At 31.6% G+C, this 115,866-nt stretch overlaps 14 protein-coding genes and 4 long non-coding RNA genes across 19 annotated transcripts; 9 read left to right on the forward strand and 9 right to left on the reverse strand.

The window, feature by feature from the left end:
* Positions 1-3,248: 3,248 nt before the first annotated feature.
* LOC103839011 (dihydropyrimidine dehydrogenase (NADP(+)), chloroplastic) lies at positions 3,249-5,331 on the reverse strand. Its single transcript, XM_009115483.3, has 7 exons — positions 4,891-5,331; positions 4,547-4,801; positions 4,293-4,463; positions 4,101-4,213; positions 3,829-4,015; positions 3,639-3,748; positions 3,249-3,570 (listed from the first exon to the last, which is right to left on the reverse strand). Exons 1-7 carry the CDS (start codon positions 5,170-5,172, stop codon positions 3,414-3,416), a joined length of 1,275 nt encoding a protein of 424 aa, XP_009113731.1. The 5' UTR covers positions 5,173-5,331; the 3' UTR covers positions 3,249-3,413.
* Positions 5,332-6,096: 765 nt separating this feature from the next.
* Positions 6,097-8,363, reverse strand: LOC103839022 (purple acid phosphatase 17). Its single transcript, XM_009115493.3, has 3 exons — positions 7,333-8,363; positions 7,020-7,176; positions 6,097-6,937 (listed from the first exon to the last, which is right to left on the reverse strand). The coding sequence occupies exons 1-3, from the start codon at positions 7,519-7,521 to the stop codon at positions 6,282-6,284; spliced, it is 1,002 nt and encodes a 333-aa protein (XP_009113741.2). The 5' UTR covers positions 7,522-8,363; the 3' UTR covers positions 6,097-6,281.
* A 234-nt stretch (positions 8,364-8,597) lies between these two features.
* Positions 8,598-10,021, reverse strand: LOC103839031. The gene is made up of 4 exons (XM_009115505.3): positions 9,736-10,021; positions 9,490-9,572; positions 8,963-9,018; positions 8,598-8,881 (listed from the first exon to the last, which is right to left on the reverse strand). The coding sequence occupies exons 1-4, from the start codon at positions 9,905-9,907 to the stop codon at positions 8,803-8,805; spliced, it is 390 nt and encodes a 129-aa protein (XP_009113753.1). The 5' UTR covers positions 9,908-10,021; the 3' UTR covers positions 8,598-8,802.
* A 3,007-nt stretch (positions 10,022-13,028) lies between these two features.
* LOC103839037 (glutamate decarboxylase 5) lies at positions 13,029-17,636 on the forward strand. The gene is made up of 7 exons (XM_009115525.3): positions 13,029-13,614; positions 13,698-13,797; positions 13,892-14,096; positions 14,193-14,393; positions 14,477-14,945; positions 15,059-15,111; positions 15,183-17,636. The coding sequence occupies exons 2-7, from the start codon at positions 13,715-13,717 to the stop codon at positions 15,642-15,644; spliced, it is 1,473 nt and encodes a 490-aa protein (XP_009113773.2). The 5' UTR covers positions 13,029-13,614; positions 13,698-13,714; the 3' UTR covers positions 15,645-17,636.
* A 3,197-nt stretch (positions 17,637-20,833) lies between these two features.
* Positions 20,834-26,520, forward strand: LOC117128400. The gene is made up of 2 exons (XR_004451696.1): positions 20,834-20,878; positions 21,000-26,520. It is a non-coding gene; the product is annotated as an uncharacterized LOC117128400 (long non-coding RNA).
* Positions 26,521-29,792: 3,272 nt separating this feature from the next.
* On the forward strand, positions 29,793-30,776 carry LOC103841158 (S-adenosylmethionine decarboxylase proenzyme 1-like). Its single transcript, XM_009117684.1, has one exon. The coding sequence runs from the start codon at positions 29,793-29,795 to the stop codon at positions 30,774-30,776; it is 984 nt and encodes a 327-aa protein (XP_009115932.1).
* A 1,055-nt stretch (positions 30,777-31,831) lies between these two features.
* Positions 31,832-32,996, reverse strand: LOC103841168 (B3 domain-containing protein REM7-like). The gene is made up of 4 exons (XM_033277263.1): positions 32,868-32,996; positions 32,472-32,781; positions 32,304-32,389; positions 31,832-32,225 (listed from the first exon to the last, which is right to left on the reverse strand). Exons 1-4 carry the CDS (start codon positions 32,994-32,996, stop codon positions 31,893-31,895), a joined length of 858 nt encoding a protein of 285 aa, XP_033133154.1. The 3' UTR covers positions 31,832-31,892.
* A 5,960-nt stretch (positions 32,997-38,956) lies between these two features.
* Positions 38,957-48,198, forward strand: LOC108871987. The gene is made up of 3 exons (XR_004450213.1): positions 38,957-39,190; positions 39,276-39,347; positions 42,256-48,198. It is a non-coding gene; the product is annotated as an uncharacterized LOC108871987 (long non-coding RNA).
* Positions 48,199-51,615: 3,417 nt separating this feature from the next.
* On the forward strand, positions 51,616-53,158 carry LOC103839058 (F-box protein At3g17710-like). The gene is made up of 2 exons (XM_033280818.1): positions 51,616-52,736; positions 53,057-53,158. The coding sequence occupies exons 1-2, from the start codon at positions 52,491-52,493 to the stop codon at positions 53,084-53,086; spliced, it is 276 nt and encodes a 91-aa protein (XP_033136709.1). The 5' UTR covers positions 51,616-52,490; the 3' UTR covers positions 53,087-53,158.
* Positions 53,159-57,564: 4,406 nt separating this feature from the next.
* On the forward strand, positions 57,565-58,452 carry LOC103841179 (glutathione S-transferase T3-like). The gene has a single exon (XM_009117702.1). The coding sequence runs from the start codon at positions 57,565-57,567 to the stop codon at positions 58,450-58,452; it is 888 nt and encodes a 295-aa protein (XP_009115950.1).
* Positions 58,453-59,471: 1,019 nt separating this feature from the next.
* Positions 59,472-61,100, forward strand: LOC103841191. Its single transcript, XM_033280681.1, has one exon. The coding sequence runs from the start codon at positions 59,535-59,537 to the stop codon at positions 60,966-60,968; it is 1,434 nt and encodes a 477-aa protein (XP_033136572.1). The 5' UTR covers positions 59,472-59,534; the 3' UTR covers positions 60,969-61,100.
* A 10,414-nt stretch (positions 61,101-71,514) lies between these two features.
* Positions 71,515-75,295, forward strand: LOC103839073 (probable cyclic nucleotide-gated ion channel 20, chloroplastic). Its single transcript, XM_009115574.3, has 12 exons — positions 71,515-71,632; positions 71,741-72,245; positions 72,343-72,534; positions 72,609-72,707; positions 72,796-72,933; positions 73,013-73,261; positions 73,424-73,663; positions 73,759-73,904; positions 74,006-74,083; positions 74,195-74,324; positions 74,410-74,656; positions 74,830-75,295. Exons 2-12 carry the CDS (start codon positions 71,760-71,762, stop codon positions 75,105-75,107), a joined length of 2,283 nt encoding a protein of 760 aa, XP_009113822.1. The 5' UTR covers positions 71,515-71,632; positions 71,741-71,759; the 3' UTR covers positions 75,108-75,295.
* A 2,102-nt stretch (positions 75,296-77,397) lies between these two features.
* On the reverse strand, positions 77,398-81,205 carry LOC103839086 (putative cyclic nucleotide-gated ion channel 19). Its single transcript, XM_009115584.3, has 11 exons — positions 80,540-81,205; positions 80,256-80,447; positions 80,081-80,179; positions 79,867-80,004; positions 79,524-79,772; positions 79,170-79,421; positions 78,929-79,074; positions 78,764-78,841; positions 78,517-78,646; positions 77,951-78,197; positions 77,398-77,817 (listed from the first exon to the last, which is right to left on the reverse strand). Exons 1-11 carry the CDS (start codon positions 80,960-80,962, stop codon positions 77,540-77,542), a joined length of 2,232 nt encoding a protein of 743 aa, XP_009113832.1. The 5' UTR covers positions 80,963-81,205; the 3' UTR covers positions 77,398-77,539.
* Positions 81,206-84,116: 2,911 nt separating this feature from the next.
* On the forward strand, positions 84,117-84,903 carry LOC103839104. The gene is made up of 2 exons (XR_004457100.1): positions 84,117-84,312; positions 84,420-84,903. It is a non-coding gene; the product is annotated as an uncharacterized LOC103839104 (long non-coding RNA).
* LOC103839096 lies at positions 84,686-85,688 on the reverse strand. Its single transcript, XM_009115591.3, has 4 exons — positions 85,454-85,688; positions 85,279-85,375; positions 85,151-85,205; positions 84,686-85,063 (listed from the first exon to the last, which is right to left on the reverse strand). The coding sequence occupies exons 1-4, from the start codon at positions 85,592-85,594 to the stop codon at positions 84,940-84,942; spliced, it is 417 nt and encodes a 138-aa protein (XP_009113839.1). The 5' UTR covers positions 85,595-85,688; the 3' UTR covers positions 84,686-84,939.
* A 190-nt stretch (positions 85,689-85,878) lies between these two features.
* Positions 85,879-87,746, reverse strand: LOC103839113 (probable ADP-ribosylation factor GTPase-activating protein AGD15). The gene is made up of 9 exons (XM_009115605.3): positions 87,535-87,746; positions 87,362-87,413; positions 87,220-87,278; positions 87,034-87,124; positions 86,892-86,946; positions 86,707-86,797; positions 86,426-86,627; positions 86,170-86,329; positions 85,879-86,096 (listed from the first exon to the last, which is right to left on the reverse strand). Coding segments are annotated over exons 2-9 (711 nt in total). The 5' UTR covers position 87,413; positions 87,535-87,746; the 3' UTR covers positions 85,879-86,094.
* A 70-nt stretch (positions 87,747-87,816) lies between these two features.
* On the reverse strand, positions 87,817-90,631 carry LOC103839121 (probable metal-nicotianamine transporter YSL5). Of its 2 annotated transcripts, XM_009115615.3 has the most exons (6): positions 90,202-90,631; positions 89,972-90,129; positions 89,797-89,894; positions 89,575-89,709; positions 89,296-89,485; positions 87,817-89,050 (listed from the first exon to the last, which is right to left on the reverse strand). In XM_009115615.3, the coding sequence occupies exons 1-6, from the start codon at positions 90,629-90,631 to the stop codon at positions 87,917-87,919; spliced, it is 2,145 nt and encodes a 714-aa protein (XP_009113863.1). In that variant the 3' UTR covers positions 87,817-87,916. The 2 variants fall into 2 exon arrangements, with proteins under 2 accessions (XP_009113863.1, XP_009113870.1); XM_009115622.3 differs by lacking the exons at positions 89,972-90,129; positions 90,202-90,631 and having other exon boundaries at positions 89,296-89,465.
* A 2,180-nt stretch (positions 90,632-92,811) lies between these two features.
* Positions 92,812-107,021, reverse strand: LOC103839149. The gene is made up of 9 exons (XR_004450151.1): positions 106,654-107,021; positions 105,934-106,103; positions 103,344-105,847; positions 103,173-103,213; positions 103,036-103,093; positions 100,807-102,508; positions 99,808-100,720; positions 93,208-99,715; positions 92,812-93,080 (listed from the first exon to the last, which is right to left on the reverse strand). It is a non-coding gene; the product is annotated as an uncharacterized LOC103839149 (long non-coding RNA).
* Positions 107,022-115,866: the final 8,845 nt, after the last annotated feature.

Here is a 115,866-nt window from a genome sequence, read left to right on the forward strand (position 1 = left end):
ATTTCTACTAGCCTAGACATTGGACCGATCTAAAAATTGGTAAAATAAAGAAATGCACATCCATGATGGAAAAGCAAAAAAAGATATCACCATGAAAGAGGCGTAAAACCTAAAACAAGAACGGGAGTGGATTATTTACATTATTCACATATAGTCATTGTTCAAAATTTTGCTACGCGCTATTCATGCAGCGATCTCAAACCTACATAATTACTTAAGAATCAAGATAAACTCAGAGAATATGCGAAGAATGGTTTTTTTAGTAAGTTGTTAGTTTTAAATATACCTTTAGTTACGAATTAGAGCATAAATCATACTTGTTTTTTTATTAACATCTAATACAAAAGACAAAAATAGTCCATTCACAAGAATCACCAAAAATATATAGTTTTGTTCATGAGAAAAAATGTAAGGATTGCATTTTTAATCATATTCTTATTCAATGATCTGAAAAATATATAATCATGATTGTGGAGTGATTTTGTAGATTTGGTAGAAGTTACATTTAATACTTATAAATCTAAAAAGAAAGAGACAAAGAAAATTAAATCAAAGAAATAACTTAGACAATGAAATATCCTAATATGAAACTTTAATCAACACTTAGACAATGAAATAAAACCTAGCATAACCCAACAGTTCGACACAATCATGTAAACTATATTCTTTTTCTATTGAATTTATCTTTAAACTTATCTAATCCAACAATAAACAATCTCAAGTTCCATTCACTTAAACCTTAAGCTTCATTTATCCAACAATCAACCATTTCAAATTTTAGTCACCTAAATTAAGTTTTACTATCCAACTACAAAAATTTAACAACACTTAGTGTAATTCTTATAAGATTTAACTTCTATATATTTATCTAATTTTCAGTGTTTCTTCATTTTATCCAATTCATATATAAAGATATTTTGACTTATTCTGCCATCAACATCATGAATATGGAGTCGTGCAAAGCAAAATTCTTAACATGTATAATGTTGAAAATTTTAGCATGCCACAGCTCCTGATCTGCTGATGAGAACCATGTTGATGGGTCGCCAACACCAGCGTACTATTCTACTAGTCATTACCAGTGATTACCGTCTTTTACCTTGCTTGGAATACCTACCGGATGTGGGTCACTACAAGGTTATTTTGGCAAAAAAATAATCTACTCACAAGAATCATCAAAATATATATAGTTTTGTCCATGAGAAAAAAAAATAGTAAAGGATTGTATCTTTTAATCCTATTTTTATTCATTGATATACAAAATCTATAATCTTGATCATAGATTGATATTGTAGATATGTTAGAAGTTAAAATTTGGTACTTATAAATCTGGAAAAAGACAAAGACAATTAAATCAAACAAACAACTTAAAGTCTAGAAAATAAACAAAGAGAATATTCATTTTATCCTAATCTGAAACATTAATCAACACTTTGACAATGATATAAACTTAGCATAACCCAATAGTTTGACACAATAATTTAGCTTCGTTCACTTTCCATTGAATTTATGTTTATGCTTCTCTAATCCAATAATCAACAATCTCAAGTTCTATTTATTTAAACTCTAAGCTTCATTTGTCGAATAATCAACAATTTCAAGTTTCATTCACCTAAATTAATTTTCACTACTCAACTACATAAGAGTTTAAATACACTTAGAATAATCCTTATAAGATTTTCTATATATATTCATATTTTTTTTTCAAAAATTTGGTCTTTATTTGACTTGAGTTGAAAATTTAAATTTGATTCATGAATCGTCCTTCAAAAAGCTTGAGCACTTAAATAATTACAAATCTCACTACCTGATGAGACATGGATTGTGAGATTATTACAAATCTCTATATGTTTGTAAGGAAAAAAAACCTTTATCAAGTTTGGAAAACGCTTATTGCTGACCAAATGTTGTACAAATCAATTTAGCATCCATTTTCTCATACCAATTTTGTTAAAAAATCTAAAATATTAGCAAATAAGAAAAAATAGACACTTGAGATTTTTTATTGTTTAGAAACTTATAAACTTTTAACATTTAAATAATAGAGTACTTTATAGAAGCTTAGACATATTCAATGGATTTGTTGTCATAGTCATCATTATACTTTATCACTATATAATCTCTTATTCATTTAGCTAACTCTTCACTGAATTTTATATGTCTCAAGATTTTATTTTATTTTATTCAATTTGTATTAACTATTTTGAGCCATTAATCTTCTCGCAAATAGATTTAAGCCAATGATATTTTATGAATCTATTATTTTTTTTCTTTTGGCGTGAAAGTGAGATAACAAAAAGCTCAAACATAAATAGAATACTATATTGAATCAATTCAAAAAAATTGGTAATAAGAATAGAAAAAAATAATATTTAGCCATATGCGAATGAAGATGTTTTCTATCAAAATTGTGGTTTACCAATTTATTAGATGGATTATGTTCTGTGTTGAACATAGCTATTTTCAGCCAATAACCCATACTAAATTTTGCAATGACTTTTCTAATATATTTGCGAGTTTAAGTATTTCCTACTTTTTTCTCTATTCTTCTACAATATTTGTGTCACAATAGACATACAACATAATATAATAATTCTTATTGTTTCTCTGACCTTGTAATAGAACTAAATTCAGTGTTCATTGACCCACAAACCAAGAGGGGACAAGCCTAAGAAGATATATGAATGTTACAACATAGAGAAACTAGAAGATCAATATTGTCTATAACAAAACACTAATCCATCTTAAATTGTGGTCCAAGTAGAAATTTCTTTTTGGGAGATTAGCATAATCCTTCAAACAATCTTAAATACACCAATATCAACAATTTGTTGATTTGAGTTGATTTGTTGATATTGGTGTATTTAAGATTGTTTAAAAGATTATGCTGCTCTTCCAAAATTAAATTTCTACTTGGACAACAATTTAAGATGGATTAGTGTTTCGTTATCAAAACAAAATTGATCTTCTAGTTTCTCTTTATTGTAATATCAACAACTAAACTCAAAACTGATTTGAGTCCAAACAAGAAGTACACGCAAATCTTGTCTCATTCATTTAACAAGGTCGAAAGCTCATGTTTAGCAGAATCTTAAAGCTTAAAACTCATCTATACCAAAAGGTTAATGTTCTTAAGTTTTATTGATGGACTAGATAATTAAAAGCTTTAAAACTTGTCCAGACATGTTACCAACCAAGTCCACTTTTTCAAACGATTCCGTTATTATTGGTTTAAATTTAAGCTCATGTAAGAACAAAGAAATGCGGCAGTGGATACATTATACAAATGATACACAATGTTGAGAAAATAAAATACAATTTTTTTTTTCTTTGCAAGTGTTTAAGAAGTTGTGAATGAAGTTGCAAACTTTTATTGAATATTTGAGTCCGATCACTTCATCAAGCTACTGAACTTAGTTAGAAACCATACTCTCAGTCTCCTTAACGAATCCATCTCCAGTCCAATCTTTATCAGATTTCAAACCTCTCCTCTCGGCTTTTCTCTGCTCAATAGCTTCTTTCTGTCTCCTTACTAAGTCTGTGTGCGTTGTAAAGTACTGAAGCGAATGCCTATACCAAGAAGAACAAACATGAGACAAGCAAGCAAGGATAAACATGACAAAAAGCATTGCTCATACCCTCTGAAGTCTTCTATCGTCGAGAAGTTGTGCTGCCTCATGAAATCTTGAAGGTCGGCGCATAGAGTTTTCACATGACCATAGCCATGCACCATCACACCTGTGCATACCTACCAACCAAAAGCAATTACTGAGTCTCTTAGGGTCTAAAAGATAAAAGCGAGGGCAGTGTTGAGTTTAGTCGACTCACCTGTACGGTATTAGATCCAAGGAGAATGAACTCAGCTGCGTCATAGCCAGTTTCAACACCTCCAATACCAGAAAGCGAACAATCTTTCTCACCGAACTCAGACTTCATCATTTGGGCAATGTTCATAACTTTCGCAAGCGCAATAGGACGAACAGCCTTATAAGAGTAGCCTCCTGGAGTTGAGTAACTGCACAACATTTAACAACATCATCAACTCTTGTCATGCCATTACAAGAGTTTCCTAAAACATTAGAAAGAATGATAGAGCTAACCCTTCAACGCAAGGCTCAGGATGCAACGTCTTCAGATCAATTCCCATCACACTCATGATAGTGTTGATGGCTGAGATCCCTTCACATCCTGATTTTAGAGATACCCTGGCCGGCTAAAAAAAAGACGGACATGGTTTAAAACACACAACTTAACAAGCGTAGTGACAGAACATAATAAGACAGAACTCAAACCTCTGTTATGTCAGTAATATTAGGAGTCATCTTAGCCCACACAGGAACTGTGGCTTTCGCATTAATCCATCCGCAAACCTCTTCAAGAAGCGCGCAGTCTTGTCCAACAGCAGCTCCCATTCTACGCTCTGGCATACCATGAGGACACGAGAAGTTGATCTCTAAAGCATCCTATACAATACAACCATTCTCACAAATAAAAAAAAAGAATCTGTTGAGTTTATAAGCATCTTTGTGTGTTGTTGGATACTTACAACACCGGTTTGCTCAACGCGGTCGATGAGCTCTTCCCAGCCGGTTTTGCTGTATTCCTCCATGATGGAAGCGATGAGGATCCGGTCAGGGTACTCTTGTTTCAGCTGCTTGAACTCTTTGAGCATGGTTTCGAGAGGTCGGTCGCTGATGAGTTCTATGTTCTGCCACCCGATTACATCTGTTTTGGCTGATCCGGTTCGTAGCCTGGCGTATCGAGGCGTCACGTTTATGACTTTGGATGCGTCTAGTGAAACCTAAACCAATCAAATCACAGATTCGAGAAAAAGTCAACTCAGAAACAGATTCGAGGAAAAAGTCAATATCAGTTTTATTGGAACTTTACGGTTTTAGCGATGACGCCACCCCAGCCTTCGTCGAAGGCTCTCTTCATGACGGTGTAGTTGGTAGCGGGTGGACCCGACCCGATCACGAAAGGATTCGGCATTTTGAGGCCATTCACGGTGACGCTGAGATCAGGCTCCGAGTCCGTGGAGGAAGAGATCTTGAGAGCAACTCTGTTCGGAGGTAGAGAAGTCCGGCGAGGGGAGTGATCGAAGTCGGGTGATAAGGTGGTTTTAGAAGAGAGTCCAGAGAAGCGAGTCACGGCGAAGCTCATGGATGCCATTGATTGATTGGTAGATTTAATCTGGATAACTACAGAGATTTAACAGAGGGACAGAGAGGTAGAAGATAACACGTTTGAGAAAGCGTAGGATTTCGAAATTGATCAAAGGTAAGAAGACAAGTTAGAGAAGAGTGTGTTGTAATAATTGGTCGGTTTCCAACTTCTCTCGTTGCCATGTGGAGAAATAATTGAATTTTACAACCAGAGAGTTCCTAGTTAAGTAATTAATTAATGACCCAAATAATAATAGAATCCCCCCCTTCTATAAGATAGGGAATCCATACTTATCTTAGTTTTAATCATTTTGTATTTGACAGTTCATTAATGAAATCTTATCTCCCCCATTTTTTCTTCTCTCACACCGATTCGTTAAGGGTCAACCGTCAGGATAAACTAAAGATTCGTGTAACACGTAACGGAATCCTGCTAAGGTTGTGTCTAGAGATATGAGTTTATGGGCCCATATTGAATATCTAATGGACTATTAGCCCCCAATAGCTCATACTTCACACAGTCTCCTGTAGCCTATTAGTTTCTCCCTCAGATTTTGGTGAGCCATCCTCTAATCTTGTCCCTGCGGCTGTTGAACAACAGCTTGACCAGCTCCAAACTATATTACTTGATCTTAACATTGCTTGGATTAGTAAAGAAGGAGTCTTGATGTGAGCATTTACTTGTGTATCATAGTAAACATTTTGATTGATCATGTTAGTGTTTGTTTCAACTAATTCAGTGACTAGCAGTTTGGTTGGTCCACCAGTTAGTGTTTCAAGCTTCCATATACACAGAAGAGTTAGTTCTGTGATACATACACATTGGAGTTTGATTATGAATGAGAATTGTTTATGTTCTTGTAGGAGAATTGCTGATGTTGAGAGCCATGTAGATGCATGGTACCACTTTGTACTAATCTGGATTCTGTAATGCAAATGACTATAACATTAAGAAGATAATCATTACATTACATTACATTTAGATAATATTTTTATTGGGATAAGCTATAGCTAAATTGATGCTAAACTAAGCAGGAAGCCTACCTAGCCTGCAATAGGACTTGAAAGATATGTTACAAAAATTACAAGGAAACAAAAATTTATTTAGAATTCTGATCAAACAGAGGAATGAAGAAGCTCCTTAGAAGTAACCCATTTGTGCAAAACCTCACCAAACACATTGTAGAAGACAATCTCTGCATCTGAGTGAGTGAATCTAGCAGACATGAACCCTTGACCATCGTAATAAAATCTCACAGACTTAGGATTGTTGGTGGTCGGGTCAACATCTCCTCTCCAAGCCTTGGAGCCAGCACCGCTCGTCAGAAACTGAATAGGACTGTCTTCATCGCTGATATGTTCAAGACAGTGGTCATGTCCATTCATGTAAAGATCAACACCGTTCTCCTTCATAATCGGCAAAAGCTCTTCAACTAGCTCTACAGTGTTTCCATGGTGACCAATGCTTCTCATCGCGTGGTGTCCAACCACAATCTTCCACGTGGCTTTAGATCTCTTCAAAGAAGCTTCGACATCACGGAGGAGATACTTAACATAAGAGTTCCGGGACGGGACCGCACGCCAGTCGTACGTGTGACCATCTTCTTCTGTGTAGTATTCTTTAACGAAAGGAGTGGTGTCAACGAAGAAGATCTCGACCAACTCTGCGTCGACGATGAAGGAACGGAGACAGGTCCAGCGGCTGTCGATTTCTCTGAGAACAGAGCTTAGCTGAGCTTCTGCGTCACCTCTATAGTCATGGTTCCCCAAGACTGCATCATTTAAATGTCAGTGAGAGAGAGTGATTACAAAACAAAACTCATCAAAAACAGAGCAGAAGTTTTGGATTATTACCACTGTACCACTGTTTCTGGAGACTTGGAGCAGTGTAGATGTTGGAGAAAGACTCTTTGAAGTTAGGATCGTGTTCACTATACAATCCATTGTCGTAGAAGTTATCTCCCGTGGACACCACGAAATCTAAACCAATCTTTTCTCCAACCCTTCCCATCTGTATTAATTAATTATTTTAAAATAAAAATTAAATATTTTATATTTAAGACAGTGTTATTAGGTACGAGGATAGAAGTAACAAAGACTAATCAACTTTTTTATGGTAATCCAAAGACTATTCAACTATGGAATATTATTTAAGAATATTCCAAACCTGGTAGGCCACAACAGACTGATTGTAGTCGCCACGGCGACCCCAATCACCGATGGTTATAAAGCTAACGGAACCGTCGCTCTTCGCCGGCTCAATGAATCTTTGAAGCTCACCGTTCGTCATGCAGATACATAATATAAAGCAAAGGCTTGCCGCCGTAGCGGATATTAACGTTGTACGAGAATCCATACGTAAGGCTCACACAAATATATATATGATAGAATATGATATTTAAGGCTTTGGGTGGTTTGGAGGAAGAGAATCTGTATATCTCTTTCTCTATGAATGTATATACTGAGAAATAGAGAGGATGAATATGTTGGATGGTTAAGGTGTGAAGGATGATGATGAGGAAGGAGGGAGAAGAAGAAGATGCTTTTTAAACAAGAAAAATTATTAAAGGTAGAGAAAAAGAAGGTGTGGTAAGAGATGCTGAAGGATATTCCAACCAGTAGCCGCATCTTTTTTATTATTCTTTTCATCCCCTGCTCTTAAATTTTTACATCCACCTCTCATTTTCTGTTCTGAATCTCAGAGATTTGGTTTTGTTTGTGGAAGTTTTCAAAATCTAAAATATTATATATACAAAACCCTATGTTTAGGTTTTGAGTTTTTAGTAAAAATGAATAATGAAGTTGTGGTTTAAAGTTTTCGGTAAATCTAATAAAAAGAATTACATGGTGATATATAGGAAAATTTTATTTTTGGCTCGGTCCAATATATCTAATTTTGATTAATCATCTATAATAAGGTAACTAGTGGAAACGTTGCGTGCGCAGTCATATGATGGGTTGGTTTTTTTTTAATGTATTGGAAAAGATTGAGTCACGAGATGGCATTGCTATTGGACCACATACTCACTTTCGGACAAGTTCTAACAGCGGACAATGCTGCTACAACCTACCATATGCCTACCCTATTGTCACTGTACACTTTCCACTTCCAGTGCTGTTCTTTAATTATTCTGTTAAAGCTAAGGTTTAAGTATATTGTTTATTCGAGATTAGAATGTGTCATAAAAATGGAAATCCCAATGATCCGTTACGGTTGTTTCGGTCTAGTCCTTGGTCCAGCTCTTTAGACCGGTCTAGATATAGTGTACCAGAACGGCTTAGTTTGATTCAAACAAAACCAGTCTGTAGGTAGGCTTCCAAATACTGTAATCAAATTGATTTAACAGTTAGATCCGGGCAAATTGGTCTATCAAACCGGACCGAACCATCAACCCCTACCCCTAAAAGTGATCTAGATTCCAAGGAGTGATCTAGATTTCTTTAAACAACTAATCTGTAAACGTCAATTTTCTGGACATGAAATAGAATAGAACATGTTGTTTCGCGAAAAGTAAATCAAAGTTGCAAGTTCAAACACAAATAAGGTCTGTGCAAAGATTTAACGAGATAAATCGTCGTCTACTAACAACAAGCCGAGGTGATATTATAACATCAGAACCAGACTCTGAGGAGACTACTACTCCGCCTTGTATCTCTTCTCTAGCTCCTCCAAATGCTCAAGGTCTTTGTTGTACTTGCAGATGCGATAAATACACCTGTCAGTGAATACGAGAGAAAATAAGTCAATTCAATTACACAAGTGTGAGGTGTGTGATAGTTGATGATGATGTGTGTACCAGTAGAGAAGGATCCCAGCCGCACACAGAACCACATTCCTCTGAGCCTTGTAGATCTGCCACACAAGTAAAACTTGTAACTTTACTGAGCTTAGACATTCTAGGGAAGGAGACAACAGAAGCCGCAAATAACAGATTGAGAATATCCCCAAGGTTCGATATATTACAACTAACAAAAGGCTCAGACCGAGATGTTTCAAGAACAGAGGCAGCTAGAGTGGTTAACTCGTATCGACAATTAACCCCAAGCATAATTCACAAGAACAAGGCGTAAAAATAATAAGTTTCATTCTTACAAAACTATCAAAGAAAGTACATCCTGATGGTTCTACTAAAATAAGATTCCTTAGCTTCGTAACCACCGCAGCTAAGTTATGCAAAAAATCGAGACGACACTGACAAAATATGCAATTGGTTGAAACTACTGCGAACTCAATTATTGATAAATTCTCAAATCATCGAATGATTTATAATCTTCAAACAATGAAAGATAGATTTAAACATAAAGTTGTAAAGATAATGCTTACGGATTTCTCATAGCGATCTCGCTCTGTAGCAGTGCAAACCTCCGATGAGCACTCTAGTCTATGCTCATTCTTCCAGTAAATATCTGAAAGAACATGAGCCAAACAATTCAAATGAGTAATTATCAAATCAAAATACCAAAATCAATTCCGGCTCGAAACCCTAACTATAAAGACCATATCAATCAGGAACAGGAAAGAGTGAGAAATTAAACGATCAACCACATATATAGAGAGAGAGGCCGTTACCGAGGAGTTGAAACCCGGCGAAGGCGACGATGGAGGCGGCAGGCTGGAGTACGAGCGAGACGAGTGACACGATGCGTTTCTTCAGAAGCATAGGGTAAGGGAGAGTCAAGATGACGGCGATCGCGACCTCCGCGGCAACCACGTACGACAGAATCAGCCATTGCAATGCCATCTTCTTCTTCTTCTTCTTCTTCTTCTAGATCTCTCTCTTTCGCTTTCTTTTTCTCGGTCCTCTTCTTTTATGATCTGGATTCGGCGTGCGACCGACACGTATCTACGCCGTAAGCGAGTGCCCGCTTGTCCTTGACTTTTCTTTCCTTGATCTTTTAATTAATGGGCCTTTTGACGGCCCGATAACCCCCACCATTTTATGGAGATTAATGCTATTAACTTCAGGTTCAGATTGGCTGTTAACAGAAAATCTAATATATTAAAATAGAAGTCACAACTTCACTTCATGTGTGATTTTTTAAAATGGACATTTCTTAGAAAATTATATTTCATTTTTATCTTAATAACATTTATCAATTATTAATGAATCAATAATATATCAGTTTTTACCTCATAACAACTCTATCCTATAAACCGGTTCGTTTTGTGTAACAGATTGACGTCAGTAACAATCTCCTAATATATACTACATACAAATTAAATGATACAAGTATCACATTAAAGAAATCAAAAATCTGTCATCATGAGTGAACTCCTAACGATACCAAGACTTTGTAACATATATGAAATTTGTAACATTGTCGAGCTCTCTAATGACCCATAGTTTATCATCTTGAAAAATTTATTATAACAGCAATATTGAATCACCTAATAAATACATTCAAAACTATTCTTAATGAATCACTTTAAAGATTTTAAAATCTGCCATTATTAAACCCATAGCTTGAGCAACATGATAAAACCGGTGCTACTGGTATATATATTGATTTCTTTTATTTAATGGATTCAAATTTCAAAATATAATATATATGAAATATAACTATTCCATCCCTACATACTTGCTATAGATTTTGTAACCGTAGTGAGTAACAAAAGATCTTTACTTTGATTTTATATTTATCATAATTTATATGAATAACAATTAGAGATCATAATAATGATCTAGCATCAAATATTTGTTATAAATATTGATAACATGTTAGATAATATAATATGTTAAAATATTTTACGAATACCAGTCCAGTTCACAAATTTTGTTATCACAAAAATATGCCACATTTATTAAAAAAAATTAATTATACATATTCCCTTTTATTTTGGAAAACTAAATCTGATTTTTCTACACCTTTTACCTATTTTTTCAGTCAAATATTTAGCATACCGGATTTATTAACAATATAAGAAAATTATATATTAAATAGAAAAAAAAATAATATCTATATTATTAAAACTGAAGTACACTTTAGTAATGTTTGGAAACATGAATAGTACTATAACTGAAAATTGTTTGGAAACGAAGATAGCAGTACTACATTAATTGTATTTCCATATTTCACTCATATTAATTATATTGTCTTAACAATATTTCACATCATTAATTATATTACCATAATAATAATAGTGTAGATTTTATTTAGTAGTTAATCAATATTAGTTTTGTGTCAATTATAAAATCAAAAAAGTAAAATAACTGAGTTTTGCATAAGGTTAAGCGTTTGTTTTAATTTGTTTTACTATAACATTTTTTTTTTCAATCAGTGGAAAATTACGTAGCCAAAAACATAATTCAAAAACATGTTTAGTGAATAAAATCATAACTTAAATCAAAATAATAAAAATGAATTACATTCATTGTCACTTAATTTTTCACTCAATATAATTGCTTACTAAATAAAAAAAACTCTTTCAGTTTCACTTAATTTAGCAAAACACATAAAAAATATCATTTATATTAGTTTATAAAATCGGTTAGGCATGAACACTAAATATCCACTTAGGTACGAGTCGTTCCTTTCGGGTATCGTTTTATTTTGTTTTAAAATTACTCACTCCTTGAATATTATAAATTTATGTGTAGGTTTTGAGTTGAATCCTTTTGAGTCTGGATGAGTTTGGTTCTGATGTATATGACCCTAAAATATCTAAATAACCAATGTATTTGAAACGGGTTTGGATATTTGTACCAAAAATAACCATATTATCTGATTCGATCCGGATCTTTTGAATACAATTAGTTATATTACGACATATATAAAATATAAAACACTAATTATGAAAAACAAATATTAATGTATAAAAATATAAGTATAGTTTTATTTTAGTAATTTCATTAATTATATTACTTTAACAATATATCACATCATTAATTATATTTACCGTAAAAGTAATAATGTAGATTTTTATTTATTAGTTAATCAATATTAACTTTGTGCAATTATAAAAAAAATAAAAATGTAAGATAACCGAGTTTTGCATATGGTTAATAGTTTGGTTTAATATGTTTTACTAAAACTTTCTTTTGTCTTAGTTCCAATTGGTGAAAAATTACATAGCAAAACACATAATTCAAAGGCATAGTTTATATGAACAAGATAATAATTTAAATCAAAATAATTAAAAAGTATTACATTTATTATCACTTAATGTTTCACTTCATATAACTATTTTATTAAATAAAAAATTCTTTCTATTTTTCTTATTTTTGCCAAATATATAGAAAGAGTTTCCTTTTTAATCTATTTGCAAAATCAGTTAAGTATGGACATTCGGATACTCATTGAGGTACAAGTTGTTTCTTTCGGGATTAATTTTTTTGGATTTTTAAATTAGGCGCCACTTGGATATTATAAATTTATGTATGATGCTTGAGTTGGATCCTCTCGGGTCTGAATGATTTTGATTTTGATGTGTAGAAATATAAAAATATTTAATTAACCAATGTATCTGAAAAGAGTGTATATTTGTACCAAAAATAATCTTATTACCCGATTCAATCCAAATATTTTGAATACAATTAGTTATACGACGACACATCTTAAATATATAACACTAATGATAAAATAACAAATAATTTATAAAACCGTAAAAATTAACACCCGCACGGGCGTGCGGGTCAATCTCTAGTTTTATATTATTACAAAATAGGTTCTATTATTATTTAAAAAAAAACATATATAATAAAAAAATATTTCAATAAAATTAACAACATTTTTCATATAAATTTAAACTTTATAATAAAACCCGCACGGTCGTGCGGGTCCGAACCTAGTTAATGTTAAAAAGGAATATTGATAGTATTCAAAAAGACACATTCGTTTAAAAGTATAGAAAACTGATTTTCATAGAATGAATCGACATGGAAAGTTAGTTTTGGATAAGCCTTGATTATCATAAAGTAAATGGAAAGAGATATTGCACAAGAAAGCAATTTATTTTGTTTCTCGGGATATATGAATTATTGAATTAGGATTCTGGTGAGAGAAGAGGTTCTTTGTAGCAAGTAGCAACTATTGGCTTCGTATATGTATGTCTAAAGATATTTTCAGACTCTGTGAGGGCTCTCCGTTTATGCAATCCTTTTTTGGTGGTGGTGCGTAATACTATGAGAGTTCATAAGCTTCCGAATAGTGGTTTTTTGTATAGCTTCTTAGACTCATCATATTTATCTCTTGCGCAACATATTTGATGTGTATACTTTGAAAGGAGGTGGCAAACTAGCAAGTCTCGCTGCTATTAATTCATAATCCGGCTTACAAGGATCTGTAAATTTTCATAAGATCAATTATAGTACACCAGTTCTTCTTTACTACTGTGATGTAGTTCTCTCTGACAATAATAGTATACAATACACAATTCAAGGGGAAGAGAGAGAGAGAGAGAAAGAGTCAAGGGGAGGCTAGTGAAAAGAGGGAGTTCGTTCCTAAATTTGTAAGGATAGTTTTGCTTTCTTTATTTATCTGTCAAATAAAAATTTCTGACATCTATTCTCCTCTTCTGTTCAAACATTTGAGAACAAGTTAAAAAAACAATGGCACTCGCCAGAAACTCTGATTCTGAGGAGCATTTGCATTCCACTTTCGCTTCCAGATATGTCCGTGCTGTTATTCCCAGGTTTCTCTCTCTATATATCTCCTTATGCTCGACTCTTTCCTCATCTCTAGTGTTTTTTATGATTGCATTATTGTGTTTGCATATCTTGAAACAGGTTCAAGATGCCTGACAATTCCATGCCCAAAGACGCTGCTTATCAAGTGATCAGTGATGAGTTGATGCTTGATGGCAACCCCAGGCTTAACCTAGCTTCCTTCGTCACCACTTGGATGGAACCTGAGTGTGACAAACTCATCATGGAATCTGTTAACAAGAATTATGTTGACATGGATGAATATCCTGTCACTACCGAGCTCCAGGTTCCCCTTTTGTCTCTCACCATCTGTGTTTTTTTATTACAAATATGTTCAAGCCTGTTTTCCATATCTCAATATATCTTGATCTATCCTCTTCAGAACCGGTGTGTAAATATGATAGCCAACTTGTTCCACGCTCCCGTTGGAGAAGACGAGGCTGCTATTGGATGTGGAACCGTTGGTTCATCTGAGGCTATAATGCTTGCCGGTTTAGCTTTCAAAAGGAAATGGCAACAAAGGAGAAGAGCTCAAGGTTTACCTACTGATAATCCTAACATTGTAACTGGTGCCAATGTTCAGGTCTATTTATAAAAATGTACTTCTTGCTCATCCTCCGACCATCACATTTAATTTTGAAACTGATTTTGGAATCATCCGGGCAGGTGTGCTGGGAGAAATTTGCAAGGTACTTTGAGGTAGAGCTCAAAGAGGTGAAGCTAAGTGAAGGATATTACGTGATGGACCCAGCTAAAGCTGTAGAGATGGTTGATGAGAATACAATCTGCGTTGCAGCTATTCTTGGATCCACACTTACCGGAGAGTTTGAGGATGTGAAGACACTAAACGATCTCTTAGCTGAGAAAAACGCAGAGACTGGTTGGGATGTTGCTATTCACGTTGATGCAGCCAGTGGAGGATTCATTGCTCCTTTCCTCTACCCTGATCTCGAATGGGACTTTAGGCTTCCATGGGTGAAGAGCATCAATGTCAGTGGTCATAAGTATGGACTTGTCTATGCAGGAGTTGGTTGGATTGTCTGGAGAACCAAAGATGATTTGCCTGAGGACCTTGTCTTTCACATTAACTACTTAGGAGCCGATCAACCCACTTTCACTCTTAATTTCTCTAAAGGTTTTGTAACCACTACTTTTTTTGCAAAGCTGGTTAATTATGTTATTACAAACTATGAGAAAGTTTAAACTCCAATCATTTTGTTATCGCATTTACCCTAATATCTTTTGTAGGGTCGAGCCAAATCATTGCTCAGTACTATCAGTTTATCCGCCTAGGCTTTGAGGTACTTGTCACTCTTATATTGTTTCTTCTATACAGTTTCATCTTATTCTAAGAACTATATAATCATAATAGGGATACAAGAACATAATGGAAAACTGCATGGACAATGCAAGGAGGCTAAGAGAAGGAATAGAGATGACAGGAAAGTTCAACATTGTGTCTAAAGATATTGGTGTGCCGCTAGTGGCATTCTCTCTCAAAGACAGTAGCAAACACACCGTGTTTGAGATAGCAGAGTCTCTGAGGAAGTTCGGATGGATAATACCGGCTTACACTATGCCTGCAGATGCACAACACATTGCTGTGCTGAGAGTTGTGATCAGGGAAGACTTTAGCCGAGGCCTTGCAGACAGACTCATCACACATATCTTACAGGTACTGAAAGAGATAGAAGGGCTTCCTAGCCGGATTGCGCATATAGCAGCTGCTGCAAAGGTTAGTGGTGGTGAAGAGAAGACTGCTAAGATGTCGTTGGAGGATATCGCTAAGTATTGGAAACGTCTTGTGGAAAACAAAAGAAATATTGTCTGTTAGGACCTAAGGGAAGATAAGTCTTCATGCTTCTTCTTTGAACCAATAACGTGTTTGGTAATAAGGTTTTCAGTTTATAACTTGAACTTCCTTTTTGTTTTTTTCCTTCCTGGCATTTTCTTTATTTGATGGTAATCTCTTATACAATAAAGCTGACTTTTTTTTTCCATAGGGGAAAAAAGACATGTGGCACTCTAACTTTGAGTTTTGTTGATTTCATTTCGGGAGTGATCTGAATGGGCTATAACAAATGTTTTATCGTTTGCTTATGTTCACGGGCCTTACTGAGTCGTATCAACTCTGTTTGGACTCAACAAAGAAACAAAAGCTTGAATTTTAGCTGCATTCACCTTCGAGTATATTGAAAGTGAAGAACGTAGAGAGCTTGACGCCATTGCAACTCTCTTTACTCTTCTTTGTGAGGGAGAGAGAGATTAATAAGAAACGGGGAAGAACAAATGCATCGTTCAATTTTTTGATGTTGTCTTCACAGGATGTTGGAAAATCTGCACTGGAGAGCTATCAAGAGTACTTTAATTTCTGGCTTTAACATATTTGCTTGGATTGATCATCTTCCCTACTTACACAAAAACATGAAAGGTAGTGAATAAGTTTTTATATGATTTCGACTTAACTTCTATGTTTCTTCTTGGCCTTAATTCTCATCACCACCTGTATTTAGATCAGTGTTAATGTTACGTTTTTGGTATGCCATGGGAGTTTCTGTGGTTGAGCCCAGCAACAGCAGATCCCAAGGGTTGAATAAGTGTGAGTGCAGTTGGCGGCAAGATGAGATGAAGAGACATGTAGGTCTAACATCATGTGAGGTAGAGAAAATTAAAACTCTGATGAAAGGCAAGAACTGAGAGTAATCTTGGGACAGCTAATTTTTTTTTAGAAGTTTCAAAATAGAGATCAAAGCGTTGAGAGAAAAAAAACTGTTAGAGACTAACATGGAAACAGAGAAAACGATGAAGGAAGATCTTCATACAAAGCTGAACATACGAAGTCGTCTTGAGAATAATAATTGAGTTAGTCATAATTGTGGTACCAATCACAGTGCCTTGATTGTATGTGAACAAGTGAAAGCGAACGCTGAGAAGATGGAGATGGTTCCAAGGAAGAAGAATTTAAGGTTCTTGAAGAAGTTTTTTATGATGACAAAAGTGAGCAGCAAGAAATGTGTAGCCTTCACTATGTAGTGAATAAAAACAAAGATATAATATATTCAGAGGGCTTACGTTTTTTTTTTTGATAACTGTAAATTTTAAGTTGGTTACATGAGCAAAAAAAAGGAGAGTAAGGTTGTACACCCCTTGTTGCAGCAAATTTTAGCTAAGGACCTATGGTCAGCTATACTTGAACCACAAGGAGAGTAAGGTTGTACACCGCTTGTTGCGCCGTCTTGCTAGGAGAATATCTTTCGTGACCCTATCAATCTTGTTGAAGATAGCTAGGGGCATTGTTAGAGATCTTTCATGTTTCCTATCAAGTCTTTTTCTCCATATGTGATAAATTGTAGCTTGACAGACAATTAAACTGAGAAGCGTTCTCCTTGGCGACCATCTCTGCTGGAGAAGCCACCCAATCATCGCTTGCCAAAAATTTATAAACGATATAACCCAACGAAACTTGCGTTTTCGAAGCGCGGATAATCTAATAGTCTCTCTGTTTCAAAATATTTGATGTTTTTGAAGATTTGTATTGTTTCAAAATAAAAAATGTTTTAACATAACTATGCAACTTTAATTTTATTAGAAAATGTTTAACCAGTTATATTTTATAGTTTTGTAATGATTGGTTGAATTGTTTTTAATTTATATTTTTAATAGTTTTTAAGTTAAAAAGGTAAATTTTCTTAATCTTTGTGTTTTCATCCATGACATCAATGTTTTTAAACCCGATCCGGACACTGAACCGGACGACTTACAGGGCCGCTAGGTCACTGGATCGACCGCGGATTAATAAATGAATTAATTTGATTATATAATAATATATTTACTATGAAAATAAATATATAAAAACTAAAGTTTCATATTTTCTAAATGTTTTTTAAAACATAAAATAACAGTTTGGATATGTATATACTTTATGTTTAAAAAGTATTTAACAAATACTTAACTTTAGTCTTAACTCTTAATTTATTACAGAAATTTTTAAATAGTCTAAACTATTTTTTTTTGATATTTTGCATGTCAAATGAAAAAAAAATATAAAAACTAAAGTTAAGTATTTGTTAAATAATTTTTAAACATAAAGTATATACATATCCAAACTATTATTTTATATTTTAAAAAACATTTAGAAAATATTAAACTTTAGTTTTTATATATTTATTTTCATAGCTAATATATTATTATATAATCAAATTAATTCATTTATTAATCCACGGTGCGGTTCATCCGCGGTCGATCCAGTGACCCAGCGACCCGGTAAGTCGTCCGGTTCAGTGTCCGGATCGGGTTTAAAAACATTGGTTTTTATATTTTTATTTTCATTTGACATGCAAAATATCAAAAAATAGTTTAGACTATTTAAAATGTTCTGTAATAAATTAAGAGTTATGACATATAAAAAAATCAAAATATAAAACTCACAACTATTTAAATATCTAATCCCTTATATATTAAAAGAGAAGCATTGTAATAAATGCATTCACATTATAATAGACACGTGGCAGCTTCACAATGATTTGATAATAAATATGCTAACGCGTTCACACTATAATCATAAATGTGTTCACACTATGTACTTTGTGATTTTTTTTAATATAAAACTCACATACATAGTTCCAATAAAACTCTAGATTTTTCGGTTCGAATAAAAATAGATAACGAATCAAAAGCTAAACTATATATATATTATTTTTATTATTTACGGATAAAATTGAGCAAAATATTCATAAATTTTGATTCGATTTGTTATCCGTTTTGATTTGAACCAAAAAATCTTGATATTTGAAACTCTACGAAACAAATCAAATACTAAAATACAATATCCAAAAAAGAAACAAATCACTAATACCAATATTTTTAGGAACATATATCTAATTTGATATGTTATATGCATATATATACATATATGAAAAGAATTATATATATATGTTATATATATTATACTTTATATCAGTTTTACAATATAAATTTATTATATTAGGTACTAGAATTAAAAGGTTATATAATGTTTTATTTTTGTAATAAAATGTTATTATTAAATTATTTTTAAAATTTTATTTTATTTACAATCAAATCGAATATTCTTTAAAATTCTAAAACATTTTGGATATCCGAGTCACCGAATATCTAGGTGGCTAAAAATCGAATCGACAAAAATGCTTCCAAATATCTAGATACTTGATATGTGTCCACCCCTATTTACGAATGTAATTTTATTTTCTTTTGATGAAAAAATGACCAATGTCAAGGTCTTTTTTATTTTAAATAAATTTTAATTTTATCTTTCATGTATTATTCTAAACAAAAATATCATTTAATATTAATTAACAATATCTTTATATATTTTCAACTATTTTTATATACTTTTTACATAAATATACATGTGCACCTTGATGTGAGCATCTTATAACTAAGTATTCACCACAGCTAAAGTATCTAATTTTTTTGAAAGTTGAAATATTTTTTCTTAATGTTTCTTTCACTATTGACCAAATTGTAGTTAAATGATTTGTCTTAATAATTTTCTTTTCTTTTTCTTAAACTATTATTTGTTTAAAAACTATAATATGAAACTATTGGTTCGACATGACGACTATCTAAACTTCATAATATGAAAATAAACATATAATATTAATTTTAGGTTTTTATCCGAAAAAACCTAAAAATCAAATGTTTTAACCGAATAAACTAAAATGAATATTAATTTAAAATAATAGTTATATTTTAGAAGATTAAAAACAAAAAAAACGTAAAACCTAACTAATATCCAGATTAAACAGATTTATTGCCTTTTTTTATTAAAAATAACGAAACTAATAATCACATCCCGCGCAAGGCGCGGGTTATTACCTAGTATGAATAATAAATTAACTTCAAATTCAAAATAAAGTAAAAGTAAAAGATCATCTATACTATATTAAAAGCTCTTATTGTAGAGCTCTAAGACTGTCCACGTAGGATGGGAAAGTCAGGCCAATCAGAACATTTTATTTTGACATGTCATCATTAATGAAACAAAGTGGACTTCTCAATGGGTTCTTTTAAAATTCATATGGACTCTTTTAAAATTATCTTTTGGCCCATCAGAACCCACGCCTTCAATCTTTGCGACTTTCCTCTTCCGCAACTCTTTTCAGACGCTTGCACTTCATCTTCTCCAAATTCTATTTTTTTCTCAATAAATAATGATGTTAAATATCTTATTCTAGAGCTCTAAGACTGTTCACGTAGGATGGGAAATTCAGGCCAATCAGAACATTTTATTTTGATATGTCATCATTAATAAAACAAAATGGACTTCTCAATGGGTTCTTTTAAAATTCATATGGACTCTTTTAAAATTATCTTTTGGTCCATCAGAACCCACGCCTTCAATCTTTGCGACTTTCCTCTTCCGCAACTCTTTTCAGACGCTTGCACTTCATCTTCTCCAAATTCTGTTTTTCTTCTCAATAAATAATGATGTTAAATATTTTATCACATGCGAAGAAACTCGAAACAGAAGAATCAAAACCCAAGAACAAAGCAGAGACCAAACAAGACAATAACAACCCGAGGAAAGAAGTGTTCGTGATCAAACACCGGAGGAGCCACGAGCGATCCAAGACGACGAAGACAGGTCTGAAGGACTCAACATCTTCCGAGGAGAAATCAACCGGTACTACTACAAACCAGACTCCAGCCGATGTAGACGCGATACTGATCTACTGCGGAAGACTAAGCCAGAGCAACTCAGCCGCTGCGGCGTAAGTTTTTCTTTGCGAATGCTCATTCGATATAACTCTTTAATTCCGTTGAAACTAATAGTCTCTTCACCTTTCTTTCTGTCTCATTGTCATCCCTTTAATTACAAGTCTGTATGTCTTCCTCTTCACTTCTATTTACAGATTCATTAAACCGACGATAAAGTTTTGAGTCTTTGACCTTCACTGAACTTTCTCTCACACTCTCATAATTAGATCAGCCAAGATGGTCTGTGGAAGGGACGCTTCTGAGATGGGGTAGGAGGTTGCCCAAGCTGCAAAGAAGACGGGACGCCTTGCCGAAACACATGGCAGCACTGTGAGTTCTTGATTTCGTCTTAGGTTTTAATCAAATCTTTGCAGTTTGCACTCAGGTTTAGCTATCATTAAAAGGTTTATTCTTTGAAACTCTGAATTATTTTCTTATAATCGATCTTTAGTTTTTATCAGTGAGAATTGCACCGAGTTTTTCTGATGCTGCTATGCACATCATTGCAGTAGGAGGATACAAAAAGATTTGCCGACAAACATTTAAGAATGTTCTCGAAGAACATCTTTAGAACTCTTTTCAATGTTACCTGTCAACCTCAGTGACTGATTACCTATTTTCTGAACATGTTTCAGGTTTCCGTTCAACGGCAGAAGTCTACCGGAGAGATTTTTCACGGCGAGACCTTTAGTGACATGATTCACAATCACCGGGAAGAGAATTGCTAGTGAAAAAAAAAAATTCAAGCTTTAACAAGTCTCTGATTTTGTTATGGATCAAACCTGTGAGTTTCACAGATGTTAAGAGAGAAGTAATAGACTTTAGCTTCTGGGGATGAATTGTCAGTAACAGAGCTTGAAATTCTATGGCATGTAGTTGTATCTCCGATAATTGCCTCACATTTCATCATTGTCAAGGATTTGTCTCTACGATGTTCCTGAAAGGTAAAGCCGTTTTCCATGAGAGGAGAGCCTGACCTTCTTTATTTATATGGAGAAACGTGGGATGGAAATAAAGTAGAAGAGTTTAGGAAAGGATGAAGAAAGAACAAAAAAAAATGTGTGTTATGTGGGAATCTTCATATGAGTCATGAGTCTCTTACACATATTTTTTAAATAAAATTGTGAATTGGTTTATATTTCTCTCTCAGGTTGAACATGTGGCGAGGGAAGAGATGGTCATATTCAGTCCTCTCATTGTTGTTAAGGTTATATGTATCAGGTCTGCAATTCATGTTATCTAATATATGATGAAATTGGTATTAAAACTGCAATTCCTGTTAAGTTTTACATGCAATTTGTTTAACCGCACATGTGTTAATATCCTCTCAAGTCGCAGCTTTTAGCTGTTAGTTACTTAGTTCAACTTCAAGTGTTACATTATCTTTTCCACTAGCAACGTTCTTTGGCACCAGTGAGACTTGGGAAGAGATAACGTGTCGTGTTTGATAATATATAAATAAACTCAATAATATAGAGGTGTATATTGAGATACTCTGGTTTTACTTTATTTTCTGGGATTGGAGTTGACATTTTTTGTATGTTTAGAGGTTTTTGAATGGCTATAAACAAAAAAAAAAAACTAAACACATTTGTTCTACTTCTCAATATGATTACAGGACCCGGCAAATCCAATGGCTATTCAGTGTGATGAGAAGCACTGTCATCCTCTTGGGTAAGAAAGCATTCAGCTGTGGGGATAAATGAGATGCTAATGCGCAAAATGTACAAGCAGTAATGTGATCAATAATGATTTTAAAGTCATTTTTCCAACTCTCTCAGACTATGATGTTCGATATTATTATCTCTCAACTTCTAAAGGTAAGCGACTAATTTCTTTTTGAATCCTAGACTGTGCATTCTCCGGGTTTGTATTACTCTCCTTCAAATATAATATTTTATTGCTAGGGGAGGTCTCTAAACATGATCGTACATGTTACTGATTTAGTGAAGATTCTCACTGATTCCTTTTCATCCCAGGTTTTCTCTTTCTATGTGATTGAAGAGCTCGACAAAGCTTCACTGAAGCGGAAATAGCTTGAACGGTCTGAAGTAAAAAGCAGTCTTCCATTGTGGATAGTATTTAATGGCTCCACAGATCCCATGTTCTCTAACTGTGAGTAACAATGGATGCTTGGAGAAGATGGTGAGCATTTGCGCGGATCAACGAGGGAAATTGACGTCACCTCTGTTGTAGTCATGATTATCATCGCCATAGCCGCCACTGGAGTCGTAAATACAGTGGTAGGAGGAGGATAAGAAAAGGGGTTAGGGTGTTGGAAGACTGGCGTTGAAGATAGGTGTGAGGGAGAGATATACGGAGAGAAGGAATCAGAAATTGCGGGAGAGAAGAGATGACGCTGTTGTTTTCCTCTACAGATTTCTAGTGATGGATAAGCTTCACAACATTTTATGACTCTCTGTCTCTTTTGATTCGGCTCACTTCTCCTAGAAAAGTTTTGGGTTTGTTCCACGAAGAACCAACGTAGCAAATTCGCTTAAAACAAAAGAAATGATAAAAGTATATGTTGCAGGTAAATACAACATGAGTCAGAAAAGTATCATGCAGAAATCTTATATCTTTTTCTAGATTAAGTCATGGACCTGAAGCTCCATGAATATGACGATGTTCATTGGCTTCACCACTGTGGATGTATTTTATCCCCGCTTCCTATGCTGAAGATAAAAAAGATAGCATTTTAGTCAATGAAAAAAGAACGCCAGATGCATAATCATGAATGCACCAGTCCATAACGTTCAAAACATCCATAACCAATGTTTTTTTTTTTCAGATGTTACAAGCAAGCCCGCAGCAGAAGGATATAAACCAGACTATAGAAAAGATATTAAATTTTTATTTTGTCACTCACTCAATCAGGAACAAATTTACGAAGAAATACACTAAGAAAAAAATGGACAAACAAAAAGAGAAGAAATTACAAAAGATAGGGATGATGACTACAATGTGTGTATATATATGTTTTTATAAAATTCTTTGTTGAAATAGATTTGAGATTTATTTAGCAATTGCATTTGTGGTGGATTTGATAAGTAACAACTAAATTTAGTTTGGCCTTCCCAACCAACTGAACACTAATTTAAGAAGTTATTTAATTAATTACATAGAACAACTGAATAGGACAGTTTCTAAGTTTATGAAAAGATTAACACAATAAATTAGATTGTGTCCTATGATATCACAAAAAAAAACTATTTTATAAGTGCATTTACAACCAAAAAGGGAAAAAAAATTCAGTAGTAAAGAAAAAAAAAGAAAGTTTATTTAACAAGAGATGATGAGGAGGACGATGCCAGAAAAGAAGAGCATAGGTTCCTCACTTAGTAAGCATGAGTGAGGGATTTTATTTTTCGGCAAAGAAGCTTAGTTTATTTCTGAAAGAAAAAATGTCATGTTTTTCAGAGAAGCCCGATTTTTTCTTTGGTTTGGTTTTGTTTATGTCCTATTCTAATTTGTATTGTGTTCTCATGAACTATGCCCCGGTTTGGAGGACAATACTCTTTTGTAGTTTTGGTCAAACTAAGTTTTGGTCAAACAAAGTTTGCCTAGCTGTAAACTTAGTTAGACCAATGAACTTAATTTCTCAATTGAAATAAACCAAGTAAGAAGCCAGTTAATATGTTGGTTTGTACTTTTTTTTTAGGACAGAAGACCTATAAACATGAGCTCAATAATTCTAAAGTCATAACAATGGCTACATCATTTATAAATTTATATCAATTATTTTACATCAAAATAATTGAAATAAAATAGATTTCTGAACATTACTAAAGTTTAATAACTATCAGTACATTTTTCTGACCATACTATATACAATTTTCAATGTAAAAAAAACACAACTAATTGTGAGTTTTAACCATTTTGAATTCATTGAAAAAACAATGAATACAAAAAAAAATTAATTTTTTTATTATTTTGTAACTTATGATAAATTCTAATGTACATTTACAAATACAAATGTTAAGTTATAAATATTAAAACTATAGACAAAAATCCAGGCGTAGCCCGGGACAGTCCCTAGTTGTAATAAATTGTCAATAATAGGAATAAACTAACACCAAATCACATCAATTAATTTGATTCTCTCTATCATCGTTCACTTCATTTTTTTAGGTGGCATCACAAATATAAAATTGAAAATGGAAAACCTAACTTTTTTTTTGTCAGCACCTAACTTTTTAATTGAAAATTTAGAATATAAAGCATAATCTAAAAACTAAAAAATGAGTAAAAGTTATTTATTGGTTCAACTAGTGGTTCAACCGGTATCGGGTTTTGGGTTTTAGTGAGTTTTTGCAGATTTCTAAATAATGAGTTTTTCATAAAACCCAAACTGAATTTTTTCTGGGTCACCGGATTTATCGGTTCAACCGTGGGTCCGGGTGAGGTTTCAAAACATTGCATGACATTATGTATTAAGGCTCCGAATGGGAATAGCGGATTGAGCGGTGCGGGACAAGCAATGTTTTGAAACCGGTTCTGACAGTTATAAAAACATATAGATATATGGTATATGCAAAGATTTTTGTTACTGTTAACTGCGGTGCGGTGCGGGAAAAATGTTACTATTCGAGCCTAAGACATAGTGGGAGTACACATTTAAATTTCATTTTTTTTAAATCATAGGGTCAAACAGTCCTACTGAATTGGTCCACCACTGCTCCCACGGTCCCACCTAATATGATCACCTTTTCGACAACTTGTGGTTTCCATATTTACCAGTTTTCACACTGCTTTTCTTTAGTTTCTTCTTTAAGTAACATAAATCCTTTTATTTTCATCATAATATTTACTTTATATGTTCCTATATAAAAGATCTTTTAAAGCTTCCATACATAAGAAAATATAATAAATATTTACAATTAATTTAATATTTATTTTTACTATACAGTTTCTAATAATTATTAGTAAATAAAATTTGGAGACAATTGGTTGTATATACTTTTTAAGAGGCAATATTAACTAAATATCCTATGCACTTTAAAACCTCACTTCACTGTAGAATTTTGTTCATATTTTCCCATGATACATACCTCTCTATATACGATTTTATTAGATTTGGTATCTCTATTTGTAGACTGATAGGCCTCTATTTATTTTTAGGTGTGCCAACACACTGATTCTAAACCACATAATTTATTTCTTTAATAATATATCATGTTCTACACTATTTTCCATTGCTGTCAATGATCACCATTTCTTTCTTCTTCTAACTCTTCATCAACATACTTTTCAGTTTTTTCTCCTTTCTTTTACGTGTGTTGATATTCTCACAAGTGATCAACTTTTATCATACAACCAATTTATTTTCTACTATCGATTGAGATTTTTTTATTTTTTGAGATTTATTTGATAAGCTAATTTATTTCACCTTTCTAGTTGATGAATGATTATCTTCCTTTTTTCATAAGTAATTTGAAATTCAAGAGAATAGAAAGATACAAGCGACGATGTTTACGAAGTCTATAGAGCCCGAACTATTAAAAAGGATTTGTGTTGAAGAAGAAATTGACAGAATTTGGAAGATTAGATCGTCATATCCACATTTGTATTGCAATTTTATGAGACTGATAAAAAACACACTGTTTTATTTATTAACGATAAGTTTGAATGTAACAGCTAATATGTTATGTTATATATACAATATATTATAATATTTAACTTTGTTATTGGATGTGAATATTTTGAACAATATATAACAATATAATTTAGCGGTAACACATTATGTTAAATGAAACTAATTTGTGATCATTATGTATATTAGATAATGTATACCTTTTTATGAGATTGGCAGGTAAATGTAGATTTTTTATTTATTAACTAGATATGAATACGCAATGTTCAAAAAAATAAACCGGTTCAATGTCCAGACCAGGGTTAAAAATATTGATTTAAAAATATTTTTTATAATATATATATATATATATATATATATTAAATGTTATAAAAAATATGAGTTATATATTGATTCTCCGTATATTGATACTATCTCGAAAGCTAATATTATTTATTTAAACCTGTGATTCTAGATTTGTTAACAAATTTGGTTATCTTGTGATTCTAAATTTGCTAAGAAATTTGTGTCTATTTACTTCTATTAGTAGTTAATATATTTACTGAGGTTACTTCTTATATTTAATGAGGATCTCTATATATTGTTAATTTTGTTACCCTGCGATTATAGATTTACTAAATTTTTTTACATCAAGTAGAATATGTTATTACAGTAGAAACTTTATAAATTAATATTCTATAAATTAATAAAAAAAAAATTTGGTCCCTAGTTGGACCGGTTCAAAATATGACAAAAACGATAAAATAATAAAATAATAAATTTTTTGAAAATACTATGTAAATATATGGTCCAATTAAAATCATAAATTAATAATTATATGTATATAAAAAAATTATAAGTACAAACAAACCATTTTATGTTTTTTCATATTCTTTTTTTTTGTCAACTGTTTTTTTCATATTCAAAATGAAATTTTCTGGACATTTTCTTAATATTTCAATATATTTTGATATTTAGTAAAATTATATCTAAAACCACATTTAGATTCTATGAAATATATTTTATATATACCAAATGATATGATAAATGTAATATAAATGTAGAATTTTCAAATTTCATTAATATAATACAGTAAAATAAATTATTTTCCTTATTTTAAATAAAAATAATGTAAATAGTAAAATCTAAAAAAAAATATTTTTGTAAATTAATAAATTATCTTAGTCCTAAAATTAATAATCTATAGAGTTTTTAACTGTATTTCTTATTCCACTGAGGATTGTTACCATTAAGATTGTTTGTGAATATATATAGATCTTGATAAAATACGAAAATTCATTTTTTAGTAAAAACAAATTAACAATACAACCGAAATTTATTTCATTAAATTAAAATTGATTGATCATTTTGTTACCAATCAATGGTAGATTCATTATCTTTGTGAAAATTTTAAATTGGCCAAGAAACTATGCTGTGCCAAAAAAAAAAACGATGCTAGTATCATTCTAATGACTGTAAACATAGTTTATTTTGTTATAAATTTCATATAATATTATAGATATGTCAATAACCCATGAATCCATGAATGTAACAGAAAGGAATGTATGTCCTTCAATCCAGTTGTGTATAGAAATATGATCTATAATTATTTGATTACACTAAAAGAAGACACGTTCATAAACATGTACTATAGTTATATTATAAAATTGTGACATCAAAGTTACTCATAATTTGTTTTTAGAACTTCGCAAGTTTTGTTTCTGAAAATCAGAAAAATTTGTTGTACACTCGAAAGAAGGATGAAATGAAAAAGAGTAATGGAATGACAGATAAGAGGACAGTTTTTTCTGCTTTGTCGAAAGAAGGATGTAATTCTTATAAAAAAAAAATTGTTTCGTTGTATAATAGAACGTTCCTTTAAATTGTATACATGATATGGCGTTGTTATGATTTAATTCGAAACATATAAAGTTGTACTTGTTTGGTCGACAATGAATTATAAATTTAGTGTTATCATATTGTTAGCTATATTTAAGGGTGATTATTTAGTTACAGTATAGGTTAGGGAAAAATAATTAGAGTATAGTTTTCTTAAAATGTTTTACATGGAAACAAGTTGAATCCAACTTTGTGCCATGTTAGACATAACAAAAAGGAAATATATGAACAAAAAGTCAAAGAAACCTATACGACAACATCTAACGTGTTAACTTAATTAAAATTAAACGATGGAAAATAATCTAACCAACTAAAACTAAACAGAGCATTATGAATTCAAATCAAAACATAGTTTATTAGTTTATATAAGAACTGCTGCTCATTAAAATTTAAAACAGAGTATATACTGATATATTTTAAAACAGAGTATAGATGTACTTACAAAAAAAAGCAGCATTTTCAATAGACATACTTACAAAACTTTATTTTAGATTAAAATCAGGCAACAACAAAATTTATTAAACAAGAAAAAATTATCTCATTATATATTAAATTAGAGAGTTAACGTAAACTAAAAATGTAACAAAGCTAAGCATGACTAAGTTTATAAATTTATACTTCGTAACAGACACAATTCTATTAAAGCAAAACTTGATGAGGTAAAAGCACCTCATCAAAAATAATAAACAGAGCGCTACAAATTTTGTAATAGTTGAGTCACAAATCAACTATTTTTATTTGAGTATTAATAAACATATTTTTATTTGGTGTTAATTAATGACTAGATTTGAGTCATGGTTAGGTTAGGTAACAAACAGATACTCATATTTCAGTCACAGTTTTGTATCCAATTAAGACACTAGATAGTCACAATACTGTCACGATCGTTACTTTTATTATTATAGAAAAAGTTACATCTTTAGTTGTGACAAAATCTAGCAACAGCTTACACCAAATGACGAAACAACTACGAAAAAACATAGTCACAACAAGTATTAGACACGTCATTAAATTACGACGGAGACAGTTCGTCTCAAAACTTTGTTGAAGTCTCCCTCATGTCTAGAATTTAAAATAATTATTAACCAACCTCTTTCTGTTTTTGTCTTTGACATCAAATACCGTTCTCTTAAAGATTAAAACCCCCTAAAACACATTCAAAAGTTTAATCATATAGATTTAATTAAATATTGAAACATCAGTTTTCACTTTGAAATGAGGTAAAATAGACACGGACAAGAAACATTCAAACTCCTAAACCATTTTATTAGGGAAAACATTACTATATTCTAATAAATTTAGAAATATTTTTTTAAAAATTAGCTCTATGGTTAAACTAGAGCTATATAATAAGATTAAAGCTCTGTGTAAGAGTGATTTCAGTGTAGTTTTGTTTCAAATAAGTATATGATGTATTTATGAAAAGAAAACCAATATATACAGCAAATTAGGAAAAAGTGAAAATAAGAAGTTTAAAAGTGAGCGCATGGGTTGGATTACACGTCTAGCATTTAATATAATTACTAACCAGATCATATCACCTACCAATACAAAAAAACTTTGTAAGCCATTTGCCTCTAATCATTTCCACGTGTCAGAAAACGTGTAAAAGATCTGAACAAATAACAACAATGCTAAAAAGGTAATTAATTAAGGAGGAAGGAAGAAAGAAAAAGTAATGCTCTATATATCATGAGTGATGAACGCTTAGAAGTCATTCAGTACTCTCAACTCTCTCTCAAAGAAATATCTAGTATCTCTCACTCCCAAACAATGACGACTGATGAACGCTTCGAAGGTGTTGAGAAAAGACTCGAAATTGTCTTCTCACCTACCGCCGGTAAGCTCCGGGAGAAGCTAACGCAGAATCTGCTAGAGCAGATCCTAACAGACGTGAAGTGCCACATTGTGTCACATAAGTTGGAAGAGAAGGTTGACGCTTACCTGTTGTCCACGTCAAGCTGTTTCGTCTACGACGACAGGGTGATAGTGAAGACTTGCGGAGAAACGGAGATATTTAAGTGCATGGAGAGTCTCATGGGCCTAACTGATCACCAAAACGTGGTTTCTGTGGTCTACACACGAGGAGACTTCTTCTGGCCGGAGAGACAGCCATTTCCTCACAACGACGTCACCGAGGAGAACAAGGAGTTCGTGAAGCTCTTGGAGAAGTTGACGAAGCTCAAACCGATGAAGGCCTTGTGCATGGGAACGGGGAACAAAAAGTGGCACGTACTCGGTGGGTTCTCCGGCGACTCCTTAACAAGCCAAGGAGACTTTGTGACTGTCGAGATGTCCATGAGAGGACTCGACAGAGAGAAGGCCAAAGTTTTTTACGAGAAGGAGAACGTTACAAAGACGACGATGACGGAAGAATCTGGCATTTGTTACATATTTCCGAATGCCATAATCGATGCTCACGCGTTTGACAAATGCGGTTATTCCATGAACGGGATAGAGGGAAAAGGAATATCAACCATCCATGTCTCGCCGGAAGATGAAGGAAGCTTCGCAAGCTTCGAATCTTTCGGCTACGACTTCAAGAATGAGAAGAAATTCGAACATGTGATCCCGACCGTCTTGAAATGCTTCAGTCCGAAGCAGTTCACAATGACTGTGTACTCGACCGTTCCGCTCGAGGGCAACGAGCCGGAGCTCAAGGTCGACCTCAAGGGCTACAAGTGCTTGGAGGAGAAGATCCACAAGTTGGACAATGGCGGTTCGGTTGTTTACCAGTCCTTCGAGTTCGAGGCTTAATTAATGTTACGTATCACTCATATTTACTGCGTATTTGGTTATGTTTTACTGCATGAGATGAAAATGAACTTCTTAATGATTAAAAAAAATGATTAAATAAAGTTTGTTACATGGTTTAATATATATACTTCGGTTAGCTAAAGGAAACAACACCAATCAATTACTATTTAATCTTAACCATAATTTACCAATGAAGGCGCAACCTAGTGTTTCATGATAATATGGTATGTGTAAAGCATTTGGCATTGTGGATGAACTCAAGTTTACCGTGTGTCATCAGAATTGGATGTTTCATCCTGGCACATATTAATTATATATATAAACAAATCATGAGGTTATCCAATAATGTGTTAAGACCGTATAGTTTTACCATGGGCGGTTTCAAAAAATCTAGAAAACCACACCGGAAATATATTTACCCAACCGCGTAGTTAGAGCATATGCAATGGTGAACCTCACCATTGAATCCTTAAGAATATATTAGTAATATTTTTTTTTTTTAGTTTTTGTTTGAATAGTTAAGGAAAAAATATTATTAATTTTTTTAAAAAACTGAAATTGAAATTTGTTTTTTAAACTGAAATTGTAGTTTGTAGTGCTTTGGTGAAGTTAAATCAGTTGGTTAAACTTAAACCAAGACTGGTTATGTCAATTGAGCGGTCAGATTGAAGAGGAGGCATCCGGTTCAGTTAGACGGTTTAGCTCAAGGTTTATGATAGTAGTTGTCGACTTAATGATTGTAGTTAGCTCTGATATATAAAGGTGTACTTCTTTTGTGTTTCTTGTTCTTCTTCTTTGAGAGTTTGATTGAGAGAGAAAACGATTGTGTGTGAGAAGTGTGATCACACATTCGTGAATTTGAGCGGGAAGATCCTAAACAGATTGAGATTAACTTGAGTCTAAACTGAACTGATCATACAAGTACATTGTCGCAAGGAAAACAAGAGGATAGAAGCTCTAAACAAGTCCGAGATACATAGCTAAAGAGACACAAGCTAAAGAGACGGAAGACTACTTGACCATTCTCCTAATTCACCCGTGAGCTTGAAGCAATGTCACCTGCATAACAAAACCAAACAAGCAAGTTATACCAGAAGCAAAGAAAGAACACGCATGTTAAAGACGTCTCAAGCAAGGCAATGGAGAAGACTCACCACGCTTTCTGCTCAAGTGTTTGCTCAGTAGTTCAGAACACTCTTTACTTTCCGGACATACACACAACAATGGAGTAGATTTCCCATCTCCAACCAGATTGAACACAAATAAGTCTCCTATGTCGCATCTGTTATCACGACAGAACTTTCTCCAGCCTCTTGTGATGTAATACATGCCGCCTGATTCGCTAAATCGCAAATTCGCAGTCCATGAATTTCCCTCTTTGTTCACTAGTATCATCTCTTGGCATTGTTTGTTCAAAGCAGTAGAACTCGTAGCTCGCTTAGGAAGATACTGCAAACACAGAATATGGTTTATACATATGAAAATTGACTCACTAAATATGGTTTATACATATGAAAATTGACTCACAAGTTTGTCTGCTTTTAGATTTGAAGCAGTGACCTCAGCCAAAAAACAGTAGTCGAAGGAGAAAGAAGACATTGCCCCTGTTCCTCCTGAAATAAAAAAAACAAGTATCCACGTCAAAACATCTCACAACAGGTAGGACCAAAACGATGAACTTTGATTGAGACTTACTAATCTCATTGTCATCAGCATCACCCGCGTCGGCTTCTTCCTTGATGATGTGAGGATGTGTATACTGAATCTCACAACAGCTAGGACCAAAAGGAGTGACATGAAACACCATGTCTCCTTCGTGTTTGAAGATGACAAGGTCACCGATTTGAAGGTCATGTGCTGTGGTGAAATCTTTCCAACCTCTGGTGAGTCTCCTGCCTTCTTGTATCACTTCCCAAGTTTCATCTGAAGCGTCTGATCTTAGTTTCCATGTTTTCTGGTTCGTCTTCCCTTCTATGTGCTTTGAGAAGAAGGCAAGTGGTATTGTCTGTAAGAAAAAGCAAAGTTAATCAAACAAGAAATACATCTAATCAAGAAACGCATGTAAACAAATAGAGAGAGTGAGGTTCTTACGACGCCACTGTGGAAACCAGGAAGCAGCGGCTTAAAGAAATGAGGTTCATGTGGATTCGCCATCTGCAAACAAGAAACGAATGTAAACAATATCAACAATGAGTTTCCAAGCAGACGAAAACCCCACATTCGAATCCATAAACACTGATGAAAGTGACATGCATCAACTCCAAATGCAAAAATAAAGAACTAAATAGTCCGGGAGAACCCAAAATCGATGAAGCAAATGATCTTTTTCGAACCAATTATTAATACAAACTCAAAAAGCCCCAACTCCTTTTGAAATCCTAATTTCAAACCAGAAGAACCAACTTTTTACAAACGCAAAAAGCCCACAATTCGAATTAAAACCCTAATTACAAACGCAACAAACTCCTAAATTGTGTTCGAACCCTAAGTTGAAACGATATCGATTGAACATGCAAACTAATATATATCGATGAATCTACCTTGTTCAGTCGACGGAGACAAATCGCCGTCGTTCGCCACGGGAATAGCCGTCTGTCGTCGCCGGATTCGCCTTCGCTTCGTCGAGAGAGCAATCGCCTTTCTTCGTCGGGAGTTTTTTTTTTTTCTGCTTCGGTCGAGAATGACCAGTGTTTTACGCATAACCAAACCGAAATCTCTTCCATCCACTCAAAACACGCCATGTACCCTAAGGATCAAGTCCTAAAAATCCTTAATAACGTATCAATCTTTACTCCTATTAACCAAACAACTATTATTATAATCCTCCTAACCTATGATTAAACGCTAAGGACCCTGCATGTACCTCCGTTGCGGACGCTCTTAGATGCAAACAAAGGAAACTTGTATGAGATTTATAATACATGTTCTGGTTGGGCAAACTCAGCTGGCCAAAAGTATTTGTTAAATACTTTTTAAACATAAAATAATAGTTTGAATATGTATATACTTTATGTTTAAAAAATATTGACACTTAGAGGTTCTTAATCATTTTTAATATTTTTATAGTAATAAACTAGGGCCGATCCGCGCTTCGCGCGGAAAATATGTATATATGGTTTAATAGTCGTTTTTATTTGGAAAAGTTTGATTATATATGTGGTATGAATAATTATTTTCGTGGTTACTTTATTTTATAGGGTTTTATTATGATTTTTGGCTATTTTTCAATTAACTAAATTTTATACTTTAATGGTTGAGATGATTTCAATAGAAATGTGTTCTTCTTTATTTTGGTGATATATATATTTTGTTTGGTTTATTTTATTTTATATTATCTACTTTCATTTATACTCTTTAATCTTATCGGTTTTATTACGTTTCAACTTAAAATTTATAATTACATATATTTTATTTTCATATTAATATTAAATTTATATTCAAATTTATTTTTTTGAAATTCATGAAGTTATTACACTTAGTTCATACAGTTTCATAAGTGAGAATAAATACAATTTTCATTTATTTTTATATTTAATTTTATTAGTTATATTTTATTATATTTTGTAAGTTTCTCATTATTTTTATGCATGTTTCACACGGAATATTCGATATTTTAAAATTATTATTTCTCAAAATTTTTAATAATACTGACAATTATTTTTACAAAGGTTTACAATTGTTTTTCGTATTTTTTACTATTAGATTATTTGTTATTTTTAGAATCATATTTTTATTAGAAATATTTTACTGTCATGACTAAAAAAAATTTATGCTGTTAATTTTTACTTTTAAGAGTAGTTAAACAATATGGTGTTCTAATATATTTTAAGTTCGATGTATATTTTTTATTGAATTGTTTTTATGTTGAAGTATTCTTTCATTGTGTGGAATTATTATTATTTTCATCTTAAAACAAAAATATGTTGGTCTGAAAAATATTTTCATGTTAGTATAGACTGTATTATTACCTTTTCACTATTTTGGTGTATATAAAAAACATAATGAAAGCATTCGAAAATATATATATTATAATTAAATGTTACATAGGTTGTCAAAAAAAAAGTTTAATGTTATATATAATTATATAACGGTTAGAAGATACATTATGTGTTATAGTATTAGTTCATTATTAAAAATATTAGTAACCATTTTTGAGACTAGATATATGTATTACTTTGATGGTTGAGATGATTTAAATAGAATAGAAATGGGTTCTTCTTTATTTTGGTAGTATAGATATTTTAATCTTCTAACCGTTATATAATTATATATAACATTTTAATATAAATGTGTTCTTCACATTTTTAAAACATATATTACCAAACAGTTCTGGAGCCACGTTCGGTGAATTTAATTACTGGAGTCAGAAGCATCGAAGTTTCAAAACTTGGTAATATCTAGTCATTTCTATTCTCTCTCTAAAGCCCAAGGATTTTGTATATTTCTTGATCGCCAGATAACATAATAAGGAAATCAATTAATAATGGGGCAAGAGGAAATCTCCGATTATTCTTATTCTAAAAGCTGAATATTCTGACCTTATCTAAATATTGTATAAGAAATGAGATCCATCTTATGAACATCTTCAATGTATAGTTTTCTAGATACATATGAATTACTGTGTTTAGTATATATGATCTTTTGATTTTTTTCATAGCTTAAACGTTTGAACAGAGGAAAGACATTTATACGTTTCCATAACTTAAACCACTTGTACAAAACTTAAAGCCAAACAGGTTTTATAAGATAATTCAGAAAATATAAATAGTTCAGAATTTTTTTTTTTAAGTAGCAACTTCTGCCTCCTCACGATCATTAACATCAATGTCCACCTAATTAATAGCCAATGATACACTCACACCATAGTTGCGGTCATGTTAAAATCGGCAGACTTCAGTTTTTTCATACTACAGAAGAACCGTGATAGAATTTTATACGTACATAGGCAACAAAATCAAGGATTGGCAGACAGTCTGTGAAATTGTATTTGGCTATCCTGACCTGGAAGTCTTCTCAACCATGCACACAATAAAAGGGGTAGCTGAGTCTCCTCTGGATTCTCTCCCTCTCCAGCATATGTGTCCAATGAATGAATTGTGAATGATCAATTCCATAATTTGAAGATAATTATGCATAATAACATGTGTTAACGTAGACACGTACCGATAGATGCCCAGCTTCATAGGCTCGGATGACATGTAATATTTGCATTTCCCCATCTAAACAAACAAATATAGACTCTCAACAGTCTCATCAGCAATATTCATCTACACACGGTACCTAGAAGAGAGGCAAAGTGTTTTAAAAGTATGGTGGTTGTTGATGTGATTATAGTACCTCATTCTACTGTATTAGGAAGATCAACTTGTAGAGTCTAGTTTTGAAAACAGTGCTGAGCTAAATATTAAGTTGATAGTTACTTATCGATTTGAATGGTCGCCATCACGCGGCGATTTGAATGGTCGCCATCACGCGGTCTTTTCCTTGTGAAGGGTCACTGATACTCCTCTTGATAGCAGTAAGCTGGCCGTCTGGAAAGAATTAACATTTAAAAATCCTGAAGGCTACAGTGGTGAACACGGAAGAAACATATAGTAAGTGAATTACCTGGAAGCTGGGTATTACTGCTGGCTAGCAGTTCACTGTAATTATGGAATCTGAAGTGTTCTTGAGGAATTGGGGTAACCGTTTCGGTTAACACATCGAACCGTGTTGTATCACTGAACCGAGGAGAGTGAAATTTTGATTAAACTCAGTGACATCAAAGGCGCTCAAAGAGTACATAGAACCCGCCTTGAAGTGAGGCCTGTAGGTGGCAAGCCTAACTTCAATATGCCATATGTATTTTTTACAACGGTTTTAAGTCTTTGATAAGAAACTCAATTTTCTTGGGGGTGGGTTGAGACCATTTCCTTTAGTTTTTTAAATTGTTAGCAAAAGAGAAAATATGTTTGTACTGTAAGACCTTTGGAGGTCTCCTTTATATAGCCGTGTTCTTTTCCAAGACGCAGCTTCCGCGTCCGGCGACAAGAAAATATAAAGGGAATCACTAGTAGAAAAAAATGAAATAGACACGGTTTAGTCACGATGCACCGTGACTTGTTTTGAATTAGTCACGAAATAGTCATAAAATGTCACGAAACACACAAACGTGACAAATCGTGTCTCTTTCGTGGCAATAAAGACACGTTTTAGTCACACAAGATTTCGTGACTAAGAATAGCCATGATTTGTCATGACAAATTTCGTGACTAAAATACACGTTTACAAGACAGTGTATAAAATATGAGTTTTTAGTCAGGATTTAGACATGTTTATTTCGTGACTCGTTCTTTGAAACCCTGAACAGATTTAAAACCCTAAACCCTAAAATTGTAAAAATTTAATTTATTTGAATTTTAATCTTAAATTTTAAATTTAAACTCAAATTTAACATTTTCAAATTTCAAACTCAAATCTTAAAATTTAAACTTCAAACACCATACTTTAAATCTAAACTATATACCCAAAATCATAAATCTTAGACTAACTTAAACAGTAAATATTAAAGAAAATATAAACTAAAAAACTGCTCACTGTAATATACATAGAAGTATAGAACTAATATTCAAAATTTATAAAAAACTATAAAATATCAAATCTATTTTTGAACATTTAACATCAAACCCTTAAACCTACACTTCAAACCCTACTCTCCAATCACAAACTCTAAATTATAAAACACTTAGAATTTAAACTTTTTTAAAAGCATTACTTTCAAATCTTACCTTAAACCTTCCATTCTAAAACTTATATCATAAACGCTAAACTCAATCACTATTTGAGTATTTTCAGAAAATCCTAACTCTAACACATAAATATAACTTCTAAGCATTAAATATTAGATTATTAAAACAAAACATAATCAATATCAATATCTCTTATCCTCATAAGCTTAACACTAAACACTATCCCCTAAATCCTATTTTCCAAACTCAACCTTTAGAAAAAGAACTTAAAACTTTACACTATTTTTAGAAAACTGCATAAATGACAACTATTTTTATTTTCAAACCTTAGCCTCACACTTGAAGCTTTTTTTTTTTTTTTTTGAAACGCCAGCCTCACACTTGAAGCTAAACCACATATTTTATACCAAAACATAAATTATAAAGTTTAACTTTAAAACTTTAAACTACTTTTAATTAACAAAACTAATTATAAATCTAACATATAATCAAAACACAACTATCTACGAGACTACGACTACCATTAACTAAAATATTAAAAACTCTTAATAATTAAAATTCTCATTGGTTAAAGCCTGGATAATCTTTGACCATTGATTAAACTAGAAGCAATGGCCCAGATTCTCTTTCTCTGTGATCCTAGTCTCTCCTTCTCGTTGGTCGATAATTAAACACAAGGATTGCAATTTATGGTCATTGATTAGTTTTGAATCAATGGTCCAGATTTCTTTTAATTTTCTTCTCCTTCTTCTTTCACGTCTCCTCTCCTCTCCTCCTTAACACTTTCTCTACTCATCTGCAATTCCTTCTTCGTTCTTTTCCTTAACATCTCCTATGTGTAGATTTGTGTCAAAGAAACAAAGACGAAGACTTGCGTGAGTGAGCAGTGGCGGTGGTGGTGTTCAAGCTCACACTCACTCAGATTGCGTGAGCCGTGGTGGTGGTGGTGGTCAAGCCGGAGAAAGATGACGACAAGAGGGAGAGATGCGACGTTGACGACTCTGGTGGCTCCAGATCTCTGATTTGTAAGAAGAGGAAGCTCCGCAACTCGCTTGCAACTTCCGGCGGAGGTGACCTGCAACTACAGATGGTCGGATGTGGCCTGCAACTTCCGGCGGCAGAAGATGTTTTGTTAATTAGAAGTTTTTGCTGTTTAGGTTTTTAGGTTTATGTTTAATAAGTATGCTTTATCCCTTATATACTAAAGCACAAGTTACTTTACCAATTAGATTTTGACACATGGAATATGCTATACAAATTAAAGAAAAAGTAAAATTGCAAAAACATTCAAATGCAATAAACTGTTTCGTGTTTTCTACTTTTCATTATAATAAAAATTCATAATATTCCTTATAATGTGGCCATGATCCCACGATCCTAAAAACTGCATAATCTTTTAGATAAAAAAAGAGAACACGATTGGTGGAAGCTATAAGTAATGTGTCCATGGTCAGTTTATTTATTTTAATGCACCCATGGTAGGTTTATCTGTACGTTGTGGGCTAAAAAAAAGACTGTTGGAATGGGGAGATGGATGCTACAATGGAGATATATAAGACGAGGAAGATGGTTCAAGCATCGGAAGTCAAAGCTGACCAGTTGGGTCTTGAGAGAAGTGAGCAGCTTAGAAAGCTTTACCGTCAATAGCAAAGTAGCAAAGTCTTCACTCGCTCTCTTCTGGCTAAAGTAAGTTTTTTGAGTAATTTTTAGTAACTGCAAACACTATAACTGAAAACGTTCTTTTTCGTGTGGCGTTTTTTTCTCTTTTAAGAGTGCTTCGCTTCTCACAGTGGTTTGCTTTCCATTTCTTGGAGGAGTTCCTGAGATTGGCACGACCGAACATGTAAGCTAATATTTTTATATTTATTTTTTAAAATATGCCGTTTGGAGGAGTCCCTGAGAACGGCACAAACCCAATCAACATGCAGTTACAAACTTTCAATATATATATGTGCAGTTACAAAATAAAATTAATTTTGCAATTATCAAAATTTAGCAGAAAAGGCAAAAATATTTCTGGCAAGTTTATTAAACAACATATTTATAATTTTATTAATTAAGTTAATAGAAATAGCCCAGAAAAAATTCCATTAGAGAAAAGTTTTAAATTCTCTGACATTTTTAATCAATATTGTCATAAATCTTTACATTTCCAGCTGTTAAAATTGAATAATGAAAGTTAATTCATTAAAAAAAGGAATAATGAAAAATAAAAAGGCTAATTTACTGGGAACTTAAAACACACATACAAAGCCCCTAGAATGCAAACCACCACAAGAAGGAAAAAAAAGGGAAAACGTGGAGATAGAAGAAGGCACAAATAGAGTATAAGTTGAACAATCAAGTAAGAAATTCAGGGGCTGGAGAAAACAAAAAGATCAAAATTTCTTTACTTTTTGTGTGTTTATTTTTTTAATAAACTTTTAGTGTGTTTATAACTTATAGAAATGTTCTGATATTATTTTTGTTTAATTTAATATCAAAATATTAATTTATACATCTAATTAATTTCTATTTTTATTTATAAATTGAAGCAAAACAACTCCAAGTAAGTATTACAACTAAAAATAAAGGAGAAAACATAAAGGAAGGAAATACTAAAATATATGCTAATGTCATTATCTACAAAATTAAGATTAGTATTTAACTTGACGTATGCAAGATATATGCTTTCCTTCAATCTTATTTTTCATATGTAATGATTTTTTTCCTGGTTTTGGAAGAAAGATTAAATATAAAACCCTCAAAATAACATAGTAAACAATATCTTAAAAATATATTCCCTCTGTTTCATATTAAGTGCCGTTTTAGGTTTGTGCACACAGATTAAAAAAACAATTAATTTTGTATATTTCCTATATAAAAACACAATTACAAATACACATAACCATATTTTAACCAATAGAAAAATAGATTGCTGGATAAAGTTAATAATTTTTGCATTGAAAGTCGAAAAAGACACTTATTTTGTAACGAAAAAATTCTCTACAATGATACTTAATATAAAAGGGAGGAATTATTTATTTTAAAAATAATAATACCCGTGCTATGCACGGGAGATAATACTAGTTTTTAATAAAGCACTAGATTTTGATCCGCACCCCGTGCGGATGTATTTTTTTAAAAAAATATGATGCTATTTGCTTTTTATGTCACTATTTAGAATTGAGCAAAAAACTCGAATTTGAAGAATCGAACTGATCTCAATCCGAATAAGGAGTACTAAATTCGAATCGGAATTAATTAAATATCCGAATTATTCAAAATTTTGGTATTTGAAGAACTGAAACCTAATCCGATCCAAACTGAAGTATTTTGGGTATCCAAAATAGATTTATATACTTATATATATTAATTATTTTTAAATTTAATATATATAAAAACATCCAGAATATATATGATACTTTTAAGTTCGCATAAATGCTTGAAAATATATACAAATAATTAAACATAAATATCTTAAATAGTTAAAAAATAATCAAAACTCCAAAATACTTAAATAATTATTAATTCTCTATCGAAATATTTTAACCAAACCTATTTAAATTGGTTATCCAAATCCGAACCAAATCCTCAAAGATCTGAACTGAATACGAAATCCCAAAAAGACCCGAGAACGAACCCGAACGCCCACCCCTAATCATATATATATCATATATGTGTCATCATAGGTTACAATATGTGTTATCATATAATTAATCGTATTTTATTCGTACTATCAAATAAGTTTTCTTATAATTAGTAATATTTTATACGTACAATCATATAAATAATCACATATATTATATTTTAAAATTTAATGTGAAATATAAAAACCATAATTTAAGTTGGTGTTTGAAATTGGGTTTTGTATTGTATTTGTATTATATATATTGAAAACATTTTTATAATAGTTATTGGAAAATATGTTAGTAAAAATCAAAATTTTGAATAAATGTATATTTTTGAATGAATTTTTGATATAAATCAATTTTAAATTATTATTTTGATTTGAATATATATATCAAGTAACATAGACCTATTACTTTTTTTAATATAATGTAATGGACTTCCAATTTTTTTAATAGTATAAGCCCATTATTTTTTTTCTAACTTACTGCTATCCATGTTTTCAAATAGTACTATTTTTTTAAACTACTATCCATATTGCCAAACAATCCCAATGTGTGCTTCAACTTTAATAATATAGATGATTTAAGTTTGTAAACCTAATCTAATTTGTAAAATGGTTTAATTTATAAACCAAATCTCAATTAATAAACCAATTCAATTTATAAACCATTTCTAATATAAAGACTTCAATTTATAAATTAATTTTTGTTAAATGTATTTTATTTTATTTATAATAAATTTAAAATATAAATATAAAATTAATATTTCCAAAATAGTCACGAAATAGCCATTAATATAAACGTAACTAACTAGTCACAAAAACTTGCATGACAAACCGTGACTAAATCATTCACGAAAAGTTGCGTGACATATAGTGACTAAAATAGTCACGATTTTAACACGGTAAAAAATGGTCACGATCGTATAGACACGGTTTTTTTCCGTGACTTTTCGTGTCTATATTGATGTATAGTCACGAAAAAATAACCATAAGACACGAAAACTTCTGTGTCTATATCATAATTTTCTACTAGTGAAAGTGACAGGTCAGCAACGAATTAAAACAAAGAGTTAAAAAAAAAAAAATATTGACGCTAGCTTAAGAGTCAAGACATGTGTTTGGCTGCTGATATTTACAGCGATAACTAAAACGCGGATGGCACGCGAATGGAGCTTGAACCACTCTCCAGAGAAACGTCAAAGGGCACTTCGAACTCCTCCTCTAACCCGTTCTTCTCCAGAGGTAGTTACAGTTCGATCAGACGCAGCTTGGAGCTCTAACGGAAGAGGCGCTGGGCTTGGATGGGTCATCCTTTCCACTCCTTGCAATAGCCCTTTCCAAAAACACCAGGAGTTTGTAGCGTCACCCCTAATGGCGGAGAGCTTGGCTTTGAGGGAAGCAGTACAATCTTGCGTTGAGAAGGAATTGAAGGAGGTGTGCTTTGAGTCTGATTCTGCACAGCTGATTAAATCCATCGCATCAGGCAACGGATTGCCGGAAATTTACGGAGTAGTCATTGATATTTTATCTTCTGCAGCGTTGTTTAAGTCTGCTAGTTTCAATTGGATACCTCGGGAGAGGAACATCCTTCCTGATACCTTAGCCAAAGATGCTTTGTTTGTAGGTGAAACTCGGGTAGTTGAGTTGGCGTTTATGGCCCCCAATTAACCCCTTGCTTTTAATATAAATGTGTTTCAAAAAAAAAAAACTAAAACGCGGAAAAGACTGGTAGCGATAGTCGCCGGCGGCAAATATATAACGATGCTGCGTTTTAATTCTCTGTTTTCTTTGTTAATTTTCGGTGGTTTTCTTCTGACGCAGCGTTAGAGAAAAGAACACGGCTATACTCTACCTTCCACGTTTGAGAGTTATTAGCATAATATTTATTTGCCTTATACTAAAACTTCGAAAATGTAAATAGTCATCAAGAAACAATTTAGAGGGAATGCAACCGGTACAAACTGTAGATCCTATGACTGACTTATCGTCCTCAAACGGATCTGAGGAGCATGGATCTCGACGAGCCACTAGGACCCATAGCTTTCGCGGAGGTCACCACGACAGGAGACCTATCCGGTTCGCCGTGAAGAGAGAAGAGATGCCTTCCAAAACTTTGATACCGTACATTGACCGTCACTTTGGCGAGGATGCCGACGGAAACGATGGGTGGGAGACCTCGAGACCGTCTGATGGAGGCGCCGGAACCGGCTGAGTCTCCACCCATACAAAATCTATTTTGCGGATGAAAGAAAAGAGAGGAGGGCTTAGTGGCAATGTCCGCTCTAAAGATTTTTAGTTTCCAATTATGTCTTTGAATATATTGCATCATAGAAATCATAACAATTTAGTTTAACAATTGGTATCTAAACAAATTTAAATTTGTTCAATTCACCCGAGAATTAGTTTTTATTTTTTTAATCGTGTTAGCGTTGAGGTAAGTTACGTAACAAACATTATGTTAAAGCACATGCATTGCGTATACGAATTTTGTTACAGAACGAACGTCAACGATAACGTAAGCAGTGCATGCACGAAGTTTGTGTAAAATTAATTGCTTGAAAAGGTGCTTAGATTAGTCCGGAACATCATGGCCCAATGGTAAGGACGGGCTCCTTCCTGCATCCAGGTTGCGAGTTCGAATCTTGCCGGAGAAAACTACCTCATGATGTCTCTGGACACCCATATGGGCCTATGTTTTAGGGCCCATTTGCATATCCGGAGAGAGGGTCTATCCGTGTTATCCCCAGGTTAAAAAAAAGTGCTTAGATTATGTTTCCAGAATTAATTACGGTTCTCTATATCACCATATCGAAATCTCTTAAAAGGTTAAGTTAAATAACTGGTTTATGTATTGGTGGCAAGATTCATAGATGGAATAAAAATGAACAAATGATGCTCCTTTAATTAAATAACTAGCTTTTGACCCGCGCGTCCGCGCGGATGTATGTTCGATGTAATTATATGTTTTGTTTATTGTAAAAATATTCATGTTATTGTTTCATATGTTATTAGTTGTGACATTGGTGTATCTTGTTTATGTTGTTTAGTGTACATTTTTAAGCTTTGAGGTTGTATTGTTCTTATATTGTAATTTTTTTTTACTTGGTAAACTAAACATAAAGTGTATAATATTAGAACATTTATTTGAGATTTAATAGTTTTATTAAATAAGAAAATCTAAAATTTGTGATTTATAGCTTGTTTTAAATTTTTGCTTATATAGCTTTACAAACAATAAAATCGCTAGCAAATATACAAACAATTGGAAAAGTAACCCAAAAACATATAAAAATATGTATATCTCTATTAAATATTTACAAAGTCTAATTAGATGAATTGATTTGCGCCATTTTGTTATGGTTTTAAAATATTTATCATTTGTAACCGAATAAATAGTAGACCTGAATCACAAATCAAAATCTATGTAATTTTTTTTTTTTGGGAAATAAACAGAAACACGTCTGCCCTGCTACCAGCTGTATTGATTTGAACATTTTTAATTACTCCCCATTTTTCAACTGGTATAGCATGCTGAACATGGTACATGTGTGTTCTAAGGCCTGAGTTTTGTGAGAGCATGAAAAGTAGTCATAGTAGATAGTTTCGGAGGATTTGCGTTGAATGATATGGTGTTTAGATTATTAGGAAAGAGGTATATATAGCTAGTTAGGAAAGGTTAGAGTAAGTCAATATTAATATCTAAGATTTTGTTAGTTGTGAATTTTTAGTATTATATAGCGAATATCCTATACGATTTTATTCCAAGTTTGATTCTTTGCTTAACGTAATAAACGAATATAAGTTGAGAAAATTAAGATATTTTACGTGAACGGCAAGATTAAGCACACAAAAAGATTTTGTGGTAGTTGATTGATATGATATTTGTTATGAATGCTTAAATATATGAATAGATTAGTGGTGGGCTTTCGGGTACCCATTCAGGTTTGGTTCGGGTCTATTCGGGTTTCAGATTTTCGGGGTCAAAGATTTCAGCTCCATTCGGGTATATCTAAGTTTTGGTTCGGGTTCGGTTTGGATCTTTGCGGGTTTGGTTCGGATTAAGATAACCCATTAAAATTATTTTTAAAATTTTAAAATTCATTTTATAATTTAAATTTCTCAAAATATACAAACAAAATAATATATCACATATAAATTTGAATAACATATATCAAAATACCTAAACTTAACATATAATTTGATTTGGTTTGAATATTTGGATAAATAATCAATAGATATTTCAAGTATTTTTGGTGTTTTGGGTATATTTTAGCTATTTTATTCATTTACCTTTGACTATTTGTATATATTTTCAAGTATTTGAACAATTTAAAAATATCTTATATATTTTGGATGTTTTTAATAGAAATTAAATCTAAAATATATTTATATACGGGGTATACAAATCTATTTCGGATTCATTCGGGTACCCGAAATACTTCGGTTCGGGTCGGATTCGGGTTTGGTTTTGGTTCTTTAGATACCAAAATTTTGAATCCATTCAGATATTTAATCAATTTCGGTTATGATTCGATTCGGTTCTTCGGATTCAGATTTTTTTTCCCACCTCTAGAATAGATAGTAGAGTAAAAATTGTTTTCATAAACATTTTTTAGTTGTTCTGTGAGTAAGAATTTGATTCCACGCTATAGGAATGTTGTATATATATTGTTTGGTCGAGTCTATAGGTTAAAAAAATCTTGACTAAATATTAGTCAAACATGATTTACACATTTTAAAAAGAATATATACATATCTTAAAATATTTAATAACAATTCTTTTTATTTTAATAGTTAATCAGTTAGGGTTGGTTAAGATAAGAGATTTAGATCTTGTACTATAAAATATCATACAATTAAGATGTTTTTTTAAAAAAGAATTATTATATTTAGTCATACGTGATTTCACGTTTTGGAAATAGAATATACAAATTTTGAAGTAACACTAATAAATGTATTTTTACATTTCCATATTTTATTAGTTAATATTACCTTTTGAATAGAATGCATTTGAAGTTTGAAAGGAATATATATGCAGATTTTGTTTGTAAGATTGATATAGATTTGGTTATTGTGATAGCTTAAAAATAGGAGTCCTCTTTGGAATTTTTTTTTATATTAAGGTTCTACAAAATTAATGATATAGATTGTGTGTGCATCGAAAAATCTGCTGAATATAACATTCCAAATTTAGTATTTCATAAATGGTTCGGCTAAATAATATTAAAAACGTGGTTACACAAACCATATGTAAGTATGCAGTTTGGTATGAAAATCTTTTACAGACCACCAAATACAGATTATATACATATAATATTAATTTTCTTGATCAGAGTATATAATTGAAGTACACGTTTGGTTAAGTATTAGATGAAATATAGTAGACTTAATATATTATAATTTTATGTTATAGATTTGACAAACATGGTTCTTTATATTAGCAGTTTACGACTCTACAGCATTGGATAGATTGAATTTATGACGGCATTCAAATTTCTAACCGAGTTAAGGTTGGTTAAGGGAACACGTGATATTTGGTTAATTCAATTAATTGAATTAAGGTTGATTTGTAATGTTGTTAAATGAGTCAGTGGCATGCAATGGTAATTATTGTGGAAAATTAAGGGTTAAGTACATTTTGTACTTCAGTTTTAATAGTTTAGATGAAAGTGCATGCATCTAATCTATTAAAACAGAAGTACAAAATTAAAATAACTTTAGATTTTCAAAGTTATTTACACTCTCATGCCACTTAGATTATTAATAAGCTTTCCTAAAAATAATGTTATCTTTTTCGATTAATTAATGCTAGAATATTGACAATAAAAACGGAAACAATGACTTCAAGTCTTCAACATGATCTGTTGTTTTTAACTAAATTAAAATTACCTAAACCTTTCTTCTTCACTTACCGTATGATGAATCGGATGACTTCAAAGTAAATCATTGATTCCATTCTTCATTCATATCATATAATTATATGAATAATTATTCCTCCAAAACCCTCATTTTCCAGTCACGTTAGCATTGACATCATGTGGATATATTAATGTAAACTATAACAACAACTAGATATATATATATATATATATATATATATATATATATATATATATATATTAATTTCGTAATGTATAAAATTCAAATCATCTATATCAATAGATGATCTAATCTTTCTAAACCAACCAAATCAATTAAAACCCATAAAAGCAGGTTATCTTTGTTGAGTCTATCCAAGCCCATAATCAATGTCAAATCTTTAATATATACCTATAAAACATAGAAATTGTAACCTAGAATTTCGCTATCTTTTATATTTACGTAAATAATATATGGTATTAATTTTTTTTTCCAAATCAGTTCTTCATTGCTTTACTTGCGGAAGAGTCTACAACAAGTTCAAAATTTGAATTCAGAAATGATTAAATCTGAGTTAATTAACATGATCCTACTTACCAAAAATATTTGATCCCCTTATATTCAAAATCTTAAACTTTGATAATAGAATAAATAGTTAATAATGATAATTGAGTATATTTGATTCATTAATAGTATCATTGTAATCAACTACCGTGAGAGTTAATGTTAGCACAACATGTAGGAAACTGATTTGCCAAATAATATTATAGAGATAAAACAGTTATAAGTTCTTAAATTAATCAGTAAAAATTAGCTTTTATTAATTTGGTAAAATTTTATATTATTATTTTTAAAGTACATAATAATTAATTACAAATTCTGAAACTAACTAAAAATATATTTTTTCTTATATACAATTGTTTCTATTCATTATTTTGAAATAAATAAATGTTTTATAAATTTAGAATCTAAATAAAAAAGCTTTTATCATACAACTGTCTCTATTCATAAACCATATATGTTGCGATAAATATTTAATAAATTAGTTATGTTCTGATTATTTGAAAAGTTTGGATTTATTTCTTTTTAAGTAACAAAATTTTATATATTAATTATAATGTTTGAGATTACTTTCTGGGGTTCATGCATATTAAAAATATAATATATATTTACAATTAGTAATATTATTTATTTTTACTATGAAAATTTCAAATAACTATAGGACAATAAGATTTGATCAAGTAATATTATAAACTAATGAATGGTAAATATATTAAAATCAGTAACATCAATTGTTAAGAATATTTTAAAATATCTATACTATTAAAAAGGAAGGAGTCCCAAAAAAATCCACTTATGAAAGGTTGTTGGACCTATTCACTAGACTTAACTATTTTTTTGGTCTCATCATATATTTCTCTAACTATAAAATAATCAATGCTCTGATTTATTACTCAATCTATTATGATACACCAAAGATTTATACATCAATATTATTAATTCAGTATCGTTGCTATAATTTACCCCTATTTTTCCTTGGAATATTAGTTTTGTGCCATTAAACCTATTTAAAAAAACAGATTATCTTAGAACTGATTTAATAATCATATAACCCACAATCCTTTTTCTTTAACAATAGTTACTATAAAAATATTTGGATTTATTGGTAATTAAAGTCTTAATAATACCATATTTAATTCATATTAAACGTTTTATGACCCAATCTAACATAAAAACATGATGCAAGTACGGTTAACAGAAAGTTAAAAACATGATACCATTCGACGGTCAATTTTACATCTTAGTAAAATTTATATGAGAAATTTAATCAAATTTTGAAAAATATTATCATGTTATTTTAGATTTTTACCATGTCATTTGGTATAGATTCACGAGTTAATATGAGTTTTATATAAAGGATTTTAAATAATGGATTTTTTATTAAATTGAAACTAGATTATATATTGTGACTGCTTTTACTGGTTTGACTGTGGATACCACTTACTGGTGTTTTGGTTCTTTTTAGTGGAAAATTAGACTGAATGTTGAGGACTTATTAATATATTTTTTTTTAATATTTGAAAAAAAATGATTTGAGTAATATTTTTCTATTGGATAATCGAGCTTATAAATAGTATATATAAGATATTTGGTTATTTAGAAATTACATATAACTAATAATTGTAGGTATATAATTTGTATTTTAAAAATTGAGGTATATGTTTATCTTGGTTCTAGAGATATATGATATGTTCGATTATTTATAAATTTTGGTTCACGTTTGGTTTCACTTTTTCAATTTGGTACGGGTTGATTATTCGGTTCCGAATAATATGGCCAAACTTACAAACTATCTTATATAAAAATTTATATTAAAATTATTAAATTCAAAATCTGGTATCTACTTATAATTAGAAAAATCTTACTTTCAAATATAAAATAAGTATAAAATAATTATCTAATTATTATTTTAATATTTTTTATTAATGAAATTAGTTTCTTATTTATTTTATACTCTTGGTCACAATTTATATTAGTAGTTTTAAACTCATGATAGTAATTAAAATTTTAGTTTCAAACTACTGATAGTAACTAATTATAGCTTATGAATTATTCAGTAAAATATATTTTTATTTATTTAACTGACTATAAATTAGAATCAAGATAAGTTTTTGTTTTCTTATATAACTAGGTGTTTTGCCCACACACGCGGGCATAATTTTTTTAATAATAATTTATTAGAAGTTTAAAAATAAAAAAAAAGTAAATAAAACTTTAAATTTATAATATTTTATGAATATTTCAATTTTTTAATTTTTAAATTTCATTAATTTAAAAACATTATTATAGAATAACAACATAATTTTTTTTAATATGTTGTTTTTTTTAATTAATTTTTATTACATTAGTTTATAAACAATTATAATGTTTTTTAACAAATAATTATCAACAATATAAACAACATATTATATTATAATAAACTGGTTTCCAAACAATATATTTTATGATATTTATTTTCAAATAATTTCATTCCCAATGAAAAATATTTAGAAAAATAAAAACAAATAAATATTAAATTTTTCAACTTAAATAACAAATAAACGTTCTTGCAACCGAATAATATGAATTAAAAATAAAATACCACGGAAAATCACATTAACAGACAAATATAAATCAAATTTACTTCTATTGCTTATATACCTCGTTTTAGTATTTTAATACTAAAATAAATTTAATAATTTTTAAAACTTTGCCATGATATATTGCATTTACAAACAAATACAAACCATTGTTTCATTTATAAAACTATTTTAATATTTGCGTATATATACTAATAATTATAAAAATTAAGAAATAAGAAAGAAAGATGTGGATAAACACAAAATAAATACATAAAATTATCTTCTTTTTTGCCAAAAACGTTTTCTATTTTATTTTTTAAAGATAATTTGTATAATGTTTAATTTATAATCAGTTAAATAATAAATTATATAATTATTCATTAAAGATATCAAGAATTTATTTAGTCTAAATTAAAATTAAAAATATGACTCAACCTAAAATCATGGAGAACATGACAAATAAGCAAATCATTTTTTTCTTTTATAAAACTATTTTTAATATTTGTGTATATATACTACTAATTATAAAAATTAAGAAATAAGAAAGAAAGATGTAGATAAACACAAATACAGGGAATTATCTTTTTTTTGCCAAAAACGTTTTCCATTTTATTTTTTAAAGATAATTTGTATAATATTTAGTTTATAATCAATTAAATAATAAATTATATAATTATTCATTAAAGATATCAAAAATTTATTTAGTCTAAATTAGAATTAAAAATATGACGCAGCCTAAAATCATAGAGAACATGACAAATAAACAAATTCATTTCTCAAAAAACGTTTTCTATTTTATTTTTTTTAAGATAATTTGTATAATGTTTAATTTATTATCAATTAAATAATAAATTATATAATTATTCATTAAAGATATCAAGAATTTATTTAGTCTAAATTAAAATTAAAAATATGACTCAACCTAAAATCAAGGAGAACATGACAAATAAGCAAATCATTTTTTTCTTTTATAAAACTATTTTTAATATTTGTGTATATATACTTCTAATTATAAAAATTAAGAAATAAGAAAGAAAGATGTAGATAAACACACAATAAATACATAAAATTATCTTCTTTTTTGCCAAAAACGTTTTCTATTTTATTTTTAATGATAATTTGTATAATGTTTAATTTATAATAAATTAAGTAATAAATTATATAATTATTCATTAAAGATTTCAAAAATTTATTTAGTCTAAATTAAAATTAAAAATATGACTCAACCTAAAATCATGGAGAACATGACAAATAAGCAAATCATTTTTTTCTTGTATAAAACTATTTTTAATATTTGTGTATATATACTACTAATTATAAAAATTAAGAAATAAGAAAGAAAGATGTAGATAAACACAAAATAAATACATGAAATTATCTTTTTTTTGCCAAAAACGTTTTCCATTTTATTTTTTAAAGATAATTTGAATAATATTTAGTTTATAATCAATTAAATAATAAATTATATAATTATTTATCAAAGATATCAAAAATTTATTTAGTCTAAATTAGAATTAAAAATATAACGCAGCTAAAATCATGGAGAACATGACAAATAAGTAAATTCACTTCTCAAATAATAGTATAGATAAGCAAATTCACTTCTCAAATAATAGTATAGATTTTGATCTATTCGCAAAAAATATATCATGAAATAAATATTGAAATATATATTGCAATAAATTAGTTATGTTCTCATAATTTAATTTTTTTTATTTTAATTTTTTTTCCATAAATTTCAACATATAAAGTTTTCATCTTAATCATATAAAATATCTATGCGCTATTAATTAAGTTTTGTTGTCAACAAAATTAAATTTTGATTTAATTTAGATTTTTTGGGTCACAATTTATGTTATTAGTTTAAAACTCATAATAATAGTTGAAATTTTAGATTTTGAATGAAAATAACTTTTATTTATATACTATTTTTTCTACAACTGACAAATAGATGATAATGTGAAGATTTAAATACATATAATTTTAATTAGTCATTTTCTCAGGAATCTTACCAGTTATTTAGAAAATATGTAATTTTAAAATTAAAATCTTCATAAAGTTCAAAAAATAACAAAATTTTCATCCTTATCATAAAATATACTTTTTTGTTATTACTCAATAGAACAATTAATAATTATTAATTAAGCAAATATGTTTTATCAACAAATCTAGTTTATAAGTTATTTTGTGTTTTGAAAATTATTTGGTTATATTTTATGGTAATAGATCTTAGCACATAATAAATATTTAAAGCTTTAGCTTATACTTCAAAAAGAGAAAAAGATTATTGTGTGCACAATTTGTTTTATATTCCTATCACACACACACACACACATATATACATAAAGCTTTTCACTTTGTTTATATATGTATTAGGGTGGGAAAAAAATAGATGACAACGGTGAAGCTTCCGTGGGATATGGAGGTAGAGATACTCTCTTGGCTTCCACCTCGATCTCTTGTTCGGTTCCGAGCCGTGTGCAAAAAATGGAACTCTCTTCTCAATGACAAGAGTTTTCTCAACCAGCACTCGTCTAGATCTCGTCCCCAGTTCATTTTCTTAACTAAATCGAAGACTTACTCGATTGACGTTGACCTCGGCGGCGCAGGAGTTGGTCCAACGATAAAGATGTGTGAGGTAGCATCTGATTTTCCTTGTCAACCTATGAATTGGGAAAATATTAATGTCGCATCTTGCGACGGATTACTGTTACGTGAATTTTCGGAGAAAGGCGTTGCTGTCTGGAATCCTTGGTTGAAACATATGGGGTTGATAGAGTTCAAGGAAAAAGATTTTCAATTTGGAGGGGTAGGATACGATAGTAATAGACCCGAAAAAGGTTACCAGATCTTGGGTTATTTTTTTAGAGTCGACGACACTTGCAAAAAAGGTTACCATAAATTTGCGGTTTACGAGTGTGCTTCTAAGACGTTTAAATTTATTGACTCTCCTTTCAGGAAGTGGTCTCTGTGGTCCGCCCTCACTGAGGGGGCTGCCCCTTTGTCTTTGAAGGGAAATTTGTTTTGGATTGGTTACTGTGACGAGATACGTGAAAGTACCATCCAAAGCTTTAGTTTTTCTAGAGGTATATTCATCAAAAAGTTTTGCATGCTGCCTTGTGAGAAAGTTTTTTATGTCAATAAACTTGTCCTAGCTATTTATAAGGAAGATCGGTTATCAATGTTAAATCAACGCTACGCAACAGGAAAGATTGAGATTTGGGTGACAAAGGATAAGATTGATGATAGAGCGCAAGTGGTGTGGGTAAACTTGATGAATTTGTCAACAACTAACTTACCAAGGCTAAAAGGTGAATATTATGGCGTTAGGTATTTTATTATTGACAAAACCATAATCATGTGTTACGGCAACAGTCAAACTGGAGCGGCTTGCATCTACATTGTGAGGGGAGATATGTTCAAGAAGATTCCAATAAACTATGGGAATGTTCTTAAGTTTTACCACCGTGTCTATTTTCCAAATTTGATCCGGCTTCCTTTAGAATTCAGACGATCGCTGAAAAATTAAAATTGTTTTTTCTTGTTTTTAATTTTTTTTATCTCAAATTTGATCTCATAAAAACATTGGCTTAATATTAAAGTTGAATTACAATAAAAAAATACAATCTGGTGCTGTTTGCAGTAAAAACAATATGTAGTATAAATTATAGATGTAGATATAAAATATTGAGTTCATATTTTTGGTAGTTGATGTTGTTAACTTCAATTTATTTAACGGCTGTGACAATGCATACGAATCATGCATCACCAAACGGATGTAGTTGGGTTTAGCTCATTAAGACTTAAGTGTTAGTTTTATAAAGACAAGGAAAACATGGATGTTTTAAAAAAAAAATTAAAACATGGTAGGTTGCAGGAAGCTTGATTCGTCAAATTGAAAAGAACGTAACATATAGGATCTTTGTGTAAGGATAGCCCATCAACGAAACTTCAAAGGGTTTCTTTAATAAGTCAAGCAAAAAAAAAAAGATTTTACCAAAAAGAAAAAGCCAAGCAAAATGGTTGGAAGAGGGAAAACCTTAAGAAGCTCCAATTTGTGTTAATTTTAAAATATTATCGTTTCACATAAATCACATCAACGACAGTAAGAAACGTTTTGTCAAAACAACACACACAGGAAAATCCAAAAAGTAATATATTTTTAAACTAAATTACCATAAATGATTAATCATAATTTTAGTTCAACTTCTCAATACTAATCTTAAGTTCTAAAGGATTGTATAATTTATTTTTTACATAGTTTACGCAATTTTTTAACTATTAATTAATTTTGCAATTATAAATATGAGTATTTCTTATTTTATTTTTAATTATGCTATTTTAGTAAATTTTCTATTTGTGTATTGTTTTACGAAGAATAAGAAAACACGTTTAAATCGACTCCAGCTTAAGTGTTATAAAAAAATGGTTTTAATACAGTATTTGTTACCTAAGTCAGAAAAATAATATTTTTAATATAACTCTTGTTTTCTTTATTCTGACAAAAGTTTCAAACGTTAACTATATTTTAATAATTTTATAAATACAGCATGAATAGTTGAAACTAATAAAATATGCCACTAATTATATTTTCAAAAAGAAAACTGAATGCTATAAGCCAGTTTTTATATTTTAATTAGTAGTGAGACATGACTTTTTAGATGATGCAAACATTATTTTCATTCAGAGCATGAATAGTTTTTTTGGAATATTTTTTCAGATACTGAAAAAATTAAGCAAAAACAAGCAAAATGTAAGCAAAAATGGTTAGATTTCTTGTGGCACTATTTTCTAGATAATAAAAGTACAAAATGACGTGGAATCAGTTTAAACCTCAATAGTCTAATGCAATTTTTATAGTCTATGTAGTAATTGAATTCATAATCCAAATACAATATGATTTTTTTTTTTGATGAAATTTTAAATTTATTGATCATCGCAAAAGAATGTATGTACAAGACCTAAAGCTTTTTAGGTTTTAAAGAATAGAGACAAAACTTAGAAAAAATTAAAGAATATGTGCTTCAAACCATCTTCTCATCAGACCTTGTAGCCTTGGCTTCAGAGCATATCCAGTGGAAGTGATACGGTTCCTCACCGTTTTATCAATCAGTTTAGAAACATGATTGACAGGTGGGGCTGAGTTATTGTGCTTGCGGTCATTCCGCTCGCGCCATATATAGTAGAAATACAATATGATTTCAACTACAGTGAATACAATTCATTATTTAATCTAAGTAATATAAATTGTTTTTAAGTAACCAACTAGATTTTGATCTGCGCTTAAAAGCGCGGATTATTTTTCAGTTGATAAAAATATATGATATGAATTAGTATTTTAGTCTTGTTATACATTATTATGTTACAAAATTTTATTATGTCAAAAAAAATTATTATTATGTAATTATATTTTTAATCGTTTGATTACTTTTTTCAAAAAAAATTATATGGATTGATCAGACTCAGTGCGTCTATTATTTTAAAATAAATTATTTTCAATTAGATGAGAATAATACTTTTATATCAAGTTTGGACCCGTCGTCGAACCAGTAAACACGATGACTTGTACATAAGCTGGTTTAGATTTAATGAAAACTCGTTAATTTAAAGCATGCAAACTTCAAAAAAACATGCAATCAAGTGTGACCCGGCATTTGGTTTACATGATAGGAAAAAAATAATCTTCAATAATATTTTAAGAGATGAATGAAACTTCTAATATATTAATGTAATAAAAAATAATTTGACGTAAATATATATATAACTTTGTTTTAACAAATGATTTGCTAAAGTATTTTTTTATTAAATTTGATTTTGTAAATATTTAGAATTATATAATGTTAGATGACATGATATAATATGCTGTATGATATATGCTTTCATTTTAATAATTGATATCTAAATATTATATATCCATCTTTGAGCATAATATATGATGTATATAACGTTATTGAATAACAACAATAACATTGGATGATAATAAGAAAAATAATTAGAGAATTGTATCATACAAAATGAGAAATAATAATAGGATTTATTTAAATTATTTATAGTTATTGTAGTTAATGGTAGGATAAAAAATAAAGAGTTTTATATAGATGTTATAAATTCTTTTATAAATATTTTTTAAAATATTTTTTTAATAATATAAATTTTCAATCGCATCTATAATATATTCTTATCAAAAATCATCATAACAATATATTTAGAATATATATATTTAGAATATATTGTTAAACTAAATTAGAGAAATATAAGGTAATTGATTATTGCATAGTTAGAGAAATATAAGGTAATTGATTATTGCATAGTTAGAGAAATATAAGATGAGACCAAAAAATAGTTATGTCTAAGAGCAACATTATCGCGCGTCCTTGGGCTCGTCCTTAGGCTTTTTGGGCTTAAAAGAAAAAGAAAAATAAGGGAGAAAATGAAGGACGGGCCTTAATACGGGACGTCTCATTTCGGTCCTTTACGTGCCAGCTGGCATTTTTTGTGGACGGGTCGAAATTGTCTAGGGTTTGTCTCAACATTCGGTATCCATTTCAGCCTCTTTCTCTCCCGATTCAGTCTCGAAGGCGATGCAGTTGAAGAAGATTCTTCCGACGATTTGTCACCGCAAACGAGATCCTCTCGGTTAGTTCGCAAGACGAGACTGATCTGTTGTCTCCACGGTGGACATCCTTCAATTCTCCTCCGTTTTCGAACCAAAAGGTATGCGTTCCTCTTCCATTCGAGATCCGTGGCATGTCAATTGAGATGATATGATCCGTAATCCGTTTGATTATGGTTTATTATTGTTAATCTTGTTTATGGATTCTGTTGTCTCAGTCCATAGGACTTTGTATTGTGTCTGGATTCGGTAGGAGAGTGTTATGGTTGATATTTGTTGTTAATCTTTGATTATTAGTTCATCTGCATTTCGAAATCGGTTCAAATTTGGTCTGTTTTTAGTTGCGCATTTTGTTGTTCTGTATTGATTTAAGTAGCTTTAATATTGCCTAGTCTCCGAAGTTGTGATTGTTTTGAAAAATGAGTGTCGAAACTTGGTAGTGTGTTCATGTTTTGTTGGTAATGTTGTTGTTATGAATTAATGCTTTGATGGTGTATGGTATGGACAAACATGAGTTGATAGGTTGTAGTTCGATTTTGTAGTAACTATATTGGTTTTTAGTTATGTTTTGCGGTGTATTATTGCTTGTTACAGTTGCTCCTGATCAGGCATCGTAGTTTAGAACGAAAATTGATTGTATTGTAAATGAGAGTGTGATAGCTTTGTAGTTCAAGTACAGTATTAAGTTGTGATTAGACTTTGGTAGATGATGGTTAGGTGGTTGATAGTTATTGCTTTTTAGGTCTTTTATGGTAGCTCTTAATTTCTCTTTAAAACCAAAGCGTGTTATTACTCTCCTCAAAGCTCATCCTTCAGCTTTATTTGGAAATCTCTTTGCTCTATCTTTCTTTGTATGGATTCCAGAAATCAAAGTAGCCAGTACTCTGGCTACATTGGCCTTCTTACGAGTCAACAACAATATGTTGTTCAGGAAAACATTCCTCCTGAAAGTTTTCCTTATAGTGTAAACATTGGAGGCTCCGATATACCTCCTTTCAGTTCGCAGCAAGCTCAGACTCCATCCCAACCTGATGCGACACCAGTGGAGCGTGTGGTGAGAAAGAAATGGACTCCTCATGATGACGAGGTTCTCATCAGTGCCTGGCTCAACACATCAAAGGATGCTGTTATTGGGAATGAACAGAAGTCCGGGACATTCTGGAAACGCGTAGGAGAGTACTTCGCAGGTGCGACAGAGGCTGGTGAGAAGACAGAGCATGTCCACTGTAAGCAAAGGTGGCACAAAATAAATGATCATACCAACAAGTTTTGTGCCGCTTTTGCCGCAGCAGAGAGACAAGTTACGAGCGGTCAGAGTGACAATGACGTTCTAAAGGTGGCTCATGAGATCTTCTACGCTAATAACGGAACCAAGTTTACCCTTGAGCATGCGTGGTGTGTCTTGAGGTATGAACAGAAGTGGATTAACCTGAACCCTCCTAAAGCTGCTGTCAGTGCAAAGAGAAAGACTGGTGAGGACGCTTCCGAACCATCAAGTACCAACGTTGGTGAGGGAGAGATAAGGCCTGAAGGTGTAAAGGCTGCAAAAGCCGGAAGGAATAGTACTCAAGGAAAGGCAGTTGAGAACTATAGGAACATGTGGGAGCTCAAGATGGAAGATTTGGCAAAGAAGGAGAAACTCTCGAAGCTTGCTATACTAGACAGTCTCCTTACTAGAAAGGAGCCTCTTAGTGAGCGTGAAGAAGCTGCCAAGAATAAACTCCTTGATGAGTTGTTCTAATTTCTTAAAAAAAAACAATGTTTGTTTTCCGTGGTTGTGTTGCGTCTAAGATAATCCTATTGTTTCTTTTGCGTTGAGTTTATTTTATAATGTTCTTTGATGTCTATGTTCTGTGATGTTATGTAATGGGAACAAGTCTTGTCTAATATAATGCTTCTTTATTTGATTCTGTTGCGTTGAGTTATGTATTAAGTTAATGCCTCATTCTGTTGCCATGAGTTATGTTTCATTAAGTAAAAAACTTATGTTTGTTTGCAGGTTACAGAAGAAATGGGGCTGTATTATAGCTACACACAGCCTTCAGAGTCGGAGGACTATGGTGAGAACTCAGCAGCCAGTGGATACAGCGAAACAGAATTCGATATCATGCTGGACCAAGCTGAGATTGATGCCGCGCGGGTTGTGTACCCTCTGCAGCTAGAGGTTGAGTATGGCTTCCCGAAGGAATGCTATTGTGGTGGCCAACCGGTTGTAGAGACGTCTTATACAAGAACTGATCCTGGGAGAAGGTTTTACACCTGTGAGAACAGGGATGACGGAGATTGCCATGTCTGGAAGTGGTGGGACGTCGCGGTGATGGAGGAGATGAGAGCTATGTGTACAGAGTGTGGCCTGCTGACTCAAAAGGTAGATTCTCTATCATTTGTTACTGACTCCGAGTCACATCTTAACCGAGTGAAAGAGCTACATGATGAGACTGAGGAGAAGCTCGCTAAGCTTGAGAAGAAAATATCTAGGTTGGGAAAAAGGGATGAATTCGTTGTAGGGGTTATGGGTTTTCTATTAGTGATCATAGCCATTGTACTCATGGTCAAGTAGCCTTATGTTGCAGCAGGGTCGTCACGTTGTTTCAGTTGTTTATGTTTGGTGCAGCATTGTCTAAACTTATGACTTATGTTTCTGTTGTTTAAACTTCAACTAGAACTTGTACTTCTTATGTAATATGTTTATGTATAATATGTTTTGTACTTGGTATGCAAGTTGGTACATCAAATAATTCACGAGTGTTTTTTACATCACGAGTCGGTAACAGATAATCCAATAAGTATCACGAGTGTTTCGAAACAAGCAACATTCACGGGATGAATGATTCTAAAAAAATAAGTATCACGGGTGTTTCTTACATCAAAATCAAAACTACACCTCCTTTAACTATATATATGAGATATCTCTTCTCATTTCAGCAACACAAATCATCCCTCTCTTTTTATTTTCAAATCATCCCTCTCTCATTTCAAATGGCCTCATCTTCTCATTATCATTACCACCAAGATAATGATGATGATATTGATCTTGATACCCCATTTGAAGAATTTTTTAACAACTATGCTCCTATTCCAGAACCAAAAGAGCGAAAAAAACGTATTTTTATCGAGAGACACCAGGAGGAAGGCCACAAGCAATTGTGGAATGATTATTTTTCTGAAACTCCGACGTACTCGAGCAATTTATTCCGGCAACGGTTTCGAATGAATAAATCACTGTTCATTCGTATTGTGCATCGTCTCTCCACCGAAGTAGAATATTTTCATCAAACACAAGATGCACTCGGACGGTCAAGTCTATCACCTCTACAAAAATGTACCGCAGCAATTCGTCAATTGGCATATGGAAGTGGAGCTGACACGGTTGACGAATATGTCCGACTTGCCGAAACAACAGCGCGAAAATGTTTGCACGAATTTACCGTCGGAATAATCCTCCTATTTGGCGAAGAATACCTAAGGCGTCCCACCCCGGAGGATCTGGCCAGATTACTCCATATCGGCGAACAACGTGGATTTCCAGGGATGATTGGAAGCATCGACTGTATGCATTGGGAGTGGAAGAACTGTCCCACCGCTTGGAAAGGAATGTATTCACGAGGAACAGACAAACCAACAATTGTCTTGGAGGCGGTGGCTTCCTATGACCTATGGATATGGCACGCTTTTTTTGGAGCTCCAGGTACTATGAACGATCTTAATATTCTTGATCGATCACCTGTTTTTGATGACATTATTAACGGAATAGCACCAGAAGTAAAGTTTAATGTCAACGGAACAGAGTACGGTATGGCTTATTATCTTACTGATGGTATTTATCCGAAATGGGCGACTTTTATTCAATCTATCAGACTACCACAAGGTCCGAAGAATTCATTATTCGCTCAAACCCAAGAAGCTGTTCGAAAAGATGTTGAACGTGCCTTTGGAGTCCTGCAAGCTAGATTTACCGTTGTCAAAAATCCATCTAAGTTATGGGATAAAGACAAAATATCAAATATTATGAGAGCTTGTATAATACTCCATAATATGATTGTCGAAGATGAACGAGCATCATTCACTCAGTTTAACACTTTTGAATTTCAAGAAAGAGAAGATGAGGATTCATTTTCCATCAATATGCCTTCACAACTCGGCAATACAATGGATCGTCGAACAAGTCTACGGAATAGACAAACCCATCAACACTTAAAAAATGATTTGATTGAAAATATATGGAGTAAATTTGGACATCTTCCAAATGACATATAAATTCTAAATTTATATGAATTGAATAAATTGTTTGTTTTGTTTTATTTTTTGTTTTTGTATGATTTTCTGTTTTTTTTTATAAACAAATATGTGTAATATTCTATGAAATGAATAAAATGTTTGTCTATTTCATATTTTAAAATTTTAAAACGTTATTTGTTTTATCCTTAACACATTAATTCTATGTTGCTATGTAGTAAAATAAATAATTTATGTAGCTAAGGACAAATTATAGTCCCACCAATAATCATCATATTTAGCAAAGTCCCATAACAATGTCCTAACCATAACAATATTAATATAAAATTCTAAGGACTCAACTTAAAGTCCTTGCAATAATGTTGCTCTAATGAAGGGGTCCAACAACTTTTCATAGGTAGATTTTTTAAAACTCCTCCTCTTTTAATAGTATAGACTAGATCTCGATCCGCGCAACCACGCGGGTTTTTTGTTTTCATTTATTTTTGTATAATTATTTTGTTTTCAATTCGAAATTAGTATATATTATAATATATATGTCTATCAATTTTTAAAACATAATAAGTTTACGGTATATTTTTTCATCGAATAGATTCTTTTAAATTTCTAAATGTATTTGTATCTTATTCAATATATATATATATATATATATATATTTGGTTTATTATTTTATTCTTAAACTCGTAACTATATATATAATGATTAGTAAATATTGTTTTATTGTCATATTCAAAGATATTGTAACATTTCACAAATTTAAAAAAAAAAAAAAATTAAAATTTTTGCTTCATAGATTTATATTATCGAGAAAATAATAAAAAATTTATTTTTTGTTTAATTTTTAAAATAAACTATATAGTTTAAAATTTGTTTTCATTGTTTTAAGGTAGTAAATATTAATCATTGTTAGATAATATGATTTTTGTTATTTAAAAAAAAAAATTCTTATAATTTTAAAAGTTGACATCGACAAATATTTAAATATTTAATATATGAAGGTATAGTATTACAACATTAAATTATATCCATTTAATTTATACTATTTATAAATCCAATGTATCTTCTATTCTTTAAATCCAATTATTGATAGCCAATAAATTTTTTTGGTAAGCCCAAAATTTAAATAATAAGATTAGAGATTAAATATAATATGACTTTCTAGGAATATGTCCATTAAGTCCTTTTAAAAAAAAAATCACACATGAATCAAGGTCGTGACTTCTGTTTTAATCAAAAATAAACATCGTTTGATCAAATAGTTACAAAATAGTAAGACTTTGATATTTAAATGATTGTAAATGTTGATATGTGTACATGAGCTTTTAAAAATGTATCAGCTACTTACGCATGTAACTTCCTATTGATCATCGCTTTACTTTCTAATATTTTTTTAAAAAAATCAACATATAATTTGATAAATATTATGAAAAGACATGCACATTTAACTTAATTATAATAAAAATAATTATACTTCATTTTGAATTTGAAAGAATATATGTAACTCAATATACTCACAACATGAATGATTCGACTAATTCAACTTATATCTAAAATCATAGAATAAACTACGATAAGAATATATAATTTTATAAGAATAGTAATTTATTTTATAAATATAAATCATAGGACAACTCAAAACATATTAAATAAAAATAAAATATTAATCAACTGTTACAATTTAGTTCTTTTGTAAAATTTATATATATGCATGAGACTTCAGAATATTATCGTTTCGTTATATTAATTCATGTAATTTAGAATCAGACACTTTAGTTTATTTTTTTATTTCATTCTAAGCACAATATATCTTAAGTTATACATAATCTTCATAAAATATATGTATATATCTAAGACAACAACCACCTAAATGCAAATAAGAAATTAATAAAAATTTTAATATATATATATATAATAAAAAATATTACAGTTGAATTCATAGATGCAATCTAATTTACCCAAATGATAATTAAATCGACTGAAAAACAACAAAACCGATTAGATATAACATATATAAAATTATATGTATAATTAAAGTAATATAATGTTATTAATATAAATTATGCATATAAATTATTAATTAATTTAAAATTAAAGTAAGTAGCAATTAATTATTATAATATATTTACTTTAAAAATATTTATACCCGTGCATGGATAAGGAAAAATCATCTAGTATATTTATAAATTGGAACAATGTGCTACAATATACTATCTATCTATATATCCAGTTAGTAAACCCTCACGCAATATTAAAAGATTTGTCAATTTACATTTGACAATTTATACGATTATTGGATATTTTTAAAAAATAGATATTGCGTGCATTGGTTATGGTAGATGAGCACTTTATGAAAATCCATAATAAATTATGTGAATATTATGGAATATAGGTAATATTGTTGAGATTAATCTTATATTGCAATTGAATTGTGGTTTTGAATATGTTTTTAAGTGCTTTAAAGATAAACATGTTAATGAGATTAATCGTATATTCTGTTTAAACCATGTTGTTGATCATCTTTTGATATATGTATACTATGTACTTGGTTCTAAATTATAATTTAAGATCTATGAAAGCACTTCTAAAGATGAATAGTATTACATTCCGGTTAACTCTGATTTTGTTAAGTTTTTTTTTTTTTAAGTTTATTTTGTTAAGTTTATTTACTGTATTAAGCGAACGGCTGAATAGTCAAAATAATAATGTATGAGAAATGGTGATCACTTGATGTCCGGTTATGTCCGATGTGTGATGTTGTTTAACAACTGTGTAAACCGAACAGGTTGAGTAGTCAAACTATCATATATTAGTATTGTTTGTCAAACCCGGTTAAATCCAATTTTTTTTTGTTTATTAAATCTATAACGCGAACGGGTTGAAGATTGAATCTTATTAAGAAAAAGTAAGGTTCGATGTAGAAATACTTTTGAAAATAGATATACCAAGGTCGTATGTGATTAATTAATGATGCTAAAATATGTTGGTTACACTAACCGATATTATAGGCGTATATATGAGGTGACGTAGGAAGTCACAAGATATTAATAAGAAATAAATGTAACATGATTTCCTATGGAAGTCCATTTAAAAAAAATCACACATGAATCAATGTTGTGACTTCTGTTTTAATATATAAGATTCATGAAAGGGCAAATAATTTTGTCCAGATTCTAACTAGTTTGGAGTGATGATTTATGATTCCGGATGATATTGTATGTTTAACTTAATTATTATTTATAACAATTTTTTACCAAACTTATGTTATACTTTTACTAAAGGTTTATTGTTGCTTTGTTATTTTTGATTATGTATTGATTTTTAGTTGTGTTTTTTTTAATTATCTCAAGGCTAAGCTTAAGTTTGATGGTTAAAAAGGAGAAAATAATTTCGTGAGATTCGTTTATTCTTTATTTTGATTAGTGTGAGTTTCATGAAAGATGAAAAATGGTTATGTAAATGGTTTTTCTTACTTTTGATTATATCAGGTATTTTTATTAAATTATTATATGTTGACCAAAAAATCGATGTTAATTTTTTTTTTGTTGGATTAAAAATGAAAGTTTATAGAAAATATGGGTTGCAAAATTTGTTTTAATAGATTTGATATATATAAGAACAAAATAAAAAATTTAAGGATAATTTATTAATTTCAAGATAATAATGATAATGTGTCAATTTTATAGAGTGCATAGTAATGATGTGGATGCTTAAGGAGAAACAAACTCTACTTTATAAATATAAATTATTTTTAAAAATTTAACTGGTTTTTATACAGTATATGTTACCTAAGTTAGGAAACAATAATTTTATTATATACTCTTGCTTTCTTTATTGACAATGCTTCCAGCCCTTAAGCATGAGAGGACTAATGATGTTCTTTATGTAGAAAAAAGCATGAGAGGTATTGAATAAGTTAACCCATAGATTTTTGACAAAACCATGTTTTCTATGTTTTCCTTTCCTTATGTTCTCATCTGCCTCCTATAAATTTAGTTCAGATCTTAAAAAATTTGTCAAGCCTGGAAAAATGTATTCAGTTTCTTTCGCTCAAATTCTGGATATAATAAGCCATGTTCATCAACATAATTTCCATAAACTACTTGGCTACCAAGCAAACGAACTGTTGTAGATGAAACTGTATGTCTACTGTTACTTAATGAAGGTACTCTGAAAAAATTGATTACCATACAAAAAGATAACTCTGCCTTTAGTTAGATAACACGGGAATGACCATTTCGTAACAATCTGGTGAAACAGAATGAAACAGAATGGGAAATAAATAGATGTATATACCACCAATTTCTGGTCAAACTAAATATGTATATCTATATCTATTGTACAGGTTAAGTATCTGCAGATAACAGTTAAATTATAAGAGATAACGACCACAAAAACTTATCAGCTCTGAAAGCCGCAAAGGAAGGTGGCGTCGCATCGTTAATAATGTTGCGTGAGGATCTTCATGCCACCAGAAAGGTCCTTCCTAGAACTTCCTCTATTTGATGAAACTTCATACCCAGAGGAAGCAGTTCTCATGTGTTTGTGGTTTTTTATTCTGCGGTTGGTAAGTTGGTAACTCAACTTAATTGCTGCTCATGATTGCTAAAATATCTTACCATCTCATTAACAAAGATACTTCGTGGTTCATCGAAGTTAGATCCATGCATGAATAGAAAAGAAAGGTAGGAAAGGGAGTGAGTAGAAGAAGAGAAATAAAAGGAAATTCAAAAAAAAAAAAAAAATCCATGCATGAAAGCAGTAGCTGAACAAAAACCGTCTCAGTTGTAATCCTATAAGACGAACACGTTGGCTCCTTAGTTTTATTTTAGGTTGTTAACGACCGCAAAACAACAGCTTAAATCAAATCAACAACGAGAAAAAAAGTTCTTTCTATGAGATTTTGGAGGTTTTATCTTGGACACCAATTCTATTTATATTTCCACTCACATTTATTAATTGAAAAATATTTATAGAAAACTTCTGAACGTAAGAGATATATAATGTGTTTTTTTTTCTTCAAAAAATAAAGATCTTCAATTTGTGTGTTCTTGGACAAAATATATATATATTTACAAACATGTTTTAATGATTTTATAAAAACACATAATCTCAATCATGTAAACTTATTTTAATATTTATCTTTGATATTTACGAAAAATCAAATCCTTGCAGTAAATTTGCACACTTACATAAATAATTTACACATTTACACACTTATAAGTATATGATTTACAAAAAGATGCAGCAGCCCTACCACTACAATATATAAAAAGATACAAATCTATTGTATCCACATAAATTAATGTAGAAAATATAGAAATCAAATTTCCATACTGAAATTAAAAAAAAAGAACTCAACCATAATTTTAGTACTAATATAAAAATAAAAAGTACATATATATTCGCACCATCCCAACCAAAGACATAATACAAACTAAATGACAAAGAACACATTAAAGCAAAAGTGAAACTAGAATATTTAAATAAAGCAAACAGGCTAAATGATATACATATTTTCCGAAAATAAAATCAGAATATAGCTCTATTCAAATTATTTCAACAACCATATTAGAAATTTTTATGTACCATAAGATAGTTTTAGTTTACTGTACCATAAGATAATTTTTAAATAATAAACAAGTTCTAACAGAAATGGATAATAAAAGATAAAAAGAAACCACAAAAATCATGATATCACATAATATAAGATAACATTTCTAAATTAAAAAAAATGTTAAACGAAAAACATAACAAAAAACAAAATTTCCTCACGAAACGGAAGCCACTTCCTATTAAAAAAATGCATAAGAATCTACAGTAAAAAAAATAATTACAATCAATTACGGTGAATACCACTTTCAAAGCTTTTTTTTTTGTCAATTAAATTTTGTTAAGCTTTTGATATTACAATGGTGATGTTTAAGTCGAACAACAATATAAGCTCACATCAAACCCATTTATAGAGATAAAGATCAGCATTACATCAACACGTGTTGTACAAGTGTATTGCTCGGGTTATTTAATTCAATGGTGCCGAAAAGAAAAGCCGTGCTGCAATCTTTGCCGGAAAATGAGCTCTCAAAGGCTCTGTCATCTTATTTGTCGCTGCTGAAACCACCACCAATGATTTTTACTTCCCCGATCGCTTTCATCTCCCAAAGGTTTTCTTCCATCTTCGTATGAGTTGTGTTCACACGAAACTTCATCGATTAAGAACAAGATTTTGTTGAAACACCTGCAATTAAAGCAAGCTTCAACTATTCTAAAACTGCATCAAACTGAGGTTATAAAACATGGATACCTAGGAAGTAAAGTTTAAACAACGAATTTAAGGAGACAAAAGGTTATAAAATATGGATACCTAGGAAGTAAAGTTTAAGGCATATCTGATCAAAAGAAAAGATCAGATTTTTTTACTTTTTCAATCACAGTAACAATAAAAACATGAAGACCCAAAACCCCGATTGAGAATGAAACACACACCAAAACTCGCCAAAGCCAAACATAAATCTAATCAAAATTAGCGATTCGATCAACACTGATCAAAATATATTACAACAAAAGTATATGATCTATAGAGATCAGAAGATTAAAACAAAAACTTTCATCTCTTCCTCCCTCCATGAAAGATCCAGGGAGAGAAAGGTTTTTACGTACTATATCTTTACAACTTTCAAGGCTAATCTCAGGCATGGACACCATTGACAAATCAATCTTATTTTGACGTATATATTTCCTACAGCAAAAACATAGTTCAACACTAATTTCACTTACCACCAATATCAAATGTTTAAATAGCTTACATTTTCAAATCCGATTAGCACTTCACCCAAACTATTTAGTATTGTATACACAACAATTTTTTTAATATGAACACAACCATCAAAATCTAACATAATTAATCTTCACATTTATAAACCATCTACACCTAAAAAATCATCAACGCTATTATACATCCATCTTGCAAATCATAACATAAAACACATGTAATGAAAATATAAATTATCTACTAATATAGATCATACGATAAGCTTATTTTTATTTCCGCGCGTAGTGCGGACCGGTCCTAGTAGTACCATAATTTTCAGTATTTTATGATTTGTTTTGTACTTCACGGATATCTAAATTTGTGATTTACTTTAATTCGTAAAAATATAGATATTCAGTTTTACGGATGTTCGGAAAATTTATATATACTTGGACGAATATTTACGGATATCTAATCCACTTTGTTAAATACAAATAAATCTAGAAAAAACTATATAAATTTGTATTGAAAATATATTTTCCATGATATAAAATAAAGATTAAAAATTAATGAAACTATATGTTTCATAAATTTCTTAAATTAATAATAATTTTTTTTTGAAACAGTTTTTAAAATAAAATTTTGTAATTTTCTATAAAGATTTTATATTATTTTTCTTAATTAATTTTATAAATAAAATAAATAACTTTCTATGTTAAAATAATAATTATATATTTAAATTCTATATTTGTTTCCAATTTTTTTAGTATTTATGATTTGATTTGTTTTTAAAGTATATTGATTGTTTTGTATTTGCTTTGCTATGAATATTTTTGGATAATCAAAATTTTTGGATCAAATTAAAAAAATAGTGAATATAATCAAATTTAACGGATTAAATTTTTAGCCCTAGTTATCGGTAAATTTGTTTCCTATTAGTGAGATTTGGTATGATTCCAAAAACGGAGAGGCCTACAAGGATGACAGAACTGAGGCCGATTAGTCTGTGTAATGTTGGGTATAAAATTATTTCGAAGGTTCTGTGTCAGAGATTGAAGATATGTCTACCTTCTCTTATTTCAGAAACTCAGTCAGCTTTTGTGCCAGGAAGGTTAATCTCTGATAATATTCTTATTGCTCAGGAAATGTTTCATGGATTATGGACGAACAAGGCGTGCAAAGGAAAATATATGGCAATTAAAACGGACATGAGTAAAGCTTATGATAGAGTGGAATGGGATTTTATAAAGGCTCTCCTACAGAAGATGGGTTTTGATTTTCATTGGATTACATTAATGATGGAGTGTATATCATCGGTTCAATATCGGGTCCTACTTAATGGACAGCCACGGGGACTTATCGTTCCACATAGGGGTTTACGACAAGGGGATCCTTTATCACCTTATTTATTTATCCTGTGTACTGAGGCTCTAATTGCAAATATTAAAAAGGCGGAAAGAAGGAAACTTTTGACGGGAATGAAGGTAGCTAGAGCATGTCCATCGATATCTCATCTGCTTTTTGCGGATGATAGTCTTTTTTTCTGTAAAGCTTTGAAAGAGGAATGCCATACTATCCTTAGGATCTTAAAGGAATATGAGGTTGTATCAGGTCAGCTTATAAACTTTGATAAGTCCTCTATCCAATTCGGGCACAATATTGAGGAATCAACTAGACAGGACTTAAGAGATATATTGGGAATTCAGAATCTTGGAGGTATGGGATCTTATCTAGGTCTTCCAGAAAATTTGGGAGGATCCAAGATACAGGTTTTTAGCTTTGTGCAGGACCGGCTAAATAATAGGGTTAATGGTTGGACTTTTAAGTTCTTCACAAAGGGAGGAAAATAAGTGATTATTAAATCTGTGGTAACGGCATTACCAAACCATGTGATGTCTGTTTACCGTTTACCTAAGGCAACAACTAAAAAACTGACGACCGCGGTCGCACAATTCTGGTGGAGCCCAGGGGGAAGGACAAGAGGTATGCACTGGAAATCATGGGATAAAGTGTGTCTTGATAAGGAAGCTGGGGGCTTAGGTTTCAAGGATATTACAGATTTTAATACAGCAATGCTTGGTAAACAGTTGTGGCGCTTGATCGAGAATCCAAATACATTATTTTCCCGGGTTTTTAAGGGACGGTATTACAGGAATGCATCACCCCTGGAACCGATTCGCTCTTATTCTCCGTCATATGGTTGGCGGAGTATAGTTTCTGCTAGATCTCTGGTAAGCAAAGGACTAATCAAAAGGGTGGGATCAGGATCATCTATATCTGTATGGAACGATCCATGGCTCCCAACCACTCGCCCGAGACCAGCAAATAAAAATCAACATATTTTCGATCCAAACCTCACAGTGGATTCTCTTATTGACTCTACTTCGCAGACATGGAATTCGCATGCACTCAGGGCTATGATAGATCCCCAGGATGTAAAAATTATAGAAAGTATACCACTGAGTAAAACCCAGATGGTGGACAGGGATGGATGGCATTTCACAAACAATGGGAAGTATACGGTTAAATCAGGATATCAGATCGAACGGGTTTATCCAGACAGGGAAAGACCACCTTTAAAGTTTGGACCCACGGTTGATGCTTTGAAGGCTTTCTGCTGGAAAATACGGTGCCCCCCAAAGTTAAAACATTTCTTATGGCAATTGGTTACAGGTTGTATAGCAGTCAAGAAGAATCTGAAAGCGAGAGGAATACAAGGTGACACCTGCTGTGCACGTTGCGGAGCAGAGGAGGAATCGATCAATCATGTGTTTTTTGAATGTCTTCCTGCACTTCAGGTTTGGGCTCTCTCCAAGATACCATCAAATCCAACTATGTTCCCAACGAGTTCCCTTTTTACAAATATGGATCATCTCTTCTGGAGAGTCTCTCCACCGATGGAGGACCATCAATTTGCATGAATACTTTGGTATATTTGGAAAGGAAGGAACAATAAAGTGTTCAGTAATATGGACATGGATCCAAGAGACACGCTCAAATTAGCAGAAACAGAGTCAACACTTTGGGCTAATGCACATGTATTGACCGAGACCAGGATAGGGTCCCATGTTGAGGTTACGACTCTCCCATCAATTCCGGGGAGATGGTGTTTTACAGATGGTTCTTGGAAGGAGAATGAAGTTTTCTCTGGGCAAGGTTGGCTAAGTACTTTAGAAGGCTTTGATGGGTTGTTAGGAGCAAGGAATGTCCGAGCTTGTCTATCCCCTCTACATGCGGAGATAGAAGCACTACTTTGGGCAATGGAATGTATGAAAAATTTACGCCAGTTTCAGGTTACATTTGCAACGGATTGTTCTCAGTTGGTGAAGATGGTTTCGGAACCAGAAGAATGGCCCGCATTTGCAAGTTCTTTGGAAGATATTAAGTCCCTGAAAGAGGTTTTCACACGTTCGGAGATTATCTATGTACCAAGGATGCAAAATTCAAGAGCGGATAGCCTAGCACGCAGTGCCAGGAAACAACCGTTGTTTGTCGTTCACATGGATCAAAATCTACCGGAGTGGTTTACAGAGTCAGTATGAGTCTGTATTTGATGACAAAAAAAAAAAAAAAAAAGTGAGATTTGGTAGGTGATCCAATAATGGAATTTTAATTAGACCTTTTGGAAATAATTCCGCTATATTTATTTAAATAGTAACGTCAAATGATTTATTTCCATTACAAACAACACAATATTAGAGGGACCCACCATATTAATAGACAATGAAATCAAAAGTCAAGTCTTCGCAAATGTCCTTATTTTTGTCTGACGTGGCTTTTTTTTCGTGTTCACACATAGACATACTTTTAATATGTCAATCAAATTAATAATAAAAAATGTATACACTTGGCTTGACGAGATTTGATTCTAAGCGACGCCTGACTCAGTCATCGTCTCCTTCGTGGAAATCTTTAAAAGTCTCTGCTTCATCTTCTTGTAAACTCTGAGCCGCAGATTTTTCACTCATTTTTACCAAAAATAAGATTTTTCACTCATGCCCTAGCTTTTTTCTTCTTCCTGGGTCTTGTTGAAACTTTTCTCTAGGTGAAGAGTTTGTCTCGAGATGGCTTCCCCCAAGGAGAACGATGATGTTCCCATGCTTCCAATCTCGGACACATCTCGTACTAGGCCTTTCACTTCCAGGTCTCGTAGCGTATCCCTCTCAAACACTTGTTCCACCATTGATGGATTCGACAGCTCCACAGTGGTTTTAGGCTACACGGGTCCTCTTCGAGCCCAGAGACGACCTCCTTTAGTTCAAATGAGTGGTCCTCTTTCCTCTACTCGCACTCCTGAGCCTCTCTTTCTTCTTCCCCCTCCTTCTGATTCAGTTGGTATCTCCTCGTCACAGCCTGAGAGGTATCCTTCTTTTGCTACTCTGGAACATAAAAAGTCAGACGACGAGTTCGTCTTAAAACACGCAAATCTCTTGAGATCTGGACAGTTAGGTATGTGTAATGATCCTTACTGTACCACTTGTCCTTCTTATTACAACCGCAAAGCTGCCCAAATCCCCAGTTCCAGAGTTTCTGCCTTCTTTGACTCCAAGGTATCTTGTTTTGATTTTTATACTCAACACAGTGACAAAAATAGCTTGAGGATCAAGTAAATGTAGCTGAAACAGAGTCTTTTCTTTATCTTACTAGTTCCATAATGCTCTGTATGATGATGCTAAAGGCTGGGCTAGGCGGTTTGCTACAACTGCTAATAGATACTTACCAGGAATCATGAATCCTCACTCTAAATTCGTTCAGAGCTGGACTAAGTTCTTTGCCCTCTCATGCTTGTTGGCTATTTTCATAGATCCTCTCTTCTTCTTTCTCATATTAGTCAAACAGGTATGTTTTTTCTCTCCATATTTTGCTTCTCATGTTTTGTATTCTTGCGTTTACAACAGTATTTGGCACTGCAGAACGACAAATGCATTGTGATTGATTGGCCGATGGCTAAAGCATTTGTAGCTGTTAGAAGTGTAACAGATATTTTATTCTCTGTAAACATTCTGCTTCAGGTGTGTTTCCTTTTTGCTTATGTTACCTTATAACTTATAAGAGAACATGTTGGCCTCAAATGCTTCCTTATTTCATATATTGTTGCAGTTCCGATTGGCCTATGTAGCTCCCGAGTCTACAGTTGTTGGTGCTGGCCAGTTAGTTGCTCATCCAAGGAAAATTGCTCGGCATTACTTCCGAGGAAAGTTTTTACTAGACTTGTTCATAGTAATGCCACTTCCACAGGTATCATAACGTTAGAACCCAACTTCTAAGTAGAAGTAATTAGTATATGTTCATTTACTGTAGATATTTTTTTTTACAGATATTGATATTATGGATAATACCAGCACACTTAGGTGCATCTGGGGCAAATTATGCAAAGAACCTGCTACGTGCTGCAGTTCTTTTCCAGTACATTCCGAAGTTGTATAGACTACTACCACTTCTTGCTGGCCAAACACCTACAGGCTTCATATTTGAGTCTGCTTGGGCTAATTTTGTTATTAATCTTCTCACCTTTATGCTTGCTGGTCATGTTGTTGGCTCTTGCTGGTATCTTTTTGGTCTGCAGGTATGGCAAAAGTCTCAAATTTGTATCAGTCATTTAGATATAAAATCATTTATGTTGCTTACATTACCTCTCTTGTCCTAACCAATAAAAGATGTATAGATATGTAGTGGCTTATTGATTCTTCTCATTGCTTGCCTCTCTTTTCTCTTTTGTATCTTTCAGAGAGTTAACCAATGCCTACGAGATGCTTGCGGTAACTCTGATCATGAATGTAGAAATCTTATAGATTGTGGTCGTGGAGAGAGCTCTGAAGCGTTTGCTGCATGGAAAGGTAATGCAAGTGCAAGTGCTTGTTTTCAAGAGGGTGGTTTTCCTTATGGAATCTATATGAAGGCAGTCAATCTCACCAATCATACTAGCCTCTTCACAAGATATAGTTACTCTCTTTTCTGGGGTTTTCAGGTAATTCAGTTTATTACACAACTGTTCAGATAGTTTACATTGGATGGCACATGTGGAACTCTTAATGAATGTACATTGTTTACATCTCTCAAAAGCAAATCAGCACGCTTGCTGGAAACCAAGTCCCAAGTTACTTTCTTGGGGAGGTCTTCTTTACCATGGGGATTATCGGTCTGGGGCTATTGCTTTTTGCGCTTCTTATTGGTAATATGCAGAACTTCCTTCAAGCTCTTGGTCGAAGGTAAGTAACTACCGTATCACATAAGAAGATATCTCAAAGGCATGGTGGGTGGTTTCAAAATAATAAAGTACTCCCCGGTTATTGTGTTTTGTCCATCTTAGGAATCTTGAAATGACGCTGAGACGGCGTGATGTGGAGCAATGGATGAGCCATAGAAGGTTGCCAGAAGGTATAAGAAAGTATGTGGACTATGCCTCTTAAAACTTGCTTCTCAAGTTGAAGATTTACATTGTCTTAGGTTATGTGATGTCACTATAAAGCTAAATGAATAGTTGTTTCTACATTTTCAGGAGGGTGCGAGAGGCTGAGCGGTTCAACTGGGCTGCTACTAGAGGAGTTAACGAAGAATTGCTATTTGAGAATATGCCTGATGACCTTCAAAGAGATATAAGACGACACCTCTTCATTTTTCTCAAGAAGGTTAAACATCAAAGTCTATTTCCCTCGGTGTTGGTTCTGTTTTGTCTGAAACTTGTGTGGATTGAAAATGTTGGTGGGTTTGCAGGTGAGGATATTTTCTTTGATGGATGAATCAATCTTAGATGCCATCCGTGAGAGGCTGAAACAGAGGACATACATAAGTAGTAGCACGGTCTTGCACCGTGGAGGTCTAGTTGAGAAAATGGTATTTATAGTGAGAGGTGAGATGGAGAGCATTGGTGAAGACGGTTCTGTTCTTCCTTTATCAGAAGGAGACGTTTGTGGTGAGGAGCTCCTCACTTGGTGCCTTGAACGATCTTCTGTTAATCCTGGTACATCTCTTGTTGACTCTATGTGCTCACAACTCTCAATGTTTTGGGCTAAAAAACTTAAAACATTACATCCTTGTAGAGTCTATGTGCTCATAACTCTCAATGTTTTGGGTTATAAACTTGAAACATTACACTGCATTTTGTAACTAATCAGTATGCTTTGGAACCTGCAGATGGGACGAGGATAAGAATTCCATCAAAGGGATTGCTAAGCTACAGAAATGTTAAGTGTGTGACAAACGTGGAGGCGTTTTCCCTGAGTGTAGCAGATCTTGAAGACGTAACAAGCTTGTTCTCGAGATTCTTAAGGAATCCTAGAGTGCAAGGAGCCATTAGGTATGAATCTCCATATTGGAGGCTACGAGCAGCTAGGCAGATTCAAGTGGCATGGAGATACCGAAGGAGACGGCTTCAGAGATTGTACACTGCTCAGTCTAGTTACAGCCTTTAGATTGTGCTCTTCATTCTTGATGATGAGGTAAGCTTGGTGCTTGTTACATTGGTGATGCTACTATATTATATGATAGCTTAATGCTTCACTTGAATTCATATTGTAAAATGTAGTTGCTTTAATAAGATCATTTTCACGTAATTTTATATTTGAATAAGAATCTCATCTGTAATACCTTTCATTTTTTCCTCTACGGTTTTACATGTCTATAGATGAAGCTTGTAAGATAGGGAATTAGCAGATATTATGCTATATGAAAGTTAAAAAATAAAATGGGAATTCGGCCAAAAAAAGCACGAACTTTACACGAATTGCCAAAATAAACATGTACTCGAGCCTGGCCAATAAAATCCTAAACTTTCGTTGACTGACCAAAATAACAAACCGTTAACCGACAGTTAAAACTGTGTTAACCCACCGTTAAATACTACCATTTAGTGAAACGACGTCGTTTCATTCAGTTCTTTTGTTTAAGACAAAATCTTAAAATTGTTGTTGGTTGGACTCGAACCCACACACTCTTGGACTTAACAGAGGGGAGTTTTGCCACTGGACTAGTGAGACATTTTAAAAGATTAGATACAAATTTGTTTTTATTGATCAAAAGACGTGGATGATTGAAATAAAACAAAACATAACCCTAATTTCTCATAAACTCAAAAAATTCTCTAAAAACTTTTGAAAAATCTTTAAATTTCCAAAAAATTGAAAAATAATTATTTTTTTATAAATTTTATTTTGAAATTAAAAATAAACTTTTTCTTTCTTTAAAAAATCAAAAATCTTCCAAAATTTTCTTTTAAAAAAAATCCAAATTTTTTAAAAAATCAAAGAAAATGCAAAAAATTAAGTTACAATTATCAGCTAAAAATTAAATTTTTTAAAAAGTTGAAAATTTTGGAAGATTTTTTTTAATAGAAAAATAATTATTTTAGTTTCAAAGTTAATTTTGTAAAAAAATTATTTTTTTTTTCAATTTTTAATTTAATTTTAAAAAATTGAAAATTTTGGAAGATTTTTGTTTTTTTTTAAAGAAAAATAATTATTTTAATTTCAAAATTAATTTTATAAAAAAATTCTTTATTTTTCAATTTTTAATTTAATTTTAAAAAATGAATTTTTTGAAAATGTTTTGATTATTTAAAGAAAAAAATATTTCTAAGTTCAATTTGTTTTTTACAAAATCTTTATTTTTCAATATTTTGTAATTTTAAAGATCTTTTATGTTTTTAGAGAACTTTTTATATTCAGTGAGTACCAAATAAAGTTAAATGTGTTTGGAACTATATTGAAAACGCCTTTAGCCCAGTGGTTAAATACATTATCATTTCACCCAAGCAACCCGAGTTCGAATCCAGGGTTCTACTTGTTTTTATTTTCAGATCATGTAAAACAAAAACGACGTCGTTTCAGTTAACGGAACAATAAACAACGTCAATTTTTTTCTGTTAAGTTGCTAACGGCGTGCTAAATTGGCAAGACAATAAAGACATTGTTAATAAATTTTAAAGTCAATGAAAAGTTTGGTACTCCCTCCGTTTTTTTATATAAGTCGTTTTACAGCTATGCACGTAGACTAAGAAAACCATTAATTTCTTATATTTTCTAAACAAAAACATCATTAATTATTTACCTAACCACAATTTAACCAATAGAAAAATAGAAGATATATTATCATTGGTCATACAACATTAATTATTAATAAATTTTACATAGAAAACTGAAAACGACATATAATTTGGAACAAAAAAATTTCTCTAAAACGACTTATATTAAAAAACGGAGGGAGTATTTTTTTGGCCAGTCCAAAAGTTCAGGTTTATTTTGGCAATTCATGCAAAGTTCGTGATTTTTTTGGCCGAATTCCCAAAATAAAATAGATAGTTTATCATATAATTTAGCTGTATTTTTTTTTAGAGTTCTCTTCACTACCTATCCAATTTCTGTTAATTTTAGTTGAAATAAAAATTATTGTTTTCTAAACTAGGTAACAAATATTGTTTATGAACCAATTTATTTTTAAAAATAATTAATAGAAAAATTAGTTATGGCATAAATGGTTGTATTTGACTATTTATACCTTTTTTGGTCAAACATTTGACTATTTATACTTATTTGAGTAGATTTACAAAAATACATTGAGATTTTCTAGGCAGATTAGGCAACCTTGATTTTCACTTTGTCACGTCACATGAATCTTCTCAGCTTCTTACGAATATCATCGTAAATTTCTCCAGCACCTTAACAGAGACCCATAATTACGTAGACAAGCCTCAACATTTAGCAACACTTGGAATAAATAGTATCTTATTAAACAGAATTATTTCACTTAAATATCACTACTGAATAAAAACATTAAGCTTTATATTTGAATTTCCTAACTAAAATATCATCAAATTATCACAATTAACAAATAAAGAGTGCAATAAAATCTATCGGCGGGAAGTTGACTGAGCAGTGTATAATCTGTGAAGTCGTCTCCTTCTGTATCTCCAAGCCACTTGTATTTGCGTAGCTGCTCTTAGCCTCCAATACGGAGACTCGTATCTTATGGCCCCTAGCACTCGATGGCTCCGTAGGAATCTTGAGAACAAGCTCGTTACGTCTTCAAGATCTGCTACACTCAGCGAAAACGCCTCTACGTTTGTCACGCATCTAACACTTCTGTTGCTAACCAACCCCTTTAGCGGCAACTTTATGCTCCTCCCATCTTCAAGTTTCAAAACATATTCAGTTTCAATCTTTAATATTTCAACTTCTTAACGCAATAAATTGGAAAGTTACAAACACACAGAAACACTCACACACATAGAAAGCCAAAGCTGTTAGTAAAAGGGACGTACCAGGGTTTACAGAAGAGCGTTCGAGGCACCAAGTGAGAAGCTCTTCACCACAAACATCACCTTCTGATAAAAGAAGAACAGAACCGTCTTGTCCAATGCTCTCCATCTCACCTCTCACTATGAATACCATTTTCTCAACTAGACCTCTGCGGTGCAACACCGTGCTACTACTTATGTACGTTCTCTGTTTCAGCCTCTCACGTATTGAATCCAAGATTGATTCATCCATCAGCGAGAATATTCTCACCTGCAAACCCCAAACAACACTTCAAAACATTATGGTTGAGTATCAGAAATGGTTATTATCTATGCCCACTATCTGAATAGTGAGTTTTAGAACTACACCTCTCCGCAAAGTACACAGGTAGAAATGGATTCTGATCTAGTGGTCATTAGCTCAACTAGAAAGGACCCTGACCATTGTGCCAGAGGTCCCCAGTTCGAGTGACCGCTAGGACAAAATTAATATAACATGTTGTGATTTCGGCCCCGAACCTCTTGATATTCAAAAAAAAGAAGTACATAGGAAGGGATTCTGATCTAGTGCAATGTATTAAACTTATTACCTTCTTGAGAAATTTGAAGAGATGACGTTTTATATCTCTCAGGAGATCTTCAGGCATATTCTCAAAGAGAAACTCCTCGTTAACTCCTCTAGTCGCTGCCCAGTTGAACCGCTCTGCCTCTCGCACCCTCCTGCATTTTGTTGAACAAACTACTGAGCTAGTTCTATCGACCCTCCCATAACATAGCCTGAGAATTCAAATGTATGACCAAAATACTAATTCAAATGAGATGCAAAGTTGCACAGACTTTCTTATATCTTCTGGCAACAGTCTATGGCTCATCCACTGCTCCACGTCACGCCGTCTCAGCATCATTTCCATCCTCCTAAAAAAAGACAAGCACAAATCATCAATCTCACTTGGTGGATCAAATGTTTTTTCTTTTGAAACATAATTGATGGAGTAGGCTTACCTTCGATCAAGAGCTTGAAGGAAGTTGTGCATATTACCAATGAGCCTCGCAAAAAGCAAAAGGCCTAGTCCAGTGATGCCCATTGTAAAGAAAACCTCCCCCACTGAGTAACTTGGTGATAGGTTTCCAGCAAGCGTGCTTATTTGCTTACAGAGTTGCACAAACAGTTTTACATTAGTCAAGAGTGATTTAAGAGACTACATAGTTTGAACATCAGTTAACCTAATAGAGCCTAAGTTACCTGGAATCCCCAAAACAGTGAGTAACTGAATCGTGTGAAGATACTAGAATGACTAGTAAGATTGACTGCCTTCGCATATATGCCATACGAAAAGCCACTCTCTTGAAAACAAGCATTGACACTGTCACTATCTCTCCAGCGAGCTCGTAGTGACGCAGATGCGTAGATGTTCCCACGAGCACAATCTATAAGGTTCCTACGTTCATCCACCGAGTTATTCCAAGCCGCATACAACAGACACTTTTTTACTCTCTGGAAAAAAAAAACAAAAAGAGAGAGAGAGAAGAATCAGTAAAACTACTCGGAGTTGTGAAAACATACATAAAGTATTTCTTAAGAAACTGACTTATATACCTCAATTCCTGAAAAATACCAGCAAGATCCAACAGCATGACCAGCAAGCATGAAGGTTAGAAGATTAATAACAAAGCTTGCCCAAGCCGACTCAAATATGAAGCCTGTCGGTGTTTGGCCAGCAAGAAGAGGAAGAAGCCTATATAACTTTGGAATGTATTGTACTATAAATGTGCTGCGTATAATGTTTCTCTCAAATCCTGCTGTGGATGTGCCTAAGTGTGCTGGTAATATCGATAATGTCATTATCTGAAACACAAAGGTGAAATATAATGTAAGAAAAAGAAACATCTCCGAGTTGACAATACTCAAAGAAACATTTCAAGGGCTGAGAGTACAAAACCTGTGGAATGGGTAACACTATGAACAAGTCAAGAAAAAATTTGCCTCGCAAGTAATTGCGAGCAATTTTTCTTGGATGATCAACTAACTGGCCAGCACCAACTATTCTAGACTCAGGAGCTACATAGGCCATTCGAAACTGCGACAAATATGGCAAGAAGAATAATTAAAGAAAATCATTTCTTACACAAGAGACAAGAACAAAGGAGACACACCTGAAGCAGAATGTTAATGAAGAATATAAGATCAAACATACTTCTAAGAGACACCAGTACGGTAGTCTTAGGCCAATCAATCTCTATACATTTGTTGTCCTGCAGTAATCTTAAACTCATGAAAAAAATATACAGTCAAACAAGAGACTGATAGAGGAAGAGGAAGGAAGCATACATGTCGGATTAATAAGAGGAAGACGAAGGTGGGATCTATAAAAATAGCCATCAAGCATGAAAAGGCTAAGAATCTAGTCCAGACTTGAACGAATTTGGAATGAGGATTCATGATTCCAGGCACGCATCTACGAACACAGGAAGCAAATCGCTTAGCCCAACCTCTAGCATCATCATACAGAACAGTGTGGAACTAAAAAGAAAAAATAACATTCATATCAGTTATGTCTAACACTTACTTGGTCCTCAAGTTAAGTAGAAGCATTAATATACATACATACATACCCTAGAGTCAGAAACTTTGGAAGTATGAAAATTAGCAGATTGGTGGCTGTAGTAAGAAGGACAAGTGGTACAGTAAGGTTCATTACACATCCCTAGTTGTCCAGATTTCAAGATATTTGCATTTTCCAATACGGATTCGTCTTCAGATCGAACATCAACGGTAGAGGAGGAATCAGGAGGTTCAATAGAAGGAGGAAAGTGAGACTCAGGTCTGGGAGTAGAGTAAAGAGGACCAGGTGGTCTTCTCTGTGTTCGAATTGGGACTGTGTAGCCCAAAGCCACCTTTGAGTTGTCACATCCATCAATGTAATAAGTTGAATTTGAGAGGGAAACGCTACGGTTCTTGAAATTGAAAGCCCTGGTGTGAGCACGAGATGTTGCTTCTGGAATGGAAACTTGGTCGTTTTCGTTTGGGGAAGTCATTCTCCAAGATCAAGAACGAGAAGCTGAATACCCCCAAAAGCCTAGGGTAAGCGTGAGAAAGAAGCAAAACAATGAAAGAGAAGACAGAGACTGAGTTTTTGGGTTTAGCTCATTAAGAAGACTTTTAAGTGTTAGTTTTATAAAGACAACGAAAACATGGATGTTTGCAAATTTTTTTTTAAAAACATGAAAGGTTGCAGGAAGCTTGATTCGTCAAATTGAAAATAACGTAACATATTGGATCTTTGTGTAAGGATACCCATCAACGAAACTTCAAAGGGTTTGTTTAATAAGTCAAGCAAAAAAAAAAAGATTTTACCAAAAAGAAAAAGCCAAGCAAAAAGGTTGGAAGAGGGAAAACCTTAAGAAGCTCCAATTTGTGTTAATTTTAAAATATTATCGTTTCACATAATCACATCAATGACAGTAAAAAACGTTTTGTCAAAACAACACACACAGGAAAATCCAAAAAGTAATATTTCAAAAAAAAAGCTAAATTACCATAAACGATAAATCAAAATTTTAATTCCACTTCTCAATACTAGATCTTAAGTTCACTAAACCTAAATATAATTTATATATATATATATATTTTTTTATTGTATAATTTATTGTTTACATAGTTTACAATTTTTTTAAACTACTAATATATTTAATTAATTATTCAGTTATAAATATAAGTATTTATTATTTTATTTTTACATATGATATTTTAGGAAATTTTCTTTTTGTGTATTGTTTTAGGCCGTGTTCGAAAACGCGGCTCAGGCGGCCGAGTACGCGGCGGAAAGACGCTATCCGGTGAGTAGCTGCGGCGATTTTGGTGTATTCGGCCAAAAACTCGGAGCTCCATTTTTTTGAATTTTCAGTGTTCAAAATTGAATGTCTAGTGATAGATCTATCATAAGTGATTGAAAGCTACGTGAATAATAAAGAAGAACAATGATAATCAATGAAAAATGACATTAACATTGAAAATTAGGTCTGAAATTCGCAGATTGAAAAGGTAAAAAACGGGGGTAAATTGGTAATTTTCAACTCATTAAACAAAAAAACGATTTAAAACCAAAAACACAGAAGAAGGGCTTCAAACCCACGTTGGGAACTTTAAATACATATGGGTATACCACTGGACCAACGAAGATCTACGTTTATGTTGTAATTATTTAATATATGTACATATATGTAAATAAAATAATAGAAAACTAATCCACGATTAACCGTCGATTAATCTCCGATTATTTGATTCGGCGCTAGGCCCAGATCGACCGTACGCGTAGCGCCTAGCGAAATTTTGAAGATGGATTTTAGGATAAGAAGTAGATTATTTTTGAGAGGAACAATAACGAATATGAGTGAATAAACAAAGCCGCGTTTCTGAAGAAAATGAAAGCAAATCCTTTTGAATTATTAAACTCTCCTTGGTATGTCCTTGAAAGTTGAAAGTCATACCTTTCACACCAAAAGCCACGTGAACTGGGTCCAGACTTTGCTCCTACTACTAACACTCCAACAGTCCGCCATGTTTTCAATACATAGTTCTGTAAGACCAGAAACGAAATTTCTCTTTCGGCCCCTACAGTATTTATAAATCTACCGGCACTAAACCCTATGCTTGACCAGCTTGTGGTCAAGGCGGGCTGTGTTACAACTACTTTTCTAATCAGTGTTCTAAAACGCGCTAGACATTCATTACGCATTATATGACAGTATATTGCCTAGCCGTATATACGAAAGCTTAAATTGGGTATATACATATATATACTTTTACACGAAATAAAGTTTAAGATTAATAAATATACATTATTTTTAACATAAATATATTTTAAATCCACTTTTATGTATAAATATATAGTTTAACATATATGAATAGTTTTAAATTATAAAAATTAAAGACATTTTAATACATAAAGATGATAAATTAAAAATGATTTTGCAACAATTATACTAATATCTATAATCATATAAATACATAAAATAAGTAAAAGTAATCTATATAATAACATTAATATAATTATTTAATAGTTTACTTTTTGAATATTAATGCTTAAAATCCGCCTAGGCATCCATGTATACCGCATAATGTCTGTCTAAACGCTATTATTCGTCTGAATTATATAAATCCACATAAAACATTATATAATATAAAAATAGTACGGTTGGCTACCGTATAGCGCCTAAACGCCGCCTAAACAGTACTCCCTCTGTTCCTTAATATTACATATTCTAAAAAAAAAATTTGTTTTAAAAAGATCTAATTTTTACATTTTCAAGACATGTTTTATTAACTAATTGCAAATTTCAAAAAACTTAATTGCACTTACTGAATTTTTATTGGCTTAAAATTATAGAACAAAGATAAACACAAAAAATTATGCAAATTCAATGTGTTTTATTAAAATGTGTGAAAAAGCTAAAATATGTAACATTAAGAAACAGAGGGGAGTATTTTAGAACACTGATTCTAACGTACCATAATTATTGAAATGCCAAGTGAGTAAGTGACGGATATTTGTTATGATTGGATGCGCCAACTATAGTTCAATTGGTTAGAATGTTTCCTATCATAGAGTTTTAATTTAACGTCTGTTTATTCGCCAAAAAGCAAGGTCAGCATTCTCCAAGAACCACATCTATTCACTTCAGGCTATTGGATTGGTATGAATGATAATTATTATTGATAATGGAACTCTGTTTATATACAGAGTGATGAACAAGTCTAGAATCTACAGAAGTTAATGACAATATACAAACGTTAATGAAGACGATGATTTAGGGACTTGGTCAATCCACATAATCTGCCTTCCATATTCTATATCACAGGCATCATGGAACCTTGAGCCCGTAGTCTACGATAAGGACTCAGCCGGCTGCTTTGGTCTGGATAAACATAATGCCAAGAAGAAGGAGAACAAAACCGAAGAGAAAACTGGATGCAAGTGGTTGAACAATGTCGACCTCTTCTCAAAGTGCAGTCTAATGATTCAACTTGCCTAATTACTCTATTCTTTGTTGTATTAGTAGACTATGAAAACAAAAGTATGGTTTACATGATTAAGTAACTAATGTAGTAAACACAACAATGTCATGACCTTCCCACCCACCTATGCTTACTGCTATAAACCTAGACTGAATTTTGGGGAAAAAAAGTAGAGAAAACAAAGGCAAAGAGATGACAATGTTTCATCGGCAAAGATGGCTCTCCAGCTTGATCATGTTCTTGCTGTCGTCATTCATGCTAAAATCCGATGGATCAAACCGTATAGTTGGCGACAGCTCTGGTTGGGAACTTTACACAAACTATACCAACTGGACACAGGGAAGAGAGTTTCATGTCGGCGATGTCTTAGGTAAATTTTCTAATTCCTACACAATATAGTAGAGTTTAAGTTACAGTCCCATCCCTTACATTGTTTCCAACACCCACCTTGCTAAATCTGTCTCTCTTCTTAAACAGTTCTCAACTACAATAGAGACCAGCATAATGTTATGCAAGTTAATTCTACAGCCTACGTAGACTGTGGAAGAGACAATTACATATCTCTCTTCAACAAAGGCAATGACTCGATAGTTATATCAGAGGTTGGTGAGCACTGGTTCATCTGTGCAGTAGACGGCCACTGTGAGAATGGTCAGAAGCTATTAATCAAAATTTTAGTAGCTTGTTGTTATAGTACTAAAGTAATGTAACTAAACTTGAATTAATATCATCTGAATAATATATACAGGGTACTCTCATTAACTCTTGATATACTAATAACCTATACAGCATACTTTGCAACTCTTTCACCCAAATAAAGAGAAGAGACATGAATTGTAGCATTCTTGCAGAGACAGAGACAAGACAATTAACACACTAAAACCAAACAAGTCTGGAGCAACCATAACTGAACATACTAAACTCTTCACTATTCATCATTAAACATATACAAAAAGAAACTGTGTAAGGAAACATGATCACCAGCGTTTTCAGAAAATCACAACTGTGGATCAACGTCATCGTGTTTGTTCAAGAAGCGGAAACCCATAATGTATCTGTACTCTCCGGTGCCAAGACAGCGAGAGCATTCACATAAACCGCTCCCTCCACAGCTCCTGCACCTGTGACCAAACACTCCAAAAAGTCTTTTAACTTTATGAATCAAACATGAGGGATACAATACAAAGACTCTAACAACATGTTTTTACCATTTGGGCCACTCTCCTTTCGGAAGCATCTCCATATCCACGCAGTTAGTCCTCCCTTTGAATCATACAACACGATGAGACAATTATTGAAGAGTTGAGAAACAGAGAGAAAACTTTCAGTTCGTTACCTTTCCCGCTACAATTGAAACAGTCGACTCTTCCAGTTCCATGGCATATTACGCATCTACCCTTCTCCTTTCTTCTCGTCTCCGTCTTAGCGCCACACTGTTAATCTCAGAGCTCAAAGCTTATTCTCGTTTTATTATCAAACTCTGGAGATAGAAGTTGAGGAGATTTTTTCACCTGAGTTGTGACTATCCATGAAGGTTTGTTGAGATAAATTCTTGGTTTTTCCTGCGAAGATTTTGAATTCGGAGCGCCTTCCTCTCGCCGGACCGCCATCGCCATCGCCGCCGGCAGCCGGAGACACGCGCTCGCCGCCATCTGTGTGCTTCTTCAGCCGACACAACTGAAAATGTATTTCCTTTCCCTGTTCCTAGTCAATCTACTATCTTCGGCTTAAGGCCCATATCTCTATTGGGCCTGTATTAGAATTGGCCCTCAAGTCACCAACATTGAGATACAATCTCATACAAAGTACAAACCGAAATTTCTGAAAATGGATTGTTGAAGTCATCATTGTTGTCTGTTGCTTGATATAGTTTATAGTATTGAGGAATGAGGAGTATGGAGCGATCAACTGATGTTACTTCTTTAACAATTCAAAATCATAATACAAAATGGGTGAGTTGTATTGCTTTTTCTTTCGGTCCAAAGTAATGAAGATGTCTCTCTTCCATTGTATTTAAATGATTTAGTTACAAGCAACCAACCAAAAGTAGATACATAGAAAAAAAAATAGAAGAACTTCTATTGTTGGCTTTTGAATTCATATCTGCCAACCTGTTGACCATAATTAATAGCTCCATCTTCTCATTCTTTTATCCTGTTTCATTCACATTTATAGATTTAGAATCATAACATTTCATATATAAGATAAAAAGAAAAGTTCGCCTTACAGTCGAAAGTAGCCCAGCTGGAGGGTGGTGCTATGGTGGTGGTACTTCTATTCTGATACATTTCCCGGGAGAAAATCTCATTCTTTTGATTTGGTTTCTTAGCTTCCATCCCCACTGGTAGAGGTAGAGCATATACATTCTCCTTCATATCTACCGAACCCTGCATTGCAGAAACAGTTTTATCAAAATGGTTCATGATCCTACTAAGAAAGCATTATTGGTTCTTGCCACATGACATTTGACTAAACTACCATACCGCTCGAATTCTTGTTTCTGGAGGTGTTACTTGAAGAGCATGCTTAAGAAAGAGGTCTTCATCAAGGGAAAGAGTTCTTGCTTTCTTTGGAGTTGCAGGCTTATAACCGCTCTCTACCAAGTGACTAACTTTGCAGCTTAGCTGGCTAGCTATAGGAGAAGGTTGAATCCCTCCCGGTGACACCCACTTCTTCTCATTGTATCTAAGAAAAACCAAAAAAAGATCTAAGCTTGTAACATATGAAGAAGCAGCAAAGGCAGCAACACAAAGAAGCAATTTACTTGGCTCTTATAAACGCGTCGCTTGAACTCCTCTCAAAATGAAGAGGCAGCTCTGATTCCCAGTATTGATTTGCCTTAGCATTACCGGTAGCTAAACGAAGAACAAGAATATGATCAATCAAGCTATGGGATTAATATTGAAATTTCAACAACTGAATGGGTTCATGACAAAAAGAGGAGCTTACATTGCATGAAAGAAACCTGATCTGGAAGCCATGTATCCAGAGTTATAGACCTTACCTGTTTACAAGAACCATGCAAGATCATCACTAACTTGTAATATGATCCATGTTCAAACACAAATCAATTAAAAAGAAGTAAAGAAACCTGAGAGATGTGGACACCAAGGCTGCGATGGATACCAGAGCATTGCATACATATGAATATCCCAAGGTTCACACTTGCCCATCTTGGTGCCCTGGAGAAATAGATATAGATCATCCAACAACAAACAAAAGCTCTTATCATTCGGATGAACAAGAAGAAAGAGAGAGATGGTATCCTCACGCTTACTTTGATCTACAATCTGCACATTCTCTATTGTCTGGTTGCTTTAAAAGTGCTTCCAATATCTGTATAAGAACACACACACAAATCTCTAAGGCAACCATTTATCATCGGGGACAATAGACATCAATAGAAAAAGATGTGCAACCTTTGAATGTTTGGCGTTTAGCTCCTTGGAAACAGAGGCCTTCCCGTTCATTCTGATTAACAAAAAAAAGAAGAAAAAAAAAACAGAGGAAGTTTGTAGCAGAAAGCGAGAATGATAGATCACAAGGAAGAACGGACTTCAAGGAGAGAAGAAGGCAAGAGAGTTTCTCGTACCCTTTTATATATCTAGAGACTGCGACACCTCAGCTCTCTCTCTCTCTCTCTCTCTCTCTCTCTCTATTTTTGGAAACACTGAAGGGTCAAAAACAGAGGAAGAGACCGAAACGAAATTGATTTCTCTTCACCGACCTCGTCATCAGTGATCTCGACCGTTTCTCCACCAAAAGTCTTGTTCTTTACCACAATCATTCCTCTTCTCCTATCTTCTAACCTTAATGTGTCACTACAAAACTCTGTTTCTATGTTTGCAAGTTTACGTCTTTTTAAGTGATTCAAAAAAAAAACAACAATTTATAAAGCATGAATTGTGCAGTTACAAATCCAAACAAACTCCTCCACACCTATGATCTATACAACAATACACTTTACCAACGCCTTATGATCTTTTCAGAAAGCTATCAACTCTCGAATTAGTCGCAGCAGAGAGAAACTTCATACAAACAGGAGGATTCACACCAGCTATAGCCAACACCGAGCTCGGAAACGACCAAATCCCATCTCCACATATCAATCCAGACGCCACCGCAGTCCCAAACGCCTCAGCCTTGGCCGCATCCACTCTCTCCCACACGAAAAGCACCAAACTCCCCACACACATGTCGATCGCAAAGTACGGCCCCAAGAAAAACGGTATCGCCATCGCCATCGGCAGCGGCACGAACCTCCCCCACCTGCTCGGCAAACTATCCTTCACTATGTTCACAAGAATCGCCACGCTGAAGAAAGCATAGCAAAGAACTAAACATTCTCTTGGTAAAGAAGCAACACCTTCTACTCCCAGCTTCGCCATGCTCCGGTACACGGTGGCGAACGGGGCGGGGTACTCGCTGTTCGGGATGCCTAGGTCGTCGAACGCCTTGTAGAACAGCCAGAACACGCAAGGTGAGACGACGCAGCCCATCGCTGTGCCGATGACTTGGGATACAAACATTGACTTGGGAGACGATAACGTGAGGTATCCCGTTTTGAAGTCCTGTGTGAGGTCAGAAGCTGTGGAGACTATGTTCATCATGACGCCGCACGCCGCTAGTCCAGCTAGCATGCCGCCGTGCTCGGAGCCCGCCCACGCTCCTATCGTGAATATGGCGAGTTTGCCGTATGTTGAGGCCAAGGACCAGTCTGTGAGTCCGGCTCCGTAGGCGTTGCAGAAGGCTAGGACCGGCGCGCAGATGTAGATGACGAGGATGTAGTACCATCTGAGCTGGTGGAACATGTGCGGGAGTATGGCGGTGGAGGCTGCGGAGATGGTGATGTATCCTCCGACGGCGAACCAAGTGGGGATTTGGTCTTTGAGGAAGAATCTTGTGCGGCGTTGGTCGTCGTATGATTCTTTTGGGGTTTGTGGGGAAGCATGAGGGTCTTCTTCTTCTTCTTGGACTGTGAAAGATCTTCTTGAGAAAGATGGAGTAGTGCCTCGGAGCTGTACGAATAGTCCTGATAGTGTCCGGCTCAGCACCTTGCAGAAGTTGTATAAGCCATCTCCTAGGATTATAGCAACAGCTATGAACACCTGGAAAGAAACAATAAAGCAGGAGAGGAACAATAAAAAGAGGAACTAATGGAGAGTTTAGTCAGGGCCGGTCCAGCAAAGTTGAATGAATCATTGGCATCTAGCCTCCAAAAATTTTGAAGAAAATTACATGCATATGCATAGGACTCTAAATTTGTAAAAAAAAAGAAAAAAAAATTATTGAAATCTTTATTAAATCGTCTATAACACCTAAAATCTAAGGATCGGCCCAGAGTTTAATGTACCTTGTAAGCCTGGAGACCATGCATGCTGCTGGGTTCGACATCTGCAGGAAACCAATCTCCCTTTTTGGTTTCAATGAGAGGCCACATTATACCCCAAGAGAGGATCCCTCCCAAGAGAACAGAGATGTTGATTATGTATGGGCATATCATGCCAACACCCACATATGTTGCTGAAAAATCAAAGTAGAACCTATTTGTACATCAGGCTCTCACCAGAAAGAAACTCCAATAAGCCAATGCTCTTTCTTTTTGAGTAAGTGAGTTGTTTATTGAGCTTACTTGTATTGATAAGCTTTGAGTCCAAAGGTAGGGAAGTTGGAGAACCCACAGTTTTCTCCTCCCGTGAAGAACCATTGGAAGAAACTCCACAAGAAGCTGAAGGAGAAGAACTTCCCCAATACCCTCACTTGTTTCCTGATGCAGAAAAGCAGCATGAAGTTAAAAAAAAAAGCAGAGAACTCAAGACTAGTGAGTCTAAAGTGAAGTGAAAAGAGACAGTACTTGGCTAGCTTGGCTCCTTGAGGTGTATGGAAGCTGTTGATAAGATGAGCAGTAGCAGTACCACTTGGATATGTTAGTTTGAAGTCTATAACCATTATCTGCAACACACATAGAAACTGATCTCTTCAACTCATTGTCCCCTTTTTGGTTTACATTAACAAAATTGAGACCAAACCTTCCTCAGGGGAACAACTGAGAAGAGGCCAAGAAAGCTGACAACAAAGAGGAATCCAATAATCCAACCCAATGAAGGGTTCTTGACGCCACGAGCAACATCTCCTGATTGCTTTGCAATTCGTTCACTCATGCCAAAGAGGTATGTCCCAAACCCTCCTGTAGATAAAAGAAAGCAGGTGAGTGATGAGTACAAAAGAGTCAATATGAAGCTATGAATGTTCTCCTTACCGCTGAAGGCAATGCCGGAAGAAGCAACAACACAAGTCTGAATAACAGTATTCTCCTGGCGAGTAAACGGCTGTTTCAAGTATCCAGACCTATGAAGCATCTTGGTCCACGTCTTGACAAAGAAGAAACCCAGAAGACCAGCAGAGACATTGAGCGACGGTATGATTCCTGTGGTGAGGTTAAGCTTCATAACAATGAAGCTAAACAAGATGCTTAGCACAAAGCTCACCACAAAAGCCCTCAAAGTCAGCTGCTTTGTCCAAGAAGGTACTTCTCTGCTTTCAAAGATCTTCTCCACAGATTCCTCCTCTTCCTCTTCCTCTTCCTCTTCATGATGCTTATTCGTCGCCTTCTCAGATTCTGGACTAAACCCAACTTCCTGCAACTCGTGTTCCACAACTCTGTCTGGATTTAGACACGCCTTTCTCATCTTACCTATCTCTCTGTTTCTTAGATCTAAGAAAAAAAACGAGGTGGTGAGAAAGTTAAGGACAGTATTATTGATGAGAACTAAAATCAAAGGCTGAAAGTTGTCAACTTGGACTCTGTTTTTTAAAACATTCTGACAAATCAGATATAGCTTTGGTGTTTCTTTATTACTTAAGATTCTTTGTCGGTATGTCTGTAAATAGCTAATTACCTGGAATTTAACTTGTTAATCAACATCATTAAGTTCTAAACAAGTTCTTAAACTCATCCCTATCCAACAAGCTTGGAACCTTAATAAATATATCTTATATATAAACAGTATATTGATTACTCAGTGCTCTCCAGACCACAAACTGAATAAAAGTCTATATACCTTTTATTATTAAAAGATAATAGGGAAAATTGTTTTTTTAGAACAAAAAAATGGTAACTATGTCCCTTTATACTAATCTATACTACTTTATGTCCCATTAGACTAATTTTTTTCAAAATGGCAGTAATGCCCTTAAAATTGTAATTTTTTATTTCTTTTTTAATTTTTTTTATTTTTTTGTTCCTTTTTCGTTTTTTTATTTTTTCAAAAAAAAATCGATTTTTTTTTTCAAAATATAAAAGTGAATATTCTCAAATATTTTGTTTCCATATTTTTAGGAACTGATTTCTTATCCGTAGAATACAACTAATATGTAGAAATCGGTTTCTACCGTTTTTTAGAATTATAGTAATGTTTAGAGTTTGATTTCTACATGTTTTAGATTTATAGTAAATCTGTAGAAGTCGGTTTCTACGTGTTTTAGATTTATATTATGTGTAGATTTTGATTTCTAAAGATTTTAGAACGATAGGTTAAGCGCGGAATGTGTATTCTAAATATTTTTAGAATACTCCTATTTACGTAGATCACGTATTCTAAACATTGTAGATTCAATGAAAAAAGTGGATTTCGTTTTCTACTTCGTAGAATGTCATTTCTACTTTATTTAGAACATAATATGAAATTTATAATTTTAACTTTTTTATAATTAGAAAAAATATCACTAAGTTCATATAGGTATTTTATCAAAACTTACAATTTTTCCAAAATTTTTTTGTTTGTAAAACTATTTATTAAATTTATTTTCAAAAATATTAAAGGGTATTATAGGAAAATATGACACAAAATATAGATTAGTCTAAAGAGACATAGTTACCATTTTTTTGCTCTAAAAAAACAGTTTTCCCAAGATAATACTAGTTGAAGATAAGGCAAAGAATTAATATGAGAAAGAAAACCAATGGTGTCTTTTTTTTTTCTATTTATCAACTCAAAATGGCATAACATTACTTAATATAAAATGAAAAAAATAAGAATAGGGACCCATCTATAAATTACACTACATTCTAATTTACACGTGAGGACAACATTTTTACAAATCTTAGATTTACTAAGACCATATTACAACGGCTTATCGAAAGTTGGTTTCAATTGTTGAAACTCTTCCAATGAAAGTATTGAAATATTGTGTCTATCTACGTGAATTCAACAACTGCTGTAAAGTTTCAACTGTTAAAAAAAAGTTTTGTGGCTCAAGGCTGTCACATGTCGTTTTATTACTCGACAAAAGATTTTTCATTAGTTGTGTAGATTTCTTTTGATTTTTATTTTCACCTAGTAATTTGAAAGCATTTATTAAATAAATAAACTTTTAAAAAAGTATAGAAATTATATCAAAATTCAAGATTTCTTTTTATCTATAAATAGAGATTACTTTCATTTCATTTAGATACAGAAAAACGTCATTTTTATTTCTTATATTGTCATGTATTCTATTTTTTTTGCTTTATATCAAATGGTAATATTACGGTAGATGTTTAATGTAATATTTCTATTTCTTATATTGTATATTTACTTATTCTAATATTACGGTAGATGTTTAATATAATGTTTCTATTTCTTATATAGTACATTTACTTATTATTTATTTTACTATACATATTTCAGAGAGATGTTTAATTTAATTTTTTCATTTCTTGATTGTATATTTACTTATTGTTTATTTTCTCTTATTTTTTATATTTACTTATTATAGCTTTCTTGATTTTATATCAAATAATAATATTATGATAGATGTTTAATGTAATATTTCTATTTTTTATACTATGTTCTTGTTTTTATTATTTATATTTAAATATAAAAATGAATAATATAAATTTTTCAGATAGATATTTAATGTATTTTTTCTATTTTGTATATTGTATATTTACTTATAATTTATTTTTACTATATTGTATAATTAGTTATTCTAATTGTTTTGCTTTTCTATCAAATTGTAATATTATGATAGATGTTTAATGTAATATTTCTATTTATGAAAATGTATATTTACTTATTATTTATTTTATTATACATTTTTTTCAGATAGATTTTTTAATGTAATTTTTCTATTTCTTATATTTTATATTTACTTATTCTAATAGTATAATAGATGTTTAATGTAATATTTTATTTCTTATATTGTATATTTATTATTTATTTTACTATACTATTTTCACATAGATTTTAATTTAGTTTTTCTATTTCTTATATTATATATTTACTTTTTTTTTCTTATATTGTATATTTACATATTCTAATTTTATATTATTATGAAACGATTTTCAATTATTGCAATTGTTTTACATTTTCTTAAATATTTTTTCAACTCTTTATATATATATATGGTAAGTAGAATGGAGTTTTTTATTGTTGTGGTTAAATTTAACACTCCAAACATTGATTGTTTTATATTTGTGAATGTATTTGTAGTTTTTTTTTTTTGAAAATTACTAATTTAAATAATGCAGAAATGAATGTATAATTCGCAGTAATAGGGAACTGTCCGTTTGGAAGAAAAAAAGACATGATGAAAACATAGTTCTAACTATTAATATTTATATAAATATATGACTGAATATTTGATGACTAAATAAACAATATTATCCAATAACCAATTAGGTTTTGTAAAAATATTTTACTCATTAATTATATTTCTTTAATATTGGATTTCTTATATATAATTAATTTATTTTAAGATAAGGTTACAGTATTCTCATTTATTTAAAATACTATTTCTTTTATACATATATATCATGTTAAAATAAATTTTACTAAACTTCAGATTAATCAATGTTTATTTACCCAAATTAGGACTTTAGTCTCGTGTTTGTCATAACATTAAATATACTAGTGGTTTGCCCGCCCTACGGGCGGGATGTTGTTTCAATTATTTATGTGTTGTATTTTATTGTATTTACTAGGTAAAGAAACCCGTGCGATGTCGCACGGAAACTCATATTGCATAAAAATATATATCTTACAATCTTTATTTATAAAGATATAGCTAGTAATAATTAAATTATATAAATAATATTTAATTTTGATAACTAAAATATGATTTACAAAGTATTTGAAGATATATTTATATAAACATTAATGTTCTGATTGTATTTTTATCAGAACAAATATTACAAACAATTGCATTTCCATTTTTTAAGTTTATTCTTACAATTTTCACATAATATACTTTATAATTATCAATGAAATGTTGTTCTAAATTTTATATATATATCACAATCACTTTTTACATGATTTTATTATTTTTGCATGATATTTAAATAACTTTCCTATTTAAGAAACAATATTAGAATTATTAGTTCATAATTTTTAAAACAATTACTATTTCTATGTTGGTAAATAATAATATATTATTATTTTAATATATTTATTTATTTGCTTTATTTATTTGAAAGAATATTAAAGAGATTGGATATCTTACTAAATATATGTTGAAATAACCTTTCAAATTTATAATATTACCTTGAATTTCTGGAAAAGTTAATTAAATTGATAAATTATGAATTTACCTTTTGAAGACATGATGACTTCTGTTGGAGTAGTAAATAGTATTTTGGAAGACAAAATGGTATTAAGATGGAGATACTCCAGAAGTCTATTAAGTTTTCAATCAAATTTTTAAGATTTAGGTTAATGCACAGAAAATAACAAATAGAGCTTTCTACGTTTATATGTGTTTTTTAAAAATCTTTAAAAATCGATCAACAGAAAAAAATCTTATGTATATATACCCGATGCGATCGATATGTTCAAAGGTAATACATAAATCTAAAAAATTGATAATTTATGTCTAATTATCTGTCAAATAATCGCCTCGCAACTTCGTCCTATCAAATAAAAAAAATATTGGAAATGATAGAAATGCAACTAAATAAGTTATTTCTACTTGATACATCTGATTCTTGAAAAAAATTAAGTAATTGTATGATGGAAATATTGAGAAATTGAAAGACATAAAAAAGCAAAAGAAAACTGTTGGTGGTGGTGATATTCATAAACTCTTTCACAAAATTTAAAATTAAAGTAATCATTTGCTGAAATGAAAGTTACTGAAAAATTAGTCAGTTTTCTAGAAGTTCCAAAGATGAGTTTAAAAATATTTGGAAGTGAGTTACATATATAATTGATGAAGATGTCAATTGAATGAAACGTTGCATTTGTTTGCGGAAGAGATACGACTGCTAACTCATGATCTGAATGGGTGCTTTTTATTTGTAGCATTAAGAAAACTGCATTTCTTCACTTCATAAATTTGGTTTAATTTATTTTCATTAATATTTTTCTATAAACCAAACCGAGAATTGCTCTTTTTTTGTTTGTTTTAATTTACTATCAAACAAAGCCTTATCGTTTTTTTTCAAGTCGTGTGTTTGTACACACATAAACCTAATTATATAATGGAGAGAACTTCTTCCATGTGACAAGCCGCCAATGTTGAAAGCGTGCGAGTGAGGAGCCATCACCTCCATAGCACCACCTGGTCCACCTCCACATGCATCTCCCTCTTTCCATCGTTTCTCTCCTCCTCCAACCCATCTTGCTCCACTTTGTCTTGGTGTCTCGTGGGAAAGTGTGGATCCGCCGCTGTTTATCACTAACCACGACGAGTCATCACCACGGGAGTATCAGCCCCTGCCATCACATGCCTCGTTCTGTGCCATCCCGTCCATGGCGTTGAGGCTTCATATATGGTTTGTATGTGGAGAACGTGAGCCGAGAGGGAAAGGAGACATACGAGCCGGAGACACCGTATCTTGACACCAGCGGGACTGATGATCTTCACCACCACTAGCCGTAAACCATCAGAGTTGTCGCTCATACCGCTGTAGTACGAGAGATACACCGTTCCAGGTCCATGTCGTAAAGGTTAAGTGTTCCTCATGTGTGTCTTGGGCAGTAAGTTTCTAAACCCTAAATATTATTTTGTTATGTCATGGTTTCATGTGTCTAAATCAGTTTTAATAAAAGAAATCGTTTAAAAGAATGGGATTTCAAGCCAAATTGTTGTATAACACGCACATATACAACCATTAAGAAATAATATACAAACTATTTATAGATTTTCAAAAATTTGTCTCAAAAGCTACATCTTTTCAATATAAAAATTGTTCTTATTGAAATAATACATATATATATTGAAATGATACATATATGAAAAGTCACAACTTTTCAATATAAACAGTTATTTTAAATAAAAAGACATAACTTTTAATTGTTGAAAACATATAACCTTTCAATTGAAGTGAAGAGTTGTGTTTTTTCATTCTTAAAGGTTGTGAAAAAATATCTCTAAAAGTTACATCCTTCGAAAAAATGTCACTAATACCTGCTTGATTTTTAAAAAGTTGCATATTTTACTAATCGTACATTTTCACTTCGAAATGTTATAAAGCCCTACAGTTGCAACTTTATATTATTTTTATATATACCTATTCACACACTTTACCATTCGTACCTTTTCAATTCTATTTAAACAATTTTGGGTCAAATTTTTTATGCACAAAAAAATCTAATATTCTATGTATCACATATGACGTGATCAAGAAGTTGTCTCCTTCGCTGTTATGAATCTTACTGATCATAAAGTTAAAGCGAACGCACATAACCATATCTTCCAGAGAAAACTCTACCTTCCACCATTTTATTATTAGTAGATTATTAGTAGATTAGTGAAAATTTAAATTTAAAAAATGCATGACAAAGACTATTTATAGATTTTTAAAATCTATTTAAATAGTCACAACCCTTCAATCTGAATAGTCACATTCTTCTAATAGTCACAACTTTTCACTTTTTAAAAGATATTTATGAATAGTCACAACTTTTAGATAATTATTTATAAAAGACACAACTTTATAACATAGGACTTTTAGAAAAGACACAACCCTTTACACATCTTTTTCAAAAGACACAACCTTTCAGCATAAGTGAGATTCACAACCTTTGGAATTAATTGGGATTGCTATTATTAGTAGATAAGTATTTGTGTTATTGATTTTTTTTACTTTGGTTTATTTGTTGTAAAAATTGAAATGCTCGTAATGGTTTTGCTTAAGAATGATTTGGCTATTGAAATGTTTCAGCAGTAATGTGAAGCTATATATATTACATGAATCATCTGTGGTGAGAACTATTAATGGTTATAATTTAAAATTAGCAGCTCTTAAATTAACCGTCAAACCAATTTAGTTCAAAATTTGTTAAAATTAAGAAGTTGAACTATAAGATTTAAACCCATCAGATGTCGTTTTTATTCATAAAAAAAACCTAACTAATTTTGTATTGTGTACTTTTAATCGTAAGTTTTATAAAAACGTAATTGAAACTAAGGAGACTATATTTATTAAAGATATAAATAGTATTTTTATTAAATTTTTAGGGTGTTATGATTTCTTATCTGTAAGACTATCTACATTTGGTGGAGGTCAATTTTTTTATTTCGTTATCACTGTGACGTCTAAAGTCAGGCCCGAAAGCATGATTAAAGAAAGAAACGGAAGTCTGTGAGCAATTTAAGAAACTGTAGAACATATACTTCTCTGGAGTTTCTTTTTTAATTGAAATGTCTATAACAACACCTCCTCCGATGGTCAGATTGTGAATGTTAGAATTAATATCTAATAAAATAACGTTGCTTAAGTCCACATATTAAAAAATATATTACATACTATAAATTTCTCAAAATATTAAAAAATATATTACATATAATTTAAATAACATGTACTAAAATACCTAAACTTAACGTACAAATTAATTTAACTTGAATATTTGAATAGATAATCAATAGATATTTCAAGTATTTTAGTGTTTTGAATATTGTTTTAACTATTTTAGATATTTATTTTTTACTATTTATATATATTTTTAATATTTTAGATAACTTAAAAATATCTTATATTTATTTCGGATATATTCGAATACCAGAAATACTTTGATTTGGGTTAAGTTTGGTTCAGTTCCGGTTTTTTAGATACCAAAATTTTGAACTGTTCAGATATTAAATCAATTTTGGTTCAGGTATATATGGTGCTAATTTTTTGGATTGGACTCAGTTCGGTTTTTTGGATTCGGGTTTTTTTGCGCAGTCCTATGTCAAAACACTGAATTATTATACATTTATAACATCTTTTTAAGAAAAATATATACCATGTAAAATTCAAAGATTAAACAAACAAATTATATTGTATATAAAATATATTATAACCAAATAATTTATGTAAAAAATTATAAACCACAAATTGAAACCTTAGGAAATATATAAAAAGCTGACAAAAAAAAAGAAAATATATAAAAAAATTGCCAAAAATGGAAAATATCATCCGACGACAACGTAAGCCCCCAATAACATAATACAATGTATCGTAAAAAAATACACAATACCAGAATAAAATACGTTTAATTTGGGAGGAATGATAACAGTATACAAAACTACAATGTTAAAAGCCGGTTTATCGTATATAAGTAAATTATATATCACTATAAAGATAAAATTTAACCACACATGGCGCAGGTGCTATTCTAGTTTAAACTTAAAATGTAGACTCCTGAGGTCTTAGATGCACATAAAAACAATAAGACATACTTAAGTATAGTTGTGGTGCTGCGACCAAGTGGAAGCTCGTGTGGTTCTCAAGTAGATTTCGTTTAACCAAGGCTGTCTAGCATGAACACCGGCGTTGTCAATTTTGAAACAAACAAACAATAAGTCATGGTCGAGTTTACGTTCGTAGCTAGATATATCCGCTGGCGTACCTGTTATTGTTATTTTTATTACAGACGTTGCGTGTGTGGTGCTTGACGATCCTCTCACAGCCTGAGCTTTGACTCCAGCAGACGGCTTCGTGTTACGTTTATCAGAGGGTGGAGGTTTCTTCTTAACCATTTGCAAAGGAATTGAGGAGTTCCAAGCCAGGAAAATATGTGATCAACAGCTCTGTAAAAGCATTTAACTTGAGGGAATTCAATCTGTTTGTTGTGTGAGAAACAAACCCAAGAATCTTCGTTTATATTTAGTTACCGTGTAAATTGTGACCAAAACAACGTTACAGAGGGGAATGACATTTTCAAACTCCAAAAACTATAAAGTAATTAGTAACCACTCAAGAAGGAAGGTACGTGTCTATTTTGTTCGCCTAAATTTATATTTTTGAAGTTCCATTTACTGTCGTTGTTAGGCTGGAGAAGGTGTGTGGGTATATAAGGAATACATAGTTTATGGACATTTTAAACGCCTGAGATGGTGAGAATTCTTATAACGTACAGCAAAGGCAAAAACTATCATATGTTCAATTAGAGTAAGGATACGGTGGTTGTAGGAGGAATTTCAAATTTACTGGATTAAAAATGTCTGAACGGGTGCAAAAGTAAAAACTAAATCAACAGAACCAAATATGCTAAAGATTTGAAGTATTCTAACTTCATTGTCTGTGAATTTTTTAGTTTAAACCTAATGCAAAAGGCATGTCACCATGTTGTGTAATTTAAGCTCTCCTTGTTCTTTCAAATTAGTCAGTCCGTACCGTGCCTTATTTCCAGAGGACCCATCTTCCTTCTCTGGGTAACCTCACTTGTGTTCCGACCATCACCAGAGGCGTAACTTGGTTTTATGGCCTCACCGCTTCCATATTCCACAACACCATTAGCATTACAGGCAAATATTCATCAAAGTCTTTAACTCATCCGTCAAAAGCACTTAGGCAGACATTTGAGTGGCTGAAACACACACAAAAAAAAACTGAGTTTGAAACATTGCTACTTTATGCTAATTTGTTACAGTAAATGAAAGTTTTTAAGTTGTTATATACCTTTTAATGCTTAGGGTGATCATCATGCGCTGGATACACTGAGTCTCTTCATTGTAACTTGCTTTCATAATTCCAGAACCTGAAACTCTCAAGCGGAATCTGTTCAAATGGTTCAGTGAGCTCCACAAAGACGGTTTGGTCACTGAAGCAAATAGCATGTTGGCAATCGCTAAAGCAGAAGCTGGGATTGCTTTTTGTCACATCAAAAGCACTGAGATCATAAAATGTTCCTTCACTCAATATGTGTTTGAAGTCTTAAGCCAGTGGACATTAATCGAAGCCTAAATCAACATAGCTTGAGAAGAAAACTCTTTAATCATAGAGGATCATCTCAATCACTTTCGAGATTATCAGACCGACAATTGACGCCTTTCTTGAGATTCCGAGCATCCCAGAAAGGCATGAGCATATCCACGCATATCTACGCCCACAACACAACTGAGGAGCTCATCCAGGTCTTCTATTGAATGAAAACGCATGAGACCAAAGGCTTATTACAATGGAAGTAGCAGGTAAACAAAAACCCAAACAGAACTTTTCGTAAATAGTAACAATAGAAATAATGAGACTGTGACGTTTCTGAATGACAACAAATCGTTGATTTAGAGAATGATGTCTTGTTTTCATGACAGAACGTTTTCTCAGAAAGGGAAGAGACTGATTTTAGGTGTGGAAGTTTAATATAAAGGTACATGTTCGTCAAAGAGATAGTACCTGGTGAGAGTTGGCCATGAAATCTGGGCTTCAGAGAGAATGTGTTCCTCATGTTTGTTCAGTGAATCTAATAGCGACAGGAGCATCACAAAACCTGAAGTTAGTGTTGCTTCTTGCAACATCAAAAACACTGAGCTCATAAAGCGAGCATTCTTTCAAAACGTGTTTGAGTGTGAGCCTGTTGATAATTGATTTAGGTCTGACAAGGGGAAGAATGAATCAGTTATCAAAAACATGAAAAGGTCCAAATCCTAAACAAATAATTGTAAGCAACAGCCAGCATACCTTCACATCTATAAGGAACATGTCAACTCCCATCAGCTCCCCACCTTTATTGACATTCCGGCCATCGTAAAATTGCAGGAGTCTGGTGTGAAACATCTGCTTGCAACGGCCGGCCTTAAGCTCCGGAAATGAACTTGAGAAGACGCCATGGTCGAAATGAATAGGAATTCGGTTCGTCTCTAGCTTGGTTTGTATATATATGGATCCACGAAACTGAAGGAGAAATTAAAGAAGAATTGAAGACGATGTAGTGGGTGTAGTGCGATAACGTTACTGATTATCATTTCAGTTGAGCGCAACATGATTGAAAAGATGAAAGGGAATCGCAAGCGTGACGCCTCTGTCTAAGTAAAGACCTGGTGCAAAGAAAGAGTAACACTGAAGTGGGCCTGAACATTGGGCCAACTTAAAATTATTGTTTCGTGTAAATATACAGGTAGACCAGATTTTATAATTAGAGAAAACCCAAGTTGTGCAGCCGAAATCACTTCATTTTTTCACGAACAATTTCAGTTTAGAGGTGAGTACACGTGTCAACAAAAAGAACTTGGCTTCACCTAGAGCCATTCTAGGCTACTTTATTAATATAGATACTTACCCCGGTTTAAAATATGTACTATGAAACAAAAGCATCACCAACTACCTCAAAAACTGTCAAGCAAGTTACCAATATCATGTCATGGATAGTCACTTAAAATAAGTTTTTTTTTCTGACACACAAATGGCCTTACAAAGTGAACGAAAGAAGCAACATATAATAGTACTGGCACCAAAAATGAATCTGTTAAGGCTCATCCTTTTCAACAATTTTTTAGCATTCGACGCAGGTTAAGCATAACCCTTCACCCTCCTGCAACAAATGATGAAGAGCAAATCGACATTAACTAACCTATCGAATATCATTGAGAAAAAACGAAAAGGTAGTAAGAATTTGTACACCAGTAAAGAGTACAACACCCTAAGAGCAGGATTAACGCAAGCAAGAGAAAACTGGGTTCTTAATTTTTATTTTATATTTTTTTTTGTTTTGTCCGATTTAAAAAAAAAAAAAATTAAAGATAGATCAATCGCGGATCGCCACGTTTCAGTGGGGCCTGTGAACAGTACAGAAACTTTACCACACTCGCCTCTTGCAGAAGAGGAAGGAGTGGGTTTTAACTTTTTGGTGGGTCCCATAGCTCTTAAAAGTCTTTAAAACCCTGCGTTAATGCTGCTCTAAGATAACATGATAAATCAAAAACGAATAAAATCTTTTAGCTATTCCATCAGGCACTTGATCAGCAGAGTAATAAAAGTCTTCAATGTATTGTTGATCCTCAGACCATTTGATTATACCCACCTTGAAAATCTGAGCAACTGAAATAACAAAACCCAAATATTTTTATAATAATAAAGTAATATGATCCTCATATGTAGAGTACAACAAAAGTGTCATTGTTTCCGGGTGTGAGGAACTGGAAGCCTGTTCAAAATTTTTTTTATATAAATTATTTATATGAGTCTGACATTTCGAGGGAGAGTGGTTCAGCTTGACCAAAATCTCTGGTGTAACAAAACGTAAACATGTTCCTTAAATATCAGAACCTCAGCACATAAATTGCCATGACTGAGTCAACCTCACGCTGCCTCTTATGATTTCCCTCCGATAAACTGGTTCCTCACACCTGGCCGCAATGAAGTCTCCGAACAGAGAATAGCTTGTCTGAAAATCAAAGACTAAAGTCTTTAAGACAAAAAAAAAAGACATTTGAAATTGTAAGAATGTTTGATGCTACTAGCAGAAGACGCATCAGACTATATGATAACACTGCGGGGGAGCGACCATGAAATATACCGACCTCTTGAAACTAACATAGTTCTTTAAATATTACATACAAAAGTTCTATACCTGATTTATAAAGATGATAAGTGTTATACAAAAAGAGTGGCTCACTTTATGCAAAGCTTGGCTAATCATTCTAGCTAGGATAGCAATATGAGCATCACACATCTCATACTCAAGGGCCCCTATTAAAAATAAAAAAAACTTGACATGCGAAGAGAAATACAGAGCTCAAACCAAACTCAGCGATCCATTATTCATCTCAAATTAATTACCTTAATTGCACAGTGAGAGACAATATATCAACCGAACCAATTTGGATTAAAGGGCCCACAAGAATAAGAGCTTGTTTGCACCAATTAAGATGGGATAGAAGTAGGTTTTCTGTATTTACTTACACAGATTACCTTAGCAAGTGAGGGGTCAACAGCATGCTCAGCATGTACCAACACACAAGTTCCAGATCTATTTTCGAGAAAAGTCAGCCCTTTCAAATCTAATATGGTTCAGTTAATAACATAGTTGAAGAGTTACAGAAACATACAATAACCTTGTTTCAGCCTGTGTTATTTTTTTCAGATGCTTCTGCAATTGTTCCAGTGACGAAATTGGTGAGCATCTATTGAGCAACTCATATAAGCATAATTTCTCAGGCAAAATAATAAAGTTTTAAAAAATATATGGATTATAATGAACTGATAGATAGAGATCTTACGCAAGATGGAGGTGATTCAATGATCGTCACATGAAGGAGGTTGCGACAGGTTTCAATGATTGTCGCAAGAGTGAGTCGTCGAACCACGATGGAGGAGCAACAACGGCGCCAATTTAATTGCGAGAAGGACAGCAAAGTTAGCAATTTTCTCTGGATTTTCTGAGAAGCTTATGATTGAGGAGAATTGGATAGATAATTTTTGTGGGAGAGGATGTACCTTTAAGGCTTTAAATAGGCGAGGAAGACGTCCCTACCGCGTTTGACATTCGTAGCCTCACAGAATTGCAGCAAGCTAACCTTAACAGTGAAAGAACACCCACCAGACTTCAAATCAGAAAAAATAATAAGTTTACTTTGCTGAGAAGATGGTTTTGAGAGGAGAAAGGCTAACCTATTTATACTTGTAATCGCAGATACACCGCCTAGCAAAAGAGTAAATCGCATTGAAGTCTAGATCGTGGTTGATGGAGTTAAGAAGGGGTTTAAAGCGATGAATCTGTAACTGAGACGTTTTGGTTAATCAAAATGAAGATCAAACGACACAATCGAAACCCTACGAAGAGATTCATCACCAGATTCTTCATCATGCAAACTAAACATCTAAATCTCTCGGATGGCGGAGAAGAAAGATTGGGATGAAATCTTGAATGAGATCATTAGGGTTTCTCGTTGGCTGGATTCCTTGAATTTATTGACATGGCGCTGACTTGTCTTCACAAAAGAGAAAAAACCTTCTTTTATATATAACTAGGGTCGGACCCGCCCTACGGGCGGGTATGCAAATGAACGTTTATTTTATTATAAGCAAATTAAACAATAATATAAACATATCTAAATTTTAGTGAAAATTTTAGTTTATTTTATTATAAATTTCAATATTATAAGTATAAATTTTACTATTTTTTGCTTTTTTTTTAAATTGTACATTTGTTACTATATTTAAACAATCATCAAAATATAAATATTTTACTTTGTTCACAACATTTGCTTTTCTTTAATTTAATGGATTCTAAATACATTTCTTCTCAAATTATATAATTTAAAAAATCGAAATTGAAAATCCAATTTTTATCTTTTTAAGAAAAATAGGCAAGTAGCATAAAATATTGATATTAGTTGTTATTGTTTAATATTTACAAATCGTTAGATTATATATTAATGCATTATTATTTTTGAGAAAAATATATTCATGTTGTTTTGATATGTTTCTTTAAACCCACATTAACAAAAATTTGAAAATAATAAATTTTGTAATTTGTTTTTTTACTACCAAAGTTTAGGCTAAACCAAAAAGATAACAAACAACCATAAATATATGACGTATTGTTAGTTATAAATATTATTTATGGAGCATTTGCTGTATTGTTCATATATATGGTTCACTATTCAAATGTTAAAAATGTGATTTTTATCATAAATTTTAAAAATTTACATTGATGTATCATGTTTTCTTTTTCCATTTGTTGATATGGCAGCAAAAAAAAATGTCTGAACTTATAATAGTACTTATTTTATCATGATTAATGATGTAATTAAGTTTTGACTTATCCAGAAAATCATTTTCGTATTATATTATTCTTACTATTTTCTTTTACAACTTTTACTATTTATTATATTATCATTGTTAGAAATCATTTAGTTAGCTTATCACCAATATATAATTATTTTATATTGTCATCAATATTTTTATTTTTGACATTTTTTAAAATGTTAGTTAATTGTACTTTTTCATACATTTTTCTTCCAGTTCACAATATATAACACATTTTTGATATGCAGAAATTTACCAACTAAAGAATTATTTGTTGCAGCTAGAAACAAAGACCGATCTTGATGTCTTCAATATGACACCAAGAGAAAAAGTACAATGCGAGACCTCATAATTTTAAGAAAGAAATATATCAAATATGTGACACAACTTCTGAAAATATGTGTATATATATGTTATCTTATTCATCAGATCACTGAAGCTACACTACTAATTATTTTAAAAGAGCTGGAAAAAAACTGAAAAAAAGTGGCTTAAGGAGAAAGAAAAAGAAGAATCTAATGTATCTCAATGAACACACTTGCCTGAGGATGCAAACCTGCATCTTTCAGTGACATTGACTCTTTGTCTCTTCTGTACACTGTTCTTGGAAAGATTGTGATGAAGCTATACTCTTCTGTTTCAAGCACTCCAAGTGAACCTTACCAAAACCTACATTGTCACGGCAAATAAACAGTCCACGTGTACCATAAATATCCAACAAAAGCAAAACAGAGAAAGTAATGAATGGCAAAGAAAAGGAGGAGAACTTACTTGTGCAACATCAGGTACTTTCTCAGGTTCGCTCCAAGAGAAAGTGCTTTCTCTGGTCTCATTCTCACTCTAGCAGTTTTTCTCTCTGCAGCTTCACGCTCGGCTCTCTCCGAGCCTCCTCTTCTTCTTTTCGTTTCCTCTCTGCCTCAGCAGCTTCCTTCTCTAACCGCTCTTCCTCTTCCTGTCTCTGGCTCTCCCGTGCCTAATCAACACAAAAAAAAAGATTCTCAAATTTGGACATTAGACTAATCACAACAGATCTTGTAAACACCAGGAACGCAAACTCACTTGATCGGCTTCAAGAGCAGCCCTGTAAGCAGCATCTTGTTCCTCTCTCAGATGCAAATTGGTTCTTCTTTCCTCTGCTTCAACCTTGCAGTTAAAATAACAGGTGAACTATCTTCCACAACTCTTTGTAGTATAGCAATCATTTCTTCTGGAGTTTATGATCCCTCCACCTGCCACAATTAAACAGTACAATAAAACTAAGAACGCTATCTCCCGTCAGACCACATATATTACTAAACTCACACATGTTTAGTAGCAGAATGACTTACAATACTGGGTGACAGATAAAAGCAGAATCAAAAACCTATCTCTACAAATAGGAAGAAGATCCAAGCAAAAAAATAAATATTTTGATGAACAAACAGGAAAGGTTAGCCCGGTCACCACCACGACATATCTTCTCTGCAGCCAAATTATTTTGAAGATGGTTAGCCTCATAAACCATCAAACATCTCATAATCAACAAAGAGGAAGAAGATCCAAGAAAAAAAAATTCATGAACAAACAGTAAGAGGCTCTTTGATTCAGAAAAATGTCGATGAACAAACAGTAAGGGACTCGCAGGAAATGAAGAAAAAAAATTGTTGAACAAAAAGTAAGGGGCTCGCCGAATCAAAAAAATAATGTCGACAAACAAAGAATCAGCCATAACACGATCAGTTAGAATGAGATTTAAGAGATGCAAGATATATAAGATGAGATAAAGGGAGAAACACTCACACATATTTATACCCAACAAAAACCGCCTTTCAGATCAAAACGAAGCATTGAAGACGAAATAGTGGGGGGAGTGAACTAATGGAATTGATCACGGATCGTTTCAGTCGATGAGAAGAAGTGGAATCGGCATCTGGTCAGCGTAGTACGTACAGGGAAGAAGACGCTTGTTTTTCTCTGGAGTCAAATTAGGGTTACTTAGGACTTCTGTTCTAACGGGCCAGACACAGCCCAAAACACAACACATAAACGAACGTAACCAGCGAGAAAATGATGCGCAGCGTTTAAATAAATCAGGACACATGTCGCTCTATCGTCGAACGACTTAGTGACGTGGCGCTCTCACAGGAGAGAGAACCTTACTTTATAATAATATATATATACTAGGATAAGACCCGCGCCTTGCGCGGGATTAAGTTATTCTTTTTATTATATTTTGGAGAATGAAACAATAGTTTGGCTTCATTTGGATTAGGGGTGTTCAATCCGAATATCGGGTTGGTTTTGGTTCGGTTCGGTTTTTTTCGGTATTTCGGTTAGTAAAATATAATTACTATTCTAAAACCATATTTACTTTGACTTTAGTCTTTCACATACTTTTGAAAGATTTCAACTGGACGACTAAATTGATCAGCCAATCTTGTTGCTTTAGATCATTAGTATTTATATATATATATATATAAATATATATATATTAGTTTGAATATTTATTAAATAAAAATTCATATGCGTTGTATTTTATGATCATTTGTAACTTATTATAACAAAAAAAAAATCTATTGATCAAAAAATTTTCAGAGTGGGAATATTCAAATTTCTAATAATATATAAACGTTTTGAAAAATTCAAAATATAACATATAAGAAAAAATATAAATTTTTTATTATATATTTAATGTGATTTTTTAATATCTTTCAATAATATAAAATTAAAAAAAAACTAAGATACCAAAATTGTTATCAAATATTTATTATTCATAATAATTAATTTTCATATATACGTTAATCATATTAGGTAATTTCGTAGTTTCTAATTAAGGAAAGTGCAAAAACAAATTTGATAGATTATTTATCAATTCGATAGTTAGTTTAATAAAAATATAATGTAAGTTAAGATAGTTCAACCTATTTTTCTAAGAATAGTATATTTTATATAGTCATTTATTAAATGAGAATTTATAATCATACAGTTCTATGATCATTCATATCATTTTATAACTGAATATTTAAATCATCGATAACCAAAATTTTCAATGTGAAATCTTTAATAAGTTTATAATTTATAAATGTTTTTGAAAATTCATTGAAAGTTTTAATATTAAAATATTTATGTAATCTTATGGTATATAGTATAATCTATATATATATATGTGTTTTATTTTTAAATGATATTTTTTACTCATATGGTTTTAAAATCATGTGTATCTTCTTATAATATTAAATAAAAGTTCATATTAATACAATTTTATGATCATTTGTAATTTATTATGACAAAAAAATAATCTATTGATCACAAAATTTTCAGAGTGGGGATCTTCAAATTTCTAATAATTTATAGACGTTTTGAAAAATTCAAAATATAACATATAAGAAAAAATATAAATGTTTTTATTATATATTTAATGTGATTTTTAAATATATTTTAATAATATAAAATTAAAAAAAGAACTAAGATACAAAAATTGTTATCAAATATTTATTATTCATAATAATTAATTTTCACATATACGTTAATCATATTAGGTAATTTCGTAGCTGTTATTTAAGGAAGTGCAAAACATTTTTTGGTACGTTATTTATCAATTCGATAGTTAGTTTTATAAAAAGTGTAATATAAGTTAAGATGGACCAACCTATTTTTCTAAGAATAGTATATTTTGTATAGTTATTTATTAAATAAGAATTTATAATCATACGGTTCTGTGATCATTCATATCGTTTTATAACAAAATATTTAAATCATCGATAACAAAATTTTCAATCTGAAATCTTTAATAATTTTATAATTTATAAATGTTCTTGAAAATTCATTGAAAGTTTTAATATTAAAATATTTATGTAATCTTATGGTATATAGTGTTTAATCTATATATATATATTTATTTATCATTAAATGATATTTTTTACTCATATGGTTTTAAAATCATATGTATCTTCTTATAATAAAAATGTTAAACCATTGATCATTAATTTTTAACATAATAATTTTAATAGTTTTAGTCATTTATTGTCGTTTTTAAAAATTCAAAATATAACATATACGAAAAAATCTAAATTTTATTTTTATAGCTAATTTGATTGTTTAATTTATTTTAATAATATAAAATTAAACAAAAAATGATGGAGGAGATATAAATTGTTATCAAATCTTTATTATTAAAAGCATTAATTGTCATATATATATTAGTCATTTATGGTAATTCCGTAGGTTTTATTTAAGGAAAGAAAATAACATATCATATCATTATATCATATAGTTTGACCAACTTATGTATCTAACAACATATAAAAATCGAATGTGGACCTACTTATTTTTCAATTGAATGTAATTGACTATCTAATTGAGTGCCACCTATGCATTGGGGCCTCTTTTAATTAATACAAAATTGAGGTTACATCTTTTCAAATGTTCCTCAATTAATATATAGGGGATAGATGATGATAGAGAGATTGATTGATTGAAAATATAAGACATATTTAACATTTTTTAAAAATATAAAAAATACTTGAATTTAGTTTTTTTTAATTTCACGTACAAAATATTAAAAAATTACTTTAGACTTTTTAACAATTTTTTCGTAACAAGTTAGGATTATGATAGACCATAGATTATCGATAACAATCTCCTATATATTAATAGAGAATCATTAAAAAAATTGTAACCTATATTTTGTACTAATTACAAAAGAGACTTGATGAGGTATCACTCAATTAGGATGTCAATTTGGCTTATGTGGCAGAATATGAATCAATTGAAAAAATTTTAAGTCCAAAATTCAATTTCTAGAGAAATTATGATATATGACTTCTTCATATTTTCAAGTGGTTTTATAAATATGTATATCCTTTATATTTAGTTGGAGTAGTATCCAAGCAATTTAGAATGAGATCCCCTTATACATTAAAAGAGAAGTCACTTTAGTGATTTCTGCTGAGGTGGCACTCATATAGAGCTTCTCAGGAAAAACGTTATAATTCTATTGGCTGGTATTTTTGATTTTTTTTTCATTTATTTTAATCAATCGCTTATGTAGACAAGCCCAAAACTATTTTCGATTTCGTTAAGCCCATATATATCTAAGGGATAATAATTATCGATTTAGTTTAGCCTTGGGTACCCATTCGGGTTCGGATAGGGTATTTCGGATTTTTGGGTATTTCAGTATAGAGGTGTAGAACCCGTTCGGGTATTTCTGTACTTCGGGTCGGGTTCAGGTATTTTTAGTTCGGATTCGGTTATTTCGGATCAAGTTCGGATATTTAGATTTTGAAAAAAAAAATTAAAATTTTCATTTCTCAAGTTTTTTATATTTAAAAATATAACTTTCAGTTAACAAATTTTTTATTTTTAATAGATTTGGACATAACATTTTAAAACTAAAAAGGCATTAATTTAGTTATTTTTTTTTAATTTCGGTTGTAACCTTTTGTTAATTTTTTAAATAAAAAACTTGACATACATTTTAAGTGAGTAGCAAATCATTTTTCGTAATTATATGTATATCATATGAACTTAAAGTATGTGTAGTATCAATATAAATATTTTATATAAAATGAGTGATGTAAACTAGAAATATAAGGTTAATTATACATATGTTCGGTTATCTTCGGATATCCATTCGGGTTCGGGTATTATCTGTTCGGGTTCGGGTATCCAATCTCTCCTTATTCAATACCTGTTCGGGTATTTTGCTACTTCGGTTCGGATTTCAGTTCGGGTTTTTCGTATCGGGTTCGGGTGCCACTTCGGATATCGGGTAATGCCCACCCCTACTAATTAGGTTGTTTGTTTTTAATAACTTACCTTTCTAATATAGATTACTTGCGCAAGTTGAAATCATTAAATATTCAAATAACTTATTGATAAAATTTGTTTTTAATAACTTACCTTTCTAATATATATTACTTGCGTAAGTTGAAATCATTAAATATGCAAATCACTTATTCACAATATGGATTACTTGCGCAAGTTGAAATCATTAAATTTTATCGATTTAGTTTACCCTTGGGCAAGATTTAGAATTAAGACAAATATTAAAAACTTTCCTTATTATTCAAACGGTAAACTTGCGCATGTTGATATCATATTTATTATATTGCTTACAAAATATTTTAATGTTTCTAATTAGGTTGTTTGTTTTTAATAACTTATCTTTCTAATATGGATTACTTGCGCAAGTTAAAATCATATCATATGCAAATCATTTTTTGACAATACACTTTTAATATCTTTCTTTAAACGATTTTATTATTTATTGTGCAAAATATTAAAATCATTAATATGAGAATAAACCGACTGTATATATATAGGAGACACCCAAGGTCTTAAAATATACACATTCTCTTTTCATTCTTTAAAGTATTATTCACAAATCTCTCATCTCATACTATTAAAGTATTACGACAATGCTGCTTGTGTGCTAAAAAAAATGTGTTTAGACGCAAAGGCTCCTCATCTTTAGAACACTGAACTCAACTCTTTGTGTCTTGTCTCCAAAAAGCATGTATGGTCTATCTTTTCCATGTGTTGAATACTGGTAACGACAATATGGTCTTCCTTTTTTTATATGTAGACCGGGTCGTGAGAGTGATAGTGATCCAGAAAACCTTGATTGAACATGCTGAGAAGCTTCACCAAGTTAAAGCAGTTCTTGAAGAAGTTCTTTGGTACTTTCTCTCTCTTTGTTGAATATTGTCCGGGAAAGTATTACATAGTATCATTTAGTAATACTATCTTATATCATTTTTTTTGGTTGAATATACTATCTTATAAATAAGCTAGCATTATGCATTTTTTATTTAATTTATGAGGTCATTTTCTCACAGCAGAGAACCTTTTGGAATGGCGCAGGGAGGAAATTTTTCAGGGATATACAGGAAGGTTCAACTGAAGCCGCTGAAGTGGGATGGTGAAGGCGAAGAATAAAGACCTGTAGAGGCCCTTATGATTCTTAAATACGGCGGTGATTCTTAAAGGTGTTTACATACTCTACCATTTAATTTGTCATTGTTATATATATATATATATTTTCCAAATATGGAAGAATTGTTTAACTTATTGACGTTTAACATCACTTGCCATATAATCTAACGAATATTACAAATAACAATTTTTGGAAACTATTCTCGAAATTATTGAAAGACTAATAATGTTTTATTTATTACTTTTAATATTTATAACCTATAAAATAAAATGAACGAAATTTTATATAAGATAATTATAATAGTTTTATCCTCTACTTGATGAACTGTGTTAGAATATAATTATATAATAACTATTTTAAATATTACAAAATCTAAAAATGTTTATTAATATTATTTTTAAAATATTTATCGTTGTTTAAAGAATAAATTTATCATAATTTTAAAATAATTTATAAAATGCTTATAAAATGCAAGGAAAAATTGCACTTTCAAGAGTTAAGTCGAGATCTGGATTAAAAATCCTAATAACTGGTAAAGAAGGGAAGTCGAAGACAAAAACATTGAATGTTGTCTACAAACAAATTTTTCAGAATATTCCGTAGGCAAAGTACGTAATTTTAATCTACTTTTTTCAAATACAAATTTTAAAATCTATAAACTGTTACAATTATTTATTTTTTCTATTTTCCAGATGGGTTGTGATGAGTTAGGAGACCGATGACGGTATGTCAATTTAATATTATTTCATGTTCAATAAAATTTAGAAATATATAAATCTATCAAATAATGCTAACCCGTCAAATTGCTTACAAAATTTATTTAATTTTTTGCATGTTTCTAATTGAATTTGTTTTCTTTATCGAGAAATGTACTTCATAATTTATATTATTTATGGATAATATTTTGATTTTTTATATTTTCTTTTAATATGTCTACATAAATATTTGTTTATTATTTATGGAAAAATAATATTATTCACCTAAATAAAGAATTACGACACATATATAATACAATTCTAAATAATGATAATATAAAATCTGTTACTTCTAAAACTATACACTATTTATTCCATTTTTTTAAATGAAAGTATCTTCTTAAACACACAAAATATTTTGTGACGTTGCAATTATATATACACACAATATCTGCCTTTTCATACTGACGTTACTGTGTTCCCTCTCATCCATCTCAAATATTGACTACCAGCTTTTTTCCATTACTGATGAATTCTCCCAAAGACGGTGGTACTATGTTGTAAAATCTGTTACTTCTTAAAACTATATAATATTTATTCTATATTTTAAATTTTCTTATGCCCGTACAGGGTGCGGGCTGGTCACCTAGTTTCACATTAAATACCTACCATATATTTGTAATCTATATATTAATCATTAAATTTTAGGTATGTAACAATTACGTAAATATCTGTGTGGTCATATGATTTTTGTAGTCTTATATGTACTAGAAGCCCAAATATTATAACATTTAACTAGATTTTGATCCGCGCTTTCGGATTATATTATAATACAAAGTCCTATTATATTGAAAAATATAATTTTTAACAGTTATATAATCTACAAATTAGTTTATTTGAGATTTTATATGTATACTTTTACGTAAGTTTCTTTTAGGCATGAGAATTATATCCGGATCAAAAAAATAAACCAAACCGATCCGAAAATATAGGTTTAGTTCAGGCCCATAGAAGATAACCTATTGGGTTTTTTCGACTCGCATGTCTTTGTTTGAGTCTGAGTCCTACCCTAGACCTCTTAATAAATATGTTGTGTTTATTAGGTATATTTAGATATTTCGAATATGTTTCCGGTATTATGGATATTTTTTTAAAAGTTTTTGGTTTACGATTATAGTTTTCGATTTCAGGTAAATTTTCAAAAAAAGAAATTGAGTATTTTTTAGTTCATCATGTCAGATTTTAAATTTTTAGGTATTTGAATTTTTTGCGTATTTGTTAGGAGTTTCGAATATTTTTCAGATTTTTTAGATATTTCAAAATTTTTAGGATCCTAAATATCCGAACATATTTGGACCCATTACGTCCATATCAGCTCCAACAACCTTTTGATATAGAGTTTTAACGTTATTGTACAAAAACATGGTTGATGAAATGTTTTTCTGAGTAAAAGTATCATAAGGAATAATATTAGGATCTGTTAAAAATATTTAAAATATTGTATGGTTAGAATGATTAATGGTAATACCAAAAAAATAGTTATACATGACTCCAACAACTTTTTTATATTAGATTTTTTAAGACTCTTTCTCTTTTAATAGTGTTGATTCGTTTTTAAGTGAAAAGTATATAAAAGTATAATATCTAAACCAATAATTTTCAAAATCGTGAATAATCAATATTAGTATCGTGAAGTCGGGTTAGCTTTAACAGAACCAATGAATTTCTACATTTTTGTAAAGGTAACATAAATATTCAGAAAACTCATTTTTAAATATGAAAATATATATCAAACTATAGACGGTTGAAATTTTAGTATATGATATGAGATTTTTGTAGAAAAGTTTATATATGATATGATTACTTTATTATAAAGGAAATATGAAGTTAAAATGTACACATATATGTCGTGTAACTTCTATTGCTTTAAATCATATATTATATGATGAAAGTGATAATATAAAACATTAGTTTCAATGCTTTTACGATTAAAAATCAAAATGGTAAATATAGTAATAGTAATGATTAGGATTTAGGAGTGAGAATTGAATAAATAAATGAATTGAATAAAATATTGTTACAGAAATATATGGTAACATATTGTTAGTCTAAATTTAAGGTAATACCAAAAAATAATGAGCTAAATAAAAAGGTCCAAACAACTTTTATAGGTAAATTTTTTAAGACTTCTTCCCTTTTAATAGTATTGATAACTGTAAAAATTTATGATGTAAAACTAAATTATATTTTACGTTACTATAATTACGTAACATAAATAATTTTTAAAATATCTCATCATGAGCAGGTCCATGTCACTACCTAGTATTCATTAATACCAAATCACATAACTAAACTTGGTTCTCTCACTGCAATCTTTCATTTCAGTTTTTTCATGTGACATAATGAAATCTTCTAAGAATTACAAATAAAAACAAAAACAAAACTACAAATGCCTAACTTCTTATTTAGAATAAAAAGTAGATTTCAACAACATAATTAAAAAATTCTAAGAAAAAACCCAACTCTGTAATCAGATCTCGGTTTTTAAAAATAATTTTTTATTAAAACCCAAATCAGATTTACATATTGGCTTATCGGATTTACCAGTTCAACCACATACATGTCATGTTTCAAAACACTGCTTGTTAGAGAAAATTAGTCAATAAATGTTTTTTTAACACATCTTTTATTAACTAAACTTGATGTTTTGCCCGCACTTACGGGCTTAATCGTTTTACACATATATATTAGTTTCTATTTTATTAATTCAAAAATTAGCATGATAACTTATTATTTATGTTTTCAAAAGAAAAAAAATCAAACATAAAATTATATATATATATATGACGTAAATATAATTAAAATATATATGTTTATTATTGTGCTGAAATTTTAAAAGTAAACATTCACATATTAAAAATATTTTAGTAAATATATACAAATTTAGTTGATTAATGTTTAATTATAAATTTTTTATTTGTTATTTTCTAAATTTTATAATTGAAAAATAAATTTTAAGATAACAACACAATATATAAGAATTATCTTATTTAAGAAAATTAATATTATTAATAAAAATTTGTTTGTAGTTATATAATTAATTATATATAAAAGTCATTAAGGGCAACAATGACTTTAACCGCTTAATTATTAAATGTTTTAAGATAATAACACTATGTAAAAATTATCTTTCTGAAAAGAAAATTAATATTATAAGTAAAAATTTGTTTTTGATTATATAAAATATGTATTAAGATAACAACACAATCTAAAATTTATCTTCTTGAAAAGAAAATTAATATTATAAATAAAAATTCGTTTTTGATTATATAGTTAATTATATACAAATTCATTAAGGGTAGTATAAATATTAACCGT

The sequence above is a fragment of the Brassica rapa genome, chromosome A01 (genome assembly GCF_000309985.2).
Source record: "Brassica rapa cultivar Chiifu-401-42 chromosome A01, CAAS_Brap_v3.01, whole genome shotgun sequence".
In the NCBI taxonomy this organism is placed as follows: domain Eukaryota; kingdom Viridiplantae; phylum Streptophyta; class Magnoliopsida; order Brassicales; family Brassicaceae; genus Brassica; species Brassica rapa.

Coding starts and splice junctions, on each gene's coding strand:
- LOC103839121 (XM_009115615.3), bottom strand. CDS start 90,631: ATGAGAAAGGCGTGTCTAAATCCAGACAGAGTTGTGGAACACGAGTTG. Junction 90,130..90,201: donor TTCCGGCATTGCCTTCAGCG/GTAAGGAGAACA, acceptor TTTTATCTACAG/GAGGGTTTGGGACATACCTC. Junction 89,895..89,971: donor CAGTTGTTCCCCTGAGGAAG/GTTTGGTCTCAA, acceptor TGTGTGTTGCAG/ATAATGGTTATAGACTTCAA.
- LOC103839022 (XM_009115493.3), bottom strand. CDS start 7,521: ATGGATTCTCGTACAACGTTAATATCCGCTACGGCGGCAAGCCTTTGC. Junction 7,177..7,332: donor AGTCTGTTGTGGCCTACCAG/GTTTGGAATATT, acceptor TAATTAATACAG/ATGGGAAGGGTTGGAGAAAA. Junction 6,938..7,019: donor CCAGAAACAGTGGTACAGTG/GTAATAATCCAA, acceptor TAAATGATGCAG/TCTTGGGGAACCATGACTAT.
- LOC103841158 (XM_009117684.1), top strand. CDS start 29,793: ATGACGACTGATGAACGCTTCGAAGGTGTTGAGAAAAGACTCGAAATT.
- LOC103839086 (XM_009115584.3), bottom strand. CDS start 80,962: ATGACTTCCCCAAACGAAAACGACCAAGTTTCCATTCCAGAAGCAACA. Junction 80,448..80,539: donor CCAAAGTTTCTGACTCTAGG/GTATGTATGTAT, acceptor TTTTCTTTTTAG/TTCCACACTGTTCTGTATGA. Junction 80,180..80,255: donor TCCTCTTATTAATCCGACAT/GTATGCTTCCTT, acceptor AGATTACTGCAG/GACAACAAATGTATAGAGAT.
- LOC103839073 (XM_009115574.3), top strand. CDS start 71,760: ATGGCTTCCCCCAAGGAGAACGATGATGTTCCCATGCTTCCAATCTCG. Junction 72,934..73,012: donor TAGTAATGCCACTTCCACAG/GTATCATAACGT, acceptor TTTTTTTTACAG/ATATTGATATTATGGATAAT. Junction 74,657..74,829: donor ACGATCTTCTGTTAATCCTG/GTACATCTCTTG, acceptor TGGAACCTGCAG/ATGGGACGAGGATAAGAATT.
- LOC103839058 (XM_033280818.1), top strand. CDS start 52,491: ATGACAACGGTGAAGCTTCCGTGGGATATGGAGGTAGAGATACTCTCT. Junction 52,737..53,056: donor CAACGATAAAGATGTGTGAG/GTAGCATCTGAT, acceptor CTCTCCTTTCAG/GAAGTGGTCTCTGTGGTCCG.
- LOC103841191 (XM_033280681.1), top strand. CDS start 59,535: ATGAATGATTCTAAAAAAATAAGTATCACGGGTGTTTCTTACATCAAA.
- LOC103839011 (XM_009115483.3), bottom strand. CDS start 5,172: ATGGCATCCATGAGCTTCGCCGTGACTCGCTTCTCTGGACTCTCTTCT. Junction 4,802..4,890: donor GTGGCGTCATCGCTAAAACC/GTAAAGTTCCAA, acceptor TGATTGGTTTAG/GTTTCACTAGACGCATCCAA. Junction 4,214..4,292: donor ATATTACTGACATAACAGAG/GTTTGAGTTCTG, acceptor TCTTTTTTTTAG/CCGGCCAGGGTATCTCTAAA.
- LOC103841179 (XM_009117702.1), top strand. CDS start 57,565: ATGGATTCCAGAAATCAAAGTAGCCAGTACTCTGGCTACATTGGCCTT.
- LOC103839031 (XM_009115505.3), bottom strand. CDS start 9,907: ATGGCATTGCAATGGCTGATTCTGTCGTACGTGGTTGCCGCGGAGGTC. Junction 9,019..9,489: donor GAGATCGCTATGAGAAATCC/GTAAGCATTATC, acceptor CTTGTGTGGCAG/ATCTACAAGGCTCAGAGGAA. Junction 8,882..8,962: donor GCTGGGATCCTTCTCTACTG/GTACACACATCA, acceptor ATTCACTGACAG/GTGTATTTATCGCATCTGCA.
- LOC103841168 (XM_033277263.1), bottom strand. CDS start 32,996: ATGTGGGGTTTTCGTCTGCTTGGAAACTCATTGTTGATATTGTTTACA. Junction 32,390..32,471: donor TGCTGATGACAATGAGATTA/GTAAGTCTCAAT, acceptor TTTTTATTTCAG/GAGGAACAGGGGCAATGTCT. Junction 32,226..32,303: donor ATCTAAAAGCAGACAAACTT/GTGAGTCAATTT, acceptor CTGTGTTTGCAG/TATCTTCCTAAGCGAGCTAC.
- LOC103839113 (XM_009115605.3), bottom strand. CDS start 87,412: ATGAACGGGAAGGCCTCTGTTTCCAAGGAGCTAAACGCCAAACATTCA. Junction 87,125..87,219: donor TGTGCAGATTGTAGATCAAA/GTAAGCGTGAGG, acceptor CTATTTCTCCAG/GGCACCAAGATGGGCAAGTG. Junction 86,628..86,706: donor GACGCGTTTATAAGAGCCAA/GTAAATTGCTTC, acceptor GGTTTTTCTTAG/ATACAATGAGAAGAAGTGGG.
- LOC103839037 (XM_009115525.3), top strand. CDS start 13,715: ATGGCACTCGCCAGAAACTCTGATTCTGAGGAGCATTTGCATTCCACT. Junction 14,097..14,192: donor CTGTCACTACCGAGCTCCAG/GTTCCCCTTTTG, acceptor TATCCTCTTCAG/AACCGGTGTGTAAATATGAT. Junction 14,394..14,476: donor TAACTGGTGCCAATGTTCAG/GTCTATTTATAA, acceptor TCATCCGGGCAG/GTGTGCTGGGAGAAATTTGC.
- LOC103839096 (XM_009115591.3), bottom strand. CDS start 85,594: ATGGCGGCGAGCGCGTGTCTCCGGCTGCCGGCGGCGATGGCGATGGCG. Junction 85,376..85,453: donor CATGGATAGTCACAACTCAG/GTGAAAAAATCT, acceptor TGAGATTAACAG/TGTGGCGCTAAGACGGAGAC. Junction 85,206..85,278: donor TTTCAATTGTAGCGGGAAAG/GTAACGAACTGA, acceptor TATGATTCAAAG/GGAGGACTAACTGCGTGGAT.